This window comes from Phaethon aethereus, assembly GCF_964289735.1.
Source record: "Phaethon aethereus genome assembly, chromosome: 7".
NCBI classification, from domain to species: Eukaryota; Metazoa; Chordata; class Aves; order Phaethontiformes; family Phaethontidae; genus Phaethon; species Phaethon aethereus.
Window position 1 is genome coordinate 5,830,296 of NC_138583.1, and position 138,300 is coordinate 5,968,595.

General features: G+C 38.8%; 6 protein-coding genes across 9 annotated transcripts; 5 read left to right on the forward strand and 1 right to left on the reverse strand.

Annotated features, from left to right (window-relative positions):
- Positions 1-13,077: 13,077 nt before the first annotated feature.
- Positions 13,078-28,707, forward strand: SLC25A16 (solute carrier family 25 member 16; the record flags this gene model as incomplete). The annotated part of the gene is given in 11 exon segments (XM_082002548.1): positions 13,078-13,171; positions 14,101-14,193; positions 16,464-16,597; positions 18,312-18,375; positions 21,409-21,413; positions 21,416-21,485; positions 24,166-24,287; positions 24,828-24,894; positions 25,678-25,840; positions 26,704-26,772; positions 28,551-28,707. Coding segments are annotated over 11 exon segments (1,038 nt in total).
- A 4,945-nt stretch (positions 28,708-33,652) lies between these two features.
- Positions 33,653-54,963, forward strand: DNA2 (DNA replication helicase/nuclease 2; the record flags this gene model as incomplete). The annotated part of the gene is made up of 21 exons (XM_082001951.1): positions 33,653-34,098; positions 35,023-35,202; positions 36,217-36,400; positions 37,814-37,959; positions 39,493-39,618; positions 40,492-40,708; positions 41,251-41,368; positions 41,667-41,832; positions 43,268-43,462; positions 44,405-44,635; positions 45,118-45,234; positions 45,328-45,437; positions 46,699-46,808; positions 47,795-48,019; positions 49,191-49,384; positions 49,490-49,579; positions 49,672-49,864; positions 53,107-53,196; positions 53,805-53,987; positions 54,125-54,291; positions 54,915-54,963. 21 exons carry the CDS (start codon positions 33,653-33,655, stop codon positions 54,961-54,963), a joined length of 3,537 nt encoding a protein of 1,178 aa, XP_081858077.1.
- Positions 54,964-57,278: 2,315 nt separating this feature from the next.
- On the forward strand, positions 57,279-83,751 carry RUFY2 (RUN and FYVE domain containing 2; the record flags this gene model as incomplete). The annotated part of the gene is made up of 20 exons (XM_082001953.1): positions 57,279-57,342; positions 57,578-58,164; positions 58,680-58,863; positions 60,710-60,883; positions 61,371-61,488; positions 62,973-63,074; positions 64,395-64,518; positions 66,743-66,804; positions 67,405-67,470; positions 69,313-69,382; positions 70,609-70,710; positions 71,488-71,604; positions 72,211-72,378; positions 73,828-73,925; positions 77,933-78,052; positions 79,853-79,982; positions 80,569-80,663; positions 81,715-81,763; positions 82,721-82,798; positions 83,608-83,751. 20 exons carry the CDS (start codon positions 57,279-57,281, stop codon positions 83,749-83,751), a joined length of 2,652 nt encoding a protein of 883 aa, XP_081858079.1.
- Positions 83,752-87,772: 4,021 nt separating this feature from the next.
- Positions 87,773-93,595, reverse strand: HNRNPH3 (heterogeneous nuclear ribonucleoprotein H3). Of its 4 annotated transcripts, none has more exons than XM_082002144.1 (9): positions 93,045-93,595; positions 92,377-92,515; positions 91,681-91,823; positions 91,141-91,227; positions 90,675-90,793; positions 88,898-89,033; positions 88,549-88,629; positions 88,377-88,463; positions 87,773-88,068 (listed from the first exon to the last, which is right to left on the reverse strand). In XM_082002144.1, exons 1-9 carry the CDS (start codon positions 93,160-93,162, stop codon positions 87,992-87,994), a joined length of 987 nt encoding a protein of 328 aa, XP_081858270.1. In that variant the 5' UTR covers positions 93,163-93,595; the 3' UTR covers positions 87,773-87,991. The 4 variants fall into 4 exon arrangements, with proteins under 4 accessions (XP_081858270.1, XP_081858269.1, XP_081858268.1 ...); XM_082002143.1 differs by having other exon boundaries at positions 91,654-91,823; XM_082002142.1 differs by having other exon boundaries at positions 91,636-91,823.
- Positions 93,596-95,403: 1,808 nt separating this feature from the next.
- On the forward strand, positions 95,404-110,106 carry PBLD (phenazine biosynthesis like protein domain containing; the record flags this gene model as incomplete). The annotated part of the gene is made up of 9 exons (XM_082002431.1): positions 95,404-95,487; positions 97,355-97,454; positions 100,956-101,054; positions 101,604-101,713; positions 101,873-101,902; positions 102,429-102,517; positions 103,548-103,726; positions 105,555-105,617; positions 109,994-110,106. 9 exons carry the CDS (start codon positions 95,404-95,406, stop codon positions 110,104-110,106), a joined length of 867 nt encoding a protein of 288 aa, XP_081858557.1.
- A 17,624-nt stretch (positions 110,107-127,730) lies between these two features.
- ATOH7 (atonal bHLH transcription factor 7) lies at positions 127,731-128,186 on the forward strand (the record flags this gene model as incomplete). Its single annotated transcript, XM_082001954.1, has 1 exon — positions 127,731-128,186. The coding sequence occupies one exon, from the start codon at positions 127,731-127,733 to the stop codon at positions 128,184-128,186; it is 456 nt and encodes a 151-aa protein (XP_081858080.1).
- Between the last annotated feature and the right edge of the window lie 10,114 nt (positions 128,187-138,300).

A 138,300-nucleotide genomic window follows, 5' to 3' on the forward strand; every position in this document is an offset into this window, starting at 1 on the left:
AAAAAGCTAATCAAGGGCTAAATCTTTTAGTCCCATCTTGGTGAAAATTCCAAACAATTATAATAAGAATTTTGCCTGCAAAGTAATTGGGGAATTTAACCCTATACTGTTGCAGTGCCTCCAGGAAAAAAACAAACAAAAAAAACCACCCCCCCCACAACCAACCCAACCCCACCCCCTTTCTTATTTACTTTCCCTTTACACAAAGGGGTAAGAAAAACAAAGCAAGTTTTCCTTTTAGAGGTAGTAGCCATCAAGATTCTTGTTGGAAGATGGGGGGGGGGGGGCAGAAAAAGAGATTAAAAGATGTGTTCTCATAAAATGGTGGCAGCTTTTTTATGGCATCATGAAAGAGAACAAGTGACCCCTGAACAAACACAGCTGCATGGGGGGGTGGAAATGACACAACTAGAACTAGTTGAGCCTGGTTTCACTATAGTCAGATGCACTAATTAAACACATTTTGTTTCAGTGTTTAGATATCTTTTAAAAAGTCACTTGAGATTGGGCTGGTGGGGAAACAAGACCTGGAAGCTTTCATAAAAGCCACTTAATAATACGCAGGTCCCAAGCAATAAGGGCCACAATTTGACTTCGAAGTTGTGACACAAGCTCACATCTACAACTTTGAATTGAAAAGCGTCTCATCTTCCAGCAGCAAATGCTCTGGAAGAAGATGCAAGAGACACCAGAGAAGACAAACATGAGAAAATCTGACCCTCATGTTAGGTGCAAAAGCTTTTTTTACAGTCTTTTCAGGATTATGTCATATAATCTGCATATTCTTCCCAGCTGCACCAATGTCAACCTGCGTTTCAATCTTGCCTAATTCCCTTTATCTACTGATTGTTCTGTACAACACTTTTTATATGAAAAGATGGGAAATGGGTTAGGAGGAGGGAATCAGCTTTAATTCCACCCCCCCACCCCCCCCTTTAATCCTTGAGTATCCATTTGGTTTTGGTTAAGAAGTAAAAATGAAACTTCTCATCTGCTTTCTCAGTACCATGAGTTATTTCATACACAGTCTTGTAAAGAGGCCTCTCCCTCCTTCCCAGGGCAGGTGGTGGGATCTCCCAGAGACCCCTCCCCAGAGGCACCCCCAAGGTCCCCCCTCATTCATCACCCCACAGCCCCCCAGACCTCTCCTCCGGCAGTCCTGTTTCAAGTGGTGTTTCTATAATCTCACGCGCCATTCAAGAGTAATGTTTTCCATTTTACTACATATAAGCTCTCTGCTTTACTTTTCAGGATTATGCCACTCAAGGTATATTTTGCCCACATCTATTAAACCTTGATTTAAGTCAACACTTTCCAGTAGCATAACTGCTAATCTAGGATAGGCACTGCAGGATGCCACCTCAGTTTCTCACAGACAAAGGCAGATGCTCAAAGCATAATCTTTCTCCTACTGACATCAGTAACGCTAGATGATGTTGAGCAGGCCAAGCGCCAAGGCGTTTATCCCAAATTTCTGTCCTCGCTGGATGCCTGGAAGGCCACCTCCTCTGTGCTTGAAGGGTAAGTCTGGATAAGGCAGGACTGCCACCACGTCCTACTTCCCTCCGCTGCATGGGGAGCTGAAGACAGCTGCAAAGTACACGCTCACAATGAATTCAGCAAGAGATGTCAATGTTTAGCATTTTGCAATGTCATGACTTCAGCATGCACCTTGGAGCCTGCACAGTAAGTAAAGCAGGAAAAAAAAATTACCACAAACAAAGCCCTCCTGGTTTAGGGAACGCTCTATTAGAACGATTAAAAAAAAGTGTGGCAAGGCACCACACATGCTTAAACCACAAAACCAGATTAAGCCTCAGACAAACAACTGGCACCAAAAATCCATTGTGAAGACTCACACCGCATGCACAAGCATCCTGCCTCCTGTCCAGGCAGGAGCATGGGCTTGCTTTGACCTCTGTTTCATGCAGCCAAACACTGACCTTAACAGGAGGAATGCTAAAAAGTAAAAAAATACCAAGTTAATGTCTAAGAGTTCACCAAATGAAAGCCCCTTCCACCAGAAGACTCCAGGTACTTTTGAATAAAAAAAAGCAAGCAAGCAAACCAAACCCCTCTAATTCTGCACTTAACGCTGTTTTAAACACTGAATTTCTTTTTTATAATATTTGACTTCGTTCTTCAGGGGGGTTGCATTTTCCTAACAAAAAAAAGAAAAAAGCACACTAACTGAATCACCTTATCTCAAACCCAATTAAAAGAAGGGGGAGGTGGAGGGAAGAACCTTCAGGCAAAGATTAAGCCTGGAAAATTTCAGCCTGAAAGGTGTTTTGAAATGTAAGTAACTGAAAACAGAAAGCAGGATGGAAATGCTTAGGCCAGCTTTAACAACCACGGGTAGCATGCCAGCCATAATAAAATGCTATCAGTCAGGATTTTGAATTATTGCACAGTGATGACTCGGGTCTTACAGAAACCACAAAGATCAGAAAGTTCCTTGGTATGTCTCACCTTGAATCCTTTCCGGTCCCTGATACCTGCTTTGCGCAACCCAGCCCTCCCTTGTCTCCTCCAAGCACAACCGACCCCTCTCGCGTCCAAAAGGACTGAGCCTCATCCTGAGAGCAACCACCACCCACCCTTGTGCTGCCAGAGAAACTGCTTCTGAAAAGCATAAACCAGCCTTCTCTCCCTTTACAAACAGGGTCAGCCAGGCTACCTGCCCAATTTTGCCCAGAGCAAGAATAAATGCTTCGCTTTCTGGATTCAATCTCTACTCCTAATTTGCGTTGACTGACATTAATGAAAACAAGGTGATTACTGCACAGAATAACCTTCCGCCTTTCCACAAGGGTACCTTAAAAACAGCACTGAGCACAGCTGGGAAAAGCTACTATTTGGAAGATTTTTTAAAATTATTATTATTTTCACAGGTTTCTTCATTGGCTTTAACTTTTAAAGAGACACCTTTGCACTAGAAGTCTGCTCGGTCACGTTTAAATATCTGATGCCGCAAGGGCGTCTTTGCCCACTTCTGCCACGACCGCATTAACGCTTCTAGAAGGAGAGCTCTTTGGCCAAATCCATGCCGGTGGATCTGCCCCGGGCAGCTTGTTCACAGGGGCTGACCCTCGCCGCCCCACACACGGGTGTGCGTGCGCTGACGCTGGCGTGCTGGTGCCTTGCTCTAGACGCCTACTCGCAGGCTCTCCTCCTCGAAGCGGTAGCATCTCACCACGCCGGGCTGCTGCTACATAGGCCGAGATGCAAGTGATGCAGACTACATCGCCCTCCAAGTATCTTTGAGGTGGACAGGCTGGGCACACGGCTGGCGCGACTCCTTTGACTACCGCTGTGCCTGCTGCTCCCTTTGCAAAGCCAGCATGCTCCACCGCTCTTCGGGCACTAGCGGCCATACCTTTGTAAGGTTAACTGGTCCTGCCTCCCAGCAGGCCGCCTGCTCCTTTCTCCTTACCCATCCCATTCGGCGAAACGCACCCTTCTCCCCCAGCTCTACCAACGAGCCCGGCAGCGACCAGCCCCGCCAGCACCGAACCCCCGAGCGCGAGAGGAGGGCCACCCCCTTTTCTCCCCCGGCTCCAAGAGCCTCTGGATGAGCGCTCGGCGCCCCGCGACACTTCGGGGGCTGCAGCCCCGCCGGGCTCCGGCTCCTTTAGCGCAGGCAGGCCGACCCCGCAGCGGGGGGGGGGAAGGGGCAGGCAGGGCCCGCCTGAGGGTGGGGGAGGCAGCAGCTCCTCGTGGCCCGGCCCCGCCACTGGCCGTGTCGTCGTCCCCCGTCCCCCCCCCCAAGCCCCAGGAGCCCTCCCCGGGGCTGCAGACAATGGGGCCGGCCCCAGGGGCAGCGCTGGGGACCGCAGCGCCCATCCGGACGCGCCCGGCGGCTCCCGCGGCAAGAAGCGGGGATGCTCCCCCCGACCCCGCACACCAGCGGTTCCCCCGGAGGGTGATGCTGCTGCCGCACGGCCCTCGCTCGCCTATTTTCCGGGGGGCTGCGGGGATTTTCGGGCTGGCCGGGGGCCCTGGCCGCCGGGCAGGGTCCCTTTAATTGTTCCCTGCCCTCCGCGGAGGCTGCAGGCAGTTTCTCTCGCCTGGCGGGTTTTTTCCAGGCAGCCTCTGGCTGCTGCGGCGCAAACACGCTCCAGCACAGCCAGGGAGAGCGGACTTTTTCGCTCTTTCGGCCAACAAACTGCGTTTTGCATTTGAATAATGCCCCAGCCTACCCGCCTCGAAACGGCCCGGCCCGCGGGGCTCCGGGCCCGGCCGCGGGGGTGGCCCCTTGCCTTCCCCCTCCCCACTCCACCCTAGCTCAACTTTGCGACGAGCCAAGCGGTTCAACCAGAGGGGAAAGGGGAGAAATGAAGGGTAAAAAAAGAAGAGGGGGGCCCGAAAGCAGAGGTCGCCGTCCCCCCCCGCCCACAGCAGCCCCGGGACCCGTCCCACGCACGTACCAGCCCGCAGCTCACAGGACGGGGCGATGCTGGCATGGCTTGCCGGTCCGCGCTCGGAGCGGGGTGTGTGTGGGGGGGTGTGCGGGGGCCTGGGGGGGGTGGGGGGGGGGCGAGTCGCGGTTCAGGGCCCGGGCCCCCGCGGGCGGGCGGCTCCCATGGCGCGGCGAGCCCCGGGCCGCGAAACGTGCTCTCCGCCCCTGGCCGGACCCTCCGGGGGGGAGCGGGGAGGGGGCGGCTCGGCGGGGCGCTCGCCGCACCGAGCCCTCCCGGCAGGCGGCAAAACGCGCCCTGGATCCCCGCGGCCGGAGCGGGATTCGCCGCCGTTTCCCCCCCGCCGCCACCACACACACACACCTACCACCACCCCACGCCCCCGCGCGGCGGGGAGACCCGGCACGACGCCCGGGGAAAACGACGGTGTCCCGTCCCCACACCCCATCCCCGAGAGCCGCAGTCGGCATGCCAGGCTAGTAACGCCTGGGGATTATTTGACAACAAATAAAAATGACGATAATAAGAGAAAAGGGAAATTATTCCGTTACTTGCGGAGGTCTGCGGTTTGACTCCGCATGCCTCTCGAACGGCAACGGAGGTGACACCCTCTGAAGTCATCCCCTTTTTTAGGCTGGAGGAGGGAAGTATGGTCAGCAGTGACGGGCCGGGGGTGGGGTGGGCAAAGCCCCTTCCCTTTACACGTGCCATCCACAGGAGGACCCCCAAACACCGGCGTCCACCCAGGCCCAGCCATCCCACGCCCAGCAGCATGGGGAGATGCTGGTTGAGAGGAAGAGCTGCTGATTGAGAGGAAGAGCTGCTGAGCCACCCTCTCTCTCTCAAGGAGACGGGGAAAACAAACACACAAACCATAATGAGCCTTGCTCTCCCCATCCCCCAGCTCATCCATTAAGAGCCACTGATGATATTTGATGCTATTTGCTGCTCCTTCCCAGAGGGAAGTGGGTGAGCAAAATGTTACAAGGAGAGGAAGAGTTGATGCAGCCCTCTTACCCGACTCATTATCACTACGGCCTTTTGTCAGAGTGGAAAGCAGGCCACCAAGTCTAACATCTCTTCAGGCTGGAAAACGGATGTTGGAAATGGGATCTAGGAAACCATACAGCCTAGCAGTACTTTTTTGAAAAAAAGCTTCATTATTATTAAGTCTCTAGCTGCTGTAGTATAAACCACTTCAAATGTGAACCAACCCATTCACATGTGAGCCTGCAGAAAAGCTTTTCTACTGCACACAGTACTGTCCACATCCATCCCTATAAAGATGCTTTAAACACCACTATTTTGCCAACTCTTTTAACAGACATGTGGGAAAGAAGCACCAGTGGTGCGGACCTGCACAGCTTGCCGTTACTGCTGCAGTTCAGTACCAGTGGGTATGTAGCCCGTCACCACCTTGTACCTCCATCCCCTTCTCTCCTCCCCTTTATGTCCCTGCAGTGAAAAAGGAATACAGTCTGGGAATCTTAGCCACGCTCACAGAGGTTTCAGATCCAATAAGGTGAAACCAACACTATGTACACCTGAATTTTCAACATTTACCTGATTAGTGGCAGATAATTTTAGCAATGAACATGAATTCTTTGCTGAGTGTAACCACACCATCTCCTCAATCTGACAGCTTGCTGAAAAAACCCTGCTTTTCTAGAGGGCTGGATATCAAGACTTCTATCATTCCAAAGACCTGCCCTGCTAAAAGAAGAGGTAAACACAAGCTATTTTTGTAAGATAAAATAATAGATGATTTGAGAAGTAAAAGAACTCTTGCTCTCCAAGTGCTGCACACAGCAAAAGTAGAAGGAACTACTTATGTGGTGAAGCCCACATAAACCAAGTATGTTTTTTGGAAAGATGGTAATAAATTGGAAGTTGCAGTCTTTGAACAAAACAGAGCAAGAAATGAGTAGCTTGGAGGAAAGCAACAAGCAAGGAGGGCTAAGGCTTCGTTAGAATAAGCAGGTTAATAGGAGCACCCAAACACCAACATGTACAACCACAGCTCCATTGAAAACATGCTAAAGGCTAGACAACAAAGAAGTAACAATTGTTCATTTTCACGGGCATATATGCTCGTGGCCTTTTTCAACTCTAATAACTACCCTAGGAAGGGAGTAGCACCAGGTGACAATCTTTCTTGGTAACACTAAGATACTCAGCCTACTAAGACAAGCCAAGTATAAATGTTTGGGAAAAGATCTCACAGTAATAACTGGCTGGGACACAAAATGGTGGATGAAATCCTTTCACTAAAGCGCAAAGTGAAGCACGTGGCAGGGAAACATGGAAATCACAGCCTCCGAATTAGCTACTTCCATTCAAAACAGAGATCCCTGGTCTGGTGACAGGTACTTCTGTGAAACCGTTCTGTGTGCTCAAGGGGAGCATTAGGAATCATTACAAAAGGAGAGAACAGAACAGGAAACATCACTACACCATTATTTAGTCCAGATCTATTGTCTGCTTACATCTTGACTATGCAGTTCTGGTCTGCTTAAAAGGTGCAAAGACAGCAAAAGGTAGCAAGGGTGGTCAAAAGCACAAGCAACAACCAAGTACACCAAGATTTTTACCATGGAGAGAAGGCAATCTGGGTGAAATGCCAAACAATATATTACTACAACAAGAGCAGCGTGGAAAGTGTTACCAGAGAGCAAACACTCACTGTTTCTCCAAAGTAGAAGATAATCAAGTCAATTTATCCAACAGATGCATCAGAACAGAAGACAAGCTACTTCTTCATACAACATGTTGTCAAAGTATGGAACTCGCTGCTACAGCACATTGTAGATGCTAAAAACTTTACAGATTCATTTTTTTTTGAAAAGCAAAATTAATGGAAGAAAGATTAATCAAAAGCTACTTAATACAAAAGTATTGTTTTAGCTATACTTGAAGCTGGAAGACTACACTGAGGAAATAATCCTGTATACTACTCAAGCCTTCTTCCTTGTGTACATGCTATTGGCTACTATCAGGGGTAAAGTTTTAATCTCACAGACTTTTGGTCCGACACAGTGCTACCACTCCTGCGTTTTTATCCAGAATAACATGCAAATTGGTACATACCCACAGAATGCGTAAAACCAGACAACAACAGTGCACAAGCCCATAATTAGCTCTGCACCGCAGGAAGCTCTGGCAAAATTGGAGTCTGTGGTGACTATTGAGGAGCTATGAGAGGTAGTTGCTCCCTGAGATGCAGGAAGCCCTCCAGCAGTCAGCAGGGCAAAGACCTCACTAGCCAGAACCCAGCTCCACTGTACCCACACCAGGCAGAGAGGACAGGCCTAGAGGTGGTATCCACATTCAGCCAGGAGTCCAGATAATCATAAAGGTTGGAAAGGACCTCTAAGATCACCAAGTCCAACCATCAACCCAACACCACCATGTCCACTAAACCATGTCCTGAAGTGCCACATCCACATATTTTTTTGAACACTTCCAGTGATGGTGACTCTACCACCTCCCTGGGCAGCCTGTTCCAATGCTTGGCCACTCTCTCAGTAAAGACATTTTCCCTAATATTCAGCGTAAAACTCCCCCAGTGCAACTTGAGGCCATTTCCTCCCATCCTATCACTAGTTACTTGGGAGAAGAGGCCAACACCCACCTCATCACAACTCCATTTCAGGTAGTTGAAGAGAGCAATAAGGTCTCCCCTCAGCCCATTCTTCTCCAGGCTAACCAATCCTAGTTCCCTCAGTCCCTCCTCATAAGACTTGTTCTCCAGACCCCTCACCAGCATCATTGTCCTTCTCTGGACACATGCCAGCAACTCAGTAAATCAGCTACCAGGAGATGAGGCAGGGCTGAGGTTGCATCAAGAAGTCCATCTGCAGGACAGAAACAGATCTAGGTGACCCCATCAGTGAGCAAAGTTAGACACCACACAGCAGGAACCATGGTAACTAAACTGAGGCTAAGGCCATACCCTAACTCCACAGAGCTCACAACTTAGGCAGGGCTGAGCTTAAATAGAGCTCCTGGGCCCATGGGCAGAGGATGTGGGTGGAGGGCCCCAGGTGTAGCCAGTCAGGTCCATTAAGGCCTGTTAGCACCTCAGGGCCCTGACCCTGGAAACAGAACTATTCAGGTATGTTGTCCCTAAATCAGTCTTGCAGGGTCATCGGGATGATGACCTGATGATGATCGTGATGCCTCTGCAACAGGCATGGCATCAGTCCAGGTTAGAGAAGATTAAATGTGTCACTGATGTTGCACCTAAATTAAGCCCTCCACAAACCAAAAGCGCTAGGAACAACACTTCAAGGACACCTACGCTGCTTTTTAAGGGAAATACTGGATCTAACCAGGCCTGTCTCAGCTAGCCCTGCCTCCCTCATAGTGGAAACGAGATGCTGAGACTTTAGAGCTGGCTCCTTGTGTGATTACAAAGCGTGGATTAAAGCATCTACCTTGCAAAACCTCCCTCACGTTATTAGCTTGGACTCCACTGTGACAAAGCGACCAGCCTGTTCCCAGACCAGACGTGACCTAGGAAGCTTTACGCTGCACGGACGTGGTGCTGTGCCTGTGAACCCAGCTGAACGCAAGCCAACTGCTGTTAATGCCTCTGTATTTGTAATACGGATGATCAGATAAATCACCCACAGCATTGTTAGTTGGCAGTATCTGAAAGAGAAAAGTCTTGAACAACATGAGTTTAATGCAGAAACTCTTGAATTCCAATTGTGGTTTTGACAATGACTTCCTCATTTTAGTCTTTCTTGGCCCCGGTTCTGTAGATAGTATCTACCTGCTTGATTGGCACTGAAAATAAGTTAACATTTGAAAGCATGCTGAACATAGCTAGTTTAAGCGTTAATATCATTTTACATGCAGTAAGGCCAGATGGGACTATGATTTCTTCTTCTGACGCCCATTATACAGCCTCATTACATTTATTCTAAATATTTCCCATCAGATGTTTCTGGCCTGCAATAGACAGCAGTTTGCTCCCCGTTTCTGTTTTTATCGGAAATCTCAGCCCTTACTTCACTGCATGATTGTGCATGAGCGATATAGAGCATGAGTGCAGAATGATTGTGTTGTGCCTGGCCGGTAAACGCTACCTCTGGGAAAACATGGCTAATTTTGCATGCACCGATCCGGCATTTTTTGATGCTTCAAGTCTACTGCACTTTTGCAGTAAGCTATGGGGTACTGGAGGCAGAAAGTACACACCTCTTCCCTGCCCCTGAAAGAACAGAAGAGGTCTGCTTAGCTAGAGAAATTTGGCACCACTGTATTTGCAGACTCAATGACTTCAGAGAGTCAAATTCCTGTTCCTTAAAGACCTCACTGACATAGGTAGGGACTGTCAGGGTCCTGAGGGTGCCAAGAGGCGTTAATGGCTCTGACCAGCCTCACCTGGGGCCTCCACCCACACACCTCATCCATGGGCCCAGGAGCTCTATTTAAGCTCAGGCCTAGCTCCTTATCTAAGCTATGTTGTAGGTGGGCTTGTTCTAAGTAGTGGTTCTGGCCTTTTTTTCTGATCTAGACCTGGCTACTAGATGAAGCTCAGACTTGTCTCCAGCCTTGTTTTGGGCCTTACCTCCTGCTGTTCCTGACTTGCCTCGCCTCGCCTCTCTGGATGGACCCTAGACCTGCTTTGTGCCTTTGCTGTGACTGTTGATGGAGCCTGTTCCCAGCACCCAGCTCTGCCTGTCCTGCTGCTGGACTGTGCCCTGTTGGTGAGGACACTACCCCTGCTGTGGTCACCCTTGGCTCTTAGCTCATCTCAGGAAGTAGTACTATCCTGTCTGCTTGCTGACAGAGATGAAGAGAGCCAAAGATGCCACACTGGCAATGACCTGAGATCTGCTTGAGTATTTCCAGTTTGCAAGCCATAGGTCCTGTTGCAGGAGGTGGCAAAAAAACCCCCAAAACCTCAGTTTCCTGAGTCTTGTGGGGAAGGTTCTGTACTTCTAGTGCTTTTGGATGTGGTTTGGGGCAAATGAACAGACAACTAGATAGATGTTACTTCAGACCATTAACTAGGAAGTATAAAGTGGGAAAAAACCTTTCTGATGCCTATAGCCTAGAGGCATGACACTTGAGGATAATTTGTACACCTGTCTCAAAACAGAGCTTGATGTACATTGGAATTTCAAGAGTGCTGAAAAGAATCTTTTCAGCAACAACTGCCATGAGAATAGTTCATGTAACTTTAGCCTTGATAATTTATTCCAATTGATAAATATCTGAACCATCTTTACAAAACCAAGCATTCTCAACAACAGAAAAAGTCAGAAACAAATGACAGCTATTGATAAAAACTACCTACCTGCTTGCATTTTTCTTCAAGTTAGCAGCTCCACTCTTGAGTATCTTGACTTTAATGTCTGTCTTTGTTTATCACCAATCTGCCAGGGAAGGATGGTATAGTGTCAGGCATGAGCGTAACCTGAGGAGTGACATTAAAAATGCTGATGACTTTTAAGAATGGGTCATAAAAGAGAAATTCTGTAAAGGGCATAAACACTTCAAGGTAAAAAGAAGTGACAGTGGTGAGAATGTTAAGATTTGCAGGTGTGAGTAATTACTGCAGAAGCTAGTAAAGAAAACAGAACTTCAGAGCATTTTATACTAGCAAGTATTTAAGAACAAAAAAAATCTATACATATATAGCTATGCACGTTTATATATACAGCTCATTGCTGAGTTCCTTTGTGTGTTAGTAGATCTCAATGAGATCTTCTGTTTAATTTTGCAACGCAAGTTTCTTACTGCTTTCCTAAACAGTATGCACTCATGGTGCACGCTTCCCTAAATTACAGGGGTTGACAAAGCACCTTCCTGAAATATCTTGCCTGTATCCAAAAGAAGTAACAGCCCATTTATGCAGTTATCTGGTTTTTCTAGTCACTGGTGAAACTCTAGGCACTAGATGGCTTTCAGCTGTTAGTGTAGTTGCAACACTTCTCTGTGTGACATCAGTAAATTAAGTTTCTACAGTTGGAGCTGTTAAAGCAGTATGATTGCTATGATGGGGGTGGGGGGAGGCTTTTCCTGAGCAGTCCCAAAAGAATACAAATTGGCTGGGGAAAACCACATCAGCAGTGACTATAAAGCTTGATTCAATAACTCACAGAACAGTTGCTTTTCCATCAGAGACTCAAGTGACTTGAACAAAAACTATGAATTTCCCAGGTATATTAAAAAAATGTAAATAGGCTTGAGAGTTTTCTGCTATAAAGGACTTACTCCATATTTTCTGGAAGAAATCTGTCCACCTTTGCTATGTGTTTTTTTATTATTGGAAAAAAAATGTGTACTGTAACAGCCATTTCCCAAATACATAAATGACATAATGATCAAACAGAGCAAAATAAAATTTTCCCAATGCTGAAGTGAACTTAATTTTAAGGAATGTAACCTGTTAAAGGAAAAAATGAGTAAATTCTGTTGAAGGCAGTTTGACACAAGCAGGAAGAAAAAAATGTTCCAGCAAATTTGTTTGGAAATGGGTTCATTTTACTGGTGCAAGCATTGAGATCCTGTTTGTTTTCTTCATGTTAAAAGACTGACTTCTAAAAAAGGGATTTTGGTGTACGGAATACTTGAAACTCAGGTCAAGATGTATGGGGCAAAAAGTGCATGAGAAATGTATGAGCAACTGCAGAAAACTGAGAGAAAAGCTGAGTCCTCGCCAGTGCCTGGCATCGGGTATGCTCTCCTTCCTCACACCATGCACCAGCACGCGGAGACTGTGCGTTTCTTAATTTATTTCCAAGAGTTGAGGACAGAAGTTTAACTAAATGCCTCCTGGAAAGCCCTATACACTGTATTCGACAGAGACACTGCTGAAAACCTAAAAACTTGCAAAAAATGTTGACAGCTGCAGAGATTATACAGGACTTGACCTTTCTGATTCTCAAAAAGCTGAACTTTTTATTTTTTGCAGTATCTACTTCCCTTTCTGATGCGTTTTGAAACTTGACTGGGAATGAAAATACTGAGTATATTTTGCAAGGTATGAAACTATAATTGCAGACAAAAGAAATATTGACGTTCTAGCAAGAAGTTAAGCAGCTATTTAAATGCTTAAAAAAAAAAAAGGCGATGCATTTTATTGTACAGCTGAAGCTTTTTGGGGCTTGTCTGCGTGCACTTACAGCTCTAAAACCACGTATTTGTTGGAAGAGGGCAGCGATGGCCGTTTTTCAGCAGCAGCAAGCGTTCGCCGGGGGTACGAACAATTTACGCGGCCGGCTGAGAAGCCGGCTCCTCGCTCAGCCTTCCGCCCCGCCGCAGCCTACGGGCCGGTCCGCCCGGGACGGAGTAAACGGCGAGAACGGGCCACCGGGGCGGCTCCGGGCGCGTTAACTCGGGCCTTGCCCGGGCCATCCGCGGCCTCCTCAGGCAGCCGCCGCCCGAGCGGTGCCGGGGGGGCGTGTGTGTGCGATGGAGGGGCGGGCCGCCTCGCAACCGCCGCCTCTGACGCGATCCGCAGGCGCCGCGGCGCGGCCCGGCGGCCCACGGCCATGGCTCGGCGCGGCCGGGACCGCAGTGTCGGCGCGGGCTGCCCCGAGCTCCGCCCCTGCGCCGCGGCGGGGACGCCGCGCGGCACCTCGCGCTGCCCGCTCGCCGCCTGAGGGAGCCGCCGCCGCCCGCTGTCCCGCCCTGCCCCATGGCTTCCCCGGCGGCGGCGGGGCCCGGCGCCGCGCTGCCTCCGGGCGCGGCGCGCCGCGACTTCTACTGGCTGCGCTCCTTCATCGCCGGAGGTGGGTGCCCCGGGCGGGCCCCCGCCCGGCGGTGCCCGCTTCTCCGCGGGCTGCCAGGGGCGGGAAGCCGGGCTTTGCCGGGGGAGAGCAGGGACGCTGAGCCGGGCGGAGGTCACTTCCGCGTCAACATCCCCGTTGGGCAAACCCGCGTTGGGGGGTGTCGTCACTCGGGGAAGCTGGGGGCTCTCTCTTTTCCTCTTTTTCCCTGGTGTTCCCTGATGTGCTCATGCAGGTGACTCGCGCGCGTGTCGGAGCCAGCCAGGAGCCCCGAGCGGTCGCCAATTAAACGTTCCGAGAGCCCAAGCCCTCGTTAGGGCCTGGGGGAAGGCGGGTTACCCGTGTCCCCGAACTGCGGCGGCGGCCGCTGCGAAGATGAAGGTGGCGCGAAGCGGGAGGGGGGGCAGCGTCGCAAACGCAGCCCCGCGTCATTAACCTCTTCGAGGAGAAGCCTGTTTATCCTTCCCATAGGGTGTCGTCCCAGCTGTCCGGTTAGCGAGGGGGTAGGAAGACGTTTTATTTAGCGCTCACGTCGCTGTTGGATCACGCTCTGAAGTAGCGCGGGGTACACGGCGCACACGTAGCCCGCTCCTCGGGGGCTGTTCTCCGCGGGAGGGAAGGGGGGGAGCAGGGCGGAAAACTCTTGAGTAACTTTCTCTGAAAGCTGCTGCTGTGACTTCAGCGGCTGAGCGAGGCGGTGGCCTGGGTTTTGTCATCAGGAAAGGTCTCTTTCACTAAGGCTGTAAGGGTTTTGTAACATACTTCCAACAGAGGATGTTTATTCGTCGTCGGGGCTTTTTCCAGTTCCTAACCGAGTTTCTCCTCCCCTATTCCATTAAGAAATACATTAGAAAAAAAAATAATCCCTTCTTTATCTGCTGACGTAAAGAACTTTTGCATCCCATCACTTTTCTTTTTCCCCTCTTGGAAAGGTGTTGCGGGGTGTTGTGCCAAAACAACTACTGCACCACTGGATCGAGTAAAGATTTTGCTGCAAGCTCATAACCACCATTACAAACATCTAGGTAAGATGGCTGCTGCGTGTATAATTTTTGGTTTTAAATGCAGTGTGTATGGTTTGGGTATGTTGATATATTCAGCGATGTGGCCGATACAAAAAGGCGCTAAATCAGACAGAAGGTCGCATCTGTCCGGTCAGTCTCTGTGCCGCTTTTGTTAGTGTTTAAAAGGAAAAACAAAGCCTTGTGTGAGTAAGTTGTGGTATTGGTTGATGCGTTAGAGATTGAGATGTCAGAATAATCCTCAATAAGGCATGTAAGAGCTAGGCTTGATCCTTCTCTTACTGAAGCCAGCAGCAGGTCGGTAATCACAGGTTCAACGCTTGGATCATTTATGTAAAAACTGTCACCGCGGGTGGCTGCTGGGGTCTGCTACAGCGATTCCCAGTTCTCAGGGCTGTGGGAGTCGGTGCTTTTCAGAGCTTGGTAGTGTTCACCGGGGCCAGTGATCGCAAGACAGTGGCTGCTGAATCTTGCAAGAGTCATGTGCGCTCACGCTTGCAGACGGCAGCGTGGCTGACGTGAGTTGAAGATAGAGGTGGGTTTGTGCTTGGCATCGAGGTGCAGGTGATCCGTGTTCGGCATCTGTGTTGCATCATGGTGAGAGAATAAACTCGCAGTTGTCAGCGTGTTCAGAACCATTCTCTGTGGAGCTGTAACAGTGCCCTCTTGTGCATAGTATTTGAGGTATTTTATGTCGTATGTTCTTGAAATATGTCATAACTTATGTTCCAAAATTTAAGCATGTTACAGTTGCCAAAAAAAACAAACCCAAACTTTGAGTTGGTTAATTTTACGTGTAATGAAACTTCAGAATTTTTAACTTAGACGCTAAAGATGATTTTTTTTTAAAAAGGCTGGAAAAATAAATCTTGAAACAAAATTAAATGGCTATATATATTCACTTCACTGTACCAAAAAGAGAAACACAAGTAACGTGGCATTTTGATAACACAGTCACTTAAGTATGCACTTAAATCTGCACTCTTAAGAATTGAGGGCTGAAGTAATCGTTTTGACCAATATTTTAAATCCTTGTTTGCTTTGAACTGTGCCATAACTGGCAAGTAAAATCTTATGTTCTTCCCTATTTTTAGGGTATTAGATACGATGCTGATTATTTGAAATGTGTTTGACTTGAATGCATGCCCTTGTTGAATGTAGGCCAAAAAGAAGATTATGTGGATGAGATACCTCTAAGTGCAGAGACATGATGGATTAGTTCATCAAAGTCCTCACTAGATGTTTTTCCTGCCCTTGCTCTGTGGAGTTCATACCATGGGGATCTCAGAGCATGTGTTTTAAGAAACAAGAACAGTAACTCATCATTGCAGGGTAGAGAGAAATTCTAATCACGGCATAAGTACTTTCAGAGGCATGTAAAAAGGGTGACATCTTAAAAATACATGCAATATTGTATTATTAGAACCCCAGAAACTAGGTAATACTTGTTTTATTTAAACTTTAAACGAACGTTTGTCAACTACTCTTTTTGTATGCTTGAAAGTAAGACAGTAAGATAAATGTGTAAGCCTTTTTCATCTTCAGCTCTTATATTATTAAGTAGTTGCGTATGAATGAAAACTGTTTAACTGTTATAGTTTATTCCTTTAAAAAAAGAGTTAATTTAATAGCAATTGTGTGTAACTAATAATAAGTTTATAATGAAACGGTAGGTTTTGCCCAAGCTTTGTGTGATCTTGCATTATTTCCCACCCATTAAAAGGGAATAGGATTGTTGCAACAGCTCTGGGACAGGAAGTATGAGAAGTTGTAAGGAACGAGAGTCTTAAACTTTTAATTTCCTCACTGATGGCATTTAATCTGGAATGCAATGCAGCATGTAGCACTATTAGATTGTTTTCCTCTGATTTTAGATTTTTAGGTACTTATTTAGTTACTTAGAATTGACTGAATTGCAAGTCAGCTGGTTTCCTTCCTTCTGTTGCTAGTATTAGCTTCAGTGGGTGGATAGGATCACCTGCAGTAGGATTGCCTGCAGTCCAGGCAAGTCATGGGGCCTGAGTGCATGAGTTCAGACGGAGGTTCACTGAGTCCGGGAGGTGAGAGCACCGGTAGAACTTAACCTTAAACCTCCTCCTTCTGGCAACATTCGGGCATTGAAACTGGATTTTCCACTCTCCATAGTTAGGTGAGCAACATGATCCAGCCTTAGTTCTGTGCATACTTTCTCACTGTCAGTAATATCTGCTTGATTCCACCCCCCCACCCCCCCCAGTGTAATTGTTAAATACCTCTTTTTGTATTGCTGGCAGGAGTGTTTTCTACATTGTGTGCTGTCCCCAAAAAGGAAGGTTACCTTGGGCTGTATAAAGGAAACGGGGCAATGATGATTAGAATCTTTCCATATGGCGCAATTCAGTTTATGGCATTTGACCAATATAAAAAGGTAGTTGAATTTACTTTCTTTTCCTTCTCTGTTTTTTCTGCCTACAATGAATACAGATCCCTTAAGTGCTCAAAACTAACACTGAAACTTTTGTGTCTTATTAATTAGCTGCATGTCATTTCTAAGGTTGCTTAATTTTATCTGAAGCTACCCATTAAAAATGTCAGGGCAACAGTGAAACTTCTTGCAGTGTTGCTGAAGGAAAATTCCCACCAATTTTTGTACCTTTGTATTGTTAAGTATAATACTTTTTTTTTTTTTAATGAAAGAAAAAGGTAATCTAAAGTCTGCTGCTGTTTGTGTTGCTATAAGGTAGCCTTTTGTGAATAATACAGGAACAAAATGTAAAATGGAACCTCTTTATTATATTGTGTTTGGATTTTTAGGATGGATTGATGAATGGAATAACTTAAACTTGAAAGTCTGTCTAGATACAACTATAATATTTTACCTGAGAAATGACTATATATGTCATGAAAGTATGCACAATGACCTGGAAGAGAAAACATTCATTTCAGGGTCCTGCAAGTTGTGTGGATTCCATTCTGCTCTGGTGCATTTACTTTCTCATAACAAATACCTAATAAATCCCTGCAACATCCTTTGGAGGTCAGGTATTAGCATGAACATGTTTTCAGACATTTCTTATATCCGGTGAAAAATGCCATTTTACTGTTAACAATGAGGAATTCCATGTTTAAGAGGTCAGATTTAGAGCCCAGCGAAGTAAATTGCATGATCTTTACTGAAGACAGAGAGATTGAAATTGTGATTCCCTTGCCTAAAGAGCAAATTTCAGAAGGCTGATACAAAGAAGTGTAATGAGTTTCATCTGTTATTTTTTTTGTGGTGTAGTCATAAATGCTGTTGATCTATGATTGTTTTATGTTGTGTTGAATAAAAGACTGCATGCCATGCTTTGTAATGAAATGATTTATGAATCTGAAAATTTCAGGAAACCATTTAGCATCGTAGCAGTTTCTTTTATCTATTAATTAACAACAAACATTCAAGATATTTTGCAGGAATGTGTAAAGGGGAGAAAAAAATTTCTTAAAGAAGGAAGATAGGAAATGATCTTCTTGTTAGCAGAAACTGCTTCTTAAATGGTCTCAGTTCCTGGAAAGTAATATCCAACTTCCTTCTGGGACATAGTATAACTTAGGAAGTTCTTGCTCTGAAATGCTTGTCTGCAAATGCTTGTCTTCTGATTTTTCTCTTCTCCTTTTTTTTTTTTTTTAAACCAGTTAAACAAAGTCTCAAAAATATCTTTACAGGGGTATGTTTCACATGCTGTGCATGGAAGAAAGATTTACTCTTCTCAAATGTCTCACTTTTCAACTTTGCTCAGTGTCCTTTGCTCTCTGTCATGCAACAAGGGTAGTATTCAGTTTGCCTTGTTTGACACACGTTAAAGATAACTAAATAAACAACTAATCTAGTTTCTGAAGTAAACAGTACAAATATTTTCAACTAATTGTTCTGCCTTGTTAGTAGAATTTTAGCACTTTCATGTTTTTAATAAGAAATTGGTAACAGGAGCAATGTTCAGCAAATTCTTTTAACAGTAATTAAGGGCTCTGGTTTGAATTTATAGTGTTGTAAACTTCTTGGAAATAGCTACAGAGTTTGCATTAATGTACTAATAAACTGTGTTAGGTACTTCCTTGTATTTTCTGATATACGAGTATTGCAAATGTTCTGTATTTTGTAGGTAATAAAGAAGCAACTTGGGATTTCAGGGCATGTGCATCGATTAATGGCTGGATCTATGGCAGGTATAGTTTTGTACTTGGATTTCAGATATCCCTTTTGCTGAAAAGTTAATATTTGTTTAGAGGATGATTTGATGCGTTTTCAGGTCAAACTGTTGCGAATTTGTATTAGGCAAAAATACTAGTAAATGGTTAATGTAACAAATAGTTGCCTAATTGAAAAGTGTTTGTCTAAGAGTATTCTGTAAAATACATTTGTTCAAGCATTGAATTCTGTGTTATGTTGTAAAGCACAGGTTTTATAGTGTTTGTTATGCTTTTAAAAAATGAAAAATCCACTGTCATCAAGGTGAAGTATAAAGATGCAGGCTTTAGTAGAATTGGCTCATCAGCCTGTCTGCCACTGCTGCTAGGTTGACTATAAGCCCGTAGAAATAGAGAGAACTGCAGCTCCTTAAATGGGTGGATTCTTTGGATTTGCCAGAAATGTCTGTACTTTTCAACATCCAGTGCAGGATTGTCATGCTACTATTCAGTTTGTATGTATGAACGTTAAAAAAAATCATTTATCAATTAGTGCAATAGCAGTAGAACAACCCATTTGTAAACTGCCAGTATGTATTATGATTATACATTTCTATTTGCCTCTTGTTAGTCATTCAGCCAAAAGCAGCTAAGAAAAAACAGGGAAAGGTAAGTAATAGCGGACTGATTTTTAATCCAGGTAGTTCTTCCTGTGCTTTTACGTTGTAAAACAGGCTTAATACTGTCTAGTGACAGTCCTTAAATAGTTATGACATAAAGATTAATATTTAGCTTCTTTTGGAATAAAAATTTCTGGATTTGTTACTTTAACTTTAGTTAAAGTAGGAAGACCTCATGGAAGTATTTTGGCTTTGCATGCCATCAGAGGAAAAGGAAAGAGAATGAAATGAAACGATTTAAAGGTCCTAAAAACTAGCAAAACCCATTTGGCAAGATATGTTCCAGAACTTGGCTGGCTTTCTATTTGAAAGAAGTGGGAAAAAAATACATAGGGGTTTTTTTTTTTTCTTTTTTTTTCCTTCCCCCCCCACCCCTGGCTTTAACTATAGTAAAGAACACTTAAATTCCAATCCCCCACCCAAAAAAAAAAAAAAAAAAAGCTCATTCAGGAGCCTTGTCAGAGACCTGGAACGTGACTTGTGAGGCACTGTGGAAAACATTGAATAATCAGCTTAACTCTGTCAGTGTTGGACATGCTAGAATTCTCTGCATAGATAAATTGATAGCATCTGGCATCATTTTAAGCACCTTACTGGTTAAATCTGTTTAGTGTGGTTAACAGAAATAAAATTAATATACAGTACTATCTGGACACCATGAACAAATGAAACTCTGTGTGTGGTGCATTTAAGTAGAACATATTCAACAGTCTGGTATTGAGAACCCCAAAACTGAGTAGATGACCTAGACTTAGGTGTGCAGTGAAATGAGTATAGCAGTCGGGTATAGTAATCGTATCACATGTGAGTGTCTTACTATTTGTTTACTAGGTTGCATTAACTGCTTTTTGGGATATTCATTGGTAAATAAGAGGGGAGGGTTTATATTGTGTATGCTAAGAAGATATAGAGGAGGAAGGAGGCGCTAAGAAGAGCGTAGAGTTTGAAATCTGACATAAAGTTCTTCAGAGTTGCAAACAAAGTAAGACAAGACTTTTAAAAGTAATTGGTGATATTTCTTGCTTTAACTCCTGTGGCTTAGTCTCTTGCTGGCTCTAATAAGGGATAGTAAAGTTTAAATGACTAAAGGAGATGGTGTGCTGCATGCAACCCCAATGTTGGTGGAGAGGGGTCTTCACAGTTTCCTGGAACCCAATATTATGTAGTTGAAAATGGATAACCCTTGCTTCCCTTTTCTTTTTGTCCCCTCTACACCATCTAGCCACACCGCTGTCTGCTTTCTGTGAATGCTACTGATACTTAAATCTTATGTCAGTGTTTCCAACATTACTAGCAGTCCACAGACCTTAATCAGCTTCAAAATGGTGGGAAACATTTCAGTATCTTCTGTAACTGATAAACAGGATCAAAAGCATATCCACAGGGGAAAACAAGGCAATGAGGGTGGGGGTAGTGGAGTGAGAGAAAAGAAAAACCTATTGTAATGCATATATTTAAGGGGGCCAAGTTAAAGTTACTGTGGAAACTTTAACTCTGAATTTCCTGAGTCTTGTGTGATTCAAATTTCAGCTCTAACACCTCATTAACAGATAAATGGTGTATAACTTCTTTTAAGGAAAGACACAGCTGGCGAGAAGATAGAGAAATCATAGAGGTTAGTGGGGTTTAGGAAACAAAATGATCAAATAACATCTGTATCACAGGATGTTTTTGCAAATCTCAATCTTTTTTTAGTTTTCGAATTGAAAAATCTGAATTAAAACACAGAAACGTGCATTTCCTCCCCTGCACTTGATTAACCTAAAAATAAAAAAAAAAGCCAAAAAAGACTAGATGTTATCTAGAATAAACTTAAGTTCCATGAAACTAATACAGAAAGCATGTTTCTGGTTTTTTACTTTTAGTAAGAGAGATTGGAAAATAGTTCTGATCTAGGAGGATGCTGACTGTCTCAATTTTAAATAGTGTGTAATTAACAGTTTCCTATTTGGAACATGTTAAAAGAATCTGCTCTTTATTTCCTCAGGTGCAATTCAGAAAGAAACAGGGTTATATATTGGAGGCCTAGAAATACTAGGACTTGTAAATTAGGCAGTGTCTGATAAATATTCTTTGTCATCAGCTATTTCTCTGTATGTATAGTTCCTAAAGCTTTGTTTTGTTCAGGTGATGCCTCCTTGATAAATTAATCTTTGTACTGGTCAAAGAGCGTATCTTCTGCAGTTCAAGGCTGTGACTTGTGCTTATCACTTTGTGAACTGTATACCTCTGAATTACCTGGTAGTACTTAATTTGATTTACGTAGTTATTGATAAAGTACAAAGAGCATACATGATACAGAAATCATAAAAACTTGCCTATCGGATGTGTTTGCAGTACCTGATCTTTGTAAATGTATTTTACTTGTGTTTTGTTTTTTTTTCCCCTCCAGATGTTGTTTTTATTTTTATTTGCAAAGAAAGAAAATTACTAAGAATGGAGGAACAGTAGGGAAACTGGGAGACAGATATAAATCCCTATACAGCTAATCTCATTGTTAACTCCCAAAGCCTGGGAAGCAAATCAAGGACAGTCAGTCAATTCCTGTTGTGCTTCATTGAACCTAAGTCTCAGTAAAGGTTTGTGTAACCCACTATCTTGTCCCAAAGAGTGGTGAAAGGTGCTTGAGGGCAGTATGGTAAGTGAAGAATGGTCTTTCCCTGGCTGCCTTGCCTTCCGAGTCAGCATTTGCAATGAAAAAGTCTGCTGTTTTTGAAGTAGTTCCTTAAAGGAGGGAGGAGCTACATTGCCCTACTAGGATTATTTCCCATCAGACACTGGGAATTGCAGTATGTGGTGTTTCTTAACTGTTGAGGTCCTTCCAATTCTGTCCTGTTTAACCAACTGTGGGAGAGATTTTTGGGTATACTCTCATTATTTGGGATAGATTTTTGCTTCCTCGAGACAGCGTATCAGTCTTAAGATGCTGTGGTCTGACTTCTGATAACCCGTAATATTTAGGGACTAGAGATGAGATGAGTAATTTTGCAGACTTCACCACAATGACTTTGTGTCCCAAAGCTGGCTACCATTCCTCCCAGAAAGGATAGAGCCCCAAAGGAAATCTTGATCCCTTGTATGTACATTTTGCTTATACGAACAGTAAGCAGTAACATGTCTCTCCTGGTTGCTTCAGGAAAGTATATTTCATGGCTAGAAGAATTTAAGAAAAAGTGGGGAAAAAAAAAAGATCCTCTTTAAATCCTTACTACATATCAATTCCATCTGTGTTTTTTTTTTTTTTTAAACTGTACTATTTTTGGACAGTGTTCACTAGTTAGTGTATTCACCAAGCTCTTGGTTGGTGTGTTTGCTAGTTTTTGTTCAGACAGTACTCCTGGATACATATCAGTGCATGATTGGAAAGAGAAGGGGGATAAAGTTGTCTGTTTTCTGAAGTGGGATGACTTTTTTGTAAACTCTTAAGCTCTGTAAAAGCCTTTTTTTTCCCTACCTTTTTTTTTAAACTGCTTGAATTCATCCATTTTACAATATTTCTGGACGTCTCAGGCAATCCCTTAGTAAAAGGCCATAGTCTGAGGGATTGCATTTAATAATGTAGGTCAGTGGAAACAGCCCTAAAGTTACTTTGGTGTTTTGCAGCTTCCAACTTTTGAACCCTATGGGTGAGACAACATTAGAAATCAACTGCAGATGTCTGCTTTTTGTTCGGAGGATTCATCCGAAATCTCTCAAAGAGATGTTTTTGTCTTCTAAATTAAATTGCTGGTAGGATACTTCAGAAGGCCACAAACTGTACTCTGAATTGACAGTTGATCAGTGTCAGCTTTTTGGATAGCTCACGGTGTTCGTTTTTTATTTTATTACTTTTTCCTCCCCATCTAATCCTGATACCTTCTGTCAGATCATTCAGTTTACTAAAGTTGCTTTTGTTTCTCTGCAGACATAAAAGTTACGAAGAGTTTGTGTGCTGGAGTTGTGTTGTGTTCAGGTTTTCTTGTTGGTTTTGTTCCCCCCCACCCCCCTTGTGGTTTTCTTTCGACCTTGTGGAAAGGAGGGGGAAATGGTACACCTACAAAAAGAGATATCATTAAGAGACTATTAAAACTTAAGAGGAAGTGGCAATTTCCTGCCAGCATAACAAGTGTGCTTATCTTCTGTAGGGCAATTTTTTAAGCGTGATGTTTAGCTAAATCAGAGCAGCTGCTAGAAAACAATATCAATCACAAAGGTTTTTGCTTTCTTTTTCTCCTTTTCCCAGTATTTTTTTTTAAGTGATGGTGGTATACCACCAGAAAATGACTGTTTTTAGTAAAGAGTTTTAACTATTCCCTCCAATCATTTGTCAGCAATTGAGTGGTTTACCTCAAAAACTAGCAGTAGGGGATAATTTATTATTCAGGTAACTGTTAGAGTTGTTCTCTGTGCTGAAGTTCTGTTTCCAAAATTACAAGTTGGTCAGCATCTAATCAGTTTGAGGACGTTTATAACTGGATGAATCCTAAGATTTGATTTTTTTTTTTTTTGGCATCTTAAGTCTAGAAATAGCGCTTTTTTTTTTGTTTTGGTCAGAGTTTTAAAATGGAAGTGCTGGTGTAACATGAACTATTAAAATGCAGTAATGCAAAGCAGTTAAGTACTATTCATCTGTATGATCCTGACTTTATTTTAAATATCATTAGAATATATTTAGTATTTTCAGACGCAGTAGATACATGGATCTATATCGAGTAACCACGTAAAATTCTGACACAACCTTTTTGAAATTAAGACATGTATATTTGGTGGTTTTCCTTTTTTTTTTTTTTTAAGATGTGGTATGATCAGGTTTCATGGTTGCAATCCAGTAAAGCTGATGCACTTGACGAGCCTGATGCTTATGAGCCATGGGCTTAAATAGGATTGCTCATGTGAATACAGTTAGGCCCATAAATCTTTGGAAAATCAAGGCCTAGGTGTGCAGCTTCAGTGAACACCAAGTATAAACAAAAATCCTTTGTGTGTTACTGAAGTTTGTGTTCCTATTTGCTGATTATAAGTGACTTTAAGTGTTTCTTTAACAAAATCATTTGTATATGCTCTTATATTCACTGCCGCAAAAGGAAATTCTAATTTTCAAAATAATCCTAGAATCAGATAAGGTGTAGGTGAGTTTTGTTTGCTTGTTTTGTTTTTGTTTTTAATAAAGGTATTACAGCAGTGATTTGTACTTACCCTCTTGATATGGTTAGAGTTCGTCTGGCGTTCCAAGTAAGAGGGGAACACAAGTACATGGGAATTATCCATGCATTCAAGATGATTTACACAAAGGTATTTTTTCTTTTAATCTTCAGTCCTGTCAAAGCAAAATATGCTCTTTAAAGAATATTGCACTGCATTGAAAATAGTGGCTTGGTAGAAAATAACATGACCTCATTGCGTGCACATTGAATTTTTTAATGTAAAAAATTATCTGGATGCTTCCATCTACTTAGGCTGCTAAATTGTAGCTAAGACTCATGTAAGTGGGAGGTCAAAAACAGCACAGACAAGTTGCTTTTCAAGAACAAGTAGTAATGATACAAAAAAAAATTGGGGAGGAGGGATATGTATAATGCAGAAATGTCTCCTAGATCATGATGTTGGATGTAGATTTTTCCTCCTTCATTTTCACTTCTTTATCTCCTATGGAGCCAGGCTGTTGTCCCCTCAATTCTTCAGGCACAAGGAGTGGAACTTGATGTTAGTTCCTTGGTGCTAGATGATGCTAGTCAGACTGATGTCATGTGAATCTGTATGAACAGTCGTATAACTTGTTAAGGCGTTTGTTGTACTTCTTGCCACAAATGTACTTGTATTTTTCTTTCTAAGGAAGGTGGTTTTAGTGGGTTCTACAGAGGGCTGATGCCAACTGTTGTAGGAATGGCGCCATATGCGGGTAAGTTAAAAACAGAACGTGGCGGTCCTTCGGCAGTTATGTGCACTACTAAATTTACATAATAAATTTGTACACCTTCTCTTTAAGCTTCTCTTAAAATCAAGGATTCTGTTTTTTACTGAATGGAGAGGGGAGGCCAGTAGAAGCATTTACAACTCCTCAAGCTTAATCTAGAATTGATCAATGTGTGTTAACGTATCTTCAATGGGTAGAGCCTAGCTTTTCTGAAACTTGGGAGTTGAGAGGGAGAGAGGTAAGGTAGTGGTCCTTTCTCTTCTGCTTCCCAGTCTTCCCCACAGGAACGCACGTAGAGTGTTTCTCTCAGAGAGCGGAGCGCTCTATAGGTGGAGACTTAGATGTATTGGCTCCCTCTCCTGGTGACTTTTCTGTAAATACTTACACAAGCTAAAGCAGTCGGTGACGTGGGATGGAGGAACATCGGTGTAGTTTAGCTGGGCAGTTCTGATATTTAAAAGATGGGAGATGTTCTTCCATTAGAAAGATCTTAGGAGTTACTCGTAACAGCAATCCAATAATTTGAAACCCACAGTCTAGTTTATTTAAATAATTATTTTAATGTTAATTATAAACACTAATTCATTTGGACAGAAGTTACTTGTAGAAGTTAAAAATATTATTTGTCTCTTTCTGATTAAGAAAAACTTCTAAAAAGAATTGGAAAATAGTTTCATTTGGTAATTGCAGCTTTCTGTTTATGATGATGATGCATCAACAAATAGTTTGCTTTTTTATGAAAATGCATAAAACTAAATTTCCTTTTAGGTTTTTCATTTTTTACCTTTGGTACCTTAAAGAGCATTGGACTTGCTCAAGCACCTAACTTGCTTGGACGACCTTCATTAGATAATCCCGATGTCTTAGTTTTGAAAACACATGTAAATCTGCTGTGTGGTGGCATAGCTGGAGCAATAGCTCAGACGATATCGTAAGTTTGGGTATTTTTTTTTTCACCTATATAGCTGTTCATTCTAAAGAAGCTTTTATCTGAGAATTTTTTAATTTTATGTAAGTTTAGTTATTAGTAAGGTTTTTAAATCAGGTTAAGCAGACACTGGAATTCCTTTATTTCCTGTTGTTTCATCTGCTAACTATGTATTTAATCTTCAGGGTCTTTAAAGATCTATGCATTGAGTCAATTAAACAAATTTAGACAAATCTTCTAAAATCAGTTGGAATCTTATTTGGTAAGCTATGAAGTTTTGACCATGAACATAGTTTGCAGAATTTTATTATTCCAGTTTATTTTCAGAACAATGTAACCTGTGAAGCTATAGAATTAAAAACAAAAACAAAACCCAAAGTCTTAGATACTGTATTTGGCATTAATTTTTTTTATTACTTTGCTTGCTTTCTCCATTCTCATGCTGTCCTTGTCATATTTTATTTTGTCCATAAAAAGAAATTAATTTAGTGGACTTACATGACATCAATTTTTCACTAAATCACTGCATTACAAATGTCATTTTCTATTAATCCTTAAACTGTTAATTTTATTTTCAATTCAGGTGTCTTCTCCCTCCAGCGTCTTACAGACTGTTTTATACTCTCATCTGATCTTCATGTGTCTTCCTTACTCGTGCCAAATGGAATATATTAAGAGATCTGATTTACTGGTTTTGGTTGTATAGGGGAAGTCTCCCTTTTTGGAGAGCTTTCAGCTGTGTTGAGAATCTGAGCCGGAGGGAGCTTGGAGGTTGCCCATGGACTTCTTTGTATTCTTTTTTTAAACAATATTCATATAGTCATCACACATCTGGTTGAACTGCTGTTCAAATATCTCCTCTGTAGATATCCCCTTGATGTAACTCGTAGGCGAATGCAGTTAGGAGCAGTTCTCCCAGACTCTGAAAAGTGCCTGTAAGTATTTTCTTTTCACCTGTAGTAACTGAATTCTTAGATGTCTGAGCAAAGTTAAATTCTTAGTTTTAAAGTTAAAAAAACCAACCAAACAAAACCCCAAACTACTATGTTGTTAATTTCTTAATTCTTTTAATGAATAAGTTTCCACACAGACAAAAGCTGCCATTATCCCCTCTGGGGTTAAAAAAAATAACTGAAATCACAATGGCACTTTTATTAGTAATAGCGTGTTTGTATTAGTAACTTTTTTTTTATTTAACTCAACTTACAATGTCTTTAATATCAGCAGGATCCCTAAGAGAGAGACTGCATGCTTCTACTGAAATGAAATGTTTCAAAGTGTTTTTTAATGGTGCAGAATCTGTTCCATAAGATGATTTTGCATAATACTGTTTTATTTGATGTTTCTTGCATTTGCGGTAATGTCCCACACCCCACACGTAGTTGGGGTTCCTCCAGTAGAAGTACCATATCCTTAAAATCGTAGTATTAAATCAACTCTCATCTTGAAAAACTTCCTGCACTTCAAATTCCTTCAACCAAAATAAATTGCAGGATGGTTTTATCTCGGTTACTTTCAGTCTTGTGGAATTGTATATGTCTGAATCCAGCGCCATTCAGTGTGAACTTCCTGCGTGGCGAGTTGGATCTTACTAAAAAGTAGTCAGCTGTCTTAGTGACCTTTCATGAATAACCTAGATGTTACTTACTGTGAAAGTTGCTGCTCTGTTTTGCTTAGCAGCCTTAACGTTTGGGGTTTTTTTGCTTGGCTGTTTTCCATTCCAGATACTTTCAAAATAAAAATGTGGTAATTGTTCTTAGGGTTTTACTTTGTGCCTTTGTGAGAACTACAGGCGTTAGGCTTCCCAATTTAACAATATTGTTGTGAATGTGTTTGGAGAGATTTGTGCCATGAAGGAAAGTAGACATATATGTCTTTAGAGGATGAGAGGATAAAACAAGTAGGAAATCTTGAATCTTTGAGGCATACAGAAGATGTTCTCAGAGAGCAACGTCTTTAATAGCTTGGAAATACCGAGCACTTTACGGATTTTTACATTGCTTTGCATGTAATGTCCATTTGCTCAGGTTCAATATGAGTATGTGAGGAAAATCGTTCTCCTTGCATATATACTGCAAATTTTGCTTTTAATAAGGTGAAATATGATATACTTAGCATAAATCCTAGCATTTTTGTTTGAGAGAAAATACCAGGTGTTTGTTGTGGTGGAGGAAGCTACACACATGCAAGGTGTAGAATACAGAGCTAAACACAAATTTTATATGGAGAGCTTTAGAAGGACAGGTAGTAGGATTGAGTGCTCAAAGAAAGAGAATGGGATACAAACCGAAATACTGAACTGTAATGCAGGAAGTGTGTGCCACATTGGGCAAATTATGTTTCTGTTACGGTGTATTATGTTGTAAGAAGAACTGATGCTTCTCAACTCCTTCCTGCCAGATAGGCAACAGAATATGCATAGCCATTCTGGTGTAAAATGTCTTAATATGTCTGTTTAAGACAGAAACTTCTTTACGTGGGATTGCACTGTTCTCTTTCCAATTCCCAGCCCTTGCGCCCAAATTTCTTGCTGAAGCTCAGACTGTCTTCTGAGTCCTAAAAAGACAATAATGCTTTGCTATGTGGAGTTCCATGGGTTTTTCTCCATAGCTCTCTTAAGAACAAAGTAAAACAGGTGTCTTGTATGTAAAGAAAGTGATTTTGACTATTGAATATGTATATCCAATAATGATTTGAGTTCTTATTTTTCCAGTACGATGGTGCAGACACTGAAATATGTGTATCAACAACATGGAATACGAAGAGGATTATACCGTGGTTTATCTCTAAATTATATTCGTTGTATTCCTTCCCAGGCTGTGGCTTTTACCACATATGAACTTATGAAACAGTTCTTGCACCTCAATTAATGTTTTTTTTTTAGAAGACTTTCCTGTAAAACTATACTGTCAGTCCTTAAATTAAATTGGTGAGTAAATTACTTGAAGTTTAAAAAAACCCTATCTGTTACTGTGGAACTGCTGTTGTCTGACATTTTTATTTGCCAAAATGTGGTTAATTTCCTGGAGTCAAACCAGGAGACAGATCAAAATAAACATTAGTTAGCTATAAACATTTTTTTGCACTTGATCTCCTAGGCTTGATTAGATTAATGTTAAGAATTACACAGTTTTAAAATTACACCCGCATTTTATACGGGTTTCAAGCTGTTAGTTATTTAGCCTTATCACCATTCCAGGAGTTACACACATGATTATACTACATTTTAAGCTAGTAGTTAGACATCTGTTCTTTAAAAATTAAATTGAATAAACTAATTTGAACGAAATGCAATGATTTTCACATTCAAATCCTTGCCAGTGCTGTAGAAGCTGAACTCAGCAGACCACAACTTAAGCATCTTTTCATGCTTTTTTTTTGCACGCAAGAACAATGCATATATCTTCAGACTGGTACATACGAAAGTCTCTTCAACCATTTCAAGAAAAAGTGACGAGATGATTATTAGAAATCTTGCAATTTGGAAACCAGTTTCTTGGCATATATACTATTCTGAACAATGCTGTATCTACACAAATAAAACCAGGGGGAACCTCTACAGTGACAAGTGCTAGAAAAGATCTCCATTAAGGCAGGTAGTATGGACCTGTACCTTTTCTGTGGAGCCAAGTGTTCTCAATTCAGTTTATTGAAGACTGAGTGTTTTATGTACTTTCCAGTACTAGCTCATGTAAACAGGTTTGTCCCTACCTTAAAACATGGTGACAAACAAGACAGCATGCTGCTGCATCTGCATTTACTTATTTAGGCATGTGGACCATATTCAACCTCTCATGCAAGAAAAGAAAGTGAAGATTGTATTGGCGTCGGTAGATGTGTACATGTACTGTTTCTGAAGTATGGTATGCAATAGACTATTACGTGTTTTCCTCCTCCCACAGTTCCTTTTGTAGAGGGAATTATTTTCCAGACTTGTTTATACATGATTTGCATTGGTACTCTTGATTTTACTTACTTGATTCAGGAAACTGTAAAGCATTTACTTTAAATGATGTAAGTTATTTATTTATTGTAAATATTTTAGCAGTGTCTTTTAAAGAATTGGTAATGGTTATGTTAAGTGGTGGATGGTAAGATTGATTTGCTTAATTTTGACAAATCTGGCAAACTGGATTTTGAGTTATATATTCAATACCAACAACTTACGTGGCTCAATTTTTTTTTTCCAAGTTTCTTAAAAGTATGTATTTCTTTGATATTTAACAATGTAGCTATGGACAGAGAATGAGATGTATTCAAATTTATTTTATTAAAAATTTTGAACTAATGTTTTTGTGTGATTTGTATGTGTTACAGCCAGAAAGAATGCATGTTTCCGGAATTATCTGTATGTGTTTGCCCTTGTAGCTAAATCTGCATAACATTGTCATTCTTACTTAAGAGACAACAAATAAGATTTTTCATCTGACCTTTAGTTTCACTTAAAGGAAAACTAACAATATCACAGTGAATTTTTATCTTTTAAAGTCCTTGCAAGACAGCTAAATCCACTGTATTTAAGGAAAAAAAAAACCAAACCCAAAACCCCAAACCAAAAAACAAAAACCACAAAAAACCAAAAGGGAGAGGTGTGCCATTTTTCTTTCCTGTGTTTTACTGTGTGAATAAATAAGCATCTTCTTAGGGTGCCAGTTCTTTGCCATGTTAATACTTTTAAGGATGTAAGGATGTTTAAATGTAGAGTTTTACATCCTTATTTTACTACAAGTGATACATATTTGAGGAACAAAAATAGGTTTGAACTGTGTTATGAAAAGTTAAGCAGTTCTTTTGCAGAATAAAGCAGAATTCAGCATAATCAGTCTTGAGAGGAAGAGAGCAGTAAAAAGCATCCCCTAAATAATTGAGTTAGGATATTGAATGTGAAAAATAGACCTACTGGATGAAACTGCTGTATTTTCAAGATTAGTTTTTCAAAATAAAATTTAAAAGTGTATGAATAGTTTTAGATTTGGAAGTACTTTAATACTTTCGAGCAAGGTCTATGAAAGGAAAATACTTTTGTCCAGGGGCTAGATGGGAGGAGACTGGAGTTCCTAATTTTTTTTTTTTTTTTTTTTTTTTTTTAGTAACCATTTCTAACTCTTTCTGGAAAGCTTATTTAAGTGTTTCTTATTAAGGTAGAACACAGAATCTATTTAGAATATCTGACTACCACAATGGAAACGTGGGACTTAACTGTAAATCCTCTTTCTTTCTCCAGTGACAGCCCTATGAAAACTGGGTTTATTTTCATTTTGAACTACTGAGGGATTTATTCCCTTGTCTTTTCTTGTCTGTCTCTTCAGTATTTTCAGTGTACTGAACAAGCCACATCTAATTTTAGGCAGTAAAAAGGACAAGATTAGGCTCCAGCCAAGTTCATTTCTATGCCTTAATCACATACTTTCTGTTTTTTTTTCTGTTCACTTTTATCAGCAAAGGTAAGGGGCCTGAATAGCTGTTTGTGTCTTTATTTCCTAAAAACTCCTATTACAATAATCTTGTAACTAACAGTTCTATCCAGTGAAGTAATTATTTTTTGTGAAGAACTGGTTATGTAGCCTTGGATAATATTTTTAAACTCTGGTAGACCCACCTATTTCCAATACTCTTTGATATAAAAGTAGAAAAGAAAACCTTACCATTTTAGGCCTCCTTAAGGTGTGAGTGTCTTCTACAGACTTATCCATGATACAGCTTGAAACTCTCAGTCCTGGGGTGTGTTTGCAGTGATTAAACATTATGTCCTTAAAATACACCCCATACTTCATCTCCACATTCTTACAATTGAAAATTTTGCCTGCTTTAACTAAGGCATTTATATATTAACAATATTGCGGTTTGCAGTCACTACAGAGAAAAGTTTGATGCATTTGAACCATTTTTTTTACACCAATAAACTCCAGCATCTCTTTATTTATTTCATTACTAGCATTCTCCAGATGTTTTTGTTGCTCCTTTAAATGAGCTGAGACCTCAAGGTGGACCAATTCTATCGACACTCTTCAAATTCCTCCCCTCTTTCTCTGAAAAAGGGGCATGCAAAAGGCACTTGTTATAAGCCTTCTTTTATGTTTGCAACTTAAAACAACTGTATTTGTTCAGTTCAAAAGGGTATGAAAGAAAAGATCTCTGTGCTTAACTGTGCTTTTATTCTGTGCAATCAGTGTGAGTGAGTCTGTTTAGCTCGGAGATCTCTGCTTCAGTGACGTGAGTGACAGACTGTCCCTTGAGCATCCTCAGATGCTTCAGGCTGGTCTGAGTTTCCTGTACGCTTGCTCTCCTTTCCACTCTTGTTGAGAGGACCTGACCTGTTTGGTCTCCTGGCACACTGCTAGGATGGTTGCATCGTAAATCAGTTCAGGAAGCTGACTGCTTTCCTTGCAGCTAATTTATACTGTTTTATTCTGCTATTTAACGGCACCTCTGGGTGCTGTTTGACATTTTGCCTCAGACAGGGTAGATGGACTAGATACCATGGTGCTTCCACTGATCTGATGAAAGGTTAATCCACCAAAAGAAATGAATGGGTTTTATTGGTCTCACCTTACTGAACCAGCTCACACTGTGGCTGCACACTTGCTAGATCTGATGCAAGGTAAATTTAATCTCAGATTCAGCTTTGGGAATTAACTTGTCACCTGGGGTGGCAGCAGACAAGTGTATGTTACTGAGTCGTTGCTGGAGAAGACACAGCTGTAGGTTCCCCTCACAGATTTCCCTGATTAAATCTGTAACCTAAAAAATGAGGGCTTATAAAGCATGTTAACTGTTTGTAATTATAGATAGACAACTCCCTGTTTGTCACAGGATTGGAAGGAAGAACTCTCATTGTCTTGTGATAACAAATTTTTTACAATAAATTCCTGAATCTACACAGTTCAAACTTGATGGAGAATGCTGGTTTATCTTAAAATTGTAAGATCATTTTCCTCAACCACTGATGCCGGAAAAAATTAAAAGAGCCATAGTCTGAACACTTTAGTGCAACTTCTGGTACTAAAGTAAGGTTTGGTATTTTTCTGGATTTCACAGACTTTCTGTAGAGATTCCCTGGACTGCTTGGATTTTAGCTAATTTCAAAAAATATTTAAAGCATATTTTGTACTTTTATAACCATATTCTGTTCAGATATTTCTTTCTTCGTGTATGAGAGAGATATAGGCAACATGAGACTACAGAACATAAGGTTATCAAGTGTACAAAGTAAAAGTATTTATGTAATCTCTTTTAATACCATACCAAATTATGTGACTGTGCATTTAATAGTTTCAACACATAATTATTTAGTTACAAGTAAGCTTATGTCAGAGGTTCTGCAATGGACAGCAACCTTAATGTAGTTTGCTGTCTGCATTTAAGGACTATCCCAAAGAAAACTAAAAGGGCTAATTTAGGTATGTTCTCACCTTTTAAAATTCAAGCTTTGATCCTTGAAACTGTCGTCTTTGCAGGACTAGAGCCTCATACTGTTTCCCAATGCTTGGCTACATTAAAGAGATACAAGGCCAAACTCTTAGTACATCATTTTCCTGACACTTAAACTACAGAACAGTCATATTGGCGTATTAAGAATAGATTTAATACCTGTGTCCTTCAATCTTTGCTAAAGCGATGGTCTCAGATCCAGAATGCTTTGCTGAAGTCATGGTTTTGTGGCCAAAAAAAAAAAAAAAAGCGAAGAAAGGAAATCTGTGTATCTGAAACTGCTGTATCACCCCAGAAAGCCTCTGTCTGCCTGCCAGTGAGCAGCGACGGCTGTAACAAGTTCTTCTGAGCGACAAAGTTCGACTCTGGGGCTGAGGTTCACCCATGAGCGCTCAGGAGCAAGAGGCACGTCTAACTTCACCTCATACCACTGGTTCCCTCACGGCGCGGGCCCCGCCCCCACGGCAGCGGCCGGAGCCGCCGCGCGCCACTTCGCGCCTTCAACCCCTCTGCCCGCGCGCGGGAAGCTCGCGCGTCCCGCCCCGGCGAAGACCCGCCCTCCCGGCACCTCCCATTGGCTGCGCTAGTTCCCTTCCCGCCAATGGCCGAGCTTGGAGGGACGAGGGGCGGGACTTCTCCGGAGGTGGGCGGGGAAGGCGGCTGTACTGCGCCTGCGCCTTGGCGGGATGGCTGGGGTCTTGTGAGGCGCGGGAGCGAGGGTGGTTTCACTTCTTTGTCAGCCTGTGGCGGGGCTGGGTTGCGGGCTGTGCCTTGGAGCTGAGGCGGGACGAGCCGTGCGCGGCAGAGGACCCGCTTATGGCAGCGGAGAGGTAGCGGCCGAGGCGGTGGGGGGGAGAACGAGTGGGCGGAGACGGCCGTGAGCGCGGGGATTTTGAAATGTAAAGCGGGGCGCACGGGCTGTTTCTCTCGTCCCCTCCGGCTCCGGGCTCGGGAAGGCGGAAAGGAGTCCTGAGGGCCGCCGGAGCGGGGACGGGACGGTGCAGGCCTTCGCCGGGGGTGGGGGAGAGGGAGGAAGCGCTCGGGGACTACCTGGAATAATCAGTGAAAGGAACCCGCCGCTGCTTAGCGAGTAACTGACGCTTGCGCTGGGCAGGGTAGGCCACGGGGCGGGGTGCGGGCACCTGGCGTGAGCTCGGACCTTGCCTGCGCCCCGGAGCTCCAGCCGCCATCCTTCGGTGTCCGGAGAGCGGCTGGCCTGACTGCTCTATCGGAAATTTTGGTTGTTAGCCAGGTGGGAACTGATCCTTGAATATCAGTTTTCTTATGAAATTTAGGTTAAGGGGGGGGAAAAGTTAGCCCTCTGTTTGAGGTACTTGGGTGATCGTGGGAATTCTTATGTGCCTTATGGTGTTTAGGGAGCTACAAGCTTTCTCACGAGCACAGGGATTGCAATACACTTATAATCAACTTATAAATGAATATGGATATATGGACACCAAAAGGAAGCGCTAGTTGCCATAAATAGCAACTTACTTAATATTTATGTCTTATTCTTTATGTCTCTCCTGTCCAAATGCATTTTTTTCATCCCTGTCATCCAAAAAAACAATTTGGAAATGTTGCCAAAGAGATTTCCTACGCTTTACCTGTATAGAGCTAAAAACCCGCACTAAATATATATAAAAATTGAAGAGGGTTAAAGTTAGGTTTACGCTTGAAGCTTTCCTTCTTCTTGTGTATGGCCTGGCTGTTTCCTAATAGTGTTATATCTTTATAATGAATTGTTACTTCAGTTTTCAGAAGAAAGTGGCTGATTCCCCTGACACAATACTTAAGAATGGGTTGAACAACAGATACCGTGTGTTGGAAGTCAGCGTAATACAGAGAAACGGAAGTGACCCTGAGAAACACTTGACAATCACAGCATCTCAGTCACTGGAAGATACAGAACTGTGCATTCTTAGGAACGGCTGGTAATCCATACAGAAATGTAGATGCCTGGAAAGAGGATGAAATACTGAGTTATTAAGTTGCTTTCCTTTGTGTTGCCTTTGAGATGAGCTTTACTCTCTTAAAGGTTATTTCAGGATTTCTTACCACTTTTATCTAATGTCATATTGTCACTATGTTAGTGTAATGGATATTCATCTTGAGAGAACTCATGTCGTGTAATTTGTGTTGAGTTGCTATTGCTAATTTAAAGTTTTAATTTGTCTTTGTACTAACAAACAGCAAGACAATAAGCTCTAATTAGGCAGGGTGTTTTGTTGAAGTGTTGTCTTGCAACAATTATAAGTGTTCTCCTAAATGATGTACGCTCATTGTACGTATAAATGTACAAAGCTATGTCTGTAAAACATGAGGTTTTATACAGTCTGTTAAAATCACCTTAGCTTAAGCTCTACTGTAAAAGTTTTTTCAAGTGTTGAATTGGTGAGGATTCTAATTTAGGTGTTTGTGCATTGTGTGGTATGTTACAGAAGACTAGCTTAGTCTTTTGAAACATACGGGTGTGCACATGCTATTTGGCACAGCTTTTCATTCTCTATGTAAGCCTGAAAGATGGGAGAAGCCTCCATTTCTTGGAGGAGCAAGTATAAAAGATCTTCAATCCTGAAACTTTAAAAAGTATTTTTAGATTTTTCTGAGTTTCTGAAAGAAGTAGAGTTGTTAAGTAAAAAGATAGATCTCATGTAATGGAAAAGTGTAGTATGCCAGTATAAAACATAACGATACTGAAATGGCTTAATACATGCAAGGATTTCCTTACATGCAGGCTGTGCTGATGCATGATCCAGTACTCAAAATTATTGAGGTTTTGTCAGTAAAAATTCCTTTATTCATTTTCAAAATGTATTTAGATCAACTTAAAGAAGAATCACAATAACCTCCTATTTTGATGTATGTTGAATCTAACATTAATGTGTAATTTCTAATATGTGGTGTCCTTAGCTTGCAAATGGTTGTTCAAATGTATTACATTATAGGGAGTCTGTTCCGGTTGTTCCAGGAGACATCATTCATTTAGAAGGGCAGTGTAGCTCTGGTACCTGGATAATAAATGAACAGTCTGGATACCTAGTTCTTTACCCAGATCTGCTGCTTTCTGGCACTACGATATCAAATAGTATTCGATGCATGAGAAGAGCAGTGCTGAGTGAAAGGTTTAGGGTAAGTGTTAATCCTAGAGCATCAAGCATATCAGTGAGTTACTGTTTCACTGAGACTAGTGGTTTAGCTCTATTAAAACCAGCTGAGATGCTGTATTGCAAAATGGTGTTATTAGCTATTCATAATGTTTACAACACAGTATAATTTAGAATGGAAACTGTCTGCATCTGGCTGAGCTGCTTCTGTTTTTTGAGAATTTTGGCTAAAATAATCCTATATTCTTAATATCATTAATGGGACAAAGAAATGGCCTTCCCACTTAAAATTCTGGCAACTTCTTTGGTAATCTCTTGCTATGTTTTGTGTGGATGTGAATCCTTTGTGAGAGATGTGCTTCTTGTTGGCCATATAAAAACATAACCACACTTGGCCAAGTTAAAAGCTGCTGAAAAAGCAGCCTATTCAGTTAAGACTCTCTTTCTTAATACCCTATTGGAAGCAGGCTTTAGCTTAAGATCAAGCTGGAACATACATGGGCTGTAATTGGGGGTTTGTGTGTGCTTACTCTGGAATCTGAGTCTAGCCGTTGGAACTCGGAAAGAGGAAAGGTTTCTTGTGGTAGTGTCCTTACTGATACGCGGATTCACTTGAGGAATACTTCCAGACATGGTGGGAATCATAAATCCAAATGGGCAAGGGAACTGGAATGGAGTGGTAAACAGCCACTGGGAGCCTGTGACTGAAACAAGAAATTTAAGTACAGGGTGAGATGGTGTCAGGCCTTCATTAAAGGAGTAATAGGAATAAACTAATCATTTGGCAGTTGTCAGTTCAGGATAAAATCACCCTCCAGTTGTGAGTGGAACTCACAAGTGCCAAGTCTGTAAAAGATATCAGTAAGCACTTAAAAACCATGCTGGTTAGACTTCCAGTTTGGTGGTGGCTCATGCAGAGGTCATAACTTACTACCACTTTCAATTCTTAGGAGTCTACAGAGCCCAGCCCTGGTGATGATTAAATGGGTTTCTGAGCCATTCTGGTGATACTTGGAATAATTTTATGTGCGTTGGTAAAACACAGGAAACTGTGTCATGCAACACAATAATATCTGTAAGATTGTAAAGGTGGATATTTGCGTAGGAAATACTGCTATTAATACTCCCTGCAGGCAAAACTTGCTCAAAATTAATTTAATCTGTGCCTTTTGTTTCTCACCTGTCAATCACATAGGGATTGTATCCTAACATTATCAGGCTTGGGATAAAAATGAGAGATAAAGCAATAGGAGACACACATTTCAATAATTTGGCAGTATTCCCAGTCACGTTTGAACAGGTATTAATTAGTGAGGTGAAAAGTCTAATGACTTTGCAATTAACTATCATGTGCAGCAGATAAAACCCAGAAATGTCATAGAAGAGTTTGCATGAAGTGGGCAGAAATCTTCACATGTGTATATAACGTCTGTTGCAGGGCTCCGAGTCTGGTTCACGGCAAACGCTCATTGGTACAATTCTTCATGAAATTTTCCAACAATCGGTAACAAATAACTTGGCACAACAGAAAGTTGAAGAACTAGCACATAAAATTGTATATGGACAAAAGTATCTCAAAGAAATGTAAGTAGCATTGCAGGTATCTTTTTATGTTTGGAAGACAGAGTAGGAACATTTGAAACTTTCTCCTTTAAAAAATATAGCACTACTATCAGGAGAATATTCTGCCAAATAACCTTGCTCAATGAAACTTGGGTATCTTTCACTAAAATATTTCCCTGATTCATAATGTAATTTAATTTGCCCTGCTGAGCCACTTCTGTAGATCTGAATTATGCTTCTGGAGTAACTATAAAAGCTATAGGCTTTTTTCTTTCAGGCCAAGCAGGTTGGAGTGTTTGTGCCTGTAACATTAGATTTCCAGGCATCTCCCAAAGTTGAGTTAAATGTGACAAGCATAATTCCTTTTGACCCTCGGGAGATGAACTAGAAGCTTGTGACTGACCAAGCATTGAGATGTCTGCTGTTTTCATATTCTTTCTCAAGTTACTTAACAGCTCAGTTGCTGGAGGACCTTTAACATATTTTCTCTGCAGAGCTAATTAGAAGTGCTAGCGTAATAAATAGTCTTCATGTTTCCATCAGAAAATGGCAAAGGTGAATGGCTGTCAGTTTTAAGATTTTACTGCAGGCTTGATTAAAATAAAATTCAAGACAAGTTAAAAAACAAACTGTATCTAGAATATTATAAATTTTATGTTGGGCCATGTCAGTATCTGTTAGCTCCAGACGAGTTGGAAGGCAAAACTGTAACAAGACTTATTACTATACTTCTGTTGTGAAGGTGGATATTTTAAATTGTAAATGTTAAGATTACTTAAAGGCTTTTGTGTCACTCTGGGCATCTGTCTGAAACTGTTGATTTGCCATTCCTCTTTGCATATGTAGGCTACTATTTGTTGGGATTTAAAATTAAGTTACATAAAAGTCTGCTGGCTGTGGTCACTTGCATACTTGTATGAACCTATTTGTGTAAAACCTCCTTGTATTTCTCTGTTGCTGTAGAATAATTGTATTATTTCCAGGGAATGCCAGGACTGAATTATCTAATGCCACGTGATTAGGTTCTGTTTAATGAGACTTCTGCTTTTTTGTGTATTTGTAACTGTAGCAACTGGAGAGGATCATGATTCCTTTCCAATTAAGATGGTCTGAAGCCTGTCAAAATGTACATGAAGAGCAAGTAGCAGACCAGTCTATTCAGACAAAAAGCAAATGGTCTTTTCAATTTTTTTAATGTTTTCAATTTTGCATAAAGCATAGGAATAGCTTAAATGCATGAGTCTACTCCTTTCTTGCCGTGTATTAGTGTTGTTTCATCACGTCTACTGTGCTGAGGCTTTCCTTGTGCTATGCCTGTCATTGCAAAAGTTACGTCAGAAATGAACATAGTGTACCCTATCTCAGTTACAGTTCAGTTGTAGTTTTATGAAGTAATAGAGTTGAACCTTAATGAATCTGTCACTATGTACACTTTATATTCAAACTTCACAGTTATTTCCGTCAATCTTGTTATAACTTGAGTCAAAATCATGTTAGTACCAGCAGCAAATCTAGTATTTCTGTCTCCTTAATATGCATGGCTTTATTTTTTAGGTATCAATTAAATCTGAAACAGACAGAAATAATGCAGGAAGTGGAAGAATATTTGCCATCATTTCTTAAATGGGCGGAAGACTTCATGCACAATCCAATGAGCCAAAATCAAATGCAACTAAAACTGTAAGAAGCCATAATTAAAAGTTAAAACCGTTCTAAGTTGTATGTTCTGTTTGATTCACTTTTAATTTCTAGAACGGCGCTTTTTATGCAAATCTGCTCAGTGATATGGAGCTAATTCATGGCCTCACTGCCAAAATAGCCCATGTTGAGAGCCGCATGTTTATGCATGTTTAGCTGCCATTGTGAGTACGGGGGAAGACATTAAGACTGAGGGTGAACTGACATAAAAATCTTATTGGTCTTAAAATCCTTGTAAAGAGTGTGGTTCAAAGTAGAGATTTTAGTAGTTAGGAAAGCAAGCATGTCTGATCTACTGACGAAGCTAGAAGCTACTGTAAATATGTGCCGGACTACAAATCAGAAAGTGAAAGTATGTATTAATCCAATGTAATGCTTCACTAAGATAACAATTGATCAGTGAAGTGGTGACTTTACTCAACTACTGCTGAGCTCTTCTTGTCTGTGGCTTCTTGCAGTCAATGGTAAGAGCAATACAGTGTTAAAGTTTCAGTGAAATGGCAGTTCTGAGTGAAATCTGCATGCTACTTTCCCATGTATATCATGAAACTTCTTGAAGAAACAAAATGTTTTAGAGCGTGGTTCTTCAGAAAAGACCAAAAACTATTAAAAACAGTTTAAGATTCTCTTTTTGACTTTGAAATTTAGGTGAATAGCAAAACTACATGCCAATGTGCAATTTAAAGTAACTTTCCGATATGCTTCCTCTGTTAATGGGAAGACAGTTTGTGTGAGACTTGATGCACTTTAAAGTTAGTGCCTATAATGCAAAAAATATTAAGTACTTGATTACAACACATTTTTAATATTAAGAATGAAAGGAAACTTGAACTTCTGACTTAATTTTCTTCCTAGGTCAAGTGGTGAAAAAACAGATTTATCTTCTAAGATAGAGATTGTAGACATCTTAGACATCGAAGAGAATATCTGGTCTCCCAGGTTTGGATTGAAGGGGAAGATTGATGTTACAGCCAGGGTGAAAATCCATCGCCAGTCTGGAGTACAGTCTAGAATAATGCCATTAGAGCTCAAGTCTGGCAAGGAATCTAACTCCATAGAGCACAGAAGTCAGGTACAAAACCCAAACATTTAATGTCACTATTAGTGGCTACGTATACTTTTTTATTTTATTAGATGACTTGCTTTGTCTTGTGAACGTGAAACACTGTCTGTGGTATAATCTGGATTTATGGATGGCTAATCCTGACAATACCCGAAGTCGCTCATATAAAATGAAAGTGAACTGAAGAATGAGAATTGTATACATTTACTGCTTTCAAACACTTTTATAGTTTTTATCCTGAAATACGTGCTCTTTAGTCTCTTCTTACTACATTCAAGTATTAGGTTGAGGCAAACTGCTTCAGGAATTAGTGTTGTACATCCTTCTAGACAGCTGGTCTGCTCTAGAGGTAGTAGCCTTGTATAAGCTCTTGTTAAGGAAGATGTCTTTTAATTGAAGTCCTTGTGTTAGGTGCTTACTACTTACAGCTTCCAGATTACTTGTGATAGTAATGGCTGCTTAACCATATAAATTATGGTGAAACTAAATACAGCTTATAACATATTTTGGTTTTAATGCATTGTAATAAGTTTATATATAAATGTTTGCAGGTTATTCTGTATACACTGTTGAATTTAGAACGGAGAGTAGATCCTGAAGCTGGATTTCTTCTTTATCTTAAAACTGGTACTATGTACCCTGTTTCTGGAGCTCACATGGACCGAAGAGGTAAAGTTGTTCCCCTTCCCCAGAAATCGTAATTATCTTAATTAAAATGAAACCTTGTAGTAATAAGGTTTACTCTCATGAACATATATCCGTACTTAGAGATGTATCACTTGTTGTTATATAATGTTACTAGTTCCAATAAGTTCATGTTAAAAAATTGTTTTATTAATATTCCACTAGGACTTGCTATATGAACAGTCACTTCTTCACTGACTAAAAAGTTCATGACTAGTTGGTTTTGAGTTAGAAGTTATTACAATTCCCAAAGCACCAACTTAGTTTGTTCTTTTCTTGACAGAATTACTTAAGTTAAGAAACCACGTGGCCTTCTACTTAATACACAGTACATATAAATCTGCTGTGGCAAGACAGCAATCACAGCTTTCTGCATTGCCTCCTGTAGTTGATGACAGTCAAGCCTGTAAATATTGCTCCCAAATACACAACTGCTTTCTATACAGCAGGTAAAAAAACCAGTGTGACTTGTGTTTTTAAATAAGCTTGAATAATTGTAGCTTTTGATACTGTGATTTAATTTTTGTGGTTGACAGTTTCTTATTTCTTTACTGAGGACTGTTGCACCCCAAAAGAATGTTCCATAGACCATGCCCCACCACCCTGCAACTTTTACAGTGCAAGTCCCTGATCTCGCAGAGGCTTAATGTGTCTGCTCAGGTACACTTTCAGCCAGACAAAATCTGAGATAAGTCTCAAAGGAATACTTGATGATGATAACAGATAAGTTCTTAATAATAATTGTGATTGATTTTTTTTTTTTTAAAGCTGTACTCTTGCAACTCTGTGAAGTGGGTAGTCTTTTGAGGCTGAGGCTGAAGAGCTGGACAACAGCACTTTGGCTCTGTAGAAGATTGTTTCCCTGTAGGGTATCACACAAGTAATGATACATTGATGTTACTCTGCTGAAGTGTCATTGCATCTCCTGTTAAATTGAAGTCATGAACAAATATTTGATAAATTTTCACATGAAGTTATCAAATTATTTTTAAAACTGTTATAAGTTTTAGTCTTGTCTTTTTGTTTCTGTTTTTTATGCAGCATAACTGTACACTGAAGATATTTTGGGGTGATCTTGTGTAAATATAACGCCTGGTTGTTTTTAAAATTGTAGGGGTAAAAGTGTATGTTGAGGGAACTAGCTTTGTGGGCATACATGATATGTTTTTGTAAATTTTTTTTGTGAAATATTACTTCTAAATCCTGTTACTGTAGCAACTGAATATATTACTAATTGGGTAGCTATTGACTTCTGAACTAATTTTTTTCTCTTTGGTTGCATTTTGTATGTGTGATTAGGTGAAATGTCTATTGATACTTAGTTTTGAAATAAATAGTCTTGAAGTCTGCTTGTGTTTTAACTGTTAAATCTCCTTTGCTTAGCCAAATCTTGATATAATATTAATATCTTATAAAAAAAAAAAAAGGAATAATAAAAGATAACTATCTACATGTATATAGTACTGCCTCGAAAAGTCTTTAGTCTTTGACTAACTTACTGGCCTTAATAATTCAAAATCGTAGAGATGATGTAAAGTTACTATATGAGGTTGTTCACATGAACAATGGATGCAGATTCAACTATTTCAGTGATGATAGGAACAGGCTGCCCAGGGAGGTGGTGGGAGTCACCATCGCCGGAAGTATTAAAATGCATGCGGACGTGGCACTTCAGGACATGGTTTAGTGGGCATGGTGGTGTTGGGTCGATGGTTGGACTTGGTGATCTTGAAGGTCTTTTCCAACCTTAACGATTCTGTGTTTTTGTGATAGTAATCTATCTGCTGTGTTACAGTATGCATTTAGATTGGCATCATGTACATACAGACTTGCAAGAAAAAAAGATACAAGGTGACTCTTTCCTGTGTTTGGTTCTACTCCTAGAGCTGTAGAAGAAAAGATGGCCAGTGTGGTTTTTCCTCCTGCTGTGGTACCCATTATTGAAAGAGAGACCCAGCACCTGAAACCCTCGCACTTAGAGTATTTCAGCCTGTGGTATCTAATGTTAACCTTGGAGCTGGAAAGTGGAGAGCATAAAAAGGGATATAAAAACATATGGATGATACCTGCTTCAGAAAGGTAAGATGTAATTTCTGGTACAAATGATGCTTCCTTCTGTAACTGGAAATGAAGCATTACTAACTTGTGTTTTCACTACAAGGAAAACTAGATGTTTCCTAGCGCTTTTAGAAATAGTCAAATGTGCTTCTTGCAAGGTAGGTTTTTTGTAAGATGTGACCTAACTGGGACATTAGCCTACTAGATTAATTTGTTTTGTATTTGCAATATGATTTTTTTTTTGTTGTTGTTGTAAAGTTGCACTTAGGAAGCAGCTAACTCAGAAGCAAGAGTGGTATAATCATGCTTCGTTTGTGTCTGTGGGCTGAGGCTGGGTGCTGACTGTGAGCCCAGCTCCTTGTGCTGGTTTCCTGAGGGTTTGCTTGACAAACAGCGATGCGATTTGGACCGTGCTCCTAGATGTGGCTATGAACGTGGATAAAAGCAGACTAAGGCCTCTTGCTGGCTGAAGTAGCATGTTGTTAGATATCACGTAGGCCAGCAGCTGTGGAAAAAATAATAGGCTGTTTCTAGACCCGCTTCAATGCATCTGTAGAAGTGAAATGTAGCTGAGTCGTTTCAAGTGAAACAAGCAACTCCATAAGTGAAGTGGGTCCATACATTTCAGTGTTTGTTCTTTAACAGGAAATTACAGATAACTTTAGCTTAAATATTGGAGTCTGTTCTTGGAACAGGTACAAGGGCTCTACATATTTTTACAATCCTTTTCTTGTTGAAGTGGCTATTGTAAAGTGACTGTTTAATCTTCCTGGTTTTGTTGTATGTGTTTGGGTTAGGTTCTTTTATTGCTGTTTTGGGGATTTTTTTTTTTTTTTTCCCAGTGTGGTTTTGGTTTTGGTGGTTGGTTTGTGGGTGGGTGTTTTACTTGTGTTTTTTTAATTATCTCTCTTACTGACAGGATCTTGATACTAAAATACGCTTCTTTTTCTAATATTTTCACAGAGAGAAGGCTGGAGATTGTGTTGGAAACATGATCAGAATTGGTCAAGTGCAGGAAATTTCTGAGGGACAGTATCTACATTTTTTTCAACGCAAAGATAGTGCCATACCTGGAACAAACCTATTGGTTGGTGATAGAGTGGTTGTGAGTGGAGAGGAAAATGGTTTACTTGGTTTGGCTACTGGCTATGTTAGAGAAGTCAGTGTGACAAAAGTCTCCTGTTTGTTGGGCAGGTAATAGAACAAAAGGGAAAATAATCTGTTTGAAGACACTATGGTACTGGCTTCAGGAAGGGTACTCCCAGGTGTCCAAAGAGCTATGATATGGTCTGACTTCTTGCTGGGCTTGGAATTACCCTTTGGAAATTCTTGTATCTTGATTGAAAATGTCAATATTTGGTCTGTGCATATGCCTGGCTATTGAACTAGGTTGTTTGAATGAAAGTATGCTTGCAAACTCAATTTACTTAGGTCTCCAGCATGAGACTATATGACTACTGTGTTAATTGTAACTTTCATTATTCAGACTATATTGCCTTTAAATTGGGCTCTTATCATGTTTTATTTAAATCAGTCAGCACTGTTACTCCTAGCTAACTGCTTTACTCTAGGACCGCTGGGAGCTATCACTTAACACTTAGTACTACTAAGTATTTAATCAGCAACATGCTGCTTGTAAAGAGAATTATTTTGTCCATGTTACTGTCATCCTTCAGGAATTTGTCAAAGCTCCCCAAGAACACTATATTTAGGTTGGATCATGAAGAAGGAGATTTTGGTGTAGGAGTGCCCTTTGAAAACCTTTCTAAGTTGATGAAAGATTCCCCAGTCAGGTATGAAAAAATAAAATTAATTTCCCACTTTCATTATTTTCAGATAAAGTTTCTCATTCGGTAACTCTTGATTATTTTTTTTTTTATCCACAGTGAAAGGCTCCGCAACTTGATAATTGACTTCCACAAACCACGTTTTATTCAGCATTTGAGCTCTGTCCTTCCTCCAGAAGCAAAGGAAACTGTTGCAAGTATTTTAAAGGGTACAAAGTGGTTTTCCCCAAAATCTTCTGTTTAGTAATATGTCTCTATAGCCAAAGTATTTATCACACACTAAATATAAGGGTGTTTTCCTACTTCGGGGCCTAGTGACAGTTTTTTGGCTTAAAAATTAAAACCAAGCTCTTACCTTGCATGTCTTCCTGTGATTAAATTAGTCATAAAGTGGTAGGAAGACATGACCAGGTATTTGATTAGAGCTTTATTTTACTTGTATTAGTTGCTGCAGCTTGCAGGTTCAAACAAAGCGCCATGTGACTATCTCCCTAACCTTTACAAAAGGAAGGAACAGGGAGCAGGGGAGGCTCTTAGGATCAGAGGAAGCAGGCTTTGAGGGAGTGGTAGGAGATGGGCTTTTGTGTAAGCATTCACTTGTGTAATCTCTTTTCCTGACCGCTGGCTACTCTGTAGTGTGTGATGCTTTGGGGCACTTTTTTTTTTTAAGCAAAATTTGTTTAGGTATTTGGCAGTGTCTCATTCAGTGAAAATACTTCATTGGTCTCTGACAGAGCTGTCTGAAGTCAAATAGAACTTCTTATAAATGCTCAGCCTTAAGACTGAAAGATGTGCCTTGTTGCTTTGAGGACTACTTAAACTAAGAATTTTGCCGAGCTTCCTGGAAAGCTGCTCAAAGGATAGAAAATGAGAGGAAGGTAGTTATTCTGAAACTCAAGAAAGATTAAGTAGTACTGAAGACAAGGAGTACAATGTCTTCCCGAACTTGCAAGCCATATATTTTCTTCACAGAAAGGCACCGGTAAACCCAGACGTTTCTTACTGTTTTGCTTGAGCTGGAACATGCTGCCTGTTTGCATAAGACTGGAGAGAAACAGCTCCGATGTAATGTTTCTTCTAATCAAGTTGATGCTATATATGCAGTTCATTTGCCTTTGCTGTGAGCCATGTGTTTGAATGTGAAAGTGGGTATGACAAAATAGAAATGCCCATACAAGATATCACATGGAGGTGGTTGTTTAGGATATTAGAAGGAAGCCACAAAAGGCCTAAGAATAAAGATGTCTTCAGCGATTTATTTCTAGGACTGTAATGCAGACCCTGTACTACTTGTCTGGGTATTATGTTTAATATCATTACTTCATTAGAACCTACAGACTTACTCTGCTCGATTCTCCTCTTTAAGGGCTTCAGTGGAGGAGAAAACTATAGTTTTGTTTTACTATCTTTAGCAACCATTACAATGATTATGAAATATAGGCATTTAACTTTTATTTTTCTTCTTTAAAGGTCTGAATAAGCCTCAGAAACAAGCAATGAAACAAGTACTACTTTCAAAAGACTACACACTTATTGTGGGTATGCCTGGAACAGGAAAAACTACTACGATATGCGCTCTAGTAAGATCGTGTACCTTGATGTTTAAATTTCTTTGAGATTTGGAGGAGAGCATTAAACAAACTGTATGAAGTATACTGTCCAAAATTAATTGTAATGAATTAGTCTACAGGTATCTGCATAATTTCAAAGAAGAAACCATTTCTTTTTACTTAGGAACTTGTATTTGGTGGAACTAAAAATGTGTTTTGTGGAGTAGGATTCTCTTTTGCTTATGTAGGAATATATGTGGGGGAGAGGAGATTGAAGTGTGATATTCACTCGCTTCTGTGACACTTCACTGTTAAAATTTTTTGGCCTCGAATGTCAGCAAGTTCTCAAATCCAGAGTTAGAGCTCAAAATTAGGGACTCCTTGGGGAAGTCAGTACCTCGTCCATTGTAAATTGTATAAACCCATGGTACTGAAGCTATGTGCAGCCTGGTAGCCGTCTCCTCTAGTTGGTGGCTTTCTTTCACCAGAAATGGCCTGTAGGAGCATACTGGATTTAGGCTGTGGGCGGAGTGAGTTTTTCTTGAAATAGCAGTGTCTTTTCACTTGGAGTTGTCATCAGCTCATGGGGAAAGAAGAGAACAAGCAGCTGCTGCTATTATCAGATTGGCTCATTCTACTGAATCTGTTGTGGCTAAAATGTCATGGGTTAGAACAGTGTGTGTGGGAATGGACTGCATGACTTGTTCTTACAGCGGAGATCTTTAGAGTGCAGTTCTTTCTTTTCAGTGCAGTTTGTGAGTGTGCATGGATGTTCATAGCTCGCACTGTTTGCAGCACGCATCAGAACCGTCAGGTGTGTTGCTCATATTGCTTTGACAATAGCTCACTGGCCAGAAAGACTGAAATAAATGAAGTCATACTTGTTATTGGCTTCCTCTGAAGCTGCTTGTTTCGTGGTTTGTTTTTTTTTTTTTTTACCCAGTCAAACATGGGATTGCTGATTCTTTTATGTAAACTAATACTTTTTTCTTTTCTTCCCCTTTGCCACTCATTAGGTGAGAATTCTTTCTGCTTGTGGCTTCAGTGTTCTTCTGACTAGCTTTACACACACCGCTGTAGACAATATCCTGCTAAAGCTAGCCAAATTCAAAGTTGGTTTCTTGCGCTTGGGGCGAGCTCAGAAAGTTCATCCAGATATACGGAAATTTACAGAAGAAGAAATTTGCAGGTCTAAATCAATTAAATCTGTAACGGATTTGGAAGAGGTCTATAACAGTCAGGTGAGAAAAGTGTTTTTACTAGCCCTGCAAAATATTAAGGATAATTACAATTAGTATTCTGGTTGTTCAGATACTGCAGAGAAGGAACTCATCCCAGGGGTGTGTTACTGATGTGAGAAATCTGAGCTGAAAAAGGCACTCAGTTTCTGCATCACTTCAATTTCTTTATAGCCAATAATGACCAATATTAACAGTTTGAGACCTAAAAGTAATTTTTTATGTCTACATCAAATAACTAATCATTATAAGTAATAATTCTTAAAGGCTCCAGTGCTTTTATCTGAGATCTTGTGTTGGATTGTTTACACATATCCTCTCCTAAAGTGGTCTTTCCTAAGTCTTTTAAACTGTGGTTCCGTGACAACTTTATCCCTTAAGGGGGTGGTGATTAACTGCTGCGACTCCCTCTATCTTTATTCACATATTGTTCCTGTTTGTCCCTTTTCCCTCCCACTTGTGCCATTTGTACAATTGGAGAATGGGAGGGGAGTGGTGTGCTGTGGAGCTGATCTGGTCAAACACTAATTTTTGATTCAAAGGTTAGTGCTGCCTGTGTGAATGTTAATGCAAAGGACCCTAGTGGGAGCTGGGTAAACTGAGTCAGTGGCAGCTTTAAATGCTTGGAAAGAACAAAGCTTCGTGGTGGTTGGAATAAATGCCAACATCACAAAAGCCACCATTTACTACTTTGTTGATGGGCATTGCAGGGAAAAGATTGAAGTCATAAGGGAAGTGACTTAACCTTTCACATTTTAGTCATTTCGGACTGCAGTAGAAGCACAGAGGTGAGAAGAACTGCACTGGTGGTGTTTTATCTTTTTGGAATTAAAACAAAACACGTAGTTTTCTAAGGTAGTCCCTTCAGCACGCTCCATGAATTCTATATGCATAGAACCTCGTATCACTCAACATATGGCAGGAGCGAGTTATTTACTACAGTCTGTTCTAAAGCTGGTTTTTGTTTGTCATTTGCAATTGATGCAAGAATATGAGAGGCCAATATGTATGCAAGGTGTGCTGGTCTGGTTTCAAGGATTAATAATTTGATTTATTTTATCTTACACTTTAGTTCAGTTTAATGGGAAAGATTATTTTTGCCTCTTAACCTGGAAAATGTAGTGCTAAAAGATATGGGATGTATCTTATCCTTAAAGTGTGTCTCAATTTTCAGCCAGTGGTAGCAACATCGTGCATGGGAGTAAATCACCCCATCTTTATTCAGAAGCAATTTGATTTCTGTATAGTTGATGAAGCTTCTCAAATAAGCCAGCTCATCTGTCTGGGCCCACTATTCTGCTCCAAAAGGTTTGTGCTGGTAGGGGATCATCAGCAGCTGCCTCCACTTGTACTGAATGCAGAAGCAAGGTAAGATAAAATGGTGCTGGACAGCTACTAGTAATGTAAATTCTGGGAAGGGTCTCGCAATATTCTGCCTGACACATTTTTGGTTTTTTGTTTGTTTTGTACCAGAGATCTTGGCATGAGTGAAAGCTTATTTAAAAGGCTGGAACAAAACCAAAATGCTGTTGTCCAATTAACTGTGCAATACAGAATGAATAGGTATTTTAAACTTTTACTTATTACAGTGAGTTTTTTAATGTGGGATTGAAACTGCAAGATTTGATGCCTTTTCTTGTTTTTTAAATCTGTAGTAAAATTATGTCACTGAGTAACATGTTAGTGTATGAAGGCAAACTGGAATGTGGCTCAGAGAAGGTGTCAAGTGCCACTGTTGACTTGCCCAACCTAAAAAAGCTGAATCTGGAGCTTGCAGATGCTTCAAAAACATGGTTGAAAGAAGTACTTGATCCAGGCACACCTGTGTGCTTTCTGAACACAGAGAAGGTAAAGTTTGTTATGTTCTCCTTTCAAAATTGTATCTTTCATGCAAGTTCTCAATACAATCAACATGTAAAACTTCATACAGCTTAGGTAGGGTAAAACACGTAACTGTGTTTTGCCAATAATTGTATCAACTGATGAGCTTTTATGCTGATCCTGGAAAGAACTGCCTGGCCTTTCTGTGTTCTCCAGGACATTCTACAGGATTCATGTTTTTTCATAACAACTCTGATAGTCTCTTCAATGGTCAGAAAAGAAACAGTGTTTATGTGAGAAAATGGTCAGAAAAGAAACAGTGGCTTAGAGGAACTTCTAAAAATGCCTAAACTAAACAGGGAGACCTTTTCCAGGAATGCCTCAATAGCTGCTGTCCTTTTCACAGAAAAGCAGTCAGCTGGTCCTAGCTTTCTTCCAGTAGGAAACTGGCTGATACACTGTTCATCTATTATTCGGACCAAAATTGGTAATGTGAAAGCTAGAATTTCTGTTCAATTTTATTTTTTTTCTTCCCTAGAAAACCATCTTGAGTATAAGACAGCTGTTCTGTTTGTAGAACCAGCAGGAAAGTTTCACTTTCCAAAATACTCTTGGTTTTGTTGAGACATTAGGCTATAAAGTCGTATCTCTTTTTAGCCTTCCTGTCACAACTCCATGTATTGTGGTAGTCATAGAGGAAAAAAGAAATAGGGTGAAGAAAAAAAAAACCCCACAAACCAACCCAAAAACCCCCATCAAACACAAACCCAAACAAAATCAGCATTTATTTTGTTTTCTTTGACTCTATAGTGTTTTTTCCTTGCATACTGTTGTTTGTAGTATAACCAAGAAAAACTTCGGAATAAATATACTTGGGGCAGGGGGTGGGGGGAGAATACAAAAGGGGAGAAAGGAGAAGAAAAAAATATCACAATACCACCAGGAAGCTTGCATTTATTATGCTTACTTTTTTAAAAAAGAAAAAAGCTTCTATTGTTTTCTGTTTAATAATGTGGAATGTTTGTGACAGTAATCAGAAATCTATTTGTTCCTTTTCTGCCAAACCCTGTGTCAGTCTGCACTTCCTCTGACAGCCTGAGTCTGAATGTTGAAAAATCATATCCTTGATTTAAGGCCAGACTTCTGAATAATACTAGGCTAAAGTTGGTGGATTTGAGGTTGGGGGTGTTTTTGTGTGCTGTGTGAACATAGTAAATACAAATGTAAGCATGTGTTAATATAAGCATGACCTAGCTTGTAGAACTTGTTTCCCCTGAAATAGTTTTTGTATAGTTTTTGACTATACTAATGCTAGTGTGGATAGAAACCAACTGTTCATTAAAACAGTGCTCTTCTGCTTGAAGAAAATGTGAGTGTATGCAAGTTCGGAGGCTTCTTGGGTGTGATGTTTTCAGAATAGTGAATTTAAAACAAACAAACAGAACAACCAACAAACAAACAGCATAGCTATAACAGTATAGCTCTTAATTCAGCTGTGATATGACAGGTTGTAACAGTTACACTGCCATCATGCACTCAGTCTACAAACAGCTTATCTTGCAGTAAGTATTAAGCTGTGTAACTGTTGAGACACAAGCTATGGAAAAGCTGCTGTTTTGGAAAAGGCAATGGAATCTTCTAATATGAAGGAAAATTTTTTTGCTTCTATAATCTACACAACATATTAGAAACATATTATGTCATGTAAAAGAAGCTTGGAGGGCATGTTGCAGAAAAATAGATTCTTGCTGAAGTAGGTAGCATGCTATTTAATCGGCACAATACTGACTACTGTTTTGCATGTGGCTGGAGTCCTAAAATAAACTTGTGGATACAGTAGCCTACTATTAATATATACATATGTGCTGCCTCAAAAAAACTGCTATATAGAGTTGCAGCAGTGTCACATATGGGCTGGTAAATTTCTATTGGAGGTTTTTTGTTCATTTGCAGTGCTTTAGTATGCTAGACATTGAGCATAGATTACACTTAATGACCCACCCAGTCAGTTGAATTCCTGGATTTGTGAAGTGTTTGATGCGTATCGTATGCTGTCAGACTCTACACATGAGCAGTGGTACTGCTGTAGCAACCACTTGCCTGGAATGCTCTTACAAATATTAACTAGGTATTACTTTACCCATGTGTTAAATGCTATAATGATTTCCAAATTCAGCCATTCAGATGATATTGGGGTGGTTGTTCAAAGAAGTAAAACTAGTTGTAATAGGCTTCTGAGCGTGTTGCTTTAAGTAAAGACCATACCACCTCCCATTTTAAGTGGGAATGCTGTCATAAAAATTCAAAAGGAAAACTGAACAAAGTGGCACCTAAGAAAACAAAGTTGATGTATGTCACTAGTGTCAGAGGCAGATAGTGGAACGAGTGAAGTAGTAAATGGCAGTAAATGAGTAAGGTGGAAAATGGAATTGGGAGACAGAAAGCAGGTTAGTATATGCTGGGCTTTAGACTATTTCTAAATGAAAAGGCTTATTATTTGACCCTAGATGTTTAGCTGCATGCCAGTTTACTAGAAGGGTGACATTAGGGGCACTTTCTATACTAATGATACTTCTTAAACTTTAGAGAAGGCGAGAGCTAAGCAAAGAGAATAGATTATGAAACTGTGGTACCAAAATGACAAGAGTTTACATTCTAAGCTTGTTCCTGGCTTTCTGGTCTCATTCATACAGGATGCAGGGAAAGGGAGTTAATAGTTAAGAAATGGTGCATTCAGTGAAAACTTTTTAAAATTTGGAATTTAAATTTAATACTACCATTTTGGATAGTTATTCCTGTAGTTTTAAATATAGGCTTTCAACACTTCAAAAAGAAAAAATCCTTTCTGCTATGGAAATGTGGAAAAATCCTTACAATGATGTTCCCAGCATAAGCCTTAAACTAAAGTCATATGTAAAGTAAGTGTAGTTTGCTCTCTTACCTTGTCAGGCTGGGAAATGTCCCTTTTTTCAGATGGTGTATATGGTATGAACTGAAAGTCAGATGATCAAGCTTTGGCAGTTTCTTAAGGTGACTTGCTAGTACTAGAAACTCATTTAAGCACGTTGGTTCAACTTGTATTGCAAACGCAGTATCCTGATGTTACTTTACAATATAGGCTCTCAGAGCCTGTAAAATTTAGCATTTAGCCTTATTTTCTATGAAGACTGTTAGTACAAAGACACATATGATACGGTGAGTTAGGGATCAGAATATAGTATGCCCATGTAGATGGCACAAGTCATTATTTTCTGTTTATATTTTTAAAGGTCCCAGCACCAGAACATGCAGAAAAAGGTGGTGTAAGTAATGTGACAGAAGCTAAACTAGTACTCCTCCTAACATCCTTATTTATTAAGGTATCTTTTACTTTATTACGTTGTTCAGAGGGACAGCTTTATAATGAATCATTTTTACATTGCTATAGTAATGGTGGCCATATGTATCAGACTATTCTTTGACAGATAACCTTAGGGATAAATTGAAGATTGGTGACGTTGTCAGTATAGTGAAGAGCTTGGGGTCTGCATTCAGTTCCCTGTCCCCTGCCTGGTTGTATTTGGGATGTAAAAAAAGCTGGATGCAAAATTCTTTCAAGAGATGAGGACTTTCTTGGGAGGGAGGGGAGAGGGTTTTCCTTCCTTCCTTATTTTATCCAGTCAACTTAAGGAGTAGTACACACCAGGAGTTCTGAATGTTCACCTCACAGTTTGAGGAAGAAAGGAAGATGAGAATTTCACAATATCTGTCCTTCTGCTGTGAAGACAAAGCATGGGAGCTTGCAGTAACTACTATCTTCTATTTTCTTTAATACCAGTTATATGTAGAGTTCCATTGACTACTTAGTGTAGATACAAGATCTTGCAGCAGTGTTGGAAAGAAAAATAAAATCCTTGGATTTCTGACAATGCGTATCCCAAGCTAACAGCAGTCACAATTTTTTTCCTTCTGTTTCTTCTTCATTCAGGCTGGCTGTAAGCCTTCAGACATTGGCATTATATCACCATACAGGCATCAATTAAAAATGATCACTGATTTAATGGCAAAATTGAAGGAGAACAGGGTGGAAGTCAACACAGTAGACAAATACCAAGGAAGAGACAAAAGTATCATAATTGTATCTTTTGTTAGGAACAGTAATGATGAAAATGTAAGTTGATCCTATTAACTTTTGTTTCAGTCAATTTTAATAGTTAAAACATTCATTTTCAAAATGCGTCTACATCAAATTCTGAAAACTAATTAGGAAAAATCAAAGAATAAAAGCAAGTTATGTTTATTCAACAGCTTGGCACCCTCCTGAAGGATTGGCGACGTCTTAATGTTGCTATCACAAGAGCCAAGCACAAACTAATCATGGTGGGCTGTGTTCCATCCCTGTGCCGCTATCCTCCTCTAGAGAAGCTACTCTGCCATTTGCAGTCCGAGGCAATGATATCCTTTTTTGCTGTTTTGTGAAAGGGGAAAGGTAAGATTGCCTTATTGAGATTTGAGGTAAGGTTGGGAAGATCTTCGTTATTTATTAACCTAAATAATCATATTGGCAACACAATAGGAAAAAGTGGTCATGAAATAAACCAAAAATATACTTGAGATCAAGGTAATAGATGGATTTAGAACATTCGCTGTCTTCAAAAGTAGAAAAGGTCCACGCTGACTTGCAAGTCAATTTTGACATAACTTTTTAATTTTGAGGCCCAAATTATTAAGGTTTAATGCCTCTGTTTTTTCTGTGGCCATCCTGGTTTCTTGGCATCTTAACGTCAGTGTAATTGTTTTCCTCAGAAGTACCATGCATTTAAACACCTCTGGTGAGAGAACGGTTTGTGAATAATGTTGCTAGAATGGCAAATGTTGTAACTGTCAGATGACTTGTTAATTATTTTCTTTCTCTCTGGTGTTGTACAGAGTTTGCTCTAGTTCTGCCTGTTTCCATCTCCTATTTAAATAGGAAAGGCCTGGTTAGTGGCTTTCTTGGCGAACACCGATGCATATTTGAACAGGTTTTGTGTTTTTATGAAAGTGGTATGTTATCGGAATGCTTGAGAACTACTTCCTTAACTTGCTACATCTTCAGTCTTCCAGCAGGGGCTCATGAAAGTATCCACAAGTGTAACATTTTGTGATTGTGAAGATGGAGAGTTTTACAAGTGTTTGTGTATTTTCTCCTGATGCTGCTGAGTGTAAATAACTGGTTAGTGGGGTTTGAGTGCTGATGTGCTTTGGTTAATCTGAATGAAGCCAAAACAGAAATCACATTAAATTCTTTTAAAGGTTTCCTTTCAGTAAAGTAACAATACACATTTCTCTCTTTGAAAATGATTAAGCTGGTCATTTTGGTACCTGTGTACTTGTAACAAACCAGAAGTACAAAGTGTTACATTCGTTTAGATACTGGATAGGTACTTCAATATTCACTTTTATCTTAACAAGCAGTTATCTGCATAAGTGAATGGGGGGGAACACTTGAAGTGGAAGCCGGGGACTAAACCAGTGCTTCATTGAGTCATAGTTTTCTGGGCTCGGTTTGGTTTTAAAGATTTAAAATGTAGTTTACATACAGTAATTCCATTTATTAGAATGCCTGATTAAGATGCTGTGGTGTTGTGCTGGAAAAAAAAATAGGGGAAAACTTGCTCTTCTTTGAAGCCTCGTGGTGTTCTTTAAAGTATACGTCTGCTTTTTTAAATACCACAGTCTTTTATACTTATATATAATGTAATTAATCTCTCATATGAGGAACTCTTGATGACTCTTCTAGTCCCTTGATTTTACATGCATCTGGGAGAAATGTGATGATGATTCACTTAATTCCCTCTTACGAACTAATATATTTGTCAAGTAAATCTGTTGAAGTGAAATGCTGCCCAGTTGAAGATCATAGTAAAACTCTGGTTTCAGTTTATCTGATCTTGTAGTCTTTTCTTCAAAAAAAAATTCCCAAGAAACAAAACTAGAGATGCAGCTCTAAGAAGTTTGCATTCTCAGGTTCTGTTTTTTGTAAAGATGATAGCATCTGTACAATGCAAAATATCCTTTACTTGACAGATCTGATTTAGTTTCTTTACGCTACCTCATACTCTAGACTATTACTGGGAAGTTTCTTTCCAAGACCGCTGGTGGAAACAAATTTTTTTTGATTCTTCAGAATCATTAGTACCTGTTTTCTCTTGGATTGATGTCAAGTAGTTGTGTTCCTATAGTTGCAGACAAACTTCTAGATGTTAAATGTGGGCATTTTCACTTTTTTTAAACTGCTCCCTAACTTTTGTAATGTTTGAAATAATAAAAGCTTGATGTTGGTTTTGTTACAGTTGTTTAATACTTTGCTTTATAGAATACAAGTACTTTGAACAGTACAAAAAATTTGAATAGTTGATAGGATATCCTCTTCTTCAGGTGAAAATACACACTTGTTCATCAACTGCGTATGTCCTCTGGGTCTTTCAAAAGATCAAAATAATTAGCGTGGGAGTTACTCTTAAAACATACCCTTAGTACATTAGTGATTTAAAAATACCATAGCCTTGCATAGAAAAGTTTTCCTTTCTATATCTAGGATCTATAAGTCTTCAGATAAGCTAAATCTTTTTTTCTTACACCAAATTGTGCTTATCCAGAAGCGATCTGTGTGCTGTTAGAAAAAGGGGGGGGATATTGCCATCCCTCCACAAAGTTGCATGAGAAACAGGCACAAGAACTATCCCGTATTTCCTTATCTACCTCTAAAATGTGTCCTTCTTGTGTGGTAAACATTGGATTGAGCAGTGATCTACAGAATAAACAATGTTTTTTGAGCTGGTAGGTTCAAACAAAACAGATGTGATTCTCTAAAACACTCTTGCTTTCTAATGAATATAGGTATCAAAGGAACATCTTGTAAAAGTGTTTGTTTTTTTTTTTCCCTGTTTGCTGTCTTTATAACAGCTTTCTAATGCAGAAACAATCATTGTTGCTGCTGGAAAACATACAGACACAGGTTGAGCACTGCCTTTAGTGTCTTATGTGTTGCTGGGATTCTTAAAATAATTAAAAAATTGGTTTGTGCCAGACGAGTAGGATCAGAGCCTGACTATTAGGACTGTTTAATGTTTAAATGTATAGGTCCTTTTTTTTTTTTCCTTTTAAGAGGTGGGAACCATGGTTGTAAGTAGTGGCCCTGCCACTGTGGGCTCTGTTCTATCCCCATGCTGCCCTTGCCCTTTGGTCCTCCTTCCTTGCAGGCCAAGGCAGTGACATCCTTTTTCTCTGCGCTCTTTTGTGTGGAGGCTTCAAAACGAGGCCAGGGCTGAGGTGAAGCACACCTTTTTGTTCTTTGGCTTGCTTGTTCGCCCTCCCTTAAGAAGGGGAGAAGAAAGAGCGTGGCTTAGAATAATTAGGAAGCAGAGTGTAGTGTTCAGGATCTCGGCTTGTGTACTGTACCTATCTCTATGTGATGAAAATGCTCGGTGAGATTCAGATTTCAGGGTTTTTTGAAACTAAAACCAAAAAACTTGATATCACAGGTATCTTGAGCTATCTGTGGTGGTGAAAAGACCCTCCTGCTACTCTTGAAGTTGTGTGAAGAAGCTGAACTCAAAGGTTTCTCTAGAATAATAGTACTCATTCTGACACATGTTATCCAGCTTTAGAGAGCTATTATCTGGAATAAATGTTAGGGGCTTGAAGCTTTTAGTCACACGAGAGATGTAAAGAAGGCTCAAGCTTATGCATCTTGATTGTGCTTAACTTACACGAAAGGACAGAACAGGGACCCTCCTGGACCTCTCCTTTTGGCGATACAGCTCCCATCTTTCTACCGCCCTGCGCGAGGGATACAGGAGGAGGGCGGTAAACCCCGGCTGTCGGGGGTTATCGCGACAGGAAGGAAACCTCCGGCCCGGCAAGGTCCGCAGCCGCCGGGCGGGGCCGGGGCGGGTCCTCCCGCCGCCGGGGGCGCCCTTGGGCGTGGGCGGAGAGCCCGGGCCCACGCAGCGGCGGGACGGGAGGAGCCGCAGGGCCCGCAGGGAGCGGCTGAGGCGGCGGCTCCTCCTCTCCAGCCATGGGTGAGCGGTGGCTGCGGCGCCCGGGGCGCAGGGCCGGGCTGCACGGCGGGAAGAGGGGTGTGGGGGCGCCGGGGTCGGCGAGAAGACGGCCGGCGGCGGCGGCCGCCGCCCCTCAGCCGCCCGGGGTTGACGGCTGCGAGCTGCGTTGCGGCGGCGCCCGCAGAGGCAGATGATGTCCGCTGCGGCGGGAGCGGGGTTGGGGACGGCCGGCGGCCCCGGGGGGGCGGCGGCGGGGCGGTCTCCGGCCCCGCAGTCTGTCAGCCGGTGCGAGGGCGCGGGTGCGTCTGTCTCCCTCTTTCCTTCCCTCCCTCTTTCCTTCCCTGTCGCTGGGAGCTGCGGCCGGCGCCCATGGATACCGGGTGGTGTGCCGGGGCACCGTGCTTCGCAAGGCTGCGGGGTTTATGCTGGCGCGCACGCTTTAGCGGGGGAAAATACTTGTTTTCTGCTCGTTGGCGGGTGACCCAGGGAGACCTTGTGCAGCCTGTAGCCGTGGCGGCTACACGTTTGGGTGTTTTTTTCCCCTCCCCGCAAATACTGTTTGCAGTAAGGGTTTGGCTGCTCATCTAAACTGGGAGAGGAATGTTGTCTCTTGGGCCGAGCCTTGCTAGTCAGACTGGTGAGGCTGGCGACATCAGTGCCACCTGCAAATAGTCCCTTTGGGGACCGCTGCTTTGAGGGGAGGAGAGACCCTTCGTAGCTCATTTTGCTCCATATATGTGCAGTGTTTCCCTGAGCAGCAGTTACTGGAAAACATGCCATGTGAAATTCTAAATCTCGATTTTTTTTTTTTTTTAAAGAAAGAGGTGAAGAAAAATAGCTATTTGCAGGTAGACCATGCTTTAAGACAGATAAAAAATGTGTTTCTGCCTCAGAAGGACCAGGCAAGAGGGCTGATAATTAAAAGGACAGTAGATGTGGAAGTCTGTCTGTGGGGAGGATCAGCTCCAAAAGTCAAAATGAGGTCACCTGAAAAAGGAATTTGTAAGATGCCTTTGAGAAAATAGACTGAGTATGTAGCGAAGGAGAGCTATCCACCTGAAGTCTGAATCGAACAAGGCTTTTTCTACAACAACGTTCATATTTAATACTGCCAATAGCAAAGCTAATAAAAAAGCAGAAAGTCTGACATGGGCTTTCCCAACTCAAACACTCCGGTTGTTGCAAGCCTCCACCTGTTCCGGTTAGGGGTACTGATGCTGCTCTGGGTAGGGTTGGTTCAGTCCCCGGCAGCTGAGCGGGCAGGAAGAAGAGACAAACTAGGGAGCTGTGACTGCTAACTGGGTAAATTTTTGCCAGAGCACTGTCACTAATTGTCTGCTGTGCCTTCTAACATCTTTTAGTGTTTTCTGTTGAAGTAAATTGAGTAAGGCTATCTCAGGTGCATCATCTCAGTATTTTTTTTTTCCTATAAAGCTGAGATAGGTTAGGTTGTATGGTAATACAGTAATTTAATATTTGACAGGCAGTTAGGAGTACAGAAAATTAGGAGTTTTCTAAGCCTCTCAGATCTAATATCTAAATACGTAAAGCTGTGGTATGCAAGAAATGAGACAAGTAATTTCACTGCTGTTTGAAGAACCGAGAAAGTATCCATCTGTTACAATGATTCGTGGTTTTTTGTTGCATTTTTTTTTGTTTGTTTTAATGTATACAGTTTTTAGGCTTTCTGATGTGCAAAGAGGAAAGGTCATACACCAATACTCAAATTTGCAGAGAAAGAGGCTCACATTTTTTTCTCAGACACAAATCTGTACAGATATTTTGTCATCTGTATCTCAAGGTCTTAAAAAAGATGATCTGTGTTCTACCTTTGTTTGTTTTTTACTTCATTTGTTAGATTTAATTGCAGAAAGCAGTAAATCATCAACTTTTTTTGCTTCTTTCCAAGTTACTTTGATCATGGTGAATAAACAGAGGGTTGTTTTGCCTCTGTTTCAGTTTGGCAAAATAGAGGGTGGCCTGAATGTTTGAACTGTTTCATTACAAATGAAAATAAACTAAGAATCTCCTGAACACTCTGGTTTCAGTAGCAGGAGGTCTAAGAAGAGGAACCTTGCCCATTCTGTCAGATTAAGATGATTTTTAAAAGCTACGTGTTTTTTTACTGGTGGGATTTAATCCCCAAATGTATTTTTGTAGTGTACGGTTTGTAAAGTTTACCAAAAACATTTTTAAGTTAAAGCAAATCCTTTAGTTCTTAAGCCTTCCTTTGTAGAAAATATTCTGTAGCTGTATGAGAAACTGAAATTTCAATATGCAATATGTAACATTTTCCTGAAACTGCTCCAGGTTTTCTGGCTGAGGCTATGTACATCCTAAGAAGAAAAGCATCTGTTTATGTCACTGTGAAATTAAGCCTACAGCAGAAAGTGATTACATATAAGAAGTACGACGTCTGTTTCTGTAGGTAGACTATAGTGCACCAAATAGGTACTTAGGTTAATAGGAATGCTGCTTTGATATCATGGTAAGGGCGCTGATTGCTGTTATGCATCGGAGCTTTTGAGTCCAGCGTTGATGGCCTGTGTTAATTTGCAGTTACTGACTGCTTCTGAGATGCACTGCGGCAACACAGAACCTGAGAACTGACATTTCCGGCCTCGTTTTTTCATTCACCTATTAAAACAACGTAAGAACTGTAAGGGTGTTTATTGGAGTGGATGCTTTTCTATAATGTGGTGGTTTATAGCACTTACTAAATTATTCCTTTGAGTTTTATCTAGATTAAGATAAGTTTTTCTTTGAACAAGGTGGCCATGAAGCATTTTATTAGTTTGTGTTCCTTCTGAAACTTGAACCATAACTTTTTTTTTCTTTATTGTCTTAGCTGTAAAGGACCCTACAGCTGTTGAAAGAGCAAATTTACTGAACATGGCTAAATTGAGCATCAAAGGACTCATTGAATCAGCTTTGAGCTTTGGCCGCACTCTGGATTCTGACTACCCACCTTTGCAGCAGTTCTTTGTTGTCATGGAGCACTGCCTGAAGCATGGCCTTAAAGGTGTGGTAACTGCTCTAGCTGCATATTTCTCATCCCAAACATGCCATCTTTCTTCCTTTCTTTCTTGAACGAGATAAAATCAAAGGGTTGCTTTAAGAAGTGAAGAAAATACGTAAACTGTCACCTTTTATAATTAATAGTGTCATTGTTAATACTTCACAACATGTATTTTGCCAAACATACATTTGCCAACTTGTTTTAATACCATTTGTTGTAAGTGGTCCAGGGCTTACCGCAACTGCATGTGTGTATGTAGCTTATATTTTTAGCTACTCATCCTTTTGATATTATTTTGTTCTAGCACAGCCATTTTATGTTCACAGCAAAGTAATTCATAAGGTGGCTTTGGATACTGGTGAGCTGACCAGTGTTGAAGTTACCTGGGAGTCTAGGCTCAGCAGTTAATGCTTTCATTACACCAGCTATTTTGAAGGAATCTATTCCAGTAATTTAAATTAATTCAGTTATTTAATTTTTCTTTTCCTAGTAAGAAAATCCTTTCTAAGTTACAATAAAACCATCTGGGGCCCTCTGGAACTTGTGGAGAAATTATATCCAGAAGCTGAGGAAATAGCAGCGAGTGTCAGAGACTTGCCTGGCCTTAAGTAAGTTTTACTGGTAAAATACAGCAAGAAAATACAGGACCTGATCGAGAATCTACAGATGTCTTGTGGTTTCATTTGGCATTAATCAAGCCTTTGAACAGCTAGCATATGATATTGGGGGAGAGCACAGGTGAATTTTGCTAGCTTTTCTCATTCTGCACGAACCAGCTTAAAAAGTAGGATTTTTATGTTCAAAAATGTGGACAAAAATGGTGCAAAAAGGAACAGATTGTATATCAAACAGTCTGCAGTCTCGAACTGCAGCAAATGTGTTTCTTTATATAGCAAAGGCTGTATAAAAACGAAAGGTACCGTACTGAAGAGGAAAGTATTAGGCAGCTTTTCAGACTCTTGTGTGTAGGATCCTTCTCAAATGTAAATTTATGCTGTTAACTACAATCTCCTCCCACTCCTGTGCACTCTTCTTTTGTATTTAGCTTTATAATTGGCCATACATTAAATTCCCAAAGGGTTTGGTTACATTGTGACTGGTATATGGCAGCAGAAGGATTATAATTCATAGCGTTAGACCTTATCTACAGCACATAGGTATATAAATTATTATTTACTCTTTTATTAGGTCAGATGAAATAATAGCCTTTGCCAAGTGTGTTATGCTCTTCCTATCCTGATATAGCGTGTGGGTTTGGGTTTGTTTGTTTGTTTGTTTTTCATTTATGTGCTTACCACTTCGTAAATGTGCAAGCACCATAAGAGGAGGATCTAAAGGTCTAGGTTTAATTTGTTGGATATTAATGCTCGCCAGTTACATACACTTTCATCATTTTTGAATTGTATTTCTAACATACCACTGAATTTGTAAAGAAGTATGAGTTAAGGCTAGAATTTAGTATGTGTTGTGTAGTCCCAGAGAATAGGATTGGGAAGGCAGGCTTGTGTGATGTGTTGTAATGGGCATTTGGTTACTTTTCTCACAATTCCTCTGAAGACTTTATAAGCAAGTTGCAGAAAGGAGTCTGAATTTTTTTTGCAGATATTTTTACTTCAGCTAGTAACAGGACTTTCAAAATTATCTTTACAGGCACTGTCAGGTTAAGAAGAAGGTACTTACAAGAAAACAGCACCACTCTTAAAAATTCCTTCCGTGTTGCTAAGCATGCACTGTGTGAGAACGAAGCTCGTTAAACTACAACAGTGTGTAGAAAGTTGTGTGTTTTCACTCTGAGCAAAACAGTTAATTTTGCTGTCAGGCTCTTGTGCTTTCTCTGTTACTGTTCTTTCCAGGATCTGCTCCAAAGCCCAGCTGAGTGGATGAAAATTTTTCTGATACTATCCCAAATCTTGGAGTCAAAACCTAGCCATTATGGCTTTCCAGACTACATTTGCTCAACTAATCATTTAAAATACCCTTTCAGAAATACCAATTGCTCTACCAATAGACTGATAAGATGTTTAAGACAGTGAATTAATTGATATGTTGTTGATTTGGGACTGTTTGTCTTCATGCCTTTTTTTTTTTTAAGAACACCACTGGGCCGTGCCCGGGCCTGGTTACGGTTAGCACTAATGCAGAAGAAAATGGCCGATTATCTTCGCTGTTTAATCATTCAGAGAGATCTTCTCAGGTAAACAATTAAGTAGACTTTTTAAATAACTTATTTTTAGAGGTTTAGTTTCCTGAAAGAAATAATTGTTATGCTGTTTGCTACTTTTGAATGTATTTAGTGTAGCAAGCTGTAACTTCTGGCCTGTGGGCTGGTTTCTTCCAGTCCTCAGGGTAGAGGGACGATGCAGTGCTGCCTCATCAAGATTGAGGGCTAGCTGACAGGTGAAGAGATGTTTCCTCCCCATCGTGAAGGTGGGCCTTCTGCAGTGTGCCTGACTGTTCTTTCATAGAGAAGGGTGATGGGAAGGGCGCTCTCTGCATTCCTCTACTGTGCAGAACACGGACTAGGAACCTCTGGAGAGGAGATGAATTCAGCCCTTCCATATGCATGGTTTCCTACTGAGCTACCATTGCGCGGAGGGCTATTGCTTTGAACCTTCCTTTCACAGTTCTAAAACTGGCATTGCTGTCTTCTAGTATAGCTTTTCCTTTCTGATGGGGTAGTTGAAACAAAGGGGAAAAAAAAACTTGTCATCTTAATTTCTGTTCTATAGCCTATATATATTTTTAAGACTTTTCTTGTATGCCTAGGTAATGCTGGTATGTCAGGATGACATTGGTATTCAACAGCTATGGACTTTTCCATTGAAAGCACTGTTTGTTTCATGGAGTCTAATATTTTATTTAAAAAATGCAAGAAGGAGGAAGTAAATGTTGGCATTCTGTTGTTTCGTGGAGTGTTTTTCTTTCAAAAGCCCTTTTAGCATTTCAGCTCGTTCTATTTCTCCTCTTTGACCCATTTAATCTCTTACTTGGCTTCTTTAATTTCAAGCATGTGTTCATTAAAGTCCAGACCTTTTTTCACACACGATAAATTTTTTACCATTTTTCTTTTGCGTTCTTTAGTGTCTCTTAACAACATTAGAATTGTCTGACTCAGTGTAGCCAAACATCCGTCTGTTGTTGTATCCTATTCAACAGTGGCTGATAGGAAGTGTATAGGGAAGAGCCTTTTTTTTTTCTTTTTTTTTTTTTTTTTTTCTTTTTAAGGCAAAATAAATCTTGTCCCACAAATTTCCCAGCCCTCCTGCAGCTTGTGGCTCATATTTCTGGAGCCAAAGGTAGTGCCTTTGTTTTTTAATAGCCTCTGAGACAAACCGTGCATTTTCAATTTTTAAATATTTATGAGGTGAAAGTATGGGCAGACCCAGTTCATCTTTAAGGATGTTGGAGTAAGGCTAAAATAGGAGAAACAATTCAGAGTTAGATGTCACTTATTAATGTATTGCATATGAATATATGGAATATAGCAATAAGACGCAATTTTCTTCTTTAACAGTGAATTTTATGAGTATCATGCACTAATGATGGAAGAAGAAGGAGCGGTTATTGTTGGGCTATTAGTTGGATTAAATGTGATAGATGCTAACCTGTGTGTGAAGGGAGAAGACCTAGATTCACAAGTAAGTCAATACAGGTAAAGTAATGTACGTGCAATCCGTAAGATTTTTACGTACAGTGAATTTTGTTACTATGGAATTATGACCTGTTAGCAATCTTACTGGAGACTGTTTAGGGCGTGATCCAGTTTCTGGATCAGTGGGGGCTGTTGCATTAACCTCAGTATCAGCTGGGTCAGACCTTTAGGTGGTGATAATTGTCAGAGTGCAATGGTAAAGTTTTATGCTTCATCATCAGATGGATGCAACTGTAGCAATGCAGAGTTCTTTCCATCTTAATTGCGTAACTCGTCCTTTTCCTTTGCGGGAGAAGTATTAGTTCTGTGATCAGTTTATCCCCTTCGGTTCATTTATTGTAGTTCTGGAGCATAATAGGAATCACAGTGTGATTCTGTGATCGGTTTATCCCATTAGGTTCATTTATTGTTGTTCTGGAACATAATAGGAATGTTTCAAGGGCCTGAAACAAGAACTTGCTTCGCATAGCGTAATAAAAGACCTTATGAGAAGGTGACTGCTTTCAATCTGCAAAACAAGACTTAGAATTCTTCCTCCCTTGCCAAGTGCTTTGACTTTGAACTCTGATCTTTTCCAAGAAGATCTTGATGGATTCTTTTTAAAGGCAGATGCACAAGCATTTAAGAATAAATGTAGGGTGTGTTCAGTCCTGATTGTTTTTTCCCAGCTTCTTTGTAGGAAAAATCGTAATAGTTTAAGTGATTATTACTGTGTTTCAGCATATATTTCATTAAGAAGCAATTTCTATGGCAAAGTTACAGATAATTGGGTGTGTTGAACTGGGTGCTGTTGAATCGTAGGGTTAACTTGACTTTGATTGTTCATTCTAGTTACTATCTAATGTTTTAGGAGCTGATCTTGTGTACCAGAAGACGTAACACTGAAAGGCCTGTAATTATAGAGAACTTATCAACATGCTGCTCTTAGTATTGAGAATTCTGTATGTGTATTAAAAATCACAAAATCTATTGCTAGCTACCCGTTTATCTAGGTCACTTGGCTTTGCTGTATGAGGGGAGATAAAACTTGATTTGAGAAGGTAGTAGTGGCTGTCCAGATGTGATTTTAGAGTAATTCTGTTTGTGAAGAATAGTATAAATAAGGCATCTTCTCAGAGAAAACAGAAGCAGGAAGTTGTATTGAGCAGCAAGAGAAGCTTCTGAAGAATGATGGAAGTCGCATCTGGGAGCATAGTTTTGGTACGTTAGAAGAATGCTATTCAGTGATGAATTGTGTGTATGCACACATGGCGAATTAAAACAAAGTAACTTTCGTCGAGGTAACATTTTATTTTTTTATAAAGATAGTATTTTGCTTTAATAAGCAGAATATGTTTTTAAAAAAGCTTTTGGAGAAGAGGCTTTTTAAAGAAGATATGGAAAGAGTAAGTAGAAGACCGTCATAGGAAGCTGCCAGGAGAGCACCGTATAAACAAGGGAAATGTTAGACTTAGCAAGTTACTTGTATTCAAAAGCTGAAGGGAGCTCAAGAAGGAAGCAATGCATCAGAGAAATTGAAGTACTTTTGTGAAGAGGCTGCTAGAGACGAAAAAGGAGGTTTTGGTAAAGCAAATGTGGTTAACTACTTTTATTAGAGGTTTGTGAATAGAGTAGGAAACAGAACTCCTAGTAATGTTACTTGTAATATATATGATTAAATTACAATTGAATAGCAAATAAATTAATTAGATTCAGCTTTAGCAAATCTTAAAAAATGAATGCAGTTGAGTTGGCACACTTGGGATTCGGCAAGTGTGGAGAGGTAGTATTACTTGGCAAAGAATATTGAAAAGGAGATGTGCTGTGGTAGGAAGTCATATGAAACACTACAGACGAATTATCAAAAGTCTGTGCAATCGGTGATAGGGTTGAGTTGTATGTGATAATTCTCCAAATCAAAGTCTTCCTGTAAGTTCTTGGCTAAGCTCAGTCAGAGGTAAGAAGTCATCTTTTCTTTGGGATTTGGTACATGGCACATTTGTTAATTTTCTTTGAAGGTAACACAATTCTTAACAAATACGTGAGAGTATACTTAAAAAAAAATCTTGTTTAAAATGTTATGGTTCAGTTTTTTGAGCTTCTGGCTGAAACTGGACCAATCTTAAAAAAGCTGATGTAACTGAGGTTTTAGTAATTATGTAGATACAAGACTGTGAATATCAACAGCAGATATTTGTATGATGAAACTGTGTACATTTGCTTTTTTCTAGGTTGGGGTGATTGATTTCTCTATGTATTTAAAGAGTGATGATGACATTGGGGGTAAGGAAAGGTATGTCTTCGCCAAATACCTCCAGATTTTGCATGTTAACAAAGCATCGGCACCCCGTTCTTTGTAGAAATAAGTCAGGTTCCCTAAAGATGAAGTTTTCCCATCTCACTGTCTTGAGAAAATTGGCATGCTACATTGTTCTGTATTACCAGTTAGCTGGAAGAATATTTGCACTCTGAGGCAAGCCTCAGCAACATCACCTACTTTCCTTCACCTGATGGACAGTATTGGAGGATTGCAAGGTGGCAATGAAAAGGAACCTGCTAACTTTAAGTCCTCAGCTTGGGTTTTAGTCAGTGTTTCTAAGAATCAGAGTTATGGCAAAGTAAATAAACATCCTTTTTCTTTTGAGACTGTATATGTTCATATGTTTCATGTAGAGAAATTGTTTGCAGTTTGCAGGTAGGTTTTTTAGTCTCTCTCTGGTGTCATAACATGTAAGTTATTGACTTCATGATTGTGGGATGAAGTTGCTTCCTTTCTTTTTAAGAAGCAAAATTAAGATGGACATTTCCATATCATAGATAGATATGTATATTATAAGTACACAGTTCACTACATCGTTTTGTTAAAGCTAATTTTACTATGTGCTTGCTTTAGAAATGTACAGATTGCAGCGATTTTGGACCAAAAGAATTATGTTGAAGAACTAAACAGACAACTGAAGTAAGTATTGAAGTGTGCATGTCAGTCCAGGCTTACAGGCAAAACACCTCTGATTCCTTTTATACCACAGCTTTGTGAGAGAGAACTTCAGAGAAAGAGGTGCAAGTTCCTCCTGTTTAGACTGAGGATGTAGTGAAGTTGGAAAGGATACACTCTTCTGGAGAGACTTGGGAAGTCTCAATTTTCGTGCTTTTGTTTTTGACAGTCAGAACCTTTATTCTTCAAAGAAATTAAAAAGAGCAGGCCAAAACTCATCAAGGTTCTTATGATTCATAACTTCACAGGAATGAAAAGCTTTATCTGGATTTTAACTGCATTCTATTTAACTTTTCAAAAAGTATTATTGAGTGTTGTGAGTGAATCCACATGGTTTTATTTCATTGTCTTTCATAATATTTTAGTTTGTAGCCTTAATGCCTAGGACCAAAACTGAATAGGCTCATTGCTTGCTGGAAACTGCTTACACGTTGTAGGTTGTGGTTCCTGTAGAAACAGTTTTCAGGAAAGCTGCCTTTCCCCCTTATTTGCTGGATGGAGCAAACATAGTCCATCATATTACTGTACAGATAGAGGAAGAGTGATTGTAATTCTCTGAGGAGTATTGTACAAAATTAACAGTGCAACGGGCTAAAAAAGAAAAACAAACCGACCCAACCTCCCCCCAACAACAAACCCACAAAGAACTTCTGTGGAATCTGTAGTATAGCTGATCTTATTGATCCCTTTCTGAAATGTAGTCAGAATGTAATGTAAATGTAACACTGGTAATCTTGATCATTATTTGCTATATGGCTCCTGTTGGGGTAAAGATGTTCTGATTTGAAATTGTGTCAGTCACTGAGCAGAAATTTTCGGCAGGACAGAATAACTGAGTGTGTCAAATACGAGCAAAATGAAAGTAAGTTCAGAGGAGTTAGTTCAGTAAGTGAGGAGAAAGGAACTACCACAGTTAAGAATAGCGGTGTTTGTGTGATGGTAGCTGTTAATACTTAGGTGAGCCCTTGTATATTATGTTCTTGTACACTGGTTTATGCATGGAATTACTTGCAAACCAGTAGTTCAGCAACTCGCCTATTTTATTTCAGATCAGCTGTTCCTTTCCACACATCCTAAAATGCATTAATCTCCTCTACCTTGCCATTCTTAATGAAGTGGTAACTTTTGAGGACACCTTAGTAGAAGTACGTGGAAAAAGAAATGGTGTTACCAAATAGGGGTTTTTTCCTCCTTGTGTGTGAAGTGCAGCGTAAAAAAATGTGCAATCAGAAATAAGCAATCAGGTAATAGAGGAGGCCTGAATGTGGTTTGATATGATAAAAAACCACAGAGAAATAAAAGGGAATAAAATTCTGATTTATAAATGAAGTCAAGAAGCATCAAGAAAGAGATAGCCTGAGGATAAATCTCAAAAAAAAAAAAAAAAAAAGTGGAGAAGCAAATAATTTTTTATAAGAAATGGGTTTTGGAGGAAAAGAACCTGGAGAATGGTTTTGTTATATGGGGGGCAAAAAAACCCCAAGAAGATTGTAAACCGTCTCTTAAGGGAACTCATTAAACGTTCGGTACAATATAGTTGTGAGGATAAAGGAAAGGGGAGAACACATGTAAAGTCACACCCAGCCAGGAGTCTAAGTGACAGGGGTGGCATTGGGAGTTGGAAAGAACTGTATAAATGCTCAACAAAGGAGACTAATTTTCATATATTTAGGAAAACCTCAGATAATGGGAGCGGACCTTTGAGCACTTAACCATTAATCGTTGTACGTTGCATTAAAGCTTTTGAGTTTGGTTGAATGACTTTTGCTGTAATTTTGAATAATGTTTTTTCTTTTTCTCTTTCAGTAGCACAGTTAGCAGTCTACATGCAAGAGTTGATTCACTAGAGAAATCAAACACTAAATTGATCGAAGAGGTAATATTTTTTTAGCAATGTCTAATAGATATTATTTACTCTCAAACACTTTTTCTAAATATACTTACATTATTTTGATCTACATAAGTTCTGTGTAATATGTTCAGATATCTTTATTTTGGCTTGAAGAAAAGGAGCAGTAAGTAGCTGCAGGGATTTGAAATCAGCTTGCCTATGTAGCCTGCAGCATCAGTAAATGAATTTTGTAGAACATTGCAATTTCCCACTTTGGACAAAACCAGAAGAGAAGCCTTTCTTAATGCCAGCTGTCAGTCTGATTTTGTGCAGATGACTAGTCCATAATGGATGACACCAGTTGCTACAAAGAGGGAGAGAGTAGTTCACCAAGCAATTTTTGTTACCATTCTCGGCTTCAGCCAAAGGATTGTTTCTTGCTTATTTACCATATGCTTATATACGGTTTTTAGACTAGTGTAGCTCTGGTTTTGTATTTAGATCCTATATTTTCAGGTATCTTTGATGCTTGACTAGATTTGAATATATTTAGCTTTGTAAGAGACCGCAGAATTTTTTTGAATCTGAGCTGCTTGAGACATATTTAATGAAGTGGAAAATTGAAATGTCTAAATTCAGCTGTTGAGGGGATAGCTAGCTCACTCTGGGTATTAATCTATCCAGATAAAAAGAAAACATTTTTTCTGGGTGTTAATTCTTGGACTATTCTGCTTTCTTTACAACTCTTCAGTCCAGCTGTCCACCTATTTTGATCAGCTTGCTTGTAATTCTGACATTAAGGTATATACTGTAGGGCCCAATTAGAATGTTTTTTCTTTTATAAATATGTTTTCTTTTCATCTGGAAGAAGTTTTCTTATGTAAATTGCTCCATATGATACATTAAGATGTACAAAAAAGAACAAAACTTGATATATTTGAATCCAAATGGAAAGAAAAAAATTAGAATGAGGAAAGGGAATTCAGAGTCTTTAAACCATAATGTAGCAATTCAAAGAAAACATATTCTTTACCAAACATGAAATAATGAAGTATCTTGAATACGCATGCCGTTGTGTGATGAAAGTGATTCATTACTAAAACCAGCAGCTTTGTTTTCTTTAAAAACATTAAACCTCTGTTTGGTAGACTGCGAGAATAGGGCAGGGAATGTCTTGATCTTGCATTCATTAGAACTTTTCTTCTTTATTTCCACTCACAAAAGTGGTCATACTGGGGTATTTTGTTCCCTCTCTTTTTTTTATTTTCCAGTTAGCGATAGCCAAAAACAATATAATTAAACTACAGGAAGAAAACCATCAATTAAGGAGTGAAAATACTCTTATTTTAATGAAAACACAGCATCATCTAGAGGTACGTTAGCTTTACCATATTTAATGTAGTAACGTCGTGTGGTTTGTTGCCATTCGAGTGTTCTTACATCGCAACTTGAAGTAATCAGTAGCTGGGCCAAATCTAAAACAACTTTTATTAGGGGAAGGACCTGTTAGGTCTGGGAAACTTGATAATGGCATAAATAGATCAAAATTATAGGACAGTAGGTTGTTTAATAAATATTTGCAAATTTTGTAGCATTTTTCCTTGTATTCTTTTTATTTTTCTTCCCTTCTTCCTTTTTTCTTTAAACTGTAAGCTATATCTAAGAGCATTTAAGGCAATATTATCTGAAAATCTGGTCAAAATAGTGTATGTTTTAATTGGCAAACTGTCTATTCTGATCTGTCTCATTATATGGAATGTCATCTGGAGTAATTGTGTATACAGTTGCTGAGCTTTTTTTTTTTAAGCTATGATTTGTAGCTCCTTATGTAACTTCTTGTATGTGTGTTACAGGATGATTGGTAAAAGCACAGGTTAAGCAAATGGTTGGATTGCTCAGTCCTGAAGCAGTTGTGTATTTGAGTGACTTACTGAAGGAGGACTGTACTGCAGTACAGATGTTTATTTTTCTAGATTTACTCAATTCTCATTCTAAAACAGATGACTGTGTAGCAGAAACGGCTCTTTTCATGTTTGTACTGTGCTTGGAGAATGTATTTTTAAGCTTTCCTGCCCCCCACAAGTGTTAAATTTATGCTGTTAATTGCTAAACTTGCGATGAAGAAAGATAGATTCTCGATATCTTTGTAGACAACTAAAGTGGATGTTGAAGCAGAACTTCAGACATATAAACACTCCAGGCAAGGTTTAGATGAAATGTACAATGAAGCACGTAGACAGCTTCGAGAAGAATCACAACTGCGACAAGTAAGTGTTCTTTTCTAGGGTTACACAGCACTTGTAGAAAGATTATGCTTGAGAAGAGTCAGTGTGTAAATATTTCTAGTTTTGCTTTGGCTGAGCTTAGATGCTTGCTGCTTTTAATCGCCTTTTCTCTTAACTGCCTGTAATAAAAAGGTTTTTTTAACGGAGCAATCAGTACATCAATCTTTCTGTATCGATGTTACTAAAGCATAGTAAAGAAAATACATTTTCTTTGAGAAATTATTAGGTTAAGTTGCTAGCAATAATGTATGCTCTGTATGTATGCTAAATCTTTCTCATGAATATAGAAATCCTTTGATTCTGTTTTTGTAATTAACACGTAGGCAACTCTGTGCAACACTGGCAGGGTAATTTCTTACGTGAGTTGTCTTCTCCGGAAGTGACGACTATCGGTCACTAAGTACGCGAGAGCGTAATGCTTGTGCAGTGGATAATTTGCAGAGTTAAAGAGGGGCAGAATTTCTGAGGTGGTGAAATAGGTGGTGCTGCAACTTTGTTAAGAGTTAGCTTTTTACCTTTTTCAAAACAGAGATGAATGTTGCATAATTGTTTAAATATTCTGTGTCGCATTGTGTTTGTGTTTTATAGGATATGGAGAATGAGCTAGTGGTTCAAGTTAGTATGAAACATGAGATAGAACTTGCCATGAAGTTGCTGGAGAAGGACATCCATGAGAAGCAGGATACCCTCATAGGCCTTCGACAGCAGCTTGATGAAGTTAAAGCAATTAACATGGAGATGTACCAAAAGCTGCAGGTAAAGGAACAATCTGCTGTTAAACTGATGTAACAAATTTGGAGTGAGAGAGCATTACCATTTTGTTTAGTTAAATACTGCTGTTTGTTTCTGCTTCTTGGGTCAGCTTGTCGTTTTGGAATGTTACTGATGAAGCATGATCTCACACAAAGATGCTCTTAAGGCAATCACTTAATGTTAGTGGGTTTATAGAAGAAAAGAGCCTGAGACTTAAGATCATGGCCCAATAACATTCTGTGTGGAATAGCAAGAGTAATAGTGTCTCTAGTGATAACAACACTTTTTGGCCTGCATTGTATAAAAACACAAGAGGCTGTAGGCACATAGTGAGGAGCTAAAGAGGAGATCTGAACTTTCTAAGTAAGGAAAGCCATTTGGAAAACAAGCTTGTATTAAATGGAGAAAGTTAACTACAGATTAGTTGGTTGATTTGTTTGATCTGTTAAAAAATTAAGAAAATCCATAACAATGCAATGCTGTTTTGGCAGAATATCCGAGAGATCCAACATGTGGTTAACAAATGACCAAACACCAGGGAAATTTAGCAGTGAATTATTTATGCATAACATATGTTTGATTTATGGAATAAATTGTCAAAAACAGCACAAGAAACTAGTCAAATTTGTGGCAGAATGAGAGGGAAAAAAATTAGGATGCTGCAGAGAGATGATTGAGGTGATGGACAAAGGATGCTACTTCTCCGCCTGCAACTGCGAGGAAGTTGGACCAGAGGAAATAGAGCTGGAAAGAAAAATAAGAAGAGAATGTTGTTCAGTATGTTAGGATCTGTAGGGTTTAGTTTTTCTTTTAAAGCTGTACTTCTGGGGACTGTGGGTAACGCTGATTTCACTTAATGACATTCATACCCACTTCCTGGGCAGAATAAAACAGTTCAATCATGCCCAGTCTCTGCTGTTTAGGGACCGGTTGATAGCGTTGATCTATATAGCAAAGATAATGCTCTACCTTTTATTTAGATCTTCAAGCTGCGGTTGAAACATGTCTGCAAGTAATCAAAATTGTGAAATGTGTTAGTAAAATTCTTAGAAGATTTTTAGGCGCCTATGGTAGTTTGGTAAGAGTTGGAGAACCGTAGTGATTTCCAGCACTAAGCGTCTTAGTTCTTTATTGGTACGGTTCTAATGGGCTACTTAAAAAGATGATCAGTGAATTTAAGTTGACTTGCAAAATGATTAACTAAGAAAGGAAACTAAAGTGAAAAATGTATACTTACTAAATAGCATCTACACTTGCAAAGTACAAAACTACAAATTAACCACGCATAAAACTTTAAGCACTGTCAGTGACAATTTTAGATGGGAATATTTAAAAATCATCAAAACCTAAAGCCATTTTAACATTTTTCCCTTCAGATATTGAAGAAAAAAACCCCTTGAGGTAACAGTGTAATATATGCCTACTTCAGTTCTAACCTTTTTTGTAACGCAGGTTTCTGAAGATGCCATGAAAGAAAAGAATGAAATAATTGGTCGATTAGAGGATAAGACCAATCAAATTAATGCAACTATGAAACAACTAGAACAAAGGTACAGGCCCATCTTTGTTTTTCTTCATTCATGTCTCCATCCCCTTATATTTTACTGCATTCCTACACAGTTGCCACTGAAATGCAACTTTCAACATAAAAATTTGGAAAGAACATTTCTGAAACTTTTAACTAGTGCTTTACTGTTTGTTTTGGTTTTTTTTCTTTTTAACAAATACACTTACTTTAAATACAAACCTAATCTTTCAGTTTTCTTCCTCCACCATCTTTCTTCTGGTCTTAGGTTTTTGTGCTGAATATCAGAGGTTGTGCTGAATACCAGAAGTTGTTTTCACCTGTTTCAAAATTCTGATTCATTATTACCTCTTTTTTTTTTTCCCCACCTGAATGAAGTGCAATAGAAACCAAAGCATTAATCTTGCTTATACTTAAGCATGTGCTTAATATAAACATTTAATGCCTTCATGGATCACTTCTGTATTTGCTGAAGCTGTTAAAATTGTTGTCCGTTGCTTTGGAAGTACCATTATTTTCAATGATGTAAGAGGTTTTTTACACCAAAAGGTTGAAAAGTGAAAGACTAAAATTCCAGCATATAAATTTACATTATGGTTAGACTGCATGTATTACATAATATTAAAATGTGACTCATATCTTTTAATTTAGTGGCCTATATGCACCATTGATCTTTTTAATTGTAAAATATAACATATCCATAAGCCCTGTCATGTTGGTGTTTGACATGTCTTTTTTTTCATTTAAATCTGATTATGAGAAACATGGTTATGTATTAAAAAAATTAGTGACATGAATATTCTTTTATTGACATCCTTTTTTCCTCTTTTTTCTTTTTCTTTTTATCCTTTATCCCAATTTTTGTTTTTACTATTTTGCTGCCTTCATCTGTCTTTGATTTTTGTCCACTGTATTCATGAAGTGACAAAGATCTGTTAACTCAAACTAGGACTATTGCAATGTCATTCATCAAATGTGCCAGCAGTGAAGCTCAGCACCAGTATAAACTTGTCAAAGATATATCATTCTGAAAGCTCCTCCAGATCTGTTGTGTTTAAATAATTCCTGATAAAATACAACTTAAGAATTTTAAAATTACAAGTTTAAATATAAAGTGGTATTAGAAATCCTGCACTGTAACTGATCATAGCTGGGTTCTATCTTGTTTTCTGAAAGAACATAATTTCTGGTTTCACCTTACCCATCTTAAGGGGGAAAAAAATGTACACTCTTGCACTATTATTAAGCAAATGTAAGCTAGTTTTCTAATGCTGTTTAATCACTTCTTAATTGTTGAAGTTTATTTTCAAAGGTTAGCTATCTTTACTTTGACTGTATATTTTTATGCCATTTGTTTCTAATTAGTCATTTTTTCTATTCTTTATGGTACTAACAGATTTCAAAAGTAGCCCTGAGTTCTCACTAATACTTCCCTTCTCCCCTGCTTATTTCTTTCACTTTTAGGCTGTATTTATCCCAGAAGCGTGCTCTCTACTGGGCTTTTTGGTGGTAACTAGCACTATTTTCTTAAACAGAGTGACAGGAGTTTGGGGGAAGAGAAGTTGAGAGCTGTGTCAGAATGATATATTTAAAAAAGGAGGGTGGTGTCAAGATACACGTTCAGTATGTACAGTGGGAGAATTACAGAGCTTGGGGATAAAACAGCTAAAGCACAATTCCATTTTGCCGATGTGATGAGGGGTAAAATATTTTCACGGAGTTAAAGTGGGTTTGGAGCCTGGACTTGGATGGGGCTCCAGACAGGAAGGACAGTGCGCTCTAGCAAATTTTGTAGCTGTGCCTTCTGCCTGGAACAGCTGCACCATGATAGCTACAGTGGAAGTTGTAGTAATGAATAGGATTTACATTTAGGGCACAGATCCTGAACTTGTCTAACTTGTTTGTCAGCTAAGGTAAGGATCTCGCCCATGGGTGGCTATGTCTACACCGTAATGACATCCTGTGGTTTTGCCCATCCCTCCACCCATCATTAGGCAGGCTTTACAACTCGTATTTCTGCTTTGAGTTGCTGCTTGCCTCCACTGCAGAAATGAGAGTTTTGGCTGCTGACTGCCTTGATGCGCTTCCCAGTGTTTGCTCTGAAGTGTGGGGGGGACGTTGACTGGGAAAAGAATCTTAGGGTCTCTCAGCAGAAGGGGATGTGCGTGTAAAAGTGGGGGCAGGGTGCAATAATATAGAAAGGGTTTCTACTCCATGATTACATATTACCTTATTCCTTGGTTTGGAATCAGAAAGAGCCTTTAACGCGGGCTGACTACCAAAAAATAAAAATAAATAAATACTCCCATCCTCAAAGAAAACCCGAACCAGAAACACTGAATGGAACAACAGGTAGACCATAGCAGTAACGGGAGCGTTAACCATCTTACGGTCATCTATGCAAACAAGTATCTGCCTCAGTATCATCTGAATCGCAAATCCTGCTGCGACCTCGGTCCAGCTCAGCCTTTGTCTGCATTACAGCGGCACAGTTAGCCTTGGTGCTAGTCGGGAGGATGGTGCTGTAGCCTGGGTTAGCTAGCATGTTTCTTGGGTAGCAAGCTCCCTTTCTACCTTGGTTGTGGAAACTACACTGCGATTTGATTTGTGATTTAGGGAGGGTTTTAACTTGCTTTTGATGTTGCTGTCTGGTGTAGCTTCATTCAGCTGCTTCTGCCCAGTGAATTGACCCTGCTTTTTCCCAGTATTTCTCCTTCCCATATGTGTTTTGGCCCGCCGTGCACTACCGTTGCAAATGTGACTGGGAGCGTTCTTAAAACAGCTGGAATAGTTGAATGAGATTGTACACGCTTTATAAGGTAGTTTAATTCTAGCCTTTTTTCACATGTTTACTGGCAGCTTTTGGAAACTCCTGCTGGCGCAATTTCATCAGTAGAAGCACAAACGTAGACATTGCTGACTTAATTTCTTTTTAGCTGACATTGGGAGTTGTGAGTTACTCTGCATTCAGCTAGCTGCGGAGAAGTGAGAAATCAAGCACAGAGAGCGTATCACAGCTTTCTCCCACTGCTGACCTGAGAGGCCCTTGAAACAGTTTTGCTAAACATGACGCAGCAGGTGGGGACATTCAGTGGTATTTTACAGGCTCTTTTAGTCTCCTGCCTTTTTTCAAGACAGGGGTAGCCATGATAATAGCACAAGTTCCATTTTAGTACCTTTACCTTTGTTATATTACATCTACCTTTTTTTGGACTGAAGAGGTGACCAAGCAGAGAGGAACCACAGTGAACTAATGGATTCCAAGGGGGGTGCTAGCTGAAGCAGAAACGAAGAAGAGAAGAAAAGAAAGGTTAAATTAAGAAAACCCAGCCCCTTACTTCTTGATTAATTAGTTTAATTTATTTTGTCTATAGTATGGAGATATTTTAACTAGTGTAAGAATGCATTATTTTTAATACAGATTATTTAAATTAATTTCATAATATGATGTAGTTGAGGTAGTTCTATAAATGTAGTGGGACCTGTCAGGGTGTGTCGTCTTGTATTAGGCTAGTTAAATTTCTTTGCTGTCTGATTGCAGTGCTCTGTATGCGGCCTTATGCCTGGATTATTTTGAGCTGCTTTTGCACAACACATGCTCTGCCCTGTCTTAATGGGTGATTAGTACAAGCCAAGTACTTTTACAGGATTTATTTGAAAAAGGAGAAAAAAAAAAAAAAAAAAGCTTCCAAAGATAACACATGAACATATGCTAAAGAAAAGAAAAAAAAGCATTAAGGTATACGCTTCAATTCTAAAATATGTATCATCATGCTTTGGCATCTGTTATTCATGAGCATAAAATAAAACAGTGATTACTTACAGTGATTACTTTCTTACTGTATGAAAAAACAGGAGCTAGTTCTCTAGGCATTGTATGGATTTCTCGTTTGAGTTTGTGAGTTTCCCCCAAACTTTGTTTTTTATTTAGAAATGTTTCTATTTCCCCATTTTTCTTTTATTTGTCTTCTTCACCCTCTACACCCTAGTTCTAGCTTCAGTTTTACCCAAAGTTGATTTGAATTACACCAGATTGCAGCAAGCAGAGAAGGCTCAAATGGAGGCTGAGGCCGAGGATGAGAAACTTAAACAGGAATATGTGAATAAATCTGAAAGTCTGCAGGAAGAATTCTCCCAGAAGGAGAAACAGCTGTAAGTATATCTTTCCTGTTTGGAAACACATATGGCAGTAACCATTCTGCATTGCAGTATGTCCTGTGTCTTAATACAGGTTGGTTGTTGATAAATGGTTTTGAACAGAATGTAAACACTAGAAATCTTTATGTTAGGTACTGGCAAGGTGGAAGAAAAGATCCCATTCCAAGGAAGTCAAGTTACCTTTTGGTGCCTCTGAAATGGTGTGCTGCTGGAAAGGAGGGAGTAGAACAGCATTATTTTTTGTTAAAAGTGCCAGCTTAATTAATGAGGAAATTATCATAAGTGGGGGAAAATACATAGTAGTGGTGTAGTATTAGTAGTAGTACACACTTTTAACAAAACCCGCAAGTACGCATTAGTATAAACTTAAACAGAAGTGGCTTAAGAATAGTTTAATTGATCAAGCTTATGGATACGGTAGAAGTGGTTTAACTTACCACTGTGCAGGAAGTCAAATATAAAAATTCACTGGAATCATAAATATTAAAAAGTAATATAAAAGCCAACCCTCTACCCTTTCTCCTGTTAAATCCTTCAGTACTGACTTAAAGAAATATGTAATATAAAAAGCTCTCTGTAAGGGCAGGTGTCTTCCCCGTTTGGAAAGATAACAAATAAATTATTTAAGGCAGTGCAAATTGTGGCACAGTAAGGACTGAAGCTTAAAAATTAGTGATTTCCAAACCAATTATTAGCCCACCCTGCCTCTCTTACAACTCTGAATGTTACTAAACTTGTTTAACTGTCGTGACAAATGTTCACTTTACTACCACAGTCATCTTTGCAGATTTTGGCAAAAGAACAGTTCAGACCCCAGCCTTAGAATTCTGCAATTCTGAAACCTCAGGGTCATGTTCACTACTGATCTTTTCCAGCCAGGTGCTGAGGTAGTGTACCAAAATGTAAGTCTTTCCTTTAAACCGGGTTTTGGTTTTAAAACAGGAAAACTAATGTGGATACAGATTTTCCATCAAAAAACCTTGCATGACTACTCTTGGATTTTTTCCTTTTTTATCGTGTTGGCACAGTTTAGATCTAGAAGGTTGAACAGTACGCTTCCATGCTTTGGTTTCTCTGTAACACTCTAAACACCAACTCTTCCATGAAACTGATAGTGAAATTCCAGCTAGATTAGCCCTAATTCCTTACAGTGGACTCCAGTTAAGCTAACAGAATTTAGATCCTTTATGTTGAACCTCTGCTATGCAGGAAGCTCAATAAAAATAGTAATTTAAAGTCCTTCCTCCTTTATTTTCAATTCTGTTAAAAATGCCATAAGTCTTAGCCTAAAATAGAAGATGCACTTCTAAGGGTGTAATATTAAATAACTTTTATGAGCGCCGGAGGTGCATGCAGTCATTGCCTGCATCACCAATGGCAGTGTGTTGGCTGGTTGGTTTGTTTTATTTTAGAAACAAACAATGTAATGTTAAGGGGGAATAGGGGGAATTTTCCTCATGCATGTTTTAAAAATACTTTTGAATTTTGTGGTTAATCTTTTCTTATTTATTTATTACAAAGCTCAGCTCTTCGAAATGATGGCATGTTCCTGGTCCTTTAAATATATCTCTTTTTAAAAGCATTTTCTAAGTGACAGTGTTTTGTTTTATTTATTACACTGATGTCTAAAATATTATAATATTGATACCTTATTTCTGTTTTAGAAAATGTGTAAGTTGATAATTTGTTTATTATGATACTAGTATATTGCACCCAGAAGTAAACTCATTTTTATTTTTTAAAAATGATGCTGTTGTGCACAGTGATGATTTTTTTTTTTTTTCCATATTCTAGGCTTCAGCTGGAAACAGATCTGAAGATAGAAAAAGAATGGCGGCAAACCTTAGAAGATGATCTTCAAAAGGAAAAGGAAACTGTATCTCATCTGAGGATAGAGACCCAAGAAATAATTAATCTTAAAAAAGTAAATTCTGCAGTAAAACTTGACTAGTAATTTAGAAATTGACTGCAAAGTTAATTATGGACCTAGATGTGGTATTTTTAAGAATTTCTGCAAGTAGATAAGAAAGATTAGATTAATGTATTCTCACAAACAGATTAAGAGCAAAAAAATGGGGTTTTTTTACTCTCCATTTAGTCCTTAGATCAGAACTCAATGCTTTGAATAAGGAAAAATGAAATCCGTGTTTTTCTTTCTCCATTGTATTGAAGACTCTGTCTTCTCGTTGTAGGCCAGAAAGTGCTGCAGCTTCTCTCTGACTTGGTATATGTGGCTATATAATGTTGTTGATCTCTGAGATCAGTTGGTTTTACTTTCTTCCTGGAGAGGACTGCAGAAACAAAAATGCTTCATCCTTTGGGGTCTAAGAGTGTTTAATCCTGGGTTGTTGCTTTTTGAGTTGGATTTGGGAATCTTAATAGAGAGTACGCTGGATCATTCATTCAGGTGGCTTTCTCAGTAAGATCAGCTTTGGGTAGTAGCAATTTTCTAGGCAGTAGCAAATACAATTTTGAGAATAATTTGGTTTGTTTTGTTTTTTTGTTTTGAGGAGTTCCTTAAACTTCAGGAAAAGAACAAACGACTGAAAAGGATATGTCAAGACCAAGAAGCTGCTCTCCAAGAACTAGCATCCAAGCTGAGCGAGTAATTTTGTATTCATGATAACGATTATTTTTGTCATATGAACTGGAATTAAGAAAAATAATAGGATGGTGGTCATTTGAATTGGCCTGTATACGACAATATTACCTATCCAGTTATCAAGAAGACATATGTCTAGTTAGGTCAGGTCTGTTTATTTTCCTTTTTGGCTGGTGGGATAGCTGTGAACTTGTGGGTAATTACAGTGCTCTGAACAGAAAACCCTAGTTTAGAAGAGCCTGGGAGCATTAGGAGCTGTTTTGCATGGAAAACGGTTGGCTAGCTTGCGTTTTGTGGCATTCCCAAAGAAGAACCCACGTAGAAGAGAACAGCTCCGGCTCCAGCGGGACAGTGCTTATTTTTTTGTGAGGATGCGTGCTCATGGATTCCTTTCTTTGAAGAGCTGAAGAGTCTCTGGATGACAATCATAGGCCATTGTTGCTAAGTCTGTAGAGGATGTAAGGCATCCCCTTCAGACTATAGTGAGCAATAAGCTTGGAGCACAGCTCTCCTTATTGTTACGTGTCGTTGAAGTTTCATTTATTGATCTCTCTCTTCTAAGGAGTTTTGCCGTGGCTAGTGTGGACTTCCATGCTCTGTAGAATAACTTAGTATGTATGCTGTGGCTCAGTCAGTTCTGAGTGGGTTGGCACTGGATGGCTGTGGAGCAGTTGGTTTCTCCATAATCACATAATGTGGTCTTGTACGAGTCCAGAAACTTAAATTCTGGTTTTGTGCCAGTGCTATGTGCTAGCTTTAGGTATTTGCACAGAGCTGTGCTGGTAAAAATTTCTCTTATCCACATAACCCCAAGCACATTTTTACAGCTGTTCAGAGGATTCTGAGCTCTTTTTGGAGAGAGCTTGTCTTTGTATAGTGCTTAGTGCAGCAGTGTGGTATTGATTGCACCTCCTGAATGCTGCTGTAAGGTAAAATGCTAACTAAAAGTTCAGAGTACTTTGCTTATAATTTTTTAAATACCTACAACTTTTAAAGTTGTTAGACCGTAACTCACGATATAGAAGTTTGAAATAGCATTATCTTATTTTTTTAGGTCAAAGCTGAAAATAGAAGATATAAAAGAAGCGAACAAAGCATTGCAGGTTAGTGGTATTTGGAGGAAGGAGAAACCTTTTTTTGTTTTGTTTTGTTTTTGACTGTTCCCTTTGAAATATTTCGTAAGCATGAGAAGACATGCTTTCCCAACAGCCACTGTTCAGAAGAGACTCACCGTATGACTTGATACGGTGAGAGAGAACCACAGACTCCCTGTAATACTTGGTTGCTTTTGATTTTTCTTGTTTAATGTACAGCTGTGCATTTTGACACTCTTTGCAGTGGTGCACCCTTCTGTATTAAAGTATGTCTGGGACAGAATATATAGCATATAGCCAACTGAGCTTAAACTATGTACTGCTTCTCAGTGTTCGATAAATATTTGATCATCCTATGAATTAAGTAAACTTGTAGCACCAAAGCTGGTAAAATACGATCTGTAATGTTGAGAGGTTTGGAACTTTCTTAAGAGTTATGCAGGGAGTACTTGAGAGCAGAGATTGCTCACACATACTCGATCACGTGGTGTGTCGCCTTGCGTATTATTTCAGTCCAAGTAAAAGTGTGTGAAATGGTTCTGTTGAGCAGACTCCCATTTTTATAAATTGGTTTAGACAGAAGGAAATTAACAGTTCTTGATACTGTCCTGTTTTGGGGGTTTTTTTTTGGCTTCCCTGCATCTTGGGGACTGTTCCTATGTGATGGGCGGGGAAATGGGCTTCAGCACCGAGACTTGGCTACCTTTCTGCTTTTCCCAGCTCAGCCATTGACCACCTTTTACTACCTCGACCATGTTCTCTCTGCACCTGTTCCTTCTCTGTCTTGTCTCAAGGTTTTGCACTGTTTTGGAACAGATGTGTACAGTGTCTTTGTGACATGATACCGGTCTCAGGGCATTAAGCAATTCAGGCAGTAAATGTACTGCTATTGAATTGTGCTGTCCCCTGGAACCCAAAGTTTAACTTCATCAGATACGTAGAGTTATGACCATTTTTTTTCTCCAGGGCCAGGTTTGGTTGAAGGACAAAGAGGCTACACATTGCAAGTTATGTGAAAAGGAATTCTCTCTTTCCAAGAGGAAGGTAAAAATTTTAATGAAACTTCTTCCAACTTGTTTATGTGTATTTTGAGAGAAACATTAATTATCTTCAGATGGGCGACATGAAATGTCAATGCTCAGATGAATGCTTAGTTATCTTTGAGACGTCTTTCTATTTTTTTGATACGTACAGTGCAGCGGGGCCCTAATTTCAGAAGAAATGCTGCCTTTTGGTGAAGTGCCACAAAGGAACATCCTTAAAAATTACTCGGCCTACTTTGTGGAATCATCATCTTCAGTGCTTGTCAGCTCTGGCACTGTTACAGTTTGACACATGTGGAAGTCTTTTTATGGCGTTTTTTTATACAGTACGCTAAGAAATTATGAGTTTATTGTAATTTTAAAGTAAAATACGATGTTAATTTCCATGCTTTATTAATGGGTGCAGGAGTTTTTATTTTACCTTTTTATGTTAAATCTCAGTTAGGTACATGACAAAAACGTCCACTGTCTTGAATATCATTGCTTATAATAAATTTTATATAGCAGAGTGTGTTCTTAATCTAGGGATTGAATGAAATCTGCAAATCCCATATATACGTAGACATAAAGAAAAAGAATAAAAATGTGTACAGGCGTTGACAGACCATCTATCTATCTACTGGGATTTAAGTGAATTAGATAAATTACCTTTTGAAAACTGTTTCCACGCTCAGACCAAAGAAGTGGAAGGAATCACATTTCAGACTGCTCTGTGTTTATTGTTTGTTGGTATCTAATTACCAAGTATTTTCCCATTGTAAATTTAACTTTTTTTTCCTTATTTTCCCCCCTCTTCTCCCCATTATTTAGCATCATTGTAGAAACTGTGGTGAGATCTTCTGTAATGCCTGTTCTGACAATGAACTGCCTCTGCCTTCTTCACCGAAGCCTGTTCGGGTCTGTGATTCCTGCCATGCAATACTTATACAGAGGTGCTCTTCTAATGTGCCATAAGATTATTTTACAAGGTATTTATTTCCTTTTGGTATTTAGCTAATCCTGTAAAACAAACAAACAACTAAAGAATGTACAGCACTATTTCCAGAATTTCAGGTAAGCAGCCTAGAGTCGCATTTTCAAGGTACCATGGTCTGCTTCCTCATGAAACAAATAGAGAAAATGGGACCCAAAGACAGAAAATGCACGTTACAAATACAGATGACAATGTTAGTCTAACAGATGGCTCAGAAGCTCTTTTGGAGGAAGCAGGGCGGTTTATAGAGGCGACTCGGTGTTAACGTGTATTTGATGAGTATCTTAGTCATTACGATGATCTTGAGCAAGATGATACACTTACCTGCTTTTACGGGCTAGTCTGCAACAAGTCCAACCTATTTCTGCTGCAGAATGTGCCTGATACGCGGTTGTGACGTAGTTTTAAATTTAAGCTAGTTTTAAATTGTATTTTAAAAAAGTAATGCAATTCATGCAGTGTTTTGATAAGTTAGTGCCAAATACTGTATTTGTTTACTTCCTCTCAATTACCAAGATTTGATACATCCGAGAATATTGCACTGACATCTCTATTCTTCATAGTCACGGGTGCAAGGGGAGATTCTGTCAGGTAACAAACAGTGCCTCTAGGCACTGGATGAAGGAAGGTGCATTTTGCTGAATTATTTTTTTTAAATTAACTATTAATTTGACATATCCGTGTTTCCATTGAGAGAGGGATGTCCATCACATTTTTGCCTTAGATTGTCTGTAACCTTCAACAAATCTCTTTGCATTGTTTTCCCGTAAGTCATGCTTTCAAGCTTGTACATGCAGTCACTGTACAGCTCTAGAAGCAGAGTGAACCTGCCACCAGGACAGACTAGGATTAAATACTGGGGACCGCGTCCTTTCTGTGTTGGACAGGAAAGTTCTTCCTTATTTTCTCATCATCTTTCTCAAACTTTCAGGTTTTTTCCTAAACTTCATTTTTTTTTTTCCCAGAGCGCTTTTGAGTACGTCTAGGCCTGACCACTTTTAGCACTGATGGGAACTTCTGATGCAATGTAAATCCTTATTCTTCCCATAGACAAATACATCCTTTGATATATTGTCCTCTCTGCCACGGCAGTGCCCTAGAACCAATCTGCCCTCTTCCCTTTAGCCGCTCGTGTGATGGGGTCCAGCCGTGGAATCTCTACGCTGTGGTTAGTGCTGACGAGCCGTCGGCAGAATTATCAGCCCGGTAATTTCTTCAGCCGTGGGCTTGGAATATTCTTACTAACAGGAGAAGGGAGGCTTTGTAACAGGTCTTTTAATTGTTCTTGCACTGTGTTCAGCTTAGCTTTGTCTTTTGAGGGTAGGTATTTAGTTAATACTCTAGAAGCCAATACAGCTGTTCTTTTTAACACCTCCATGTAGTTGCTTATGTAGCTTTTGTAAAGAAAAATGTTTTTAAAATTACCCGATGTAACTTTTTGTAGAATATGAAACAAATACTTGTAAATCTGTAAATAGCTTTTGGAAAAAAAAATAATAAATTTAATTGATCCGCAACTTCGCTGTGGGAATAATGTCACTTTATTTAAATTTGTAATTCAGAGTATTTTGAGTATTTTATTATGATTTTTTCAGATTGCTTAGAAAGTCTTTGCATGTGGTGGGGAGCGGGGAGCTACCCTGCTAATGACGTACCAAACCAAGTGCTGCTCCCGTGCCTCCTGAAAGTATTCAGAGAGTGTTTTCCGGTGGGCTTTATGTGGGGAAGTTACGGAGGCAGCAGGGTTTGATCTAGGATATAGATGATGCTAATACCTACTGCTTTAATAAGTAACTTTTCAAAAATTATGCAGCTAAACAAAATTAACTTTGAAATAGGCAATCTTTTAAAATCAGTATATAGTGCATTTCTGTAACATGCAATAAATTTCTATTACTTAACTGCAATCTTTTCCTGCTCGCGCAGTATCAAAGCAGCCCAGTTTGCAACCTTCTTGGGAAACGACTTCTGCCTTCAGGAACTGGGGCCATTTGCATGTACACAGAAAAACATGCTGCTGCTGCTGCTCCTCCTCCTCCCTGCACAGGGCTCTTGCACAGGTGGTTCACTTACCATCCTTGCACCTGCTTCTCTGAAAGCAAAGGGAAACCCCAGTGGTCCCCAGCATTCAGCACACCACTGCTCGCTTCTGCCTGTCTCAGCAAGCAAAGCAGCACTTCAATGCCTCGTACTCTTCATCGTGAACGCTGAAGTGCAACTTTGTGTACAGCGATCACCTCTAAAACGTCCTCGCTGACTGAGCAATCTTTTTTTCATAGGTTTTCTTCTCAAAAAAATTCCTCTGCAATTTAAACCCTGCTTAAGTGACTCGAAAGGTTCAACGCTGCGTGCTGCTCTTGTTTACAGGTGAAGCATCGCTGTGGAAGGGATAGGACCATCCGAAGGGATTCACTGTCCAGGACAGTGGAATTTCATTTGTCAAAGACTCTTGATTCAGCGTGCTTTTTGCACATTGCTTGGTTATACAAAGTGGCTCAAAGCAGAGCTCCCAACCTGCTCTCAAAAGGTAAGTCTTAAACAGGGGTTAGCATTCCTTCTCATAAAATGGGATGCAAAGTATGCCTGAGCGAGGCAAGGCTACAGAGCTGACGAGATTTTACAGCTCTCTGCTATGCTGACTGAAAACAACACGTTTCCATGAAGTGTACATGTCCATTACCTCACTATAAGGTATTTTTTCCTGCAACTAGATTAATGTTTGTCCTGATGTCTGCCCTCTTAGTTTCATGAAACACCTAAGCTTTTTTGGCAACAGACCAAGGACCCACTGGTTTTTAACTCCATGCTCTTAAGACCCCTGGTGCAGAGATCTCCCTCCCCTTCCTAGCCAAAAATATCCCAGTATTTGTACAGCTTCCTCTGCCATTACCCTTTCAGCTCTTACTTCCAGTCACCGTGACACAAGAACACGCTCTCTAGTGAAACAAACTCCATTCTCCTCTCTCCCACAATAAGACATTTATTACATATATAACACAGTACTAGCAAAACAGGTGACAGACTTTCAATACCCAAGATCACATTTGACATTTTAAGGGAGGCATTCAGGACAAAGCATTTAATTTGGGAGATCACATTGGCTCAGAAGAATAAATAACCTTTTTTTCATTACACATCAGGTATGCTGTCTTCAAACAATAGCTTCTTTCTTACATTATCTTACATGTCACAAATGCACAAGAAGTTTTATCACTGTCTTTGGGTTGTGTGTTATTTAACAAGTATTGGGCTTAGAGTTATTTTAGAGAGACTGTGTATCTAGTGAGCTCATCCATAGAAGAGCTTGTCAAGTTTTGAACAAATACAGACAAATCAGCTCTGTGCAGCAAAAAAAGAAGCTGAACCATGTTTAAATACAGTAATTTCATGACAGAAAAAAAAGTCTTAACTTGCTTCTAAATCCCCCACTCTTCCCAAGAGCAATGTTTATGAAAAAATACTAAGTAGATAGCTTCAGCTTAACTAGTACTTGACCTATTTCATGTTAGCTAAAAGCCGTGCTAGTGTTCTAGTTTGCTCTGCAAGTTAACATGTGTGAAATGCAATGTATCTTAGAGTTCTACAGCAAAGCATGGAACTAAACGCTGTCGTTGGGTTTTGTGGAGGCACAAGCCTTGGGCACTGCTCGATTGTGCATTTGAAGACAATGGCAGACTGTGGTAGAACAAAGAAGTACTTTTAGCCTCCACAGCTTTACGCTGCATTGAGAAATTATGACATACAACTTATCAAAAGGGTTTAGGAAAGATTGTTACCAAATAAACTAGTCTATTCATCTACCTTTTTCCCCTTAAACAAGCGATTTTTTCAAACTCATTCACTACACCAAGATTACATAGAACTGAATCAGTGTTGGTAGGAGTTACAGTACAACCACCTTTATTGAACCATAGTACAACATCTTAAACCAACTGTGGTCTTGAATATGTAATACATCCTTAGGAGTAACTAGTATAAAAAGTATCAACATCAGTGGTTTGAATATAAAAATTTATTTAAAGTCAGAGTATGCAACAAATAAAACCTACAGAAAACAGATTTTCCCATCACAATCTGTTGCTTACCAAATAATATTGTGAAAACACATTCCTTCAGTCATTATAAAGTTCTTAAAATACAAAAGAAATTAAATTTTGTAAGAAAGTCTAGTAGACCAGAGACTGTTTCTTCCAGGATGTTTTGTAGAAGCAAGGCTATCCTTCAATACATTCCACGCCATCCTCCTCCACCCATACTGCCTTGCCCATAGTATCCTCCACTATTTCCACTGCCACGACCTGCAAACAATTGACACAAGGTCACGCATACATACCTTAAAAAAAGAAAAAATGGATGGGTAATACAGAACAGTTGGTTGAAGATGACAACTTATATTAAAACAGTACATCAGCACTATTTTTCTAAACAAGCATTTGCTGCAGTAGCAAGATGCATAAAACCCCAGGTAAGTTACAGTTTAAATCAAACCACTACCCTCCTTCCCTTTCTCCCAGCACACTAAGCCCACTACCCTTCCCGATCGTCCGGCAGAAGACAGACATAGCAACGTTTTCACAAATATACTTAAAAGAGAACTTTTACTTACTGTATCCGCCCAAGCCATCGGGAGTTCCGTATCCACCACTGTAATTGCTACCCATTCCCATTCTACCAACAGAGCCGTAACCTTGATCTGAAAAGCAGAAAGCGTCATCATTACAAGCTGGGAACTCATTAGACTTGGCAAAACGTCAGCTAAGTCTGGAATTGCTGCGTACCCATTCCGTCTCTGCCATAGCCTCCCATTCCAGAACCACCTCCAGCAGTTGAATTCAGGAATAGTTCGATATATCGATGCTCTGTAAGAAACAAAAAAGCCTTACTTGGTCTTTTGTTTCAGAAACCAGAAGCACAGAGACACAAAGCCAGAAAACCCCACCTCACAAGTAGCAGTTCCAAGCCCACAAAAAGCAAGTTTGAAATGTGATAAATGACAAAAAGTCTTAGGATTTGTATATTTTTACTGCACAGCAGCTTAAGTGCCGTTTAAGCCCTTAGATCCAGTTTACCCTTATAAACCCTGCTAAAGCCTGGTCAATGGAAGCTTCAGGTAAACATGACACTCACGCATGTGATTTTTATCCTTGGACATGGCAGCTACCGCATCCTCATGTGTTACAAATTCCACATCTGCCTCTCCTGTGGCTCTTCCATCTGCCCCAATGTCAATGTGAACTCTTATAGGATTCAACGGTGAGAAGAACTAGGAATAGAAACAACAATAAAGTCACATTAATGCAGAATTCAAGCCAGGTACTTTTTTTTTTTTTTTATCCCAAGGGTTAGTGGAGCACTGCATTAATTTCTTCTCATCCTACCACATAAATATAATGACTGATTTCCAAAGTATTAGTTAGTGATAGCAGACCTTCAATACTAGACCGACCTACACTTAACAATCTATTATTATTACAAAACTTGAAAAGCTCCAGCTCCAGAGCTCTCTTTAAAAACAAAGATACAAACAAAAATTCTTGCCCACACGCATCACTTTAGGCACACAAGTTCTAATAGGATGCCATCCCGGAAGAGGAAAACCAATTACTTCGTTTTTGAAGAAGCAGAGCCAAATACATTTCTCAAAGCAGGGACAAACTTAAGGAATTCAAAGAAAGATGACTGTCTTCCTTGCTACAGAACTGAGAGAGATACAGTGGTATTTCTGACCAACAGCCTTTTTACCAAACTGTATGTGCAAACAAACCCTCAGTATACTACCGAAGTACTACTCATCAACTTGCAATAACACACTCTGAAATCAAAGCCTGAAGTCTGGCCCTTGTTTTCACAGAGTCTTTCGACTAAAGAAAACAAATCAAACTGATAGAAGAAAACATAGCTCAATTAAAAAAAAAAAAAGAAAATAAGCACAAGCTTATTTTATGTCTGCAGAGTATCGCTCTCTACAACCACCTGAAAGGGGGTTGCGGTGAGGTGGGTGTTGGTCTCTTCTCCCAAGTAACCAGCGATAGGACAAGAGGCAACAGCCTCAAGTTGCACCAGGGGAGGTTTAGACTGGAGATTAGGAAAAACTTCTTTACTGAGTGGTCAAACATTGGAACAGGCTGCCCAGGGGGGTGGTGGAGTCACCATCACTGGAGGTGTTAAAAAAAAAAATCATGTAGATGTGGCACTTCAGGACATGGTTTAGTGGGCGCGGTGGTGCTGGGCTGATGGTTGGACTTGATGATCTTAAAGATCTTTTCCAACATTAATGATTCTGTGATATATTACATAGGTATTACTAATAAAGATGGAGCCCCCTGGAGAGGCTATGTTTAAACCAGGCCTTACATCCCAGGAAAACTTTTTCCCCCTACAAACACCACATCTATACTGACACAAGAATGTATTCCCAAAGCCTTCTTATAAGTCATAGAATAAGTTCTCCTCTGATTGAACAGAGCTGACGACAGTTTTCCCACTCTGCCCCTCCTAAAACAAGTCTCAGATCAACATACAAACTACAAAGTTTCACATCTGCTATCACTCTTCCACAGAACTCCGTTAAACTTCTGAAAGCCTTAAAGTGAGGATACTGATTGCAACAACCGTTCTCTCTCCAATACACCTTTTACGGAAATGAAAACACAGAAGAGTATGGGGATTAATTTAGATATGGTTTGGCTGACTTCTTCAGCAACCTTACCTCAGACATTACCTTTATAAAAGCTCATTTACTACTAAGCTTTGGAAAACTCAACATAAAGGGACATGACTTTAGTTAGCAGACGTATTAGAGCTATCCATCACTTGTTTGAGAACTTTAACCAAGTTTGGAACAGGAAACACAAGAACATGCAAACTCTTGTCATTAGAAAGCCCTTTTCCCCATTGTACTTACATTAGCAATATCGTTTTCTGTGGCTCGAAAAGGCAGTCCTCTCATGTGAACAAAATGACCGCCACCATGGAAACCTGACCCTGCATCTCCAGCTCCACCATAGCCATGTCCTCCCATACCTATTAAAAAACCCAAACCAAAGCACAGGCCTGTAAGACCACCATGAAAAGCCAGAAAAGCAATTACTACTGTTTCTCTGAAAGCACTGACTTTATACCACTGAATGTAAGGTATTTACACTTCCCCTGTATCAACTCAAAACACTTCACTGGAAGACATCCTAAGCAATGTATTTACCTTTTCCTAACATTCCCCAATTCCCCTCTTTTTTTAAACAACCTTCTTTCTTTACAAAATAATCTCATGAACAAAGCAGTATTTCCATCTTGGAAATAAAACTACATCTTACAACTCATGTGATATAAAAACATTTTAAAACAAACTATTAAAAAAAAATTATTTTTACCTCTCCCATCCCTCATTCTGTCATCATAGCCATCATTTCCATAGCCATAGTTATTATAGCCACCATAATCATCAAAGCCACCATATCCTGTGCAATCGAGAGAGAGAAAGGAACAATTACATCATTACTTAAAACTCACAAAGCAATGCACAAGAGTCAATTTTTCAGTCTTTGGGCACCCAGAAGTTTGCAAACAGCCTCTACAGGCTGTTCAACCTGGATTTCTGAACAGAGTGCAAATGTAGATTTCCTTTTATATAGTAAGACTGAAACATGCAAGTGAGAGATCAAAATCTGCTGAAAATATCCTTTCCTTACTATTTCCATTAATCTTAAGTGCTAAACCACATTTTTTGATACATTACAAGTGAAAATTTTTTGAGAAGCGTGTCAAACCTAAGGGGTACTGCAGCTACTGCCATTTCTTTATTTCTTGACAAAGATGTCAGAAACATGAAACTGACAACAGAACCTCCGGTCATTAGATAAACATACCACCGTCATATCCACCACCTCCTCGACGCATTCTGTCATACATACTTCCACGCCCAGCTCCATAATAACCCCCTCTTCCTCCTAATGGTCTATCATATGGTCCAGGTCGTTGTTGTCCCATCATTCTTCTTGGCATGTCACAGAATCCTCTGATTTCGCTCTTACTACTCTTGAAGATTTCAATATATCTAATAAAAGAGGATTTTCAAAGGACCAATAAGAATACACGCATAAGCTGTCGGAATATTATAAAAGGCCACGCTACGTTTTCTATAACTAAACGTACAATCCAACAGAAGTGACTAGAGATACCATACAACTTAAGTTTCTCCTCAAAACCGTAAGAATCTTAAGTGTATATAAAAAAAAACCAAAACACTTTACAGTGGCAAAAATTACTATGTGAAAATTCTAGCTGTACAAATTAAGCATAAAACATGTCTTTCCAGTATGAGAGGCATACTGTTGAAAAACAATGTCTAGCCATAGTAGCATTTATCACAAATTACCCTACACAAGAACTATTGAAACAATTTTCTGAGTTTAGCAAACTACCCAGAGCAATACTGTCTCCCCCACCCACCAAAGCTACTGTATTTCCCAAGTTAACTTAGGATCAGTTATAAAAATTCTTAAAAACAGCCAGTTCCATATAATGGTCCCCAACCCCCCCAAAAGCATTACTGACCCACAACCCCCAAAAATAAAGATTTAACACCATCCCAAACTCTCCATCCCCACCTGTGCCCTATTCTTTCCTTGTGTTTCCCCAGAGCATTTTCTGCTATCTCCTTTGAAGCAAACTGCACGAAGGCCTCCCCTGTGCTTCTCCCCTGGTAGTCCAGCGTCAATGTTATCCCATTTGGCACGATTTCCAACCCTTTAACCCAAGGACAAATAACCCCATCAAGGGGAACAGTGTTAAAGGCTGAAACATTCCCATCTGTAGCAAATACTTAAAGCATATCTAAACAACAACAACGAAAAAGAAAACCACCTTGTTTCCCCCATCACCCAACAATACAAGCCAATGATCTTTCATTAAACATTTATGGATTTAGCCATACTTCTTTTCTGTTTAACTATGCAAAAATACAACCACCTAAGTTACATGAAGAAGATATAACTACCAATCAATCAATTTAACTGATCCAAATGCTAACATTCAGGTTACCCCAATATGCATAATTTTTACCACCTCGACAGAATTAGATACATACTGTGTTTTACTACATCTACGGTTATTTGTACTTCATTTACAGGGCATAATTCTTAACTTAAGATAATCTAATTTAACACAATCCCTCCCATCCACCCCATTAATAGCTATTACAAATTAAAAAATGCAGAACATTGTGCAAAAGATGCAAGAAAATTCAGTCACTATACTTTGACTATACTAGAGGTACCTTGGAAAAACTGAACAATCTCTTCTTTGCTGCAACCAAATGGCAGGCCTCGAAGTCGTACCACTGTTCCATCATTAGTCGTATCATTTGGCCCATTGTGTTTTCCACTCCAGTCCATCTTTGATTGAAATCAAATCCTAAAAAAAAAAAAAAAGGGGGGTGGTGGAATCTTTTGAGATTCCATATATGCTAAGTCCCTCCCCTCAAAAGAGATCTGGTAGTTTCTCTGCAGATCACTAATATTATAGGTAATCTGCTTTATTTCTGTTATATAATGTATTTAAAATGGTACTTCATCATGTCCACGGCATGTACATACCCAAAACCACCCCAAACTCCAATAGGGAACACAGAGTGTAGAGAGGGCAGAACATGTGTAGGCAAAGCGCACGAAGCTCATTATTTACTCAAAGTGCATTGAATCATCCATCCTATAAGGTTTTGTGCTTTTTGTTGTTGTTGTCGTTATTTTGGATTTTTTTTAAGCATGACAATTGAAAAAGGGGTAGGAACCACGCAACGGTTCCCGCGTGGAAACACAAGGCCTTCCTTTGTCTGCAAACAAAGCGCCACGGGCCACCCTCCCCGTTGTTTTTTGTTTGGGGTTTTTTTCCTTCCGGAAACACCGGCGATGCGTTACCTCTAATTACAAGGGCCCGGGAGCAGAGGGGGAACGGCAGGATCACCTTGAGGGGCAGCGGCTGCGGGGTCGGCACCGCCCGGGCAGCAAGGCGGGCGCCGCGCACCGAAACCACGGCGGGGAAGTCGGAGCCGCGCCGCCCTCAGTCGGGGTGTGTGTGGGGGTACCGGGAGCGCCCCACAATGGGCCGTGCGGCCGCCGAGCCCCAACAACGAGGACGCCCTCCTCAGGCGTGGAGCGGCCGCCGCCCCCGCCTCGCCGACTACCGCCGAAATCGCGGCCCTCACCCGCCGCCCGCTCCCCGGCGCCATTTACCGCGCCTCCGCAGGGCTGCCCCCCGCTCCCGCCCAGCTCCCCACCGCGCCCCACGGCCACCTCTCCGCTTCGGAGGAGCTGCCTGGCCTCCTCCCGCGCAACCTCAGGTCCCCCGAGAGCCCCTCGCCGCCGCCGCACGCCGCTCTCTTGGGGCCGTCGCCGCCCTCGGCTCCACCACTCAAAATGGCGGCGGCGCTCGGGAACGAGGCTCCGCGGAGAGGCGCCGCGCCGCCCCCTCCCCCCCGCCCTCCTCCGGCAGCGCCGCTGCCCGCGGCTCCCGCAGGCGGGCGCCGGCCCCGATACCGCGCCGAAGGGCGGCAAGGCCCGCCCGCCTCAGGGCCCGAGATCCCGCTGCTATCGCCACCCTGCCTGCAGACACCCCGGGCGAGCCCAGCTGAGGCTCGCTCAGCCCGTCCTTCCTCTCCACTCACCAGAAGACCCTCGCACACCCCTCGACGTGCCCCGACAGGAGCTTCTGCCGGGAAGGAAGCTCCTCCTCGCTTCCAACCGGCCGGCAGGCTGGAAACCTACGCAACGAAGATGGACAGGATGGCGTCCCGGCAGCGCAAGTATCGCGATACCCGCGCCGCGCTCCTCAGCCCTGGCTGGGCGGCACCGGGCACATGCGCGCCTCCAGGGAGAAGAGGCGACGGCGCCTGCGCGACAGGGCGAACGGGGGAGTTCCCGCCTATTCCTTTCACGACTCCGGCTGAGGGGCGCCGGGGCGCATGCGCCTTAGGTGTGCGGTCACGCGGGCCCTGTGTTCGCTTGGCGCCAAGCGATGCTCCGAGCTGTGGGGGCGCGCGGCCGGGGGCGGGTTGCGCGAGCGCATTCAGCGGCTGCAGGGCGGCGGCGCGTGCCTGTAACGGTTGCCCGGGAATCGCCTCACATAGACGTCGCCTCACACAGGCGGCGGCCGGTCGTGCCCTCGAGTGTGTGTCACTGAGGGTGTTCGGCTTCCCTGGCTTGGGAGGGAGGATAGAAAAGGTTGTCCGCTAATGGGCGCACGCAGCGGCTCCCGGCGTCTCCTCGGCTTTGCGGCTGTGGTAAACCCGCGGCAGGCTGGACCCAGGGGGAGCCTCGCACAGCTCCTGCCTTCGCAAATGCTTCACGGTGGGACAGGCTGGGCCGGGCGCTGTGGTGGAAGGGCCCGTTAGAGCGTGCTGGAGCTAGTAGCAAGCGATGCAAGAGGCAGGTTGTTTTAAAGAACTGGAAACAATCGGTGCCCAGCGCTGGTGTGGAAGGAGGCTGGAGTCCATGTACGTGCTCGGAAATGACGGGACAGGGTCCCGCTGGCTCCTCTGCCGTTAGGGAAACATTAACTTAGAGTTCTGATATCATGTGGTGAGAAAATAGGTTAGCAAGTGCAGAAAACAGCTTGAGACGAAATAGGCGCAAACGACCATGCAAATTCCCATTTTTACGGTTGATGCCTTTACAAACCGGCCATTTTCTGGAAATCCTGCGGCAGTTTGTCTGCTTGAAAATGTAAGTTTAAAAAAGAACTATTTTATGAGGCACTGCAGTGGTATTTGCCATTCTGTACTTGGCCTGAGCACTCAGCACTGCATTAAACTTTGCTTCCTTTACTCGGGAGTTCTGCCTGCAAGCGTAGTTTGCTGTCGCTGCAGAATATAGAGAAATTAGCACAGGGGTACTCTTTCATCAGAACGATTTCATACAAGACATACTTTGTATTTTTTTATGTTTTTAACAAAATTATTTTTTTAAAGGAATATAAGCAAATGGATTTAGAATGAAATCTCTGAAAGGAGGTGCAGTAACATGAAATCAGTACTCAGTAGTTTTTGAAAGAAGTGTTAAAGTGTGGGTTTTAGTTTTTGTGGGGTTTTTTTTTGCTCCCCTTTCTCTCTCCTTTTTTTTTCTTCCACCTCGCCACTTTAGATTTTTCTGTGGAAGGAAAGAGGGGGACTATAGACCTGGATCTGAGTTTTTCACCGTTACTGTGTCAGGTTCAGCTTTAGCCAAGTTTAAGCAGCCAGTTTTTATCACTTCAAAGTTGCATGGTAGCTGTAGTGCAATTAACAGTAGTCATCCTTTGGAGTCTTGAGATTTTAACGTTTTTTCCACAGTACCTGGGGCTAGAGGCTTTAGTGTCAAAGTTAAAGCTGAGATTCTAGTTCATAATTTTATTCTAAGCTCCAGGAAAGTATGGTGCAGTTAGCAGCAATATTTCTGTTCTCTGTTCCCTTCCGAGTCTCAGCAGATGTTTTACAAAAACCACCGAGAGTAATTAATGCAAGAATAGCAAAAGAAGCCCTTTCTGTGCTTCAGAAGTGCCACAGGATGGCAGTATTTCAATAAAGTTCTATTATTTTTAATAACATTTTGGTTGGTCTTTGTTCTGGTTTAGTATCTTTTTAAGTGTCTAATTGACAATCAGGACTATTTTCCTGAGGAGAGATGCTTGTTACTGTAAAAAGTTAGAATGTTGTTTCGTTGTATAGAATTTGCTCTGCAAATACAGGTCTATGATACACATCAGTAATTGTTTCATGTCTGTAGTATGGGATCATTGGCTGAAAAGGATTAAAGTTATTAGGGGAAATAAGTTAGCAGAGCAAATTTTTATCTGCCCAAGGTTGAACCTGTCCACTCAGTACGTGGTTTAATTTGTGTTTCAATATTTTTGAAGATTAAATTCTCAAACCTGTCAGCGTAATTGTGAGGACAGAACAATGGAACAAGGGTCAAGTCAAATTTTGTACAATCACTACAGCTCGTATATCCTGGGATCAATGTTCACTAGTTTAAATCTGCAGGCAGTTAAAGCAGAATGTAGTGAGGTCCAACATTTTTGTTTTTCGGTTTTCCTCGTCTCAGCTTCTACTGACTTGGCATATTGTTCCCATTGCTCAAAGAGTGGTACTCAAGGGTACAGCTGTAAGCACCAATCAGCCATCTTGGCCATTGCCTTAGACATTACTACATACCGCTTGCTGGCATGGATTTTTCAGAGTTATAAAAAGAGAGTTGTAGTTATTTTTAGCCTATGTTAATAATAACTTCTCAGTGCCACTTTAATCATGACTTTAACAAAATATTCATGTTCATGGACAGGCTGAGTTTAGTTTTTTGGTGATTTTATTTTCCATGTATTCCAAGAATTTGTAAACTAACAGGACAGACATGAGAAAATGCCTATGTATCACCATGATTTGAACTAGTTATCTCATTTTATGCATTTTATACTTACCCTCAGAAAGTATGTTGAACTAAAAATGAATCTATGTTTTATTATAATAGGAAATGAAATGCCTGTATTTATTTGACAGAAAATTTGATGCTGCCTTTTTTGGCCTGCTTTTAATTGGATTTGTTTCTTCATCATTAGACCTTGGATGAAGATTTGCACCAAAAAATCGCAACAGAAATGAACCTTTCAGAAACTGCTTTCATCAGAAAACTGCACCCTGGAGATGACTTTATCAAAAGTGAGTGGTTCTCTTCACCCACCAAAATCTCTTACAAGGGAATAGGAAGACACTGTGGGTGCATTTATAAGGAGCGGTGCTCATTTGTAAGACAACCAAAGCAAAATCTTGGAGTTGTGATATATCTTACTTAAGATAATAATAATGAGCCTTTTGCACATGGATTCTTTTAAGTATTTGTGCTCTATATCAAATTCATTTTACAATATGCAAACACCTATTATTAATAAATTAGAACATTTGTTTTAGTGCCTTTTACTAAATAAGCAAGTTGTATATAGAAAGTCTCCCAAAAATGCTGTGCAGAGACCTTACTACTAATAATCTCCTGAGATAAGTTCTTACCATACAAGCAGGAGAACAGAAATGGAATGTACTTATTCTGTATGCACAGGACTGCAAAGTGAGTAGAATCTGGCTTGGCTGTTTAGGAAGTCATCACTGGGGTAACTGTGAGCTATTATTTTAGTTTGTAACAAAACTTCATAAGCTGCCTGTGGAGCCAATGCTGGAAAATACAGATTTCCAACAAAACTGGGAAATCTGAAGTTACCCAAATCAAACACATTAGGCTGCTCATTTGATTGGTTTGAGTAGAGGGACTTCCCTGGTGTTCTTTTGTAGGGCGTGTATATATGTCAGGAGAGGAAATGGAGAGACACTAGACAAATTAGAATATATCAAATACAGAGTCTGGTCAAAATTGCTTTGTGGATTAGTTTTCAGCTGAATTGGTTTGCTGAATCTGCTCGCTTTGCAGTTGGGCTGGAACCCCACTAGACTGCTGATAGATTCCAGGTCAAGTTATCGTGTTGGCATGCCCTCGCTTTGATACAACATAGTAGCGGAGAGACGTAAAGAGAGCTTTGGGGTTATTTGCTGTCTGAAAGAGGCCCTAGAACAGTATGCAGAGAAATTGTTCTTTATCATTTGTTTGTTTGTTCAGGGAGTGGGGTTTTGTACAGTCTCTAAAGAGGATTTTCGTAACGTAAAACTATTATCGCTTACTCTTATTGTTAACAAATTGGAATTTGTCTTAGGCTTAGGCCAATTGCTTGAATCAAAAAGTGATCATTCTTCTCACTTTTCATGTTAACACCTTGCCAATATGTTTAATATGTTTATTTATTTTAAAGTCATCCATATCCAATAGCATATAAAATGCCAGCTCCTTTCTCATTAAAGTGCTTTTGGTATTAATGGGAGTAGAGTTTGTGACATCAGACCCCTACAGCTGCTGAAGAGGTGCACGATTTTTTTCCAAGGAATTTATTCACTGAACTACACCTGAGAATGTGTGTATTGAGGGATGGTGGGAGTGAGAGGAGACCAGGGACATAGAAATATCATTTGTGAGACTATCATCTGCTTCTGGAACATTTATGAGACTATCATCTGCTTCTGGAACATTAATTGGTATAGTGAGGGCTTCTGGACAGAGAGTGTGTTTTTGCAGGAGTATGAGTTTTTGACCAGTGCCTATAATTTAATTTTAATTTAAAAAAATCTACATTATTTCAGGGATACATTAATTTATAAGAGTACAAAATGTTTTCTCAGTCTGAGTATAGCTGTATATCTCAAGCATCCAGGCAGGTGTTCTGGGTCACAGAACTTGTCTGTCTCCAGTTGGTCACAGCTGTCTCCATTTCCTCCTGCTCTCAGCCACAATTTCCGCTTGGGGAAGTGCATTAACACCACAGGGCAGGAGCACAGCTGGGCTCTGTGTCTGCCTCGTCTTGGAGCACTTCTCTGCCATGTCCATTAGTTTCATCCACTAGGTTTTGTTGGGATTCTATTTGTTTTCATTAGATAGGGGACTCTGACTTTAGTGCACTAATTTTTCATGGGGGCAATGAAAAGACTTGCTTGAGGGTTTTTTTAAATGTAATTTATTTCTTTTGTACCTTTTAGTTGTCTTTATGTGGTAATTATTCACTTGAAATAGATTTTCATAAGCATGATCTTAAATGCCATGGTGCAAGAACACTGGAAAAGCTACAGGAAACCAAGTATAGTGCACTTGAGTTCCAATTTTTTTAAACAACAAATAGAAATATGATTTCTAGTGAAATGAAAGGTTAGTCTACGTTAGAGGCTTTTACCAGACTTCACTGGTGGTTTAAGCAAAATAATTCATAACTGACATGGCTCTGATACAGCTTCCATTATACCAACAAAAGTATCTTTAACCCCTAAAGGGTAACCCAGCCTGCAGGTGTATAGAGATCGCAACCGTGACTTCATAGGATTCCATAATACACAAGGACATGGAGGCTTTATCTTCTAAATTATCTACTTTATTATAGATTACCAGAAATACCACAAAAATTGCCACTAGCAAGTATACCTATGATTAATAAAGTGAATATATCTCTCTTAAGCTATTATAAATTATTATCAGTGATCAACAGTATAGCAGAAATCAATAATAGCAGCAAGAAGTATATATATAAACATTACAAACTTATCGCTAGTCAGTAATCAAACTTAGCAATAATATAACAGTAGATATACTTATGATGGATTACTTACATGTATATATTTATGGTACCAAGCACATTAAATAGATTCCAGGAGGGAGGACAAACGGATGGCAGAAGGGGGCCCAACTGTCCCAGAAGTGGGAGGACAGACAAAACCAAGCCCAGAAAGATGCCAGAGCCCCCAGAATAAAATAACAGTCTCACTTCAGAGATGATCTGTGTCATGGAGTTTGGAGTCAGTCATGTGTCCCCAGCAAGGGTCCATGATCTCATAGAAAGTTTGTGCAGACCTCTTTAGCAAAGGGAAAAATATATGCAGCACAGAAAACTCTTGGAGAGAGAAGCTCCATTTTGGGTAAAAAATAAGTGATTTTTGTGTCATAGAGACATAAGAGAACATAGGACACCACCACTTCAAGAAGCCAATAGATGCTGTTAATTTCTGTTTTTTACCTGGAACAGCCAATAGGTGGTGATGTTTTCTATTCTTTCAGACCAATTTTTATTTTTCCAGCCTGTATTCCTGTTCTTTCAGTTAGAACAACCAGTGGCAGTTACCGATTCTTACTTTCTCAGGATGTTTCCCCCTCTTTCTAGACTATTTTTCAGCTTTTCAGGTGATAAGTTGCTGTTACAGTTTGTTGGTTTTGTGCTTATCGATGGTATCTCAGTATGGGTCCTGTTTCTGGCTACACTGCAGCACTTCAGAGGTGCCAACTGCGCTTCTTCGGGGTGCTTTTTGTTCCCAGGCTGGCAGGCATTTCTGCTCTGCAGCCCCTTTGCTCTTGTAACAAAGTAGCTTTCCTCTATTAGTAGTAGACTCCTGTTGACCTGACTCAAAAGCAACAGCTATTCAAAAATCGGTACAGAACAGGTTCCTAAAAGTGAGTTTAAGACCAAGACTGATTATAAAATGCATTTTTGATTAACTGAAATGTCTAACTGTATGAAGTTTTGAGATAAATTGAAGAAATAGACTTCTCCTTAATAACACTAAATAAACTTTATTTTCAAGGTTCCTGCTTTGGACTCAGGTGGTTCACCCCAGCCAATGAAGTTCCTCTCTGTGGTCATGCTACACTTGCAGCAGCTGCTGTGTTGTTTCACATACAAAGTATGTTTACAAGCTGTTTATTACTATGACTTTTTAGAAAATTTACTTCTAATTGAGAAGATCTCTGTTTTCTACAACAAACGCAATTAAATGTTCAGAACATTTAGAGAACACATACGGAGATACCTTAGGTATTGTCTTTTACAACTGCTCTATAATTGTAAGGTTGTAGTGTGATGCCTACACCTGGATTCTGAGGCCCTACTATTACTCTTGGTTTAAGAGAAGCGCTAAATATGCAAATGTCAGCTGAGAGAGGTGCAGTAGAATTTGATGAATAGGGGATATTGCCCTTTCTATTAAAAGGAAACTCCCGTTCATTCTAGGAAGGTGCATGAAAGATTCACTGGCAACTGCTGTATTTATTAGCCTCAGCAGATTATTTATTGAATTAGTTGGGAATTTTGTCTCGGAATACAGGTTTACTGTAGTTATTGTATTTTAGCTGCATAACTTAACTTTTTCTGAATATACTGTGCTACTCTAAGAGCTATAATAATTTAGATTCAAACTCCTATGTTTGATAATGTTGCAATGTTCTGTCTCTAGAAAACACAAATTCAGTTCTCACATTTGTGACACTGAGTGGGGAATTAAAAGCCAGACAAGTGGAAGATCATGTTGTCCTGGACTTACCGCTTTACTTAACCTACCCACAGGTCAGTAAAAATTTTATTCATTAAAGGCTTTCAAGGCAAGTATGTGTTTATGTTTGCATGTGTATGTAAGTATATCTGTCTAGCTATAATTGGACGGATACATACATATATATGTTCTGGTTTTTACTGCATGGTTTTGTGGTGTTTTTTTTCCTTCAGGTACTTCAGGAAGTAGAAGAGTTAATAAAGGTAAAAAGAATTTCTATGTGGTCCTAGAAGCACATTTATAATAGCTATACTTATTTTTATATACTAAAATGCCTGAAAAGTGGCAACGTGGCATTGCTTGATGTATTTCTGAACTTGAAACACTAAACTTTAAAGGTCAGACTCATGCAGCTCAGGAAACGGAATTCTCCAAAATAGTGCAGTTGAACTTTTGTCTCCCACTACCATTGACTGGAGGGTCAGTATTTATTTCAGTGGCATTTTCAGCCTATTGTATGCATGTAAGGGCAATCTAGTGTCCTTGCCCTCTTTTAGGTCCCTGACTTTCTTTCCAAGTTGACATATACAGATCTCTTAGCACTTAGCTATATCCATTCATGCACTTAGTGCGTTTACTTTTCTTGCTTGCATGTACTTGAGGTCTGCATGAAAGACCTTGCATAAACCTTGTTATAGCAGGGAATTTATTGGACAACAATGTTAAGGAAATAATATTTCGTATTCAAATTATGATGTTTTTCTTTGCCTCCTTTACCTTTTCCACCAGGCAGCCATTGGTGACATGATTGTTCAAGATCTCCGTTATTCTCCGGACACAAAGAAACTCTTAGTCCGCCTCAGTGATGCTTATGAAAGGTGTCTTATACTTTTTTTTATTGAACCTGCAAAGATGAATAAAATCAATCTGAAATCTATCTCCAAAAAAAAGGAGGTGTAGGAAACAGTTTTAATGATGGTGTGATTTCCTCATCCGAGTAAAAAATTTTTAAAAAATTCCAGTAATCTAGCAGGAAATTGTGAGTCTTTCTTCTCAAATGAAGAAGTAACAGTTACGTAGCTATAGAGGTCCGCTTCGTGAGACAGGACACATTGACAGAATGCCATAGAGTTGTATTCTCCTTTGACTGTAATCTGCTTACACATACTTAACAGCATCATAAGTAGCTTTGTAGAGGAAATTCCTATTCAAATTATTTAAAAACATTTTTTAATCTCAGAGAACTGAATTTCATTGTTACATCAAGTATGATTTGGATATACATTGCCAAAACACAGATTCTTTAATCAGGCCAAATTACTACTATTTTCACTTGAAGTTTGGCCTAACTTATATTTAAAGGCTGGGCTAGTGAGGAGATAGAAATAGTCCCAGCTGTGTACTTGTTATTTTTACTCTTTCAGACTTTATTTTGTAGGGAGGTATCTGCAGCTTCACAGGCTTGAGATTGTTGTAGTGTGCTTTAGAATCGTGTGAAGATCTGAATGGTGCTAGTTGTTTGCTCTGAAAGGAGGTGGAGTGCTTACTCTTTATATTATGTAGTGAGGAAGTATTTTTTCAATGATTAAAATGTTCAAAGAAAAGTGTGTAGGTAGTATTTTTTGTGGCTAATATACCAGGATGCTCTGTTTTCAGGAATAAACAGGAAATGCATGGCTTGAACTTTTTTCTCTGCTCACTCAGAGTGTATTATATTCAGGGTAGTCTTCTGTCAAATGACATTGGGAGGACACTGCTAGGAATCTTGTCTCCTCTAACATTTTACCATGGCTCTTTTGGGATTGTGGAGAAGATGATTTTGTAGTTTTCTGTTTCTTTTCTTTTCAACACTTAAATTAATGTAAAATGAAGAATATGGACTATTAGCATTCTATAATTGTATTCAAGGTCTGTGTTGGAGGAACTGCAAGTGAGTGCACAACGCTTTTTGTCAGCTGAAAAGACGGGAAAAGTGAAAGGACTCATACTCACCCTTAAGGGAAATTCCAGTGGAAAACATAAAGGCCATGATTTTTACTCCAGATATTTTGCACCTTGGTATGGACTTCTGGAAGACCCTGTTACAGGTATGTGTTTGTGTGATAAGTGGCTCTTACTCTTGTTTCAGTTCAATTAAAAGGGTCTTATTAAACTTCATGGATCTGGTTTCGTACTTCGGAGTCTTTCGTCTAAATTACTGTTTTATATGGACAGGAGGAGTGCACTCATTAAACTGAAAACTTTCATGACTGATGCCAACTCATTCAGAAAAAATCAGCTTCTTGCTGTCATCAGGCCAGATATTCCTGTGTCGTTTTTCAGATCTTTTCTCTGAAGTATTCCAATTAGAGAAAAGCAAGAAACTAGTTAGATATTGAATGAGTATTGAATGAGAGGTAGAAGTTCATACCCGCTTCTGTTGGTGCTCTATGTGGTTTTTTTGCACTTCATCTGGGATGTCCTCTAGTTTCTTGACACTTCTTGTGGATATTCTCAGGCCTATGAATAATATGAACTCAGCTAGTTGTATATTGAGGGGCAGGAAGGCTAGTTCTCGGCCTGTTCCTTTGATGTTCCACTCAGTAGGTGCGATAATGATTGCTGCAGAATAATGTTATTTGCTTAGGTACCAGTTAATCACAGGTTAATTATTAGTCAGCTGAGAATTTGGTCAAAAATGCTCATTAAATGTTTTGCTAAATAGAGAGAAAACTTTCTTTGTTGGAATAATGCTAGTTATTCAGCACTCCTAGCAGAAAGAAAGGTTCACTAAGGAATATAAGCCATGTATTTCAGTTATTTTTATTTTAAGCTTTCAGTTCCGCTTTCCTGATAAAGCCGAGTATAGCCTGGTAGACATGTCTAATCCCAGAGCTCATTCCTTAGGATTTCTGGGAAGACTGGTATTGATATGTACAAAAACCTAAAAGTTTCCTGAATCTGAGAATTTTCTAGGCTTGTTATAGCTCACTGTTGCTTGTCTTCCATCTTTAAGTGTCCTTTCTTTTATAGAAATAAATCTTTTTATTGTATTGCTGAAGTATACTTTTAACAGTGTTACGGCTTTGTATTATATTTCTTTTTGCAATGATTTCTTAATAATGTTACATGTCCCGGTGTTCTTATCATTATCATGGCCCTGATCATTATAAGTTACTTCACAGTAGGGTTTCCAGCAGAGTGTCTTTGCCCCTAGCTGCTAATGTAGGCTGAAGCAGCATTTCTAGCTATAAATCTGAGAAATCATCCTAAGTTTTTAAGCCATCTGCTGGTCAGCAAACAAGAAATTGGTCTTAGTTTTCAGAAGCTGTGGTGAGAGACCTTTAAAGATCAACTTGAGTATACCTGATACTTACCAGCATTCAACACTGGAAAAAAACCCTGAGGTTTTGTTGTGAAAACTATTAGGAGAGGAAATGCTTTTGTTTTACACAATGACTTCTGTGCACCTGTTCCTATTCTTAAAAAAGAACCAAAAGCCTGTTCAGATTTTTGATGGGTAGCTGTTCATGCTTTGTTGAATAACATCATGTTTAGATGAATAATATTTTGAATTTAGTATTTTGAGATTCTGTTATTAGGAAACTTTACTTTTTGGTGAAAAAATGCATATTTTGGCTCGAGTATTTTAATCTGTACTATTTGTTATTCCTATCAATTGTGGCTAATCATGAAGCCCTGACCTAGGCAAAATTTCCATTGAAACCAGAGGATGAGGAAGTAATACTGCTTTCTTGTAAATAAATAAAAAGTTAAAGCCTTAAGTTCCATCTGCTGTGCAAACTCTTTGGTGTTTTTGCTCTAGAGACACATGTGGCACTTATGTATTTATGGCATTTACGTTTTGAATGTGCTTGCCCTATAAAGTACTGATTGTAATTTAATTCTGTACTTTGTTTTCCAATTTCTTTTAAGGATCTGCCCATGCTGTTTTAAGCAGCTACTGGTCAGAGCAGCTGGGGAAGAAGGAAATGCTCGGTAAGAGAAACTGTTTTCTTGCAAAGCTACCTGTTTATGTAAAAGCTACTTATTAAAAAAGAAAAAGTTATATTACTACTACAATCCAAACTGTACCAATAACTCCCTATCCATTTTATCAATATGAATAGAGTATTATATTTTGTATGTGAGGTGATCTTTAAGAAATGCTTTCTTTCCTACTCATCAACATGACACATCATGCCTGTAGGGAGTTTGAGGTCTCAGTTTCTGCATTGTAACTCTCTGCACTTAGTTTTTCATTTCAACTTTTGGATTTTGGTTCTCATGACTTCTCTGAAGATTCTTCAGAATCCATAATGTTGGGGGAAAAAATCCTGACATTTTCTGAAGAAGAGAAACTGTCTTTGGTAATTCATCCTTATGGACTGGCTGTTTCTCAGAAGATTTTGGCATTTTTGGATGTTAATGTGGAATTTAAAACTCTTCCATGCCATCTGTAGATGCTTCTTTTCTAAGTAATCAAACAGACAGGAATTCTGTCTGCATTTTTAGATTATACTTCGTAGCTGTTTTGCATTTTCCTGTATTTTGTATGTATTGTACCATTTCCTCTTTTAGCAAAACTATCTCAAGCAGCAAAGGCAATTGATGCTGTAATCAGCTTCTCTAATGTCTTTAGCATAAAAAAAAGTCTTATCTTCCCACAAGATATTTTTTTTTTCTTCTTTTTGTTTTTTTTTTTCATATTTCATGCATATATGTCCTCAAACTTCTTTTGTGGTAGAAATGATACAAAACAGATTTAAAGAGAACAGGTTCAGTTGACATCAGATCAACATGTGGTCTCTACAGTGTTTATGAGAAATAACTTTTCCTTACACGCACGTGACTGAGGGATATCAGGGAGTACTAGGCTGAATTCTATGACTAATGAGATTACTTGGAAAAGGTGGCTGGGAATCGAGAAGATTCCGTATCACCAAAGATTAACAAATAAGCATTTTTTTGACTTTTTAGAAACCTTTGCGGTAGATTCTGTAATATCTGATACCTTTTATTGCAAGAATGTAGGAAGATTTTTCTTCCATAAAATGAAAGATCTCTTAGTTCCAAAATAGATCAGCTATGAAATAATATAAAAATGAGGAACATTAAATCTATTGTCAGATCTCGCTGGGTATTACGATGTCTAGGAGGAGGTCAGCTGCATATCTGCTGAAGTATTGGACATAATATCCTGTGTTTGGGTTCTCTTCCTACTTTCATCAGACCAAATTGTCAAACAATATAACCACCCCCATCAACTACAAAGAGAATTTTCCAGTCTTTTTACAAGGTGAAATACTTTATATGGTTTCAAGAAAGAACGTACATATCCATTAATTTAAGCTGAGTGTTAAATTGGACTTCAGTATCAGTTCTTGCCTTTTTTTCATTTGCAGAGTCTCTGCAATATTAAAAAAATTATAATCTCTCATATCAGAGGTATAGACTTTCATGATTGCTAATGAATGCCATGTTTAGCAACTGTCTCCGTATCCAGCCCTTTACATAGTTTTCACATTTCTAAGATAACACTTATAAACGTGCATAAGGAATTCAATGTAACCATTGAAGTAGAGGATTTCCCAAATTATTGTGAAGGGACTTTATCCAGGACAATTTTTAATCTCAGGTGAAGCTAGAGGAATCTTTCTGTGCCTGTTTACTTCAGACAACTGTATTAATTTGTGGGGAAATTTTGGTTCTTGTAACTGCCTTTAACTTCTCTGATCACTTCCCAGTACAGAACAGGTTTATAGCATCTGAGGGTGTTTTTTTTCGGGGACACACATGGACCAACCAAAAACCAAACCTTACTTTGATAACAAGATCATACTTTCACAAATCTTGCCAGGATTTGTTTCATCTTCTAACTTTTCAGTCTTTTCACTTTTTTTTGTGTGAAGAAGTTGCTTTATTCAGGTAGAGTAAATGTACATGTATTTAAGTTTTTGCTAATTTGAATTCTCATGAAGTGAAGAGTTTTGCAGAGTTATAACTGCAGCTTTGATCTTTCCCTGGTAATCTCAAGATATAGATGGACCGCATCAGATTTACACATAAGTGTAACATTTCTGACAAAGGATAGGTGTTTCCCTCCATCTATCACAAGATTTGTGTACCTTTCTTAGAATTAAAAAAGTCTTTGAGATCTTAACTTAAGGAACAAGTGCTTCTTTCATCAGTCTTTTCATAGGGTTTAGAAAGTCGACTAAAATAATAGTGATTTCTAAGAATAGATATTTTTAGAAAAGTGGCATTTGTTCCTGAGTTGATGTCATTATGATGATGTCATGAAGAAAATCCATTACTCAAAGTTTGTAAGGAATGGTGATTTGGATACATCAAGGCTGGTAAGAAGCTCCTCCAAACAACAGGATAATATTAGTACAAGGCTCCTTGTGAATGCAGGAGTGCGTGATTCTATGATTCTGTTATTTCAGCATGCTCAATCTCACAGTCCTTGTACCTATTCTTAAACTTTCCTCTGTCTGAGGTTAATTACAGAGGAATTCAGGGCACTGTGAATTCAGCTGTTTATATATTATTTCTACAGATCAGAATGTACGTATTTGTTTTTATGCAACACATACATAAAATGTATATGTGGTATGAGGTATTCCTAGTAAATACAGACACGGAATGGACATGCAACAACTTCTTGATCCAAAAGGTGAGTGCACATCAGAGATGCTTGGATGTCTCTGGAGGCATTGCTATTAAATGAAATCCTCTAGTTATTGAAATGTTCCATGCAGCTCTGTTTACTTTCAGACATAGTTGAAGTATCAATGCTTCTGTGTGAGAGAAAGAAAAGATCAAGTATTATTTTCATATAAGCTTGGGTAAAATTTCCTTCTGTGTTTGTTGGATCTTTTTCTTCTACTTTGGAGGTTTCTTTAAAAATAAAATAAAATGGACCAGTGTCAAAACATTCTCAGTAATCCTGCCATGAAACTGAGAGCACTGGTTCCACATTTAAAGAAAGAAAAAACCCAAACCCCAACCAACCTCTGAAGATTTGAAATAAATTAAGCTCTTTTATTTACATCTGCTATCATGAGAGAGTGGGAGAGTTTAGCTGTACGTCTACACTTGGCAATAATAACTGGTCAATTTTAGCATGGTTTGGATCTTTAAGAGCTTGAAAAATTACAATTGAAGGCATTACTCCATACATAGGTGTTATTCTGACAACTTAAAACCAATAACCAGTAGTTGAATACATAGAAAAAAACAAATAGTATCAATATAAGTCTCTATAGCTCCTGTGTCCACTGCTTTGGAGTGTTTGCTTTCTCTGAGAATCTAATACCCCATTATAAGGAAGAGCTTTCTTGTCAGCTGTGGCTGAGAAATTGTTTTAAAGCGTACAGTATATATGCCATCTGTTAGAGATCCTATGCTCTGTTGTGATCTGAATACTGTCTCTACCCAATTTACAAATTGTGGATTTGTAAGGAAAAACATGCTCTTTGGCTTTGAACAACTTTTGTATCATTGAGTAAGGAGACTGAACATGAATGCCTCATCATCCATTTACAGCCTTTTACAAAAACAACACTCTATGAAACTCAAACCTTTGCTAAATGCCATCTGAAACCAGACCATTTTCTGATCAAGTAGTTGTGCAGCTAAAACTGGACTACTGAAACAAGTCTACAGACTCAACATGCTAAGTGAACATTATTGTCCGACCTGTTTATGACTGAAAAGTTTAGGCAAAAGTTTAGTTTTGTCATTATTTACAAGTGGAAGGCTGTTTCTACTTAAACTTTATCCAACTATATTAAATGAAATATTCAGGATTGTATAAATAAATATCTGTTCCTGTCTACGTAAGAATTTGGTCTCAGTTTGTGACAGCTGAAGCAACATCTATGTTTCTTTGTGGACTTTTTCCACTAGTTGCTTGAGTTTCATCTACCTATTAGCCAAACACATTCTTTGAACCTAGTACCTACTTCAGATGCTCAATACTGCTAAAGTGGTTCTTCATTCCCATGCAGATAATACTCTGTTTTCTTCCTTCTTACCTACAGAAACTGTTTACTCCATGAATGGGAGAATCCAAGACTTCTTTAGATATACAAAGGAAACTTGGTTGGCTGCATCACAGCAAGCTATCCTTCACTGCTTGTATTAACTAGCATTTTTGTCAGACTCAGTAGACAAGTTCTAATCTGAGATACACCCTCAGCTAATCTTCATCTTTAAAGACAATTCATCCAGGGTTGCCCTGGTGCATTGCTTGCCCTGGTGCTGCTTGCTTTCTGGAGAGGGAAGCCTCATTTCCTTGAAGTTTTTGTGGATTTTTAAATACTTTATGATAGATACTAGTTTAACTGTGGATTCTTGTTTCCATTTAGCTTTTCAATGTTCCCGCCGTGGAGGAGAGTTGAAGATTTCACTGCGTAATGATGGACGAGTTGACATTGCGGGGCAAATTGCTATTGTATTAAAAGGAAACCTGAATTTCTGAAGAAATTGACAATAACACTTTAATCTCCCACAGCTTAAAACTATTAATATTCTGATAATATCTTAGCTCTAGACAGTGAATCACCACTGTCCTCAAAAGTCTTTGATTACTTACTGTTCATTTAAAAAAATTGCTTGAAAATGCTCACTTTTCATCTACAAGACCCTTACTATTGTTTTCTTCACTTTCATCTTGCCACTTCATCTGTACGCTGACCTCAGAAACTGTCCAAGGACAGCTATCTTGTTTTTCTGGTTTTAAGTGATTCTTCGGTTTATTTCCAAATTCCATGTTAAAAGCCATTCCTGCTTCCTGGATTGAACTCTAAACTTTTCTCATTGATAAAATAATCAAACTTTTTCCATATTCAGTCATTCTCCATGAAATCCAACTACAGTCCTTTTAAAAAAAAAATCTTTTTTTCTGCCGTATATTGAAATGATGCTTATAGGCTCATTAATTTACTTGAAATAAAATATGAAAAAATATAAATGGCTTAGAAATGTGCTTTATCATTCCCTTTTATGAACAGTATTTTTCAAAGATTTGCAGTGGCTTGTAGTACTGCTGCTTAGGCAATATTTTTAATTAAAGTTTTAGCAGAAAGATTTAGGAGAATGACATAGTGATGCACATAAAACTGGCTAAAATCTGAAAGAAAACTTTATCGGTTACAGCAATATAATGTACTTTTCAAAGACTGAAAATTTGCTCCTAAATTAAAATAATCTTCTGTAATTTTCTTTGTGAAACGTACTGCTTCAGATTTTGTCACTTTTTCCTTTAGTGTTCTCTTCTTTCTCTGGATTTATTAGGAATATTGAACTGTTTCAGTTACTCTAGCTAAAACTCTGTTTTCCCTTTCAAATCACTTTTGTCCCAAGCTTTGCTTTAGTGTTTTTTGTGTTTTTTTTTTTTTCCCTTCAAAATTTCAGGATGAAGTATTTTGAACTGAAAGGCATTTTCATATTGTGGGAACAGCTGGATGTCATCCCTTTAGAAATGATGAGGGTCTTAGTTGGGCCAAGCTCCCCTATTTCCAGTTATTTTGAATTTTATCATAACTTGTATCTTACATCTTAATCCTTAGTAGCTGGAGGCAGGTAACCGTGTGAGAATCCTATGATTCATTTGAAATAGAAGTTTCTAGCTTCTGCCGCTACATAGAACCTACTGCAAATATGATTTAAATGCACTACAAATCTCAAAGAGGTAGGTGGCAAGCAAAAGGAATCACCAAATGGAAATGCATGTTGTTCTTCCCTATTCACTCTTGCTCAAGTTCATGGACCTGAATTATAGTTTATAAACATGGACTCATCATCACATGCAAGACATGGCTATGGAGGCAGCTTAACAGCAATGTTGCAATGGCATATTTAGCAGCACTTCGACCTTGCCTTCTCGCAAAGCAAACTGATCTCTTTCTTGGCCAGTGACCTGGATCTTCTTGAGGAGCAAGATTGCAAGCTTGTTTTGCTGCATTTATTACTTCCTACTGACTTATGCAAAGAGTGAATCTGCCCCACAATCTGAGATGCTTTGGGGAAAAAAAACCCAACAAACCCTCCTTAAGAATATAGATGAACTAAAGAAGCAATTATTGTTCACCCATCCACATTTAACAACTAGACAGTACAATTATTTTTTTTTTACTCAAGGGGACTAATAATGAGCAAAGCCCAGTAAATTTTAAATATACTTGCTATCTAAGTTTCCTGACCAAACCAATATCTTTGCTGCTTTATGCTTTTTTTTTTTTTTTAATATGTATAATTTTTACTACTACTTAGTCTCTATTTCTGTTCAGGATAGAAAAATGACCAGAGCTCAGGTGGGAGACTATGCAGTAATGTGTTTGTAATCAACAGATTAGTTAATCAGCTATGATTTATTAATGATGAATTAATTATACCTGATTGTGCAGTTCTGCTGCCTAAATGGAGCTTTAAAGGCGTTATTTTATTAATCATCATTGTGCTAATTGCAGACACTTACAGAAGGATTCCTAATTAAACATGCAACCAGATGCAAAACAAGCAAGGCTGCTGAGAGTGGCAAGAAAAAGAGCACTCATTTTCTGAGTAGCAACTTTAATCTCATGGAATATCATGTCGTTGACACAGTGATCGTAATTACTCACTAAGACTTATTTTAATACATTGCATATTTTCAGTCAACAGTAAAGGAAATTAGCTGTGAGAAATTCTGTCCATCTTTCCCAGTGCAAAAAATAGGTTGTGCGAGCTTCAAATAAACTTATTTAGCATTTGTGTGGCCTTGTTTCACATTTTCATGTGAAGCATTTACCTGTTGGTTTTATTAGCTGTTTATAGTTAATCTAACTTAACTATCTTAACTCGAAAAGATCCTGAATGCTGTTACCTTAGTACCAAATGAAATGTCTGATTACATGTGAAATGAGAATTCAGACTCAAAATTGCATGAATTTCCCATCAAGAAAGAGGAACACAGTGCTGTTTAACTAAGTTAATTTCCAAGAGCCAAAGTCAGCATGGAAAATGCAGAAAGGAAACAGTACTTGAAGGTAGATTTTTCTGAAGAGACTACTATAATTTAAAGAGATGTTAGTGCCATTTGATTTTCAACCTCTGCAGCACAATTTTTAGGTCCTTATAATGCTAAATATAGTCTTTGAGTGCTATAGAATTTAATGTGGACTTCATCGTTGTGGACTTTCCAGGGACTCTTTTTTTTAATGTAAGTTGTTAGGCCTTCCTCGTTGATTAAATAAAATTTTAAGAGAGAATTTTCTGCAACTGCCTCTATAATATTAAAATTATTAATAAAAAAGTTTGAAATGTAACATTTGTCTAAGAAAATAGTTAATTTGCATTGCTTTGATTAAATTAAAATGTTGAATCAAAAGTTAAGTGAAGATACTAAGTGGAAGGTTGGAAAAATGCACTGTCTCTTTGTTTAGTGTTTCTGATACAGAGGATATACAGAACTGTTTTGGGCTGCTCTCTAAATTAAGACTGTAGCATAGGGATGTGTTGAACCAAGAGCAAATTATGTGAAGGGAAAATACAATTCCAAAAATTCCTGTGTGGTTGAGAGTTATTTATCATGAGTGTCCAGCAGAAGGTTAAGTTTCAGGCCACTGTAAAGTGTTGAGTAAATCGCTGTCTAGATCCAACAGCCAAAACATGAAAATTTAAATGCACGTTTGCTCATTTTATTTTTTTGGTGCTCATGTAGGGACCAAAAATGAAGAATGTAACCATGAGGAAAGAAGCAAAATAAGAAAAAAAAAAAATTGAGCAACAGAAACTGTATAAGTTTGTTGATATGGAAATGAATGTACGGCTAAAAGGGATGAAAAGAAAATGGGAAGCCATTTTTTTTATTCAATAAGCCATTTAACAGATTTACTGAAAGGATTCATGAAAATACTTCGCATTTCTTTTGCGTTATCTAGATGAGGATAGACAGAAAACATTTATTGAAAAGTTGTTGCCAAAATTGGAAAATTTTGTTGATGATGTGAATACAAGATCTCATGAATGTGTACACAGCAAGAGGTCATAGAAAGGAGCCATGTGTTCCATAAGGGATAGGAAGGGAAAATAGCAACAAATGAGGCAGTTATTTCTGGGAAAGGAAAGATTTCTTTGTCTCAGTATTCATCAGAGTGACAGGGAAACATGCCAGGAACAGAGGGAACCTTCCCAGAAGTAAAGAAAGGAAACTAAATTAAAATTAAGGGTGATGCCAAATCAGATAAAAATTAGTTCCAAGTAAACCCTGAAAAATGTGCCAATTAAGCAGTTTGAATCTGACTTCTAAATTTCTTCCTCCCCCGGAGTAAATTTGTCTTTAAAGTAATTACCAGACTTAAAGAAAAATAACAAGGGATTTTTCTCAATTACCAAATCACTGTCCTTTTTTTCTTTTTTTATTTCCTAAAATTTACTACAAACCATAATTAAAAATTTTCAGAAGAATAGGAAAGTGGAATAATAAAACCCAGTATTTTACCAGATAATTGCAAGGTGTGAAATTTTTTTACTACAGGTCAGTTTTAGACTAAGACCTTTAGAGTAGACTTAGTGTCTAAAGCAGAATGTGAAAAAATAAACATTTCTAACACTGGTGGTTTCTTTAGTGAGAGATTCACTTTGACTTATGTTTTGGCCTCACTGATTGGCAAAGGAAGACATTCCCTGGTTTTTAATGTTGTGAATTGTATAAGCCCAAGTTCTACGCACATTTCGGTGTTCTGTGAAGTTTTTTGGTGATAGACCCAAACCAAGATACCGCTTTCACATATGTAATTTTTTCCTGTTAAGAATTACAGGGTAGATAAAATACATTAAGCAAATCCAAGAAAAAAATCTTAAGAGTGTTTCTAGAATTTTGAAGAGGAACGAGTTTGAAGGAGATGAAGTAGATTTGTGAGGAGTGGGAAGAGGAAAAGGAGGTATAATGCGTGTGTAGAGACTCTGCAATATGTGAGCATGGTTCAAACACTTAAGTTTTTGCACTAGTTGAAGTCAATGATGCAAAGATGGTTTTTATGATCTGAGTGTCAGGCTGAGTGATGTTAGGCTAGAGAAGAGATTATGTAGATTATGGTAGAGCTGGAGCAGAGTATGAGGTGCAACAAAGCCAGGAACCTGAATTTGTATCCAAGTGTATTCTCTACTGACCTTTTACTATGCTTTGGATCCAAACCAAAGGGGACTTACTAGAGTGCCTGCCCACCAAACTCAATTCAGGTGGGAAATTCCAGCTGGAATTCTTTACTTGTCCTTGTTTCAGAAAGCCTCCTTTCTCCATAAATATACATGGTTTTAAACAGAAATAAATTATAATCTTAACAACTATGGTAATTTCAGTTACCCACATTCAGAAAGAAATGGCTCCTTTCTGAACAACAGCTGTTTCAAAAACAGCCTTTTGGACTTTAATATGTTTATGCATAGCAGCTTTCTGAAGATGTATCTGATTCATATATTTAACATCACAGTCTCTGTTCTTACCTGTGTTTTTAAGGAGTATGGTTACTACAACTTTCAGAAACCTTTCAGCAGTTAATAGTTAATGGCAACAGTAAACAAAGTGCCCTCTTAATAACAACCTGCAGGCACTTTCTCAATAAAATTACAATTTCAGCAGAAAAAAAGCCATAGATTAAAAGGAAACACCTGCTTCTGTAAATTACTGTGCTGCAGGTACCAACCCAGGAGACTCTGCAGATGGTTCTGTATCTGCAAACCTGACCTCACCACCCCTTCATCAATCTCTGACTGATTGATTCTCTCCAAAGTAGAACACACCATATCCCAAGGTACTAGAAGACACCTTTGAGTTAGTCCCACTCAGAATTACCAATTAATTGGTACTTTTGTTTCATTTTGAAAGTTCTTAACAAAAGATTCAACTGTCTCATCAAGCACTATCACTGACTAAAAGGTGGCACAGTCAGACAGTTCCAGGAAGAGCTCCAAAGGGAATGGTTCTTCAGGAGGTGTAATCTTTGCTAGATTTCCCTGCTATCTGGGAGTGTGGATTAAGTTGTGCTGTGCCCTAGGATTTTGAGATGGACAAAAAGAAGGTCGAATCTTGATCCTTAAAATGGTACAACATGAATTTATCACTTCAGTTAGCTTTCCCTGCCAGCCAAGAAAAAGTAGAAGAGAGATCATAAGTTCTGTATGTTCATTTTCCCTCCTCAACTCTTTTCAGGCGTCTTACTTCTCTTATTGAGACCTGATTCTGATTATGCTGGTCTTTTCTTAACTAGGACAAATTTTCTCATGTGCTGCTTCCAACATGTACATATGCAAAGGCCCTGTACAATGTATTGAGACCAGTCTAATCAATAAATCCTTTTTCTTTGCGGAAGAATACATTAGCACCCTTTCTAGAAAACAACCCTTCTGAAAAAAATACAAGCTTGTGTTCCCTGTCCAATCATAAAGTTCCTATTTTGTCACCCATGCTCCTCAAAATTCAGAGGAAGACAGAGTGATACGGTGATACGTTTTGGGCTTCAGTGATACCAGTAAAATATTTGGGGTTGTTTCCTCTTCATTGAGCACTTTGAATTTTACAGCTTCTTTGTTCTCTGAATGCTTGAGATACATTAAATGGCTTCCACTCACCTCAAAGAAGATACATGCTTTCCCTAAAGAAAAAGATTTAGAGAATAAGGGAAATTAATCTGCATGCAGTTTGACAGAATTCTTTGTAGTTTCAGACTCTTATTGGATCGTTGTCTTGGATTGTTAGGTAGCTTTTGTAGTCTTTTCTGTATTTCATAGATGCATATGTATAAGGCCATCATCTAATCTGATGACCTGAATGTGTATCACAGACAGTAATATTCCACAAAGCAATCTGTGCACTGAAGCCATTACTTTATGATTTAGGTATAGTAGAAAAACACCTAAATTTAATATAAAAATGTAAGTGTATGAAGAATTTATCGTATTCCTTGGTAAAATATCTAGGAATTTTCGGTTGAAAATATGTTCTGTGTTCCCAGTTCATGGTTTTCAAACTTTGTCCTTCAGCTGTTGTATCTTTTTATGGGTTTGTCTGTTAGATTAAATAGCCCTTGCTGTAAAGCTTGCATTCTTGACTTTTTGATGCTGTAGAACTTGGCCAGGAAGTTTTCCTGGTGTTTGACTCTAAAAGCATCCCTAATTCTTTAAACTGACAGCACTTTTATTCAATGCACAATTTTCAGTGAGTCTGAATTATAAAAATATAGTTATTACTATGCTCAGACACTTCTTTTTAAGCTGTAAGGAAAACCAAAGTAATACAGACCTTTTTGCATCTCAATTGTATAAGAAGAGCAGCTGCAACAGCAATACAGCTGCCTTACTACATTTTTTGCATTAGGAATTAAGATCGGTGAGTAGTTGATGTCATAAACCACAATCTATGCAATTAAGTAAGCAAGATTGTGTTGCTTATTTTGTACATCTAAAAGGAAACATGTTTGACAGAAGTGGCTGAATATATTGCTGTAAAAAGCTTTTCATTTGAAATTTCCACTGTGATATTAAGTCTGAGAAAACTTCCCCATCCTCAAGTTTGGATAATTCAAGAGAAAACTCCACTAAAATCTGATACAATGCTGTCATTTGAGATTCTTGAAATCTCTGAAGTAATAAGGAATTATAAGAAACAACTAACTTCATGGGAGAAAAAACAAACAACAAGCTTTTTGATACCAAATATTCAGTCCTTTTTCTATATGAAGTGAGTTTTTTGCTCTTCTAGTCATGGTTTATCACTTTTTATTCTCATGTACCTAATGGGAAGCATTGTCCTTTGTGCATTCTAAATCCAGCATTATATATTAGCAATCACTAAGTCTTTATTCACAACCAGCTTTACTAGTAGCTTTTAGAATATACCCGTCACATGCCATTCGTTATAGTTTGGAAATGCGACACTTGGGAGATTTGAAAATCTGAAACATCAAATGTGCTGAACTAGAACATCTTCATCTTTTAGAATTGCATTTCTTTTGGTGGAAAAACCTCTGTGGCATCCTGCTGTCCATTTGAACAAAAGAGCAGATGTGTTATATGCATGTGTGCATGTGTGCTCATCTGTCTATGGCAGGATGCAAACCAATATAGCTACAAAAGTTCCTAGTTAATTCTGAAAGCATTAATTACAACATCAGCCCTTACAGTTTGTAGTGTAAACTTTTACTTAAACTGAGTGTGGATTACTTAATTTGCATAACAGTTAATTATAAAGTAAAAATCTAATGGTAAAGTACTATAAGAATGAAGTGAGGTGTGGGGTTTTTGGTATATGTATGTATGTATATGCATCTATCAATTTGTTTTAAGGTTTCCTTTTCTTTTACCCATATATTTGATCCTTGCCATTTTTCAGTAACTTCAAATTTCAGCAAGTAAAGATAGCCTTATTGTAAAGGTTATTTTTTTTAAAAAGTAAGTAAAAATGTGTTTATGGAAAACATAAAGTTTTAGCACATGCCCTCCCAGAAACGGTGAATGCTAGGCTTTCATTAAACAAGTCACTTTCTAGTTCACACTAACAGCATTATGAACTGAGGTCCTGGACGACCAAAACTTAAAGCTATTTTTAAATTTGAACACTTGATTAGTCCCATTAATTGCAGTAGGATCACATAATCATGTGAAGTTAAGCATGTATGTGAAATTAGTACATAGAGCATCTAATTAGAATTCTCATTTTCTTTATTAATGGGATTTTTGTAGGACATTTCTTCACTTACTGTTCTAAAACATATTCATGGAATATTTACGTGATAACTATTATACTCTACTAACAGAAAAGGAGTTAAGTCTACAGTAGTGTATTTAAAATACAGTATACCCTTATGGACATGCAATATTAAAAATGCCATGAGAGAGGATTTTTAATTCACAAAACTGAATAAATTAAATCTGAATGACATATATAAAAAGCATTTGATCCATTATTTAAATAATTTAGCTGATTTCTTTAGATATTTATTGTTCTGTATTTAAATAATTTAACTGATTTCTTTGTCTATATTCTTCTATATGTGTTCTATATATACTTTAAATAGGAGTGCCTTGAAAAAGGCACTTCACTAACAATTTTTTAAAAATGTTACAAAATATGTTATTAAATAAGAAAATTATTCTATCTTATTTTTATGAAGCACCATTTGACAGTTCAGATCCTTGAAAATATTACTGAAAACACTGTCACTTCTTATTTGTACACATTTCCTTGGGTGATTATATTTATTTTATGTGTTTTTTCAGTGCAAAAGTGAAAGTTAAGAATGCTTCCAAATAAATATCTGGACTGCATGGCGCTTACCCCAGAAATACTGTTGTGAAATACTCTGAAAATGGATAGTAAGTACATTTATGTAACAGTGTTGCAAGTATATAAAGTGAAGGATAATCGACAAAAGTCTCATTTGTGTAAGAGCTTTGACCCATTAGAGGATTTTAAATCATGCATCACTGACTTCAGGGTTGCCGTTGTGAAGCTACTTACAGATCCTAGTTAAATCAGGCATTTCGTATTTTTGCCCTCATTCGCTTTTGTTTACCAGCAGGAGACAAAATATTTAATTAGTTTTGGGGCATTTATAATCTCCTCTGGGCCAGCTCCAGCCACAATGCTGGACGCCACTTCTGAGTTAATTCCAGTCAGGCTGGCCCCTCCAGTACAACATATGGGTAACCTATAAGCCTTTAGCAAAAGTTGCAACTGAACTATTAGAGGGTGGGACCTCCCTGCTGGGAAAATACTGCGCAACAAAGCAAAAAGGGGCCAGCGTCACCAGTGGAGGTCAAAGCAACACTTAGACCAAACAGCATCTGGCAAACTGTGCCAAGTAGAAATCAATGAGAAGCAGGGCAGTGGGTAGTAATTTTATGCCTGTTTGCACAAGAAAATAACTCCTCCTGAACTGAAAAATTGTTCTGTGAAAAGCTTGTAGCATCCTTTGGCATCATTCACTCCATTGTTGCTTCATGTATTTTTATTTCACTCTATAAACTATATAGCACAATCTATACATAGTTTTGTTTTGGGCAAGCAACATTAATTGTAACATTAATTATGTTTTGGGAGGTGAGGAGTTTTGAGAGTTGTCTTCCTAATTGGATAGGAACCAGATGTGTAACTGTAATTCATTTCCAAAGTGCATCACATTCTCCTCTTCATGTTACAATGAGTCAAAGGGTTTGGAGAAGAAAAAACCCCACAGTTCCTAATATTATAGATTCCAGCTACTGAAAACTGTTGCAGCTCAGTCCACTTGAAACCTTCCCTTCTTTTTCATTTTCCTTTTATTCTCACTTTCTGCTCCTGCCTGTATCTCTGCTTATATCTCATCTTGTGGCCCTTGTTTTTCCCCATTGTCTTTTTTTGCTTTTTCTCTTTTTCCTGAAATTCCAAGTGCTGGTGTTTATCATAAATATTCTAAGCAGGCTGCCATTGAATTCAAGGGAACTCAGTGGGAGCATATTCTTATATTCCTCTCCTTTGATACCATGAAGCACCTTTTATATGTCCCTTTGTCTACTCCTCTTTTTCTCCTTAACAGTAAACAGAAAGCTCCACTACTTTAACAGCTGTCTCTTCCCTATGCTGTGATAAAATAAGTTCATTGCCAATATAAAGAGTCCACACTACTGTATGAACAGCTTTAGTTTTCGCCTGTGTATCAGGAAGACAATCCCCAGATACTGAGAGAAAAAGGTTTATGAGAAAATAAAAAGGAGTTGTCTTTTCACACATCGACAATTAATGATCTCAACAGCTATCTGGGGAGAGCCCTAACACCCAACAACTGTAAGAATCTGCTATGACATCTGCAACATATAGTTAGTGTTGTTGCCCGTGGTCTTGTGAAAGCTGGAAACCACTGCTCTCAACAAAGCCCAAGTAAAATACATAGTTACTGATTAGCAAGTAGATTGAATAGGGGCCTAATTGAATTAGAAATTATAGTATTTACCATTTTAGGAATAGGATTAGATATATTCTTAGGAGGAATTTTGGTAAATGTAATACTTGTGCTGAAAAAGAAGGTATAGATACTTCTAGGGAAGTAATTTCATTCCAGGATGAAATTCCAAACTGTCTCTCAGCACAGTTATCTGGTCAGTTTCTGTGTTTAGGAATTTTTGTGGGTTTTGTTCTGAATTCTAAAGAAGATGATAAATTTAAAGGCTAACTTGTGAATGATCTTTGTATTTTTTGTCTAGTTAAAAAAAAAGAAAAAGTTTTTTTGAATGTAGGATAACTAAAATTAAGTTTGGTTGTTTTTTTTTTAAACAGTGATTGTTTGCAATACCATTAATGTATTTCTTATGCTTCAGATGGCATAGCAAGTAGGTAACGTAAGAGTTACTACAATGTGAAATGCTTTTTCACAAAGTCAGCTTGGGGAACTGACTCACCCTGTGGCTGCATTATTGCCTACCTTGCTGATGTTTGTGAGAAAGCAAATGCCTAGGAATGGGAAAGGAGTAAGACCCCCTGTTTCAGCAAAAGCCTGATGTTTCAGCAAATAAGATGTAATAATAACAAATTACACCCTCTGCTAAGATGAGTTGACATCCTAAACTGCATTACCTTTGTTGCTTGAGATTGACCATATCTTTTGATTAAGGAAGAACACTGAGCTGCTTTTACGATTAAAAAGTTTTAGTTATCCATTCTTTGTAACAGGCTTAGCAATTTTTGGTTTTGGTTTGTTTGTAGCACTGGTCTTGCTTCAGTGTCAGGGATCTCGTTAAATTTAGTTACATTTATAAACTTTTAAAAATAAGTGCATGAATCCTAGTTCACATATGCTCATTCCTAAATTGTTGCCTTTGACTGTTACCATCTCTGCAGGATCCATTTGGAAAAAACATCTCTGGTTTGAGGTTAAAAGGACCATCTCATTGTATTGGGAGGGCAGTGGGCACAGGAGGTGAAACATGCGAGTGAGTGTATCTCCCTGTAATCTCAAAGATCCCCTTATATTTACAGAGGTGATTGTGATGCACAGGAATGAGGAATGGGCATGATGACAACTGGGTGAGAGACAGCTGAAAAAGTTAGAGAGAGTGTAGGGGCCACAACAGAGGGAAGTCAGGACCAAGATATAAATAACCCCTGGAGTACTGCTCCCTCCAGAATCTGGAGTTGAACCCAAGAGTCCCGAGCTTGTATTTCCTTCTGCTGTGAGGAAATATGGTCAAGTCAGCTGATGAAATAAGTCCCAACCACCTGCTTAATCTTTCTAATCCTGAGGTACCTGGTATATTAAAAGATAATAATTTATCACTTGTGCCGCTAGTTACCCTGTTAGAGGCTTTTCAGAACAGGTTAGAAAAACATCTATCGGAAATCATAAAAAGAGTAATTCCTGTCTGGAGTTAGGAGCATAAACTAGATCCCTTCCCTCATCTGTTTCTCGGTGCATAGCATCGATAGTGCTTTTAGTAATTCTCGAGCTATATAGTAAAGGAATGTCTTCTCTGGAAGACTCTTGCCTCATTGAAATTGGGTATTTAGGAAAATAAAAGCTGGTTAAAGAAACTGAATTTCATCCTAAATAGATGGATTCTGCTCTTGCCTGTACCATAATGCCTATGTAATGACTAGTAAGTAATTTTAATTTTTTTGAAGTGGTTGCTGTGGGCATATTTGTACTGCCCAGTGCTATTGAAGCTAGTGCTGAACAAGCTAATTCATGTTTGAAAGGTGAACAGAGAGGATCAATGTTTTGCCCAGCCTAGTTAGTTTGGCTGTAGAGCAACACTTCCACAGCTGTACTAATTCAGTATCCCAGCTTCCTTGCACAATGCTAGTTGAATGGTGAACAGTGAACCTTGTGCCAGGTAGCTATTGTGTGTTGTCTATAGGTCCCTTTGTGAAAAACTTCAGGCCAGCATTTGCAGATCACTGAGCATGCGCAGGTGGAATTGACCTTGACAGATAATTCTTTTTAAGCACATGAGAACCTATATGATGTCAAGTACTCAAAAAATTTGCTAGCTTTGTAATGATACGTCAAAGCTTTTTTTGCTGCTTTAGCGATGCAACACGTTGCAGTATCATCCTGAGTGGAAACTTCTTTATTTTCATGAGCTGTCTTGTGTATATGTATGTGTGTATAAATATGCATGTAGTAGTAATCATATTCAATATATAATTACAGGTGAGTAGCATTTTAGACAGAGGTTCAAAACATGTTCCTCTAGTACCAGGATAATATTATCTTTTTTTTTTTTTTTTTTTTTTTAGGAGGTTTTAGACCTCCTGTTGTAGAAGCGTGCTTTAAAACAAAGTTACATTGAAAGGGTGTTCTGTACAGGATCACTGGGGAGAGCTATGCTTTTTGATCCCCACTCGAGGGAAAGCTACTTAAGCAAGATAACATGGAACAGAAAAGGATGACTGGCAAGGAGAAATGAGTAAATTGAGAAGAAGCGATAGCTGGAGGAGGTAGTATGGCGGGTAGAGCCTTATGTGTGGTTGGGAGACTTGCAGAACTATTAGAAAGAAAAGCTCACCCCAGAGAGGCTTAAGAGGAAAATAAAATGTTCTAAGCACTCTGTAGAAAAGGGTGTCCAGTATGAGATTGGGAAGCCCTCGGTGAAATGATTGTAAACTCCACTTACAGCTGTAGCTTGCTATTCAACTTCCCAGTAAGGAGTTAGTATCTAAATTTCCCTTCAGTTCAGGATATAACATTTACTTGTCAATTACTCTGTTTTCTGATTGTCCTATAGCTGTGACAGGGAAAGCATTGTAAATAACCAAGGAAGGGAGATACATTATTCTGCATACCATGGATTTTTAGCCTGTCTCGTGAGCTGAGTCAAATATTACTAGAAATTGGGCCCTTAAGGATGGTCATATTTTGGTAGTTACCCACCTGTTCTTAATTAAGCAGCATACGGCATGCCAGTCTTTCAGCTTCGCTCAGTATAAACTACAATGGTAAGAAGTCTTGATGAGGCTTTTAGAAAGGATCCACCTGAGATGAAATAGTGAGTTCTGGCTAGAAGAAAGAGGTAAGATTTTTGCTTTGATATGTTGCTTGTATGTTATTTTTAGCACAACTAGAGAAGAGAAGGTATTGAGGAATTAGACTTTAACCAGAAATGTTACTTTCACTTCCTTTTAAAATTAGTATTTGGCCACAGTCATTCCACAATGAAAGTAATTAGATTGTGTTTTCCATAGTAGTACAGATGGAGGATACCCAGCTCTTTTCAGTGGGTGCTGTGATAATCGCATCTGAGTTATTAACTTGGATAGCAGACAATTTTTAATGTATCTCTAGGTAGTCATAAATCCTGAAACTAGTTAATTTCTTTAATGGACTGAAACTATCCCTTATTTTCCTAATATCAGTGGTGACTTAAAGATTTGGTTTATGACTGAGATAGCATTCTTACCTGTCTCTTGTTTTTCTCTGAGAAAAACACATTATTTTGATTAAAGATACTGTTTTAGAATTAAAATGTGAATCAAGAATAATGCTGCTAGGGTCATGGAGTAGCACTTGTAGTAGCACAAAACACAATTTGTACCTGCATAGTTAGACATTCAAAGATTGGAATCTGAGTAATGGAGTAGACACAGAATTCTAGTGATTCTAATATTCCTCTGGCTTGAGATTATATTATGACAATAAGAGTAAAAGGGAAATTCTTTAGAAATGATTGATGTACAATAAAGGTAAGACTAATATAAGTTCGGATCTCGAAAAGTTTTTAGCACCATAGCAGTGTATCACATCAGAATATAGTAATAGCTTTTTGAAAACTTATATAATAAAAATCTTGAGAATAATTTGAAAAATTATTTCAAAGAATAAGATCTGTGAGAAATGATTAAAAATATATGGAGGAGGAAATAGAATCATATAAGCAATAACTGAGGCAAGCTGAAATACAGAGGAAGTCAAACCAGGTGAAGGAAACTTGGGAAAATTTCACTGATACCCTTTCTATTATTGACTGAGCAATAAAGCAGTTTATTTTCTAGCTTGAGATAACGTATTTTCATACGGCTGGTGGGCTATGCAAATGAACTAAATTAATTGGTGAGGATAAGACCTTAATACTTACTTTTCTGATTTCTCTTTCATAAAACAGAAACTTAAATTATTGTAAGTGATGAAAAGCGGGCATTTTGATCTGCCATGAAAACAATTTTTAGCCTTGCTTATAAGCTATAAAATCCTGTTAGGGGATCGTTATTAATCCAGATGGATTTGGGCCCTCGTTCTGTGATTTACTATTAAATCATTTAAGGTAAAGCTACAATTTGTTCAGTAGAAGAGATAAATCACAGCTTCTCTCTTGAGATTGTATCAATGTGTTAGTCAAAGCATGATAACGGTGGTGAATCAATTAGGAAGGGTAAAATTAACAGCACTGTCATGTACTATGTTACTATATACATTAGTGGAGTAAAATACAAAGTTTTTAAGAACTGTGATTTTCATTATATTTGAAGTCTTCCTTGTAATTCATACTGGCAGGACATAAAAATAGGAAAACCGCTGACAAACGAAAAAATACAGTATTATACCATATGATATTTTAAAGGGGTGTTTTTCATATTTCTAGTGTGAAGTTAACAGCACTCTTAACAATAAGAGTGCTTAATTATCTGGGTTGAGTAATAGCTATCTCACGAGAATGCACAATATTTATTACCTTACAAGACACCTTAATTTTATTAATCCCTTGAGATTTGTTTTAAGAGACAAAGGATATAACGAATGAACCTATTTGGGCATAGAAGGCTGTAGCACTAAAATATGCTCTAGCAATAGCATGAAGATCAGAGGTGTATTTTTTTTTTTTTTAACTGCACGTGCAATAATTCCCATGGAGCTTCTTCAGAAAAAGAAATATCTCACAAGTTCTAATTGGTGATCCTTCTGTGAAAGACATATGGTTATGTGGTTTTTCTCAGCTCTCTCACACACACAAATAATCAGAAATTGTCATTCAGCAAGTAGCATTTTAATGTGTGGTAGTAGTTCTTTATGTTTAGGAGAATAGGTCAATGCACACAGATAGGAATGTTGAACATTTATAATGAAACATTATGCAGTTGTACTTCTTTAAAAATTTAAGATGTGGCATACATTTTGATAATGGAATAATGGAGACTCCCTACCCCAACTATCATCTCTGTTCAAGACCATTAGGATTCAGAATATTAAGAGCAGAGCAACTGGGCGTAACAGCCTACGTTCAACATCTGTCATGCTGGAGTCCATTAGTGTTCAATTGCATCCTATTGTTTTTGGATTATTCAACCTCATTTCATTGTCATTGCTTCTGCTGGGGATTAATCAGCTGTTTACAACTACACCAAGTTTTGGAGTCATAATGAAAACAATTGAGCTATAGTTCTAAATAAATATATAGTGTTCAGTCTCTAATGAAAAAAGTTACTAATTTATGAATGCTGGTAACAATTTAATTAAGTTTGAAATCAATACAGATAATAAATCATTGTGTGGCAGGGGTTTTTTTACCTTTTGTGTATATCATAAAAGAATCGTACGATATTTTCTTGCAATTTTATGTAGATAATGGTTTTAATAATACAAGTACAGTAAAACAAAGATGTTTTGATTATGGAGTGTGGGTGTGTGTTTGGTGGCTTCTCTATAATGACAATTGGTAGCAGAAATGATCCCTTATTTTTTACTACTTAAAAGCAGATTTCTTTTTTTACATCCTGTTTTATTCTCTTTACCTATTCAGGGATATTACTGAAAAGACACATTTAAAAAAAAATTCATATAAAATACACATATATACTTTAATATGGTGTATTAAAAAGGTCAGTTTTCAGTCAATTTGTGTTCTTACATGTTTTTGCATATGTCTGTGTCCCAACCTATCCAAATATTTTTACAATCTTTATTAGATAAATCCATAACTACATTTTAACATTTTAAATATATATTAAATTATTTAAATGACATTGGAGTTGCTGACATGTGAGTACATAATTCCCATTTTTCTCAAGGTACTACTCCCTCTGCAATGTTGTATACTTTATACAATATTAAAATTGTGAATCGTGAAGGTTTTCTAATAATTTGAGTCTACTTACTTTGGTACCGTATAGTGCGAAACAGTAGTGTTCTTGGCCATACACCATTAAGCTGATTCTCTTCTGTTTCATTAAAACAGTTATTTCTTCTACCCTAAATACTATCTAACCAGAGTTTTCACATGTTTTAATGTACAAATACTACAATGCACAGAGATTTTTTTTTTTTCCCGGAGTTGCAACAAATTATCCATTGAAAGGATCTTTTGCTTAACTGCCCAGAGTCTTGTGGGGCCAGCCAGACACTACTCCAGATGGCAAGTTGTTAGGGCTGGACAGAATGGCTTTGGAAGACTTCTCAACAGATGAAGGCTGTGATGTTCGGATTTTACTGTTTTGTTTTTTTTTTTTCCCCCTGTAGTTCCCAGGGTGGGAAGGTACTGGGATGGAAGCAGAGTGCTGCCCGCCCGCCCACCTGCTACCACCTGTTTAGCTTTTGCAGTTTCTATAAAGCCTCATCTTGTCTGTAAGACACAACCATTGCTTGCCCGCAGGAGTCAAGAAAGGGGAGATTTCTGTTACGAAGCTATGTCTTCAGACCACAACAGTTCATCATTTCAAAATACTCTCCTAAACTGAATCAAAACTTCTTTCATCTGAAATGGTCATTTGGAATTGATGTCTTTGCAATTCATTAAGATCCTTTTTGGATTAAATGGACTGTTTTCTTCAGTAACATACATTTTGAGAATGGAGATTTCATTGTTTTCTATCGCTTTGAGTTTAAAGAAATTAAAGGAATGAGAGCATAAGACATTAAAAACTCTTTATTCTTTCTTTAGAAAGTAAGAAGCAATTTTCAGACATTTCAGAAGAACCAGAAGACTTTTAATTTTATTATTATTTTTTTTTTAGATGCTAACAAAAATAACCCATCATCGATATCTGGAAACAGATTGAAGAGGTGCACAGACTACTCACATGAGTGCTTTCCCGATTGCTTTTTAGATACCTAATTCTTAAAAAGGAATCTTTGTGTGTGGGAAACTGAAGCTGCATCGAATATGAAAACCTGTAAATCTAGTCATTTGGATTCAGGCGTAGAATCAGACATCCAGTGCAGAAGTGGACCAGGCTGTGTTGTGAAGTGCAGTTCAGAAAGGATGGAAAATGCTGCAAAGAGAAGACTGGCTGCCAATGCCAGGGAGAGAAGACGGATGCAAGGACTGAACACAGCCTTTGATCGCTTGAGAAAGGTGGTTCCACAGTGGGGTCAAGATAAGAAGCTGTCCAAGTATGAGACCCTTCAGATGGCTTTGAGTTATATCATGGCTCTCACTAGAATACTTGCCGAAGCAGAAAGATACAGTACTGAAAGAGAATGGATTAGCCTTCACTGTGAACACTTTCATCCGGAGAGCTACCACCATTACATGGGAGAAAAAATGGCAACGGACAGTGATCCTTATGCACAGCGAATATTCAGCTATCACCCTGAACACTTTCAAATAGCTAACTAGAACTTTTTATGAACTAAGAATATGCAGCAGGCCAAATGTGTAATTTAATGATTAGCAAGAGTTAATCTGCTTGAATAAGGTAACATTGGCATTACATAGCTCATTTTTGTTTCCATCTTATATTGATTTGACAAAATAAATTTGCTTTGAGAACTTCAAATCAATATGCATTTAAGAAGACTGAATTTATTTAATGCTGGTGGAAAGCATACTTGTAATTTTGATATCTTTCTGACAATTGCTTCCTAGTTCATCTAGTTAATTTGATTCTTTTATTAAATAAGTTTTTGGTGTTTTTTTTTACTGTGATGAATTATGACAGTATTTTCTGCAGATTATGGGCCAAATTGACCCATGATGTAACTGAATGGAATAACCCCAGAAATGAACTTCATTCCATGTTTTTATTTTTATGTCAACTTTAAAGTTATTCTTTGGTTTGTTTTCACATAAATGGCTCCCATGGAAAAAGTTTTAAAATGTTTTGGAGTTCTAGCCCTCAAAGAACTGATTTTCTTAAACTTTGTAAGTTTGAAGTATGTGCTCCAAGGTTGTGTAGGTTTGCTTTAATCCAATTTATGGTGTCTCTTGTACGCTCGAAAAAGAGCTAGGTTCAAGTCATGGAAGGAACGTTTTTATTTTCAATGGCTGTAAAAGCACATGTGATTACATACCATAAATGAGAATGCTCACTTGAAAATAATCTAAACTTCTAGATTTTTGTAGACTTTAAATGTTCGGATTTTATTTTTTAATTTTATGTTATCTGGAAACAATAAGATTTTGTAAATCATAAATAAAGTGTTTTCTATGATATGTCCTCACTAACTACCTGAAATTCCTACTCTAGGAATTATTTCCTAGTGGCTTTCCCACCCCAAATGTTACACTACTTCTATCACAGTCCTGGCATCTTAATGTGAAGAAGAATCAACTAGCAAATGATGCTTGCTTACCAGTTAGAGTAAGAAGTGTGTTTTATGTACTCTCTGAAAATCAGCCTTTAAAGATAAGGGTTTGGTAAAAAGTTATAGAGCATTCTTGCAAAGCAGTTGAGCTCATTTCAGCCCCGGTGGTGCCCTGAATTGCCTTTTGTTTGTTTGCTTCTTTTGCTTGTGGAGGATAGAGGGATCCTGGTAGAAAAGGCAGAAGAGGAAAGGAGGTTGGGAAGGTCGAAAAATGAGTAGGAGCAGGACAGCTGGAGAAGCAGATGTGTTTGTAGCAGGATGTAGAGTCTGCAAAAGTTCGACTGCCTATGTCTGTTGTGATGGCAGTGGACTATGAAGCTGAAGGGTACTTCTGCTCGTGCTTGTTTCCAGAGACAAGCCCTTGCTAGTGTTAGCCATGAGGGCGAAGGAGAAATGGAGCGGCTGTCCCAGAACAGCTGTTGGTGGGTTTCCAGCAGGGAAGGCTGGCAGGTTCCCTGCTGGCTGCTGCCATATCTTATATTTTAGAATTCTTTCAAATAACAAATGAATAGCTTTGATCGGAGATATTTTCAACAATTAAGCAGCTTTCAGTGAAAAACAAAAGCATCAATAGGACCTAAGCCCTGTTTTGGTGGAGAGGGACTTCGCTGCAGGAACAGTTACACACAAAGACCTGACCTTCCTGTCTGTCTTCCCTCAGAACCCTTATTGACGTTTTGCCCTTGGTCATCGTCATGCAGACTAGTACATTTCCTGAGGTGGGAGTTGGACTCTTGCTGGAGTGAAAGCTGCTGGGACAGAGACTTTCAGGCTAGGTTAAATACGTATAGAAGAGGCAGTGTATATTCTGAGCTACTGTCATCTTTAAACGCTGGCATTCAGGAATGTTTTTTAATGTGTATTTTAGCCTCTCTAAAGGTAACGAATAGTGTTAATTAAAATGTGGGCTTTTGCTTCTTGTGAATTACATTAGCTCTTTATCGGCAAACAAAAAGCAGATTCAGCCTTCTGGGAATATGAAGACGTGTTACTCACTGATTTCTTTGCAGAAATTTATAGAGAGAATAGAATTAGTTGTTGTCCATCATACAGCCAAGTTAATAGTGTTTGAATATTACTCATCATTAAGTGACAAGATTATGTATGTAATAACAATCAATACAATCCTTTAATAATTAAATGATGTGCCATCTTCCACTAATTTATTAGCTGTAAACTTTAGGCAGACATTGTCTTGCCTGCAATGCTAGCACGGTAGTGGGTTTTCTATCCTGAAATGGGAATATGATGCAAATAAATTGTGCAAGTATATGACAGGGAAAACATGGCTTAGTGAAAGATAGCCTTCTAAAGTTTAGGTGGGAAGGGTGATACAATACCAGTATAAATACCACAGCAGTGTGCAAGAAGAGTATTGCTGTGTTTCTGCACTACTGGCATATAATTTGATTTTGTGGGACATGACATTGAAGTTTATTTGTAATTTATGTAGAAGTACTTAACATATGTTTTTCTTCTGATTTTGTTTCTTCAAAGTAGCATTGTAACTTACCATCTACTGCATACAATGATAAATATAATTACAAAACCAATGGATTAGTATGCAGTGAATAATTAAATGATAGTAAGTTCAAGAACAAACAAAACAAAACATAAAATATTTGTGGTCATGTCATAAAAAATTATTGAGTATTGAAACCAAAGTCCTAAAAAGCACTTTAGTGTAGTAGCTAGCTTGTGAACACTTTGTAAATCAGGTCATTGCATCAATCTCTGCTGTTCAACAGTATAAGATTATAATCCCTATTCTCTTAAAATTTGTTGTGCTAGTGGGAAGTGAATGTTTTATTGACCTCTTTAACTATTGATAATCATTAGTAATATTACTAGTGAAAACATTGTGATTTTATATAATGCTCTAGTATTTTTGTTTCTTGGGAGGGTGCAGCTTGAGCTGGAAGTTGGGATTTCCTATTTACTATAGCACTGAAGGCAGCAGAGTAAGTTCTTTGTAGTGTATTGACAGCTGTCTGTCTATTGATGGTCTGTCAAAGCTTTTTGGGGAGTAAATTGGGGCAAGGGGCAGGTTTAATCATTAAAAAATCTTTCCAAAAAGCATATACTATCTGTGCTGATTTGGACTTCTCAAACTCTTTAGGAATTAATTGGTTTCTTTTCATGGCTTTCCTTTACAAATACTTTAGTGACACTTTGTGAAATGTAAACTTGACTGTTTAACTTGGGTTTGATTATTGCACCCAACTATTTGTTCCCCACTGGCTTTTTGCTGCTTGTCCAATAACAACTGTGACCCTTCTGTTTTGGACTTTACTGGACTGGTATGGGCATTTGAAACCTCCTCCACTTAAATAATTAAGGCTTCCAGTGGGCCTCCAAATGGAGAAAAAGCTTAGATGCTCAGAGCTTGGTGTGTTGTTCTTAGGGACCGAGTTTTGTCTGCTAATAAATTTTTGTTCAACTGAACAACAGTGCAAACCTGAAATACTTGTATTTGTAGTATCTATACATTGTAATTCTAGAACCACACGACTGTGAAAACACTGGGGATGAGAAGTGCTTGCTTCATTAAATATTTGTTGCATACTACACACATACATGTTTCACTATTGAAATTCAGTGTGAAGCTCTAATTTGTGGGAAGTTAACTTTTATTCTTCTAAAAGGTTCCGACTGCAGGGTTTTCTATTTGAAGTAGCTATAGATACTCTGCTTGTATGATTCTTTGAATCATATCACCCTGTTTTGACAAGGTGACCAGAGTTATTTTTGAACTCAGAACTGGAGTGACATTCTTAACTGCTGTGACTTTTCCATGGCTGAAAAGGGAACTAGGGTAGCATGTTCCCAAAATGTATGTTAGTAATGAAAAGTCAGTCATTTCTTCCTGTCTCAGTATTGAGGTCATCAGTAGATATGTATTAGCCTGTCTTACAACTTTTAATTCATTCAAATTTTTTTAGGCTTCTTTTTTCCATCTCACCATTTATAAAGTATTTAGGACACAGTCCATCTTGTACTATACACACACACAGGGCAAAGCTCAGTTCTTGACTGGAATTCCTAAATGGTGCTGCAGTACAAATTCTGAAAACTAAAAATGTTGCTAACCTTAGTTATAGTCTTGTAAAGTCAATGACATTACAAGATCTTCATGTGGGGAAGCATGAGTATCATTAGACTTTTTTGTATTTAGCTAAGTTTCCTATACCTTGTTAAGTAGAACTTCCCTGGTGAAATCTTCGTGGAAGTCCCTGCTGTGATGTGATTCACAAGGCACAAATTTAAAAAAATACAATTTCCAGTCAATATTTGAATTTCCAAAATAAGCTTTTGCCTTAAGATGAGTAACTTTACACTTAGGTTTCAAGCTATTTGAGCTAAGCAGTAGGGATGCAGTTTTCTGTAATTCAGGAGTGAAATTTATCTAGATTTTTAAAATTCAGTAAGAATTTACAGAACAGCTTCTTTTTGCTCTAAATGTATTCATCTGTTCTCTCTCTACAAAATATCCAGGGGAAAAAACAAATGCACTGAGAATAAAGACATGTTTATTCGTTGAAGCAGTCTAGTGTTTCCTCTATACAGATAGCTTGTAAAAAACATTGACTTCACCTGGTACTTGGGCACTTTTTAAAAAATGCTTTACGTTTTTAACTTCAACTATGTTTCAAGAAAACATGGCTTTAAAAAACCATGTTTAATATTTAACAACATATAGCAACTCCATGTATAATATTTAAACATATTTTCTACCAAAGAGTACATTTTAATAGTCTACTAATTTTTTTCTAATTTGTAATTCAGTTTTCATTTGTACAAAAATTAGCATGGAAACTTAAAATGTCTGCATATGTAGCCCAAGGAATCAGAAATCCATTTTTGAATGGCTTCCTGCAGCCTGGGATGCATAGTCATTTTTCTTCCAAAATTTCAGAATGTCTTCAGTATTTTTCAATTTCTTTACAAAACTGTGTTGCCTGCTACTAACCGATTGTGTGATCCTAAAGGGTGGTCAGTTTCTGAACAGAATTTCCCACTGATATAAATGGAGAGCTCCACTTAAATTCACAGCACATATGGCCCAAGATTTCCTTGTATTATGCAGTAAATGGTTCTTTATAGTGGTCTTGAAGTATAAAGGCATTAATGAATGCAGCTTGTGTTGGTCAGAGGAAATCACAAAATGTGTAGGAGCTGCTTTAGCTCATGGAGCTGTAGCTCAATGGTCTTAAGAACATTGTCTCTGACCTAGCAGGCACAGAAGTACATACAAATGAAGCCAGGTGGGAATGGAAAAACATGGTTACATGGGAAAGCAAAATCAGTACCAGCAAATGTAATGGGGCCCATCCTTTTTTTCCCCCCGTCCTCTTCTGTATCTGAACTATAAGATCCAGCATCCTTTCAAGTGTGGGGTTTGCATCTGCTGCTCATTTAAAATTCATTCCAATGTCTGCTAATAGACCCTTATACAAAGAATATGCTAAATCATTCACGTTGAAGACGTGTGTAGGGGAGAGTGAAATTCAGTGTGGTTTGTGTGTTTGATTGGCCCTCATTCAATTTTCACTTGTTCAAGTGCTGGATACACAGCTCAGGGTTGAAAAAGTAAGTCCTCTGTAACAGGTCTCCAGTGCCCTACTGCACAGAGAGACTTTTAGGAGCGTCGGTCTAGACCCAGTAAATGGGTATTTAGGGAGGGGGGTGGGCTAGGCAACCAATGTGGTGGACAGATTCTGCATGAATTTTTGTGACATGATGGAGTTCAGCTGTGACAATCTATAGAGAGAAATATATGCTCAAGCATAGGCTTTGGAGACTAATTCTCCGAGATACTGAGAATTTGGCAAATCTATTGACCTTTTAAAACACGCAAATTGCCCTAAAGACTCCTTGGCTTCTGCTCTGGTACTCCTGAGGAAACTTGTTCTTTCAAACTGATGACGGGGCTGAGGTTATCAGGAAAAGAAAGCAGGATTTAAAACCAAAGCAAATTTATATTAAGAATTGATTAAAAAACTGTATTTCACAACTACCTGCTAGAAGCATGGCTAGTATATAACTTGACAGTATTTTATGATTTTCTTCTAAATAATGTAAGGTCTGATTCCATTAATCAGCTGTCACATCAAAGTTCTGAGGAAACCTCTGGTTTTGTTGCACACTTGCAATTAATTGAACACGTGAAGGACACACTCTTGTATGCAACTCTGAAGCATTTATTTAAGTTTAGGTGAGACAAAGGGAAATACATTACTGAACAGGCAGGTGTTTGGTTTTTCCTTTCATATGCACTTAAAATATACTTTAAAAATTACATTAACATTTTTCTTCCCAGTGAGAATGACTTTGGATCAAAAAATAATAAATATCAACTTTAATCAAGAAAAAATGATAACATAGAATTTTAAGGCTTAAAGTGAACATCTTTGTAGTGGACAAAGTAACGCAATTAACAATGAACCACTTCTCCAATATTTAACAGTTAAAATATTTCATTAGGTCTTGCTAATCATTTTGTATGAAGACATTTTCCAGAAACTAATGCTTTTAAACCTGGTATCATTAAGAACACAGTTCATAAAGGAATTCTTATTCCAGATTTGTTACTTTGAAGTACCTATGATATACTGTAAACAGCTGGAAGTGGCAATTGTTTACATATTAAGATAAAGACTGCAGACTTGGCTTGTCTTATTTCAAGTGTGTGCTCTCATCTTCTCACGTTAGCAGACGTGAGGTATTCAGAAGGTATGCTGCATCTTCCCTATGGAAGCAAAGGAACTCAATTGAGCTGTTTTAAGGCAGGAAGTCCAACGATATCAATGCAAACTGCTATGTGATGCTGCTGAGGACTGGGTTTGCACCAAGCTGTACCAGAATTTTAAAGCAAAGATAATACTTTCGCTTTCTAGAATTGCAATACAAAAGTTGTCATTTCTGCACTTCTTTGAAATATACTGTGCCTCTGTTTGATCGTGTACAAAACCAGGACTAGAAGGAAACAGGAAACTAAACAAATCTACGAGATTCTGAATCAGAAAACATTGAGAGGTTACTGATCTCACTGATACAATGTTGTGCTCTACGTTTTGGTGATTTAATGGACTTCTGGAAGATAATAGCTAACACTGACTTCAGTGGAAGTTCTAACATTGATCGTTGTTGTTGCAGTTGCCTGCCCTGAATAAGAGAATGAAATACCATGTTAGTGTGAAGTCAAATCATCTATTCAATTAAACAAAACCAGTGAACAGCCAAGCTGTTCAGGAATGGAGCACAGTGGCATAGTCTCTAGTGCATCTTGACACAGTATAATTAGATAGTGCCATCCTTCACGGGACGTGAGCTCAAACAGCATCACATGTTTTGTGACAACTCAGTGTTGTCTTTGCTTCTTACACAAGCCTTTCTCCCTTGTTTTTTTCCATCAGTTAACAACACAAACATAACTTTTTTTGTCTTTTTCTAACAAGTCGTCTTTGTGATGAGCACATCAATATTACTAATTCACAGCATTTACATCCATTCACATAAGCTTTCTTTACATACTCATTTTATGGGCTCAGTATATGCAGAGGAGAAATGTCCTGTAGCAGTTAACGAGCAAAATTTAATGACTACAGACCATTTAGGATCGGATTCTGATTTTGTTTGTATCAGTTGCACTGAAAGTAATTGAAATTACAGACTTCTGCATTATGTAGGAAGTTGTGATGGGTAAAGTTTTGATTCTTTTGCTAGTAAATACTGTCAAGGAGAGAATGTTATAGTTCAGCTGACAGATTTTGGTGATCTACTCTCTGTAGCCTATCCCTCAGTGAGACTTCTGGGGCCCCTTCTTGAATGACTAAGGATTAATCCTTCTTACACAGATTTTTGGGAAAAGTATTCCAGCAGTAGCTTCTTGTCCTCCCACTTCCAAAGAACTGAATGTATGTTTTAAAAAACATTGTACCACTTAATCCTCAGCTCGTCAGTTCAGGTTATAATGATGTAAGTTTGGAAACATTTCACTGGAATCACTGAGAAAAGGTTGAAGAGATATGGTTTACATATTTTCTCTGTGTGCTTTATAATTTAATTTTTACTGAGTTTTCAGGTGTGTTGTTTCTTGTTGTAAAATGTGAGAACCACTACTACTGTCAGTAATATTAACAGGTATGATTCCAGCACTGGTAATCAGATATTTGCTGACAGAAAGTACTAGTATTGCTTTCTTCTAAATTGCATAAAGAACTCTCATTAAAGTGATTGCTCTTGGAGTTAGAATTGCCTAATAAGATATATCCCAGTCAAAAAAGAAGTTTGTGCTTGCTTGAATTCTTAGTTTCTACTCAGTCAAGAGGTAACTTAATCCACATAGGGTATTCAGACAGGCAATGGAAAGTAAAATAATTTAGGAAGTATAGAGTGGTTTAGGTCTGAAAGAACCTTAGGAGGTCATCTGGTCCAACCTCTCCCTCGAAGCAGGCAAGGTGGCCACAGAGGAGTTCTAAGCAATCGCTTGACTCAGCCTGTGCTAGGTATAAAGCCTGATGGCTGATAGACAGCTTGGAATACTTTGGATCAAAATCTACTTTTCAGTTCTGGCATGAAACAATGGGAAGACCAGGGCTGCATATGGGAGCAGAATTTGATCTTTTGCGTCTTAATTTCCTCTCTTCCCACTTCGCAACAGCATTGGATTAAATAAGAAAAATCCAATAACTTTCCTTGGATTATTTTCCCAAGAGTAGTTACTAATATGGGAAACTTTGAATTTTGGATTGCCCAGCTCTGACTCAGTCTAGTTTTAGTTTTGGAATCCCTAAGCCACCCTAAAAACAAATGTAGATAAGAGGAGCAGTAGGTTCTCTCTCCTGGAAAATCGGACCCACAATGTGTCTTAAGTTAGGCACTCCATAACTGAAGTCACTTGAATGAATGCATTTCTAGTAGCTATTAGTTTTGTTTGCCAGGGAGGAGGTACAATGTGGGCAACAACTGGTATTTCTGCTTTCCCACTAAAATACCTGCACCTTCTTTTGTCTCTCAGGATAAGAATGTATTTTAGCTTCCTAGTGTGTTCAGTCTAGGGTGAATTGCCTGAGATTTCTAATAAACGCATGGAAGTTATAATGATGGTTTTGTTTTATGGCCTTCACTCAGGTGGGAAGTAGAAAAATACAAGGAATTAATTCCCTCTAAACCCTTAGGGAACCAAGAGTTAGAGACAACATAAGCTGTGTTTGTAGGGAACTCCATGAAAGTCGGGTTCTTTCGCAGTCTCTGGCTATATCCAGTATCCATTTTCTCTTAAGATAACTTCTCAGTGTTTTCTTTGCATATGTAATTTTTTAAAGTTAGATTTTTAACTTTGAAAAAATCCAAATAAGGTCTAAAATGAAAGTATCTGTTATTTTTTCTTTTCATTTCTGTGACTTTGATCAGGACTTTGTTGCATTCTCTGGTTATGTTGAAAGCAGTAAGAACTGCTTGAAAACAATGTCCAAAGAAGGGGGATAGCAATAACGTAAAGATGCAGGAAATCATCTTAGATATTCACAGATTCTAAGTGCTGGGAGGTATTAATACAACTGTATAGATGCTAAATATATTTAAATCAGTCATTAAGTGTTGTCACTTAACACCATCTGTTCCACTTTCATTAAATTGCCTTATTTATTACTACTATTAGTTACAGTAGGTTTTTTAGCTCTTTGCACCTAACTATTGCTTTAAAAACTGTCACATTAAAAATTAGGAAAAAGAGATTGATATTTAAAAATGGTGAAGTTACAAGCTTAATATAATCTGTGTTTAAAGGCAGAGAATCACTATCATTTTAAAGAAAAAAATATGAAGCACATCTGGAAAACAGTTTCAGCTGTGGGCTCTAGAGAACATGCATCAGACAACCGGAGTTTTGGTTTTCTTAATGTTAGCGTCCTATGCATGTGCCCTGTACTTTACTTTATGAATCCTTACACCATGAGTACACAGTTCATGGAGTACACACACACACAAATATAAATATGTAGGGTATACAGCTGTACCTACATGAAACGCTATATTTATCTAGTCTTCAAAAATTCTAAGATTATCTGGCATAATAATATATAAAAATGAGTTACATCTTTTCCCTTTAACTTGTGCTTTGTGATTATCTGGCATGGTTTTTT

Bases quoted from the DNA above. Each gene is read 5' to 3' on its own strand.
- HNRNPH3 (XM_082002142.1), bottom strand. From the start codon at position 93,162: ATGGACTGGAGTGGAAAACACAATGGGCCAAATGATACGACTAATGAT. The intron at 92,516-93,044 runs GTACCTCTAGTA...CTTGGGTTAAAG, and splicing joins GATTGTTCAGTTTTTCCAAG to GGTTGGAAATCGTGCCAAAT. The intron at 91,824-92,376 runs GTGGGGATGGAG...CTCTTTTATTAG, and splicing joins AAGGAAAGAATAGGGCACAG to ATATATTGAAATCTTCAAGA.